Consider the following 144179-nt stretch of genomic DNA (forward strand, 5'->3'; position numbering starts at 1 on the left):
GATTCATCCACACCTGAAGCTGACTGCCAGTGGAATTCTGACTGAATTAAACTGCAAATTGCAGTGAAACACAGTTTTGAGGCAATTAATGTCTGTCACCTCAGCCAAAGTGTTCCATTTTATTTTCCAAAACACAGAAACTCACATTGCTCATGTTACCTGTAGATTTCTAAGCTTCAAACGCCTATTTGTTGTGTTTTGTATTTCATAATGGCTACTCTGCCCAAACTCTTGTTTGTATTGCGTGAGAATACAAAATTTGGAAAGGAAGAAGGCAAAACGAACTCAGACCAAGAAAGCATTTAGGAAATTAACCCTCAAGAAACCAAAACTGAGCTGAGGTACCCAAACCAATGACAGCAAGCGAGAATTGGAGCAAGCCAACAGCTGTGCCCTGATTGAAAAAGAACCTTCCTCTTGTGCCATGAACTCAATATGCCAGCCTCAAAACCAAAGCTCACATCAGAAAATTCATTACAAACCAAGATAAATAAGAAAAAAGAGAAAAAAGCCAAAGAAATGCAAGAATACACAATGATATTGGGCTTGATTTAGTCGCAAGGAGACTGGCTGTTCCTGGATTCATCCTCCCTCCAGCTGACTGCCTGTGGAATTCTGACTGAATTAACCTGAAAATCGCAGTGAAACTTAGTTTGGAGTCAATTAATATGTGTCACCTCAGCCAAAGTGTTCCATTTTAGTTTCCGAAAGACGAAAAATCACCTTGGTCGTCTTACCTCTAGATTTCTAATATTCAAACACCTACTTGTTGTGTTTTTTATTTCATAATGGCTACTCTTTCCTAACTCTGGTTTGTATTGAGTGAGAATATAAAATTTAGAAAGTAAGAAGGCACAACCAACTTAGACCCAGAAAACATTTAGGTAATTGCCGCTCAGCAAACGAAAAGTCAGCTGAGGCAGTCAAAACAATGACAGCAATCCAGAATTGGACCACGCCAACAGCTGTACCCTGATTGAAAAAGAACCTTCCTTTTGTGCCCTGAACTCAATATCCCAGCCTCAAAACCAAAGCTAACATCAGAAAATTCATTACAAACCATGATAAATAAGAAAAATGAGAAAAAAGCCAAAGAAATGCAAGAATCCATAATGATATTGGGCTTCATTTAGTCGAAGGAAACCAGCTGTTCCCAGATTCATCCACACCTGAAGCTGACTACCTGTGGAATTCTGACTGAATGAACCTGAAAATCGCAGTGAAACTCAGTTTGGAGGCAAGTAATATCTGCCACCTCAGCCAAAGTGTTCCATTTTATTTTGCAAATCACAAAAACTCACCTTGGTCGTGTTGCCGATAGATTTCTAAGCTTCAAAATACTATTTCTTGTGCTTTGTATTTCATAATGGCTACTCTGTCCAAATTCTTGTTTCTATTGCATCAGAATACAAAATTTGGGAAGGAAGAAGGCAAAACCAACTTAGACCCAGAAAACATTTAGGAAATTGCCGCTCAAGAAACCAAATGTCAGGTGATGCAACCAAAACAATGACAGCAAGCCAGAATTGGAGCAAGCCAACAGCTGTGCCCTGATTGAAAAAGAATCTTCCTCTTGTGCCCTGAACTCCATATTGCAGCCTCAAAACCAAAGCTCACATCAGAAAATTCATTACAAACCATGATAAATAAGCAAAATGAGAAAAAATCCAAAGAATTGCTAGAGTCTTTTATGATATTGGGCTTGATTTATTCGCAAGGAAACCGGCTGTTCCCAGATTCATCCACCCCTCCAGCTGACTGCCTGTGGAATTCTGATTGAATTAACCTGCAAATCGCAGTGAAACTCAGTTTGGAGGCAACTAATATCTGTCACCTCAGCCAAAGTGTTCCATTTTATTTTCCAAAGCACAAAAACTCACCTTGGTCATGTTACCTGTAGATTTCTAAGCTTCAAACGCCTATTTGTTGTGTTTTTTATTTCATAATGTCTACTCTGTCCAAACTCTTGTTTGTATGGCATCAGAATACAAAATTTGGGAAGGAAGAAGGCAAAACCAACTCAGACCCAGAAAACATTTAGGAAATTGCCACTCAAGAAACTAAAACTCAGCTGAGGTACCCAAAACACTGACAGCAAGCCAGAATAGGAGCAAGCCAACAGCTGTGCCCTCATTGAAAATGAACCTTCCTCTTGCACCCTGAACTCAATATGCCGGCCTCAAAACCAAACTCACATCAGAAAATTCATTACAAACCATGATAAAGAAGAAAAATGAGAAAAAAGCCAAAGAAATGCAAGAATCCATAATGATATTGGGCTTGATTTAGTCGCAAGGCAACCGGCTGTTCCCGGATTCATCCACCCCTCCAGCTGAATGCCTGTGGAATTCTGAATGAAATAACTTGAAAATTGTAGTGAAACTCAATTTGGAGGAAACTAATATCTGTCACCTCAGCCAAAGTGTTCCATTTTGGTTTCCAAAGCACAAAAACGCACCTTGGTCGTGTTACCTGTAGATGTCTAGGCTTCAAACGCCTATTAGTTGTGTTTTGTATTTCATAATGGCTACTCTGTCCAGACTCTTGTTTGTATTGTGTCAGAATACAAAATTTGGGAAGGAAGAAGGCAAAACCAACTCTGACCGAGGAAACATTTAGGAAATTGCCGCTCAAGAAACCACAAATCGGCTCAGGAACCCAAAATAATGACAGCAAGTCAGGATTGGAGCAAGCCAACAGCTGTTCCCTGATTGAAAAATAACCTTCCTCTTGTGCCCTGAACTCAATATGCCAGCCTCAAAACCAAAGCTCACATCAGAAAATTCATTACAAACCATGATAAATCAGGGAAATAGAAAAAGCCAAAGAAATGCAAGAGTCCTTAGTGATATTTGGCTGGATTTAGACACAAGGAAACTGGCTGTTTACAAATTCATCCCCGCTTTCCACAGACTGACTTTGGAATTCTGATTGAATTCAATCAAAATCGCACTCACACTCAATTTGGAGGGAATTAGAATCTGTCCCCTCAGCAGATGGGATCCATGTCATTATACAAAACACAGAAACTCATCTTGGTTGTGTTACCTGTAGATTTCTAATCCTGAAAGGCCAATTTGCTGTGTTTTTTTTTTTTCTTTCATAATGGCTACTCTGTCCAAACTCTTGTTTGTATTGCATCAGAATACAAAATTTGGTAAGGAAGAAGGCAAAACCAACTCAGACCCAGAAAACATTTAGGAAATTGCCACTCAAGAAACCACAAATCACCTGAGGCACCCACAACCATGACAGCAAGCCAGAATTGGAGCAAGCCAACAGCTGTGCCCTGATTGAAAAAGACCATTCCTGCGGTGCCCTGAACTCCGTATTGCAGCCTCGAAACCAAAACTCACATCAGAAAATTAATTACAAACCATATAAATAAGGGAAACTCAGTTTGGAGGCAATTAATATCTGTCACCTCAGCCAAAGTGTTCCATTTTATTTTCCAAAACACAAAACCTCACCTTGGTCGTGTTATCACTAGATTTCTAATCTTCAAATGCCTATTTGTTGTGTTTTTTATTTCATAATGCTACTCTGTCCAAACTCTTGTTTGTATTGCGTCAGAATACAAAATTTGGGAAGGAAGAAGGCAAAACCAACTCAGACCAAGAAAACATTTAGGAAATTGCCACTCAAGAAACTACAAACTGGCTGAGGCACTCAAAACAATGACAGCAAGCCAGAATTGGAGCAAGCCAACAGCTGTGCCCTGATTGAAAAAGAACCATCCTCTTGTGCCCTGAACTCAATATGCCAGCCTCAAAACCAAAGCTCACTCAGAAAATGCATTACAAACCATGATAAATAAGAAAGAAGAGAAAAAAAGGCAAAGAAATGCAAGAATCCATAATGATATTGGGCTTGATTTAGTCGCAAGGAAACCGGCTGTTCCCGGATTCATCCACCCCTCCAGCTGACTGCCTGTGGAATTCTCACTGAAGTAACCTGAAATTCGCAGTGAAACTCAGTTTGGAGGCAATTAATATGTGTCAACTCAGCCAAAGTGTTCCATTTTATTTTCCAAAACACAAAAACTCACCTTGGTCGTGTTACCTGTAGATTTATAAGCTAAACACCTATTTGTTGTGTTTTTTATTTCATAATGTCTACTCTGTCCAAACTCTTGTTTGTATTGCGTCAGAATACAAAATTTGGGAAGGAAGAAGGCAAAACAACTCAGACCCAGAAAACATTTAGCAAGTGCCGCTGAAGAAACCAAAAGTCGGCATCGGCACCAAAAACAATGACAGCAAGGCAGAATTGGAGCAAGCCAACAGCTGTGCCCTGATTGAAAGAGAACCTTCGGCTGGCGCCGCGGCTTACTAGGCTAATCCTCTGCCTAGCGGCACCGGCACACCGGGTTTTAGTCCCAGTTGGGGCGCCGGATTCTGTCCCGGTTGCCCCTCTTCCAGGCCAGCTCTCTGCTGTGGCACGGGAGTGCAGTGGAGGGTGGCCCAAGTGCTTGGGCCCTGCACCCCATGGGAGACCAGGAAAAGCACCTGGCTCCTGCCATCGGATCAGCGTGGTGCGCTGGCCGCAGCGCACCGGCCGCGGCGGCCATTGGAGGGTGAACCAACGGCAAAGGAAGACCTTTCTCTCTGTCTCTCTCTCTCAATGTCCACTCTACCAGTCAAAAAAAAAAAAAGAAAAAGAAAAAGAAAAAGAACCTTCGTCTTGTGCCTCAAGAAAGCAAATGTCAGTTGAGGCACCCAAAACAATGAGAGCAAGCCAGAATTGGAGCAAGCCAACAGCTGTGCCCTGATTGAAAAAGAACCTTCTCTTGTGCCCTGAACTCCATATTGCAGCCTCAAAACCAAAGCTCACTCAGAAAATGCATTACAAACCATGATAAATAAGAAAAATGAGAAGAAAGCCAAAGAAATGCAAGAATCCATAATGATATTGGGCTTGATTTAGTCGCAAGGGAACCGGCTGTTCCCGGATTCATTCACCCCTCTAGTTGACTGCCTGTGGAATTCTGACTGAATTAACCTGAAATTCGCAGTGAAACTCAGATTGTAGGCAATTAATATCTGTCACCTCAGCCAAAGTGTTCCATTTTATTTTCCAAAACACAAAAACTCACCTTGGTCGTGTTACCTGTAAATTTCTGAGCCTCAAACACCTATTTGTTGTGTTTTTTATTTCATAATGTCTACTCTGTCCAAACTCTTGTTCGTATTGCGTCAGAATACAAAATTTGGGAAGGAAGAAGGCAAAACCAACTCAGACCCCAAAAACATTTAGGAAATTTCCGATATAGAAACCAAAAGTAGCTGAGGCACCCAAAACAATGACAGCAAGCCAGAATTGGACCATGCCATCAGCTGTGCCCTGCTTGAAAAAGAACCTTCCTCTTGTGCCCTGAACTCAATATGCCAGCCTCAAAACCAAAGCTCACATCAGAAAATTCATTACAAACCATGATAAATAAGAAAAATGAAAAGAAAGCCAAAGAAAGGCAAGAATCATAATCATATTGGGCTTGATTTAGTCACAAGGAAACCGGCTGTTCCCGGATTCATCCACCCCTCCAGCTGACTGCCTGTGGAATTCTGACTGAATGAACCTGAAAATCACAGTGAAACTCAGTTTGGAGGCAATTAATGTCTGTCACCTCTGCCAAGGTGTTCCATTTTAGTTTCCAAAACACAAAAACTCACCTTGTTCATGTTACCTGTAGATTTCTAACCTTCAAACGCCAATTTGTTCTGCTTTTTATTTCATAATGGCTACTCTGCCGAAACTGTTGTTTATATTGCGTGAGAATACAAAATTTGGGAGGGAAGAAGGCAAAACAAACTCAGACCTAGAAAACATTTAGGTAATTGCCACTCAACAAACGAAAAGTCAGCTGAGGCACCCAAAACAATGACAGCAAGCCAGATTTGGAGCAAGGCAACAACTGTGCACGGATTGAAAAAGACCATTCCTCCGGAGCCCTGAACTCCATATTGGAGCCTTAAAACCAAAGCTCACATCAGAAAATTCATTACAAACCATGATAAATAAGAAAAATGAGAAGAAAGCCAAAGAAATGCAAGAATCCATAATGATATTGGGCTTGATTTAGTCGCAAGGTAACCGGCTGTTCCCGGATTCATTCACCCCTCTAGTTGACTGCCTGTGGAATTCTGACTGAATTAACCTGAAATTCGCAGTGAAACTCAGATTGCAGGCAATTAATATCTGTCACCTCAGCCAAAGTGTTCCATTTTATTTTCCAAAACACAAAAACTCACCTTGGTCGTGTTACCTGTAAATTTCTGAGCCTCAAACACCTATTTGTTGTGTTTTTTATTTCATAATGGCTACTCTGTCCAAACTCTTGTTTGTATTGCGTCAGAATACAAAATTTGGGAAGGAAGAAGGCAAAACCAACTCAGACCCCGAAAACATTTAGGAAATTGCCACACAGAAACCAAAAGTCAGCAGATGCACCCAAAACAATGACAGCTAGCCAGAATTGGACCATGCCAACAGCTGTGCCCTGATTGAAAAAGAACCATCCTTTGTTGCCCTGAAGTCAATATGCCAGCCGCAAAACCAAAGCTCACATCAGAAAGTTCATTACAAACATGATAAATAATTAAAATGAGGAAAAAGCCAAAGAAATGCAAGAATCCATAATGATATTGGGCTTGATTTAGTCACAAGGAGACTGGCTGTTTACAGATTCATCCACCCCTCCAGCTTAGTGCCAGTGGAATTCTGATTGAATTAACCAGCAAATCGCAGGAAACTCAGTTTGCAGTTAATTAATGTCTGTCACCTCAGCCAAAGTGTTCCATTTCATTTTCCAAAACACAAAAACTCACCTTGGTCGTGTTACCTGTAGATTTATAAGCTTCAAATGCCTAATTGTTGTGTTGTTTATTTCATAATGGCTACTCTGCCCAAACTCTTGTTTGTATTGCGTCAGAATACAACATTTGGGAAGGAAGAAGGCAAAACCAACTCAGACCCAGAAAACATTTAGGAAATTGCCGCTCAAGAAACCGAAAGTCAGCAGAGGCACCCAAAACAATGACAGCAAGCCAGATTTGGAGCAAGCCAACAGCTGTGCCCTGATTGAAAAAGAGCTATCCTCTTGTGCCCTGAACTGCATGTTGCAGCCTCAAAACCAAAGCTCACATCAGAAAATTCATTGCATAGCATGATAAATATGGGCAATGTGAAAAAGCCAAAGAAATGCAAGAGTCCTTTGTGATATTTGGCTGGATTTAGACACAAGGAAACTGCCTGTTTCCAGATTCACCTCCCCCTTTCACCGACTGACTTTGGAATTCTGATTGAATTCACCTCAAAATTGCACTCACACTCAATTTGTAGGAAATTAGTATCTGTCCCCTCAACAGAAGGGTTCCATGTCATTTTCTGAAACACAGAAACTCATCTTGGTCGTGTTGCCTCTAGATTTCTAATCCTGAAAGGCCAATTTGCTGAGTTTTTTTTTTCTTTCCTAAAGGCTACTCTGTCCAAACTCTTGCTTGTATTGCATCAGAATACAAAATTTGGGAAGGAAGAAGGCAAAACCAACTCAGACCCAGAAAACATTTAGGAAATTGCCGCTCAAGAAACCAAAAGTCAGCTGAGGCACCCACAACCATGACAGCAAGCCAGAATTGCAGCAAGCCAACAACTGTTCCCCGATTGAAAAAGCACCATCCTCTTGTGACCTGAACTCAATATTCCAGCCTCAAAACCAAAGCTCACATCAGAAAATTCATCACAAACCATGATAAATAAGAAAAATGAGAAAAAAGCCAAAGAAATGCAAGAATCCCTATTGATATTGGGATTAATTTAGTTGCAAGGAAACTGGCTGTTACCGGATTCATCCACCCCTCCAGCTGACTGCCTGTGGAATTCTGACTGAATTAACCTCAACATCGCAGTGAAACTCAGTTTGGAGGCAATTAATAACTGTCACCTCAGCCAAAGTGTTCCATTTTAGTTTCCAAAACACAAAAACTCACCTTGGTCGTGTTACCTGTAGATTTATAAGCTTCAAACGCCTATTTGTTGTGTTGTTTATTTCATAAGGGCTACTCTGAAAACTCTTGTTTGTATTGCGTCAGAATACAAAATTTGGGAAGGAAGAAGGCAAAACCTACTCAGACCCAGGAAACATTTAAGAAATTGCCACTCAAGAAAGCACAAATTGCCTGAAGCACCCAAAACAATGACAGCAAGCCAGAATTGGAGCACGCCAACAGCTGTGTCCTTTTTGAAAAAGAACCTTCCTATTGTGCCCTGAACTCAATATGCCAGCATCAAAACCAAAGCTGACATGAGAAAATTGATTACAAACCATGATAAAGAAGAAAAATGAGAAAAAAGCCAAAGAAATGCAAGAATCCATAATGATATTGGGGTTGATTTAGTCGCCAGAAACCGGCTTTTCCCGGATTCATCCACGCCTCCAGCTGACTGCCTGTTTATTTCTGACTGCATTAACCTGAAAATCACAGTGAAAATCAGTTTGTAGGCAATTAATATCTGTCACCTCAGCCAATGTGTTCCATGTTATTTTCCAAATCACAAAAACTCACCTTGGTCATGTTACCTGTAGATTTCTAAGCTTCAAATGGTTATTTGTTGTGTTTTTTATTTCATAATGGCTACTCTGTCCAAACTCTTGTTTGTATTGCGTCAGAATACAAAATTTGGGAAGGAAGAAGGCAAAACCAACTCAGACCCCGAAAACATTTAGGAAATTGCCACACAGAAACCAAAAGTCAGCAGATGCACCCAAAACAATGACAGCTAGCCAGAATTGGACCATGCCAACAGCTGTGCCCTGATTGAAAAAGAACCATCCTTTGTTGCCCTGAAGTCAATATGCCAGCCGCAAAACCAAAGCTCACATCAGAAAGTTCATTACAAACATGATAAATAATTAAAATGAGAAAAAAGGCAAAGAAATGCAAGAATCCATAATGATATTGGGCTTGATTTAGTCACAAGGAGACTGGCTGTTTACAGATTCATCCACCCCTCCAGCTTAGTGCCAGTGGAATTCTGATTGAATTAACCAGCAAATCGCAGGAAACTCAGTTTGCAGTTAATTAATGTCTGTCACCTCAGTCAAAGTGTTCCATTTCATTTTCCAAAACACAAAAACTCACCTTGGTCGTGTTACCTGTAGATTTATAAGCTTCAAATGCCTAATTGTTGTGTTGTTTATTTCATAATGGCTACTCTGCCCAAACTCTTGTTTGTATTGCGTCAGAATACAACATTTGGGAAGGAAGAAGGCAAAACCAACTCAGACCCAGAAAACATTTAGGAAATTGCCGCTCAAGAAACCGAAAGTCAGCAGAGGCACCCAAAACAATGACAGCAAGCCAGATTTGGAGCAAGCCAACAGCTGTGCCCTGATTGAAAAAGAGCTATCCTCTTGTGCCCTGAACTGCATGTTGCAGCCTCAAAACCAAAGCTCACATCAGAAAATTCATTGCATAGCATGATAAATATGGGCAATGTGAAAAAGCCAAAGAAATGCAAGAGTCCTTTGTGATATTGGGCTGGATTTAGACACAAGGAAACTGCCTGTTTCCAGATTCACCTCCCCCTTTCACCGACTGACTTTGGAATTCTGATTGAATTCACCTCAAAATTGCACTCACACTCAATTTGTAGGAAATTAGTATCTGTCCCCTCAACAGAAGGGTTCCATGTCATTTTCTGAAACACAGAAACTCATCTTGGTCGTGTTGCCTCTAGATTTCTAATCCTGAAAGGCCAATTTGCTGAGTTTTTTTTTTTCTTTCATAAAGGCTACTCTGTCCAAACTCTTGCTTGTATTGCATCAGAATACAAAATTTGGGAAGGAAGAAGGCAAAACCAACTCAGACCCAGAAAACATTTAGGAAATTGCCGCTCAAGAAACCAAAAGTCAGCTGAGGCACCCACAACCATGACAGCAAGCCAGAATTGCAGCAAGCCAACAACTGTTCCCCGATTGAAAAAGCACCATCCTCTTGTGACCTGAACTCAATATTCCAGCCTCAAAACCAAAGCTCACATCAGAAAATTCATCACAAACCATGATAAATAAGAAAAATGAGAAAAAAGCCAAAGAAATGCAAGAATCCCTATTGATATTGGGATTAATTTAGTTGCAAGGAAACTGGCTGTTACCGGATTCATCCACCCCTCCAGCTGACTGCCTGTGGAATTCTGACTGAATTAACCTCAACATCGCAGTGAAACTCAGTTTGGAGGCAATTAATAACTGTCACCTCAGCCAAAGTGTTCCATTTTAGTTTCCAAAACACAAAAACTCACCTTGGTCGTGTTACCTGTAGATTTAAAAGCTTCAAACGCCTATTTGTTGTGTTGTTTATTTCATAAGGGCTACTCTGAAAACTCTTGTTTGTATTGCGTCAGAATACAAAATTTGGGAAGGAAGAAGGCAAAACCAACTCAGACCCAGAAAACATTTAGGAAATTGCCGCTCAACAAACCACAAATTGCCAGAGGCACCCAAAACAATGACAGCAAGCCAGAATTGGAGCACGCCAACAGCTGTGTCCTTTTTGAAAAAGAACCTTCCTATTGTGCCCTGAACTCAACATGCCAGCATCAAAACCAAAGCTGACATGAGAAAATTGATTACAAACCATGATAAACAAGAAAAATGAGAAAAAAGCCAAAGAAATGCAAGAATCCATAATGATATTGGGGTTGATTTAGTCGCAAGGAAACCGGCTGTTCCCGGATTCCTCCACCCCTCCAGCTGACTGCCTGTGGAATTCTGACTGAATTAACGTGAAAATCTTAGTGAAACTCAGTTTGGAGGCAATTCATGTCTGTCACCTCAGCCAAAGTGTTCCATTTTATTTTCCAAAACACAAAAATTCACCTTGGTCGTGTTACCTGTAGCTCCAAACACCTATTTGTGGTGTTTTTTATTTCATAATGGCTACTCTGCCCAAACTCTTGTTTGTATTGTGTCAGAATACAAAATTTGGGAAGGAAGAAGGCAAAACCAACTCAGACACAGAAAACATTTAGGAAATTGCCCCTCAAGAAACCAAAGGCTGCTAAGGCACCAAAAACCTTTAAAGCAAGGCAGAATTGGAGCAAGCCAACAGCTGTGCCATGATTGAAAAAGAGGCATCTTCCTGGGCCCTCAACTCAATATGCCAGCCTCAAAATCAAAGCTCACATCAGAAAATTCATTACAAACCATGATAAATAAGAAAAATGAGAAAAAAGGCAAAGAAATGCAAGAATCCATAATGATATTGGGCTTGAATTAGTCGCAAGGAGACTAGCTGTTCACAGATTCATGCACCCCTCCAGCTGACTGCCTGTGGAATTCTGACTGAATTAACCTGAAAATCGCAGTGAAACTCAGTTTGGAGGCTATTAATATCTGTCACCTCAGCCAAAGTGTTCCATTTTATTTTCCAAAGCACAAAAACTCACCTTGGTCATGTTACCTGTAGATTTCTAAGCTTCAAACGCCTATTTGTGGTGTTTTTTATTTCACAATGGCTACTCTGTCCAAACTCTTGTTTGTATTGCATCAGAATACAAAATTTGGGAAGGAAGAAGGCAAAACCAACTCAGACCCAGAAAACATTTAGGAAATTGCCGCCCAAGAAACCAAAACTCAGCTGAGGTACCCAAAACAATGACAGCAAGCCTGAATTGGAGAAAGCCAACGGCTGTGCCCTGATTGAAAATGAACCTTCTTCTTGTGTACTGAACGCAATATGCTGGCCTCAAAACCAAAGCTCACATCAGAAAATTCATTACAAACCATGATAAAGAAGAAAAATGAGAAAAAAGGCAAAGAAATGCAAGAATCCATAATGATATTGGGCTTGATTTAGAGCAAGGAAACCGGCTGTTCCCGGATTCATCCAACCCTCAGCTGACTGCCTGTGGAATTCTGACTGAATTAACCTGAAAATCGCAGTGAAACTCAGTTAGGAGGCAATTAGATTTCTAAGCTTCAAAAGTCTATTTCTTGTGTTTTGTATTTCATAATGGCTACTCTGTCCAAACTCTTGTTTGTATGGCATCAGAATACAAAATTTGGGAAGGAAGAAGGCAAAACCAACTCAGACCCAGAAAACATTTAGGAAATTGCAGCTCAAGAAACCAAATGTCAGCTGAGGTACCCAAAACAATGACAGCAAGCCAGAATTGGAGCAAGCCAACAGCTGTGCCCTGATTGAAAATGAACCTTCCTCTTGTGCCCTGAACTCCATATTGCAGCCTCTACACCAAAGTTCAGATGAGAAAATTCATTACAAACTAATAAATAACAGAAATGTGAAAAAGCCAAAGAAATGCAAAAGTCCATTTTGATATTTGGCTGGATTTAGACACAAGGAAACTGCCTCTTTTTAGATTCACCCCCCCCTTCCACAGACTGACTTTGAAATTGTGATTGAATTCACCTCAAAATCGCACTCATACTCAATTTGGAGGGAATTAGAATCTGTCCCCTCAGCAGAAGGGTTCCATGTCATTTTCCAAAACACAGAAACTCATCTTGTTGGTGTTGCCTGTAGATTTCTAATCCTCAAAGCCAATTAGCTGTATTTTTTTTTCTTTCATAATGGCTACTCTCTCCAAACTCTTGTTTGTATTGCGTGAGAATAGAAAATTTGGAAAGGAAGAAGGGAAAGCATGCTCACCCAGAAAACATTTAGGAAATTGCCGCTCAACAAACCAAAAGTCAGCTGAGGCACCCACAAACATGACAGCAAGCCAGAATTGGAGCAAGCCAACAGCTGTGCCGTGATTGCAAAAGAATCATCCTCTTGTTCCCTGAACTCCATAGTGCAGCCTCAAAACCAAAGCTCACATCAGAAAATTCATTACAAACCTTGATAAATAAGAAAAATGAGAAAAGCCAAAGATGCAAGAATCCATAATCATATTGGGCTTGATTTCACACAAGGAAACTGGCCGTTCCCGGATTCATCCACCCCTCCAGCTGACTGCCTGTGGAATTCTGATTGAATTAACCTGAAAATCGCAGTGAAACTCAGTTTGGAGGGAATTAATGTCTGTCACCTCAGCCAAAGTGTTCCATTTCATTTTCCAAAACACAAAAACTCACCTTGGTCGTGTTACCTGTAGATTTATAAGCTTCAAACGCCTATTTGTTGTGTTGTTTATTTCATAATGCCTACTCTGTCCAAACTCTTGTTTGTATTGCGTCAGAATACAAAATTTGGGAAGGAAGAAGGCAAAACCAACTCAGACCCAGAAAACATTTGGAAATTACCACTCAAGAAACCACAAATCAGCTGAGGCACCAAAAACAATGACAGCAAGCCAGAATTGGAGCAAGCCAACAGCTGTGCCCTGATTGAAAAAGACCCTTCCTCTTGTGCCCTGAACTCAATATTGCAGCTTCGAAACCAAGGCTCACATCAGAAAATCCATTACAAACCATGATAAATAGGAAAAATGAAAAAATGCCAAAGAAATGCAAGAATGCATAATGATATTGGGCTTGATTTAGTCACAAGGAAACCGGCTGTTCCCGGATTCATCCACCCCTCCAGCTGACTGCCTGTGGAATTCTGACTGAATTAACCTGAAAATCACAGTGATACTCAGTTTGGAGTTAATTAATATCTGTCACCTCAGCCAAAGTGTTCCATTTTAGTTTCCAAAACACAAAAACTCTCCTTGGTTATGTTACCTGTAGATTTATAAGGTTTAAACGCATATTTGTTGTGTTTTTTATTTCAAAAAGGCTATTCCGCACAAACTCTTGTTTGTATTGCATCAGAATACAAAATTTGGGAAGGAAGAAGGCAAAACCAACTCAGACCCAGAAAACATTTAGGAAATTGCCGCTCAAGAAACCACAAATCGGCTGAGGCACCCAAAACAATGACAGCAAGCCAGAATTGGAGCAAGCCAACAGCTCTGCCCTGATTGGAAAAGACCATTCCTCTTATGCCCTGAACTCCATACTGAAGCCTTAAATCCAAAGCTCACATCAAAAAATTCATTACAAAGCATGATAAATAAGAAAAATGAGAAAAAAGCCAAAGAAATGCAAGCGTACTTTGTGATATTTGGCTGGATTTAGACACAAGGAAACTGCCTGTTTCCAGATTCATCCCACCCTTCCACTGACTGACTTTGGAATTCTGATTGAATTCACCTCAAAATCGCAGTCACACTCAATTTGGAGGGAATTAGAATCTTTCCCCTCAGCAGAATGGTTCCATGTCATTTTCCAAAACACAGAAACTCATCTTTTTTGTGTTGCCTATAGATTTCTAATCCTGAACGGCCAATTTGCTATGTTTTTGTTTTTCTTTCATAATGGCTATTCTGTCCAAAATCTTGCTTGTATTGCGTCAGAATACAAAATTTGGGAAGAAGAAGGCAGAACCGACTCAGACCCAGAAAACATTGAGGAAATTGCTACACAAGAAACCACAAATCAACTGAGGCACCCAAAACAATGACAGCAAGCCAGATTTGGAGCATGCCAACAGCTGTGCCCTGATTGAAAAACAACCTTGCTCTTGTGCCCTGAACTCCATACTGCAGGCTCAAAACCAAAGCTCACATCAGAAAATTCATTACAAACCATGATAAATAAGACAAATGAGAAAAAAGCCAAAGAAATGGAAGAATCCATAATGATATTGGGCTTGATTTAGTCGCAAGGAAACCGGCTTTTCCCGGATTCATCCGCCCCTCCAGCTAACTGCCTGTGGTATTTGGAATGAATTAATGTGCAAATCAAAGTGAAACTCAGTTTGGAGGCTATTAATATCGGTCACCTCAGCAAAAGTGTTCCATTTTAGTTTCCAAAACACAAAAACTCACCTTCGTCAAGTTATCTGTATAATTCTAAGCTTCAAACAACTATTGGTTGTGTTTTTTTATTTTATAATGGCTACTCTGTCCAAACTCTTGTTTGTATTACCTCAGAATATAAAATTTCAGAAGGAAGATGACAAAAGCAACTCAGACCCTGAAAACAATTATAAAATTGACACTCAAGAAACCTAAACTCAGGTGAGACACCCAAAGCAATGACAGCAAGCCAGAATTGGAGCAAGCCAACAGCTGTGCCCTGATTGAAAAACAACCTTCCTCTTGTGCCCTGAACGCAATATGCCAGCCTCAAAACCAAAGCTCACATCAGAAAATTCATTACAAACCATGATAAACAAGAAAAATGAGAAAAAAAGCCAAAGAAATGCAAGAATCCATAATGATATTGGGCTTGATTTAGTCGCAAGGAAACCGGCTGTTCCCGATTCATCCAACCCTCCAGCTGACTGCCTCTGGAATTCTGACTGAATTAACCTGAAAATCGCAGTGAAACTCAGTTTGGAGGCTATTAATATCGGTCACCTCAGCCAAAGTGTTCCAGTTTAGTTTCCAAAACACAAAAACTCACCTTGGTCGTGTTACCTGTAGATTTCTAAGCTTCAAACACCTATTTGTTGTGTTTTTTATTTCATAGTGGCTACTCTATACAAACTCTTGTTTGTATTGTGTCAGAATAAAAAATTTGGGAAGGAAGAAGGCAAAACCAACTAAGACCCAGAAAACATTTAGGAAATTGCCGCTCAAGAAACCAAAAGTCAGCGGAGGCACCCAAACCAATGACAGCAAGCCAGAATTGGAGCAAGCCAACAGCTGTGCCCTGATTGAAAACGAACCTTCCTCTTGTGCCCTGAACTCAATATACCAGCCTCAAAACCAAAGCTCATATTAGAAAATTCATTACAAATCATGATAAATAAGAGAAATGAGAAAAAATCCAAAGAAATGCAAGAATCCATAAAGATATTGGCTTGATTTAGTCACAAGGAAACCGGCTGTTCCCGGATTCATCCAACCCTCAGCTGACTGCCTGTGGAATTCGGACTGAATTAACCTGAAAATCGCAGTGAAACTCAGTTTAGAGGAAATTAATATCTGTCACCTCAGCCAAAGTGTTCCATTTTATTTTGGAAAACAAAAAACTCATCTTGGATGTGTTACCTGTAGATTTATAAGCTTCAAATGCCTATTTGTTGTGTTGTTTATTTCATAAGGGCTACTCTGTCCAAATTCTTGTTTGTATTGCGTCAGAATACAAAATTTGGGTAGGAAGAAGGCAAAACCAACTCAGACCCAGAAAACATTTAGGAAATTGCCGCTCAAGAAACCACAAATTGCCTGAGGCACCCAAACCAATGACAGCAAGCCAGAATTGGAGCAAGCCAACAGCTGTGCCCTGATTGAAAACGAACCTTCCTCTTGTGCCCTGAACTCAATATGCCAGCCTCAAAACCAAAGCTCATATTAGAAAATTCATTACAAATCATGATAAATAAGAGAAATGAGAAAAAATCCAAAGAAATGCAAGAATCCATAATGATATTGGCTTGATTTAGTCACAAGGAAACTGGCTTTTCCCGATTGATCCACCCCTCCAGCTAACTGCCTGTGGAATTCTGACTGAATTAACCTGAAAATCGCATTGAAAATCAGTTTGGAGGCAATTAATATCTGTCACCTCAGCCAAAGTGTTCCATTTTATTTTCAAAAACACAAAAACTCACCTTCGTCATGTTATCTGTAGATTTCTAAGCTTCAAACACCTATTGGTTGTGTTTTTTTATTTCATAATGGCTACTCTGTCCAAACTCTTATTTGTATTACGTCAGAATACAAAATTTGGGAAGGAAGATGACAAAACCACCTCAGACCCTGAAAACATTTAGAAAATTGACACTCAAGAAACATAAACTCAGGTGAGACACCCAAAACAATGACAGCAAGCCAGAATTGGAGCACGCCAACAGCTGTCCCCTGATTGAAAAAGAACCTTCCTCTTTTGCCCTGAACTCAATACGCCAGCCTCAAAACCAAAGCTCACATCAGAAAATTCATTACAAACCATGATAAATAAGAAAAATGAGAAAAAAGCCAAAGAAATGCAAGAATCCATAATGATATTGGGCTTGATTTATTCGCAAGGAAACCGGCTGTTCCCAGATTCATCCACCCCTCCAGCTGACTGCCTGTGGAATTCTGACTGAATGAACCTGAAAATCGCAGTGAAACTCAGTTTGGAGGCAATTAATATCTGTCACCTCAGCCAAAGTGTTCCATTTGTGTTTCCAAAACACAAAAACTCACCTTGTCGTGTTACCTGTGGATTTCTAAGCTTCAAACGCCTATTGGTTGTGTTTTTTATTTCATAATTGCTAACCTGTCCTAACTATTGTCTGTATTGCATCAGAATACAAAATTTGGGAAAGAAGAAGGCAAAACCTACTCAGACCCAGAAAACATTTAGGAAATTGCTGCTCAAAAAACCACAAATTGCCTGAGGCACCCAATACAATGACAGCAAGCCAGAATTGGAGCAAACCAACAGCTGTGCCCTGGTTGAAAAAGACCATTCCTCCAGTGCCCTGAACTCCACATTGAGCCTTAAAAACAAAGCTGACATGAGAAAATTCATTACAAACCATGATCAATAAGAAAAATGAGAAAAAAGCCAAAGAAATGCAAGAATCCATAATGATATTGGGCTTGATTTATTCGCAAGGAAACCGGCTGTTCCAGGATTCATCCACCCCTCCAGCTGACTGCCTGTGGAATTCTGACTGAATTAACCTGAAAATCGCAGTGAAACTCAGTTTGGAGGCTATTAATATCTGTCACCTCAGCCAAAGTGTTCCATTTTATTTTCCAAAACACAAAAACTCACCTTCTTCATGTTACATGTGGATTTATCAGCTTCAAACGCCTATTGGTTGTGTTTTTAATTCATAATTGCTAACCTGTCCTAACTATTGTCTCTATTGCATCAGAATACAAAATTTGGGAAGGAAGAAGGCAAAACCTACTCAGACCCAGAAAACATTTAGGAAATTGCCACTCAAGAAACCACAAAATCCCTGAGGCACCGAAAACAATGACAGCAAGCCAGAATAGGAGCAAGCCAACAGCTGTGCCCTGATTGAAAAAGACCATTCCTACGGTGCCCTGAACTCCATATTGAAGCCTTAAAACCAAAGCTGACATGAGAAAATTCATTACAAACCATGATAAATAAGAAAAATGAGAAAACAGCCAAAGAAATGCAAGAATCCATAATGATATTGGGCTTGATTTAGTCGCAAGGAAACCGGCTGTTCCAGGATTCATCCACCCCTCCAGCTGACTGCCTGTGGAATTCTGACTGAATTAACCTGAAAATCGCAGTGAAACTCAGTTTGGAGGCAATTAATATCTGTCACCTCAGCCAAAGTGTTCCATTTTATTTTCCAAAACACAAAAACTCATCTTGGATGTGTTACCTGTAGATTTATAAGCTTCAAACGCCTATTTGTTGTGTTGTTTATTTCATAAGGGCTACTCTGTCCAAATTCTTGTTTGTATTGTGTCAGAATACAAAATTTGGGAAGGAAGAAGGCAAAACCAACTCAGACCCAGAAAACATTTAGGAAATTGCCGCTCAAGAAACCACAAATTGCCTGAGGCACCCAAACCAATGACAGCAAGCCAGAATTGCAGCAAGCCAACAGCTGTGCCCTGATTGAAAACGAACCTTCCTCTTGTGCCCTGAACTCAATATGCCAGCCTCAAAACCAAAGCTCACATCAGAAAATTCATTACAAACCATGATAAATAAGAAAAAAGAGAAATAAGCCAAAGAAATGCAAGAATCCATAATGATATTGGGCTTGATTTAGTCACAAGGAAACCGGCTGTTCCCAGATTCATCTGCCCCTCCAGCTAACTGCCTGTGGTATTTGGACTGAATTAACCTGCAAATCGCAGTGAAACTCAGTTTGGAGGCTATTAATATCGGTCACCTCAGCCAAAGTGTTCCAGTTTAGTTTTCAAAACACAAAAACTCACCTTGGTTGTGTTACCTGTAGATTTCTAAGCTTCAAACACCTATTTGTTGTGTTTTTTATTTCATAGTGGCTACTCTATACAAACTCTTGTTTGTATTGTGTCAGAATACAAAATTTGGGAAGGAAGAAAGCAAAACCAACTAAGACCCAGAAAACATTTAGGAAATTAACGCTCAAGAAACCAAAAGTCAGCGGAGGCACCCAAAACAATGACAGGAAGACAGAATTGGAGCAAGCCAACAGCTGTGCCCTGATTGAAAACGAACCTTCCTCTTGTGCCCTGAACTCAATATGCCAGCCTCAAAACCAAAGCTCACATCAGAAAATTCATTACAAACCATGATAAATAAGAAAAATGAGAAAACAGCCAAAGAAATGCAAGAATCCATAATGATATTGGGCTTGATTTAGAGCAAGGAAACCGGCTGGTCCCGGATTCATCCAACCCTCAGCTGACTGCCTGTGGAATTCTGACTGAATTAACCTGAAAATCGCAGTGAAACTCAGTTTGGAGGCAATTAATATCTGTCACCTCAGCCAAAGTGTTCCATTTGTGTTTCCAAAACACAAAAACTCACCTTCTTCATGTTACATGTGGATTTATCAGCTTCAAACGCCTATTGGTTGTGTTTTTTATTTCATAATTGCTAACCTGTCCTAACTATTGTCTCTATTGCATCAGAATACAAAATTTGGGAAGGAAGAAGGCAAAACCTACTCAGACCCAGAAAACATTTAGGAAATTGCCACTCAAGAAACCACAAATTCCCTGAGGCACCGAAAACAATGACAGCAAGCCAGAATAGGAGCAAGCCAACAGCTGTGCCCTGATTGAAAAAGACCATTCCTACGGTGCCCTGAACTCCATATTGAAGCCTTAAAACCAAAGCTGACATGAGAAAATTCATTACAAACCATGATAAATAAGAAAAATGAGAAAACAGCCAAAGAAATGCAAGAATCCATAATGATATTGGGCTTGATTTAGTCGCAAGGAAACCGGCTGTTCCCAGATTCATCCACCCCTCCAGCTGACTGCCTGTGGAATTTGGACTGAATTAACCTGAAAATCGCAGTGAAACTCAGTTTGGAGGCAATTAATATCTGTCACCTCAGCCAAAGTGTTCCATTTTATTTTCCAAAACACAAAAACTCATCTTGGATGTGTTACCTGTAGATTTATAAGCTTCAAACGCCTATTTGTTGTGTTGTTTATTTCATAAGGGCTACTCTGTCCAAATTCTTGTTTGTATTGCGTCAGAATACAAAATTTGGGAAGGAAGAAGGCAAAACCAACTCAGACCCAGAAAACATTTAGGAAATTGCCGCTCAAGAAACCACAAATTGCCTGAGGCACCCAAACCAATGACAGCAAGCCAGAATTGCAGCAAGCCAACAGCTGTGCCCTGATTGAAAACGAACCTTCCTCTTGTGCCCTGAACTCAATATGCCAGCCTCAAAACCAAAGCTCACATCAGAAAATTCATTACAAACCATGATAAATAAGAAAAAAGAGAAATAAGCCAAAGAAATGCAAGAATCCATAATGATATTGGGCTTGATTTAGTCGCAAGGAGACCGGCTGTTCCCAGATTCATCCGCCCCTCCAGCTAACTACCTGTGGTATTTGGACTGAATTAACCTGCAAATCGCAGTGAAACTTAGTTTGGAGGCTATTAATATCGGTCACCTCAGCCAAAGTGTTCCAGTTTAGTTTTCAAAACACAAAAACTCACCTTGGTCGTGTTACCTGTAGATTTCTAAGCTTCAAACACCTATTTGTTGTGTTTTTTATTTCATAGTGGCTACTCTATACAAACTCTTGTTTGTATTGTGTCAGAATACAAAATTTGGGAAGGAAGAAAGCAAAACCAACTCAGACCCAGAAAACATTTAGGAAATTGCCGCTCAAGAAACCAAAAGTCAGCGGAGGCACCCAAAACAATGACAGGAAGACAGAATTGGAGCAAGCCAACAGCTGTGCCCTGATTGAAAACGAACCTTCCTCTTGTGCCCTGAACTCAATATGCCAGCCTCAAAACCAAAGCTCACATCAGAAAATTCATTACAAACCATGATAAATAAGAAAAATGAGAAAACAGCCAAAGAAATGCAAGAATCCATAATGATATTGGGCTTGATTTAGAGCAAGGAAACCAGCTGTTCCCGGATTCATCCAACCCTCAGCTGACTGCCTGTGGTATTTTGACTGAATTAACCTGAAAATCGCAGTGAAACTCAGTTTGGAGGCAATTAATATCTGTCACCTCAGCCAAAGTGTTCCATTTTATTTTCCAAAACACAAAAACTCATCTTGGATGTGTTACCTGTAGATTTATAAGCTTCAAACGCCTATTTGTTGTGTTGTTTATTTCATAAGGGCTACTCTGTCCAAATTCTTGTTTGTATTGCGTCAGAATACAAAATTTGGGAAGGAAGAAGGCAAAAGCAACTCAGACCCAGAAAACATTTAGGAAATTGCCGCTCAAGAAACCACAAATTGCCTGAGGCACCCAAACCAATGACAGCAAGCCAGAATTGCAGCAAGCCAACAGCTGTGCCCTGATTGAAAACGAACCTTCCTCTTGTGCCCTGAACTCAATATGCCAGCCTCAAAACCAAAGCTCACATCAGAAAATTCATTACAAACCATGATAAATAAGAAAAAAGAGAAATAAGCCAAAGAAATGCAAGAATCCATAATGATATTGGGCTTGATTTAGTCACAAGGAAACCGGCTGTTCCCAGATTCATCTGCCCCTCCAGCTAACTGCCTGTGGTATTTGGACTGAATTAACCTGCAAATCGCAGTGAAACTCAGTTTGGAGGCTATTAATATCGGTCACCTCAGCCAAAGTGTTCCAGTTTAGTTTTCAAAACACAAAAACTCACCTTGGTTGTGTTACCTGTAGATTTCTAAGCTTCAAACACCTATTTGTTGTGTTTTTTATTTCATAGTGGCTACTCTGTCCAAACTCTTGTTTGTATTGTGTCAGAATACAAAATTTGGGAAGGAAGAAGGCAAAACCAACTCAGACCCAGAAAACATTTAGGAAATTGCCGCTCAAGAAAGCAGATGTCAGCGGAGGCACCCAAAACAATGACAGGAAGACAGAATTGGAGCAAGCCAACAGCTGTGCCCTGATTGAAAACGAACCTTCCTCTTGTGCCCTGAACTCAATATGCCAGCCTCAAAACCAAAGCTCACATCAGAAAATTCATTACAAACCATGATAAATAAGAAAAATGAGAAAACAGCCAAAGAAATGCAAGAATCCATAATGATATTGGGCTTGATTTAGAGCAAGGAAACCGGCTGGTCCCGGATTCATCCAACCCTCAGCTGACTGCCTGTGGAATTCTGACTGAATTAACCTGAAAATCGCAGTGAAACTCAGTTTGGAGGCAATTAATATCTGTCACCTCAGCCAAAGTGTTCCATTTTATTTTCGAAAACACAAAAACTCATCTTGGATGTGTTACCTGTAGATTTATAAGCTTCAAATGCCTATTTGTTGTGTTGTTTATTTCATAAGGGCTACTCTGTCCAAATTCTTGTTTGTATTGCGTCAGAATACAAAATTTGGGAAGGAAGAAGGCAAAACCAACTAAGACCCAGAAAACATTTAGGAAATTGCCGCTCAAGAAACCACAAATTGCCTGAGGCACCCAAACCAATGACAGCAAGCCAGAATTGCAGCAAGCCAACAGCTGTGCCCTGATTGAAAAAGACCCTTCCTCTTGTGCCCTGAACTCAATATGCCAGCCTCAAAACCAAAGCTCATATTAGAAAATTCATTACAAATCATGATAAATAAGAGAAATGAGAAAAAATCCAAAGAAATGCAAGAATCCATAATGATATTGGCTTGATTTAGTCACAAGGAAACTGGCTGTTCCCGGATTCATCCACCCCTCCAGCTAACTGCCTGTGGAATTCTGACTGAATTAACCTGAAAATCGCATTGAAAATCAGTTTGGAGGCAATTAATATCTGTCACCTCAGCCAAAGTGTTCCATTTTATTTTCAAAAACACAAAAACTCACCTTCGTCATGTTATCTGTAGATTTCTAAGCTTCAAACACCTATTGGTTGTGTTTTTTTATTTCATAATGGCTACTCTGTCCAAACTCTTGTTTGTATTACGTCAGAATACAACATTTCAGAAGGAAGATGACAAAACCAACTCAGACCCTGAAACATTTAGAAAATTGACACTCAAGAAACATAAACTCAGGTGAGACACCCAAAACAATGACAGCAAGCCAGAATTGGAGCTAGCCAACAGCTGTGCTCTGATTGAAAAAGAACCTTCCTCTTTTGCCCTGAACTCAATATGCCAGCCTCAAAACCAAAGCTCACATCAGAAAATTCATTACAAACCATGATAAATAAGAAAAATGAGAAAAAAAGCCAAAGAAATGCAAGAATCCATAATGATATTGGGCTTGATTTATTCGCAAGGAAACCGGCTGTTCCCAGATTCATCCACCCCTCCAGCTGACTGCCTGTGGAATTCTGACTGAATGAACCTGAAAATCGCAGTGAAACTCAGTTTGGAGGCAATTAATATCTGTCACCTCAGCCAAAGTGTTCCATTTGTGTTTCCAAAACACATAAACTCACCTTGTCGTGTTACCTGTGGATTTCTAAGCTTCCAACGCCTATTGGTTGTGTTTTTTATTTCATAATGGCTAACCTGTCCTAACTATTGTCTGTATTGCATCAGAATACAAAATTTGGGAAGGAAGAAGGCAAAACCTACTCAGACCCAGAAAAATTTTAGGAAATTGCTGCTCAAAAAACCACAAATTGCCTGAGGCACCCAATACAATGACAGCAAGCCAGAATTGGAGCAAACCACAGCGGTGCCCTGATTGAAAAAGACCATTCCTCCAGTGCCCTGAACTCCACATTGCAGCCTTACAACCAAAGCTGACATGAGAAAATTCATTACAAACCATGATCAATAAGAAAAGTGAGAAAAAAGCCAAAGAAATGCAAGAATCCATAATGATATTGGGCTTGATTTATTCGCAAGGAAACCGGCTGTTCCCGGATTCATCCACCCCTCCAGCTGACTGCCTGTGGAATTCTGACTGAATTAACCTGAAAATCGCAGTGAAACTCAGTTTGGAGGCAATTAATATCTGTCACCTCAGCCAAAGTGTTCCATTTGTGTTTCCAAAACACAAAAACTCACCTTCTTCATGTTACATGTGGATTTATCAGCTTCAAACGCCTATTGGTTGTGTTTTTTATTTCATAATTGCTAACCTATCCTAACTATTGTCTCTATTACATCAGAATACAAAATTTGGGAAGGAAGAAGGCAAAACCTACTCAGACCCAGAAAACATTTATTAAATTGCCCCTCAAGAAACGACAAATTGCCTGAGGCACCGAAAACTATGACAGCAAGCCAGAATAGGAGCAAGCCAACAGCTGTGCCCTGATTGAAAAAAACCATTCCTACGGTGCCCTGAACTCCATATTGAAGCCTTAAAACCAAAGCTGACATGAGAAAATTCATTACAAACCATGATAAATAAGAAAAATGAGAAAACAGCCAAAGAAATGCAAGAATCCATAATGATATTGGGCTTGATTTAGTCGCAAGGAAACTGGCTGTGTCCGGATTCATCCAACCCTCCAGCTGACTGCCTGTGGAATTTGGACTGAATTAACCTGAAAATCGCAGTGAAACTCAGTTTGTAGGCAATTAATATCTTTCACCTCAGCCAAAGTGTTCCATTTTATTTTCCAAAACACAAAAACTCATCTTGGATGTGTTACCTGTAGATTCGTAAGCTTCAAATGCCTATTTGTTGTGTTGTTTATTTCATAAGGGCTACTCTGTCCAAATTCTTGTTTGTATTGCGTCAGAATACAAAATTTGGGAAGGAAGAAGGCAAAACCAACTCAGACCCAGAAAACATTTAGGAAATTGCCGCTCAAGAAACCACAAATTGCCTGAGGCACCCAAACCAATGACAGCAAGCCAGAATTGCAGCAAGCCAACAGCTGTGCCCTGATTGAAAACGAACCTTCCTCTTGTGCCCTGAACTCAATATGCCAGCCTCAAAACCAAAGCTCACATCAGAAAATTCATTACAAACCATGATAAATAAGAAAAATGAGAAAAAAGCCAAAGAAATGCAAGAATCCATAATGATATTGGGCTTGATTTAGTCGCAAGGAAACCGGCTATTCCCGGATTCATCCTCCCCTCCAGCTAACTGCCTGTGGTATTTGGACTGAATTAACCTGCAAATCACAGTGAAACTCAGTTTGGAGGCCTTTAATATCGGTCACCTCAGCCAAAGTGTTCCAGTTTAGTTTTCAAAACACAAAAACTCACCTTGGTCGTGTTACCTGTAGATTTCTAAGCTTCAAACACCTATTTGTTGTGTTTTTTATTTCATAGTGGCTACTCTATACAAACTCTTGTTTGTATTGTGTCAGAATACAAAATTTGGGAAGGAAGAAAGCAAAACCAACTAAGACCCAGAAAACATTTAGGAAATTGCCGCTCAAGAAACCACAAATTGCCTGAGGCACCCAAACCAATGACAGGAAGACAGAATTGGAGCAAGCCAACAGCTGTGCCCTGATTGAAAAAGACCCTTCATCTTGTGCCCTGAACTCAATATGCCAGCCTCAAAACCAAAGCTCATATTAGAAAATTCATTACAAATCATGATAAATAAGAGAAATGAGAAAAAATCCAAAGAAATGCAAGAATCCATAATGATATTGGCTTGATTTAGTCACAAGGAAACCGGCTGTTCCCGGATTCATCCACCCCTCCAGCTAACTGCCTGTGGAATTCTGACTGAATTAACCTGAAAATCGCATTGAAAATCAGTTTGGAGGCAATTAATATCTGTCACCTCAGCCAAAGTGTTCCATTTTATTTTCAAAAACACAAAAACTCACCTTCGTCATGTTATCTGTAGATTTCTAAGCTTCAAACACCTATTGGTTGTGTTTTTTTATTTCATAATGGCTACTCTGTCCAAACTCTTGTTTGTATTACGTCAGAATACAACATTTCAGAAGGAAGATGACAAAACCAACTCAGAACCTGAAAACATTTAGAAAATTGACACGCAAGAAACATAAACTCAGGTGAGACACCCAAAACAATGACAGCAAGCCAGAATTGGAGCAATCCAACAGCTGTGCCCTGATTGAAAAAGAACCTTCCTCTTGTGCCCTGAACTGAATATGCCAGGCTCAAAACCAAAGCTCACATCAGAAAATTCATTACAAACCATGATAAATAAGAAAAATGAGAAAAAAAGCCAAAGAAATGCAAGAATCCATAATGATATTGGGCTTGATTTATTCGCAAGGAAACCGGCTGTTCCCAGATTCATCCACCCCTCCAGCTGACTGCCTGTGGAATTCTGACTGAATTAACCTGAAAATCGCAGTGAAACTCAGTTTGGAGGCAATTAATATCTATCACCTCAGCCAAAGTGTTCCATTTGTGTTTCCAAAACACAAAAACTCACCTTGTCGTGTTACCTGTGGATTTCTAAGCTTCAAACACCTATTGGTTGTGTTTTTTATTTCATAATTGCTAACCTCTCCTAAAATTGTCTCTATTGCATCAGAATACAAAATTTGGGAAGTAAGAAGGCAAAACCAACTCAGACCCAGAAAACATTTAGGAAATTGCCGCTCAAAAAACCACAAATTGCCTGAGGCACCCAATACAATGACAGCAAGCCAGAATTGGAGCAAACCAACAGCTGTGCCCTGGTTGAAAAAGACCATTCCTCCAGTGCCCTGAACTCCACATTGCAGCCTTAAAACCAAAGCTGACATGAGAAAATTCATTACAAACCATGATCAATAAGAAAAATGAGAAAAAAGCCAAAGAAATGCAAGAATCCATAATGATATTGGGCTTGATTTATTCGCAAGGAAACCGGCTGTTCCCAGATTCATCCACCCCTCCAGCTGACTGCCTGTGGAATTCTGACTGAATTAACCTGAAAATCACAGTGAAACTCAGTTTGGAGGCAATTAATATCTGTCACCTCAGCCAAAGTGTTCCATTTGTGTTTCCAAAACACAAAAACTCACCTTCTTCATGTTACATGTGGATTTATCAGCTTCAAACGCCTATTGGTTGTGTTTCTTATTTCATAATTGCTAACCTGTCCTAACTATTGTCTCTATTGCATCAGAATACAAAATTTGGGAAGGAAGAAGGCAAAACCTACTCAGACCCAGAAAACATTTAGGAAATTGCCACTCAAGAAACCACAAATTCCCTGAGGCACCGAAAACAATGACAGCAAGCCAGAATAGGAGCAAGCCAACAGCTGTGCCCTGATTGAAAAAGACCATTCCTACGGTGCCCTGAACTCCATATTGAAGCCTTAAAACCAAAGCTGACATGAGAAAATTCATTACAAACCATGATAAATAAGAAAAATGAGAAAACAGCCAAAGAAATGCAAGAATCCATAATGATATTGGGCTTGATTTATTCGCAAGGAAACCGGCTGTTCCCAGATTCATCCACACCTCCAGTTGACTGCCTGTGGAATTTGGACTGAATTAACCTGAAAATCGCAGTGAAACTCAGTTTGGAGGCAATTAATATCTGTCACCTCAGCCAAAGTGTTCCATTTTAGTTTCCAAAACACAAAAACTCATCTTGGATGTGTTACCTGTAGATTTATAAGCTTCAAACGCCTTTTGTTGTGTTGTTTATTTCATAAGGGCTACTCTGTCCAAATTCTTGTTTGTATTGTGTCAGAATACAAAATTTGGGAAGGAAGAAGGCAAAACCAACTCAGACCCAGAAAACATTTAGGAAATTGCCGCTCAAGAAACGACAAATTGCCTGAGGCACCCAAACCAATGACAGCAAGCCAGAATTGCAGCAAGCCAACAGCTGTGCCCTGATTGAAAACGAACCTTCCTCTTGTGCCCTGAACTCAATATGCCAGCCTCAAAACCAAAGCTCACATCAGAAAATTCATTACAAACCATGATAAATAAGAAAAATGAGAAATAAGCCAAAGAAATACAAGAATCCATAATGATATTGGGCTTGATTTAGTCGCAAGGAAACCGGCTGTTCCCGGATTCATCCTCCCCTCCAGCTAACTGCCTGTGGTACTTGGACTGAATTAACCTGAAAATCGCAGTGAAACTCAGTTTGGAGGCTATTAATATCGGTCACCTCAGCCAAAGTGTTCCAGTTTAGTTTTCAAAACACAAAAACTCACCTTGGTCGTGTTACCTGTAGATTTCTAAGCTTCAAACAACTATTTGTTGTGTTTTTTATTTCATAGTGGCTACTCTATACAAACTCTTGTTTGTATTGTGTCAGAATACAAAATTTGGGAAGGAAGAAAGCAAAACCAACTAAGACCCAGAAAACATTTAGGAAATTGCCGCTCAAGAAACCACAAATTGCCTGAGGCACCCAAACCAATGACAGCAAGCCAGAATTGGAGCAAGCCAACAGCTGTGCCCTGATTGAAAAAGACCCTTCATCTTGTGCCCTGAACTCAATATGCCAGCCTCAAAACCAAAGCTCATATTAGAAAATTCATTACAAATCATGATAAATAAGAGAAATGAGAAAAAATCCAAAGAAATGCAAGAATCCATAATGATATTGGCTTGATTTAGTCACAAGGAAACCGGCTGTTCCCGGATTCATCCACCCCTCCAGCTAACTGCCTGTGGAATTCTGACTGAATTAACCTGAAAATCGCATTGAAAATCAGTTTGGAGGCAATTAATATCTGTCACCTCAGCCAAAGTGTTCCATTTTATTTTCAAAAACACAAAAACTCACCTTCGTCATGTTATCTGTAGATTTCTAAGCTTCAAACACCTATTGGTTGTGTTTTTTTATTTCATAATGGCTACTCTGTCCAAACTCTTGTTTGTATTACGTCAGAATACAACATTTCAGAAGGAAGATGACAAAACCAACTCAGACCCTGAAAACATTTAGAAAATTGACACTCAAGAAACATAAACTCAGGTGAGACACCCAAAACAATGACAGCAAGCCAGAATTGGAGCAATCCAACAGCTGTGCCCTGATTGAAAAAGAACCTTCCTCTTGTGCCCTGAACTGAATATGCCAGGCTCAAAACCAAAGCTCACATCAGAAAATTCATTACAAACCATGATAAATAAGAAAAATGAGAAAAAAAGCCAAAGAAATGCAAGAATCCATAATGATATTGGGCTTGATTTATTCGCAAGGAAACCGGCTGTTCCCAGATTCATCCACCCCTCCAGCTGACTGCCTGTGGAATTCTGACTGAATGAACCTGAAAATCGCAGTGAAACTCAGTTTGGAGGCAATTAATATCTATCACCTCAGCCAAAGTGTTCCATTTGTGTTTCCAAAACACAAAAACTCACCTTGTCGTGTTACCTGTGGATTTCTAAGCTTCAAACACCTATTGGTTGTGTTTTTTATTTCATAATTGCTAACCTCTCCTAAAATTGTCTCTATTGCATCAGAATACAAAATTTGGGAAGTAAGAAGGCAAAACCTACTCAGACCCAGAAAACATTTAGGAAATTGCCGCTCAAAAAACCACAAATTGCCTGAGGCACCCAATACAATGACAGCAAGCCAGAATTGGAGCAAACCAACAGCTGTGCCCTGGTTGAAAAAGACCATTCCTCCAGTGCCCTGAACTCCACATTGCAGCCTTAAAACCAAAGCTGACATGAGAAAATTCATTACAAACCATGATCAATAAGAAAAATGAGAAAAAAGCCAAAGAAATGCAAGAATCCATAATGATATTGGGCTTGATTTATTCGCAAGGAAACCGGCTGTTCCCAGATTCATCCACCCCTCCAGCTGACTGCCTGTGGAATTCTGACTGAATTAACCTGAAAATCACAGTGAAACTCAGTTTGGAGGCAATTAATATCTGTCACCTGAGCCAAAGTGTTCCATTTGTGTTTCCAAAACACAAAAACTCACCTTCTTCATGTTACATGTGGATTTATCAGCTTCAAACGCCTATTGGTTGTGTTTTTTATTTCATAATTGCTAACCTGTCCTAACTATTGTCTCTATTGCATCAGAATACAAAATTTGGGAAGGAAGAAGGCAAAACCTACTCAGACCCAGAAAACATTTAGGAAATTGCCACTCAAGAAACCACAAATTCCCTGAGGCACCGAAAACAATGACAGCAAGCCAGAATAGGAGCAAGCCAACAGCTGTGCCCTGATTGAAAAAGACCATTCCTACGGTGCCCTGAACTCCATATTGAAGCCTTAAAACCAAAGCTGACATGAGAAAATTCATTACAAACCATGATAAATAAGAAAAATGAGAAAACAGCCAAAGAAATGCAAGAATCCATAATGATATTGGGCTTGATTTAGTCGCAAGGAAACCGGCTGTTCCCGGATTCATCCAACCCTCCAGCAGACTGCCTGTGGAATTTGGACTGAATTAACCTGAAAATCGCAGTGAAACTCAGTTTGGAGGCAATTAATATCTGTCACCTCAGCCAAAGTGTTCCATTTTAGTTTCCAAAACACAAAAACTCATCTTGGATGTGTTACCTGTAGATTTATAAGCTTCAAACGCCTTTTGTTGTGTTGATTATTTCATAAGGGCTACTCTGTCCAAATTCTTGCTTGTATTGTGTCAGAATACAAAATTTGGGAAGGAAGAAGGCAAAACCAACTCAGACCCAGAAAACATTTAGGAAATTGCCGCTCAAGAAACGACAAATTGCCTGAGGCACCCAAACCAATGACAGCAAGCCAGAATTGCAGCAAGCCAACAGCTGTGCCCTGATTGAAAACGAACCTTCCTCTTGTGCCCTGAACTCAATATGCCAGCCTCAAAACCAAAGCTCACATCAGAAAATTCATTACAAACCATGATAAATAAGAAAAATGAGAAATAAGCCAAAGAAATACAAGAATCCATAATGATATTGGGCTTGATTTAGTCGCAAGGAAACCGGCTGTTCCCGGATTCATCCTCCCCTCCAGCTAACTGCCTGTGGTACTTGGACTGAATTAACCTGAAAATCGCAGTGAAACTCAGTTTGGAGGCTATTAATATCGGTCACCTCAGCCAAAGTGTTCCAGTTTAGTTTTCAAAACACAAAAACTCACCTTGGTCGTGTTACCTGTAGATTTCTAAGCTTCAAACACCTATTTGTTGTGTTTTTTATTTCATAGTGGCTACTCTATACAAACTCTTGTTTGTATTGTGTCAGAATACAAAATTTGGGAAGGAAGAAAGCAAAACCAACTAAGACCCAGAAAACATTTAGGAAATTGCCGCTCAAGAAACCACAAATTGCCTGAGGCACCCAAACCAATGACAGCAAGCCAGAATTGGAGCAAGCCAACAGCTGTGCCCTGATTGAAAAAGACCCTTCATCTTGTGCCCTGAACTCAATATGCCAGCCTCAAAACCAAAGCTCATATTAGAAAATTCATTACAAATCATGATAAATAAGAGAAATGAGAAAAAATCCAAAGAAATGCAAGAATCCATAATGATATTGGCTTGATTTAGTCACAAGGAAACCGGCTGTTCCCGGATTCATCCACCCCTCCAGCTAACTGCCTGTGGAATTCTGACTGAATTAACCTGAAAATCGCATTGAAAATCAGTTTGGAGGCAATTAACGTCTGTCACCTCAGCCAAAGTGTTCCATTTTATTTTCAAAAACACAAAAACTCACCTTCGTCATGTTATCTGTAGATTTCTAAGCTTCAAACACCTATTGGTTGTGTTTTTTTATTTCATAATGGCTACTCTGTCCAAACTCTTGTTTGTATTACGTCAGAATACAACATTTCAGAAGGAAGATGACAAAACCAACTCAGACCCTGAAAACATTTAGAAAATTGACACTCAAGAAACATAAACTCAGGTGAGACACCCAAAACAATGACAGCAAGCCAGAATTGGAGCAATCCAACAGCTGTGCCCTGATTGAAAAAGAACCTTCCTCTTGTGCCCTGAACTGAATATGCCAGGCTCAAAACCAAAGCTCACATCAGAAAATTCATTACAAACCATGATAAATAAGAAAAATGAGAAAAAAAGCCAAAGAAATGCAAGAATCCATAATGATATTGGGCTTGATTTATTCGCAAGGAAACCGGCTGTTCCCAGATTCATCCACCCCTCCAGCTGACTGCCTGTGGAATTCTGACTGAATGAACCTGAAAATCGCAGTGAAACTCAGTTTGGAGGCAATTAATATCTATCACCTCAGCCAAAGTGTTCCATTTGTGTTTCCAAAACACAAAAACTCACCTTGTCGTGTTACCTGTGGATTTCTAAGCTTCAAACACCTATTGGTTGTGTTTTTTATTTCATAATTGCTAACCTCTCCTAAAATTGTCTCTATTGCATCAGAATACAAAATTTGGGAAGTAAGAAGGCAAAACCTACTCAGACCCAGAAAACATTTAGGAAATTGCCGCTCAAAAAACCACAAATTGCCTGAGGCACCCAATACAATGACAGCAAGCCAGAATTGGAGCAAACCAACAGCTGTGCCCTGGTTGAAAAAGACCATTCCTCCAGTGCCCTGAACTCCACATTGCAGCCTTAAAACCAAAGCTGACATGAGAAAATTCATTACAAACCATGATCAATAAGAAAAATGAGAAAAAAGCCAAAGAAATGCAAGAATCCATAATGATATTGGGCTTGATTTATTCGCAAGGAAACCGGCTGTTCCCAGATTCATCCACCCCTCCAGCTGACTGCCTGTGGAATTCTGACTGAATTAACCTGAAAATCACAGTGAAACTCAGTTTGGAGGCAATTAATATCTGTCACCTGAGCCAAAGTGTTCCATTTGTGTTTCCAAAACACAAAAACTCACCTTCTTCATGTTACATGTGGATTTATCAGCTTCAAACGCCTATTGGTTGTGTTTTTTATTTCATAATTGCTAACCTGTCCTAACTATTGTCTCTATTGCATCAGAATACAAAATTTGGGAAGGAAGAAGGCAAAACCTACTCAGACCCAGAAAACATTTAGGAAATTGCCACTCAAGAAACCACAAATTCCCTGAGGCACCGAAAACAATGACAGCAAGCCAGAATAGGAGCAAGCCAACAGCTGTGCCCTGATTGAAAAAGACCATTCCTACGGTGCCCTGAACTCCATATTGAAGCCTTAAAACCAAAGCTGACATGAGAAAATTCATTACAAACCATGATAAATAAGAAAAATGAGAAAACAGCCAAAGAAATGCAAGAATCCATAATGATATTGGGCTTGATTTAGTCGCAAGGAAACCGGCTGTTCCCGGATTCATCCAACCCTCCAGCAGACTGCCTGTGGAATTTGGACTGAATTAACCTGAAAATCGCAGTGAAACTCAGTTTGGAGGCAATTAATATCTGTCACCTCAGCCAAAGTGTTCCATTTTAGTTTCCAAAACACAAAAACTCATCTTGGATGTGTTACCTGTAGATTTATAAGCTTCAAACGCCTTTTGTTGTGTTGATTATTTCATAAGGGCTACTCTGTCCAAATTCTTGCTTGTATTGTGTCAGAATACAAAATTTGGGAAGGAAGAAGGCAAAACCAACTCAGACCCAGAAAACATTTAGGAAATTGCCGCTCAAGAAACGACAAATTGCCTGAGGCACCCAAACCAATGACAGCAAGCCAGAATTGCAGCAAGCCAACAGCTGTGCCCTGATTGAAAACGAACCTTCCTCTTGTGCCCTGAACTCAATATGCCAGCCTCAAAACCAAAGCTCACATCAGAAAATTCATTACAAACCATGATAAATAAGAAAAATGAGAAATAAGCCAAAGAAATACAAGAATCCATAATGATATTGGGCTTGATTTAGTCGCAAGGAAACCGGCTGTTCCCGGATTCATCCTCCCCTCCAGCTAACTGCCTGTGGTACTTGGACTGAATTAACCTGAAAATCGCAGTGAAACTCAGTTTGGAGGCTATTAATATCGGTCACCTCAGCCAAAGTGTTCCAGTTTAGTTTTCAAAACACAAAAACTCACCTTGGTCGTGTTACCTGTAGATTTCTAAGCTTCAAACACCTATTTGTTGTGTTTTTTATTTCATAGTGGCTACTCTATACAAACTCTTGTTTGTATTGTGTCAGAATACAAAATTTGGGAAGGAAGAAAGCAAAACCAACTCAGACTCAGAAAACATTTAGGAAATTGCCGCTCAAGAAACCAAAAGTCAGCGGAGGCACCCAAAACAATGACAGGAAGACAGAATTGGAGCAAGCCAACAGCTGTGCCCTGATTGAAAACGAACCTTCCTCTTGTGCCCTGAACTCAATATGCATGCCTCAAAACCAAAGCTCACATCAGAAAATTCATTACAAACCATGATAAATAAGAAAAATGAGAAAAAAGCCAAAGAAATGCAAGAATCCATAATGATATTGGGCTTGATTTAGAGCAAGGAAACCGGCTGTTCCCAGATTCATCCACCCCTCCAGCTGACTGCCTGTGGAATTCTGACTGAATTAACCTGAAAATCGCAGTGAAACTCAGTTTGGAGGCAATTAATATCTGTCACCTTAGCCAAAGTGTTCCATTTTAGTTTTGAAAACACAAAAACTCATCTTGGATGTGTTACCTGTAGATGTCTAAGCTTCAAACGTCTATTTGTTGTGTTGTTTATTTCATAAGGGCTACTCTGTCCAAATTCTTGTTTGTATTGCGTCAGAATACAAAATTTGGGAAGGAAGAAGGCAAAACCACCTCAGACCCAGAAAACATTTAGGAAATTGCCGCTCAAGAAACCACAAATTGCCTGAGGCACCCAAACCAATGACAGCAAGCCAGAATTGGAGCAAGCCAACAGCTGTGCCCTGATTGAAAAAGACCCTTCCTCTTGTGCCCTGAACTCAATATGCCAGCCTCAAAACCAAAGCTCATATTAGAAAATTCATTACAAATCATGATAAATAAGAGAAATGAGAAAAAATCCAAAGAAATGCAAGAATCCATAATGATATTGGCTTGATTTAGTCACAAGGAAACTGGCTGTTCCCGGATTCATCCACCCCTCCAGCTAACTGCCTGTGGAATTCTGACTGAATTAACCTGAAAATCGCATTGAAAATCAGTTTGGAGGCAATTAATATCTGTCACCTCAGCCAAAGTGTTCCATTTTATTTTCAAAAACACAAAAACTCACCTTCGTCATGTTATCTGTAGATTTCTAAGCTTCAAACACCTATTGGTTGTGTTTTTTTATTTCATAATGGCTACTCTGTCCAAACTCTTGTTTGTATTACGTCAGAATACAACATTTCAGAAGGAAGATGACAAAACCAACTCAGACCCAGAAAACATTTAGGAAATTGATGCTCAAGAAACCACAAATTGGCTGAGGCACCCAAAACAATGACAGCAAGGCAGAATTGGAGCAAGCCAACAGCTGTGCCCTGATTGAAAAAGAACCATCCTCTTCTGCCCTGAACGCAATATGCCAGCCTCAAAACCAAAGCTCATATTAGAAAATTCATTACAAATCATGATAAATAAGAAAAATGAGAAAAAAGCCAAAGAAATGCAAGAATCCATAATGATATTTGCTTGATTTAGTCGCAAGGAAACTGGCTGTTCCCGGATTCATCCACCCCTCCAGCTGACTGCTGTGGAATTCTGACTGAATTAACCTGAGATTCGAAGTGAAACTGAGTTTGGAGGCAATTAACGTCTGTCACCTCAGCCAAAGTGTTCCATTTTAGTTTCCAAAACACAAAAATTCACCTTGGTCATGTTACCTGTAGATTTATAAGCCTCAAATGGCTATTTGTTGTGTTTTTTATTTCATAATGGCTACTCTGTCCAAACTCTTGGTTTTATTGTGTCAGAACACAAAATTTGGGAAGGAAGAAGGCAAAACTAACTCAGACGCAGAAAACATTTAAGAAATTGCCGCTCAAGAAACCAAAAATCAGCAGAGGCACCCAAAACAATGACAGCAAGCCAGAATTGGAGTAAGCGAACAGCTGTGCCCTGATTGAAAAAGAACCTTGCTCTTGTGCCCTGAACTCCATATTGCAGCCTCTACACCAAAGCTCACAACAGAAAATTCATTACAAATCATGATAAATAGGAGAAATGAGAAAAAAGCCAAAGAAATGCAAGAGTCCTTGTGATATTTTGCTGGATTTAGAAGCAAGGAAAATGACTGTTTCCAGATTCATCCCCCCCTCCCAAAGACTAACTTTGGAATTCTGATTGAATTCACCTCAAAATCGCACTCACATTCAATTTAGAGGGAATTAGTATCTACCCTCAGTAGAAGGGTTCCATGTCATTTTCCGAAACGCAGAAACTCATCTTGGTCGTGTTGCCTGTAGATTTCTAATCCTGAACGGCCAATTTGCTATATTTTTTTTTCTTTCATAATTGCTATTATGTCCAAAACTTGCTTCTATTGCATCAGAATACAAAATTTGGGAAGGAAGAAGGCAAAACCAACTCAGACCCAGAAAACATTTAGGAAATTGCCACTCAAGAAACCAAAAGTCAGCTGAGGCACCCAAAGAAATGACAGCAAGGCAGAATTGGAGCAAGCCAACAGCTGTGCCCTGATTGAAAAAGAACCTTCCTCTTGTGCCCTGAACTCCATGTTGCAACTTCGAAACCAAAGGTCACATCAGAAAATTCATTACAATCCATGATAAATAAGAAAAATGAGAAAAAAAAAAAAAGCAAAGAAATGCAAGAATCCATAATGGTATTGGGCTTGATTTAGTCGCAAGGAAACCGGCTGTTCCCGGATTCATCCACCCCTCCAGCTGACTGCCTGTGGAATTCTGACTGAATTAACCTGAAAATCGCAGTGAAACTCAGTTTGGAGGCAATTAATGTCTATCACCTTAGCCAAAGTGTTCCATTTTAGTTTCCAAAACACAAAAAATCACCTTGATCGTGTTATCTCTAGATTTCTAATCTTCAAACGCCTATTTGTGGTGTTTTTTATTTCATAATTGCTACTCTGTCCAAACTATTGTGTGTATTGCATGAGAATACAAAATTTGGGAAGGAAGAAGGCAAAACCAACTCAGACACAGAAAACATTTAGGAAATTGCCACTCAAAAAACCACAATTTGGTTGAGGCACTCAACACAATGACAGCAAGCCAAAATTGTAGCAAGCCAACAGCTGTGCCCTGATTGAAAAAGAACCATACTCTGGTGCCCTGAACTCCATAATGCAGCCTCAAAACCAAAGCTCACATCAGAAACTTCATTACAAACCATGATAAATTAGAAAAATGAGAAAAAAGGCAAAGAAATGCAAGAATCCATAATGATATTTGGCTTGATTTAGTTCCAAGGAGACCGGCTGTTCCCAGATTCATCCACCCCTCCAGCTGACTGCCAGTGGAATTCTGAGTAAAATAACCTGAAAATCACAGTGAAACTCAGTTTGGAGGCTATTAATATCTGTCACCTCAGCCAAAGTGTTTCATTTTATTTTCAAAAACACAAAAACTCACCTTGGTCATGTTACCTGTAGATGTCTAATCTTCAAACGCCTATTGGTTGTGTTTTTTTATTTCCTGATGGCTACTCTGCCCAAACTCTTCTTTGCATTGCGTCAGAATACAAATTTTGGAAGTAAGAAGGCAAAACCAACTCAGACCCAGAAAACATTTATGAAATTGCCCCTCAAGAAACCAAAAGTCAGCTGAGGCACCCAAACCAATGACAGCAATCCAGAATAGGAGCAAGCCAACAGCTGTGCCCTGAATGAAAAAGATCCTCGCTCTTGTGCCCTGAATTCAATATGGCAGCCTCAATACCAAAGCTCACATCAGAAAATTCATTACAAAGCATGATAAATAAGAAAAATGAGAAAAAAGCCAAAGAAATGCAAGAATCCATAATGATATTGGGCTTGATTTTGTCGCAAGGAAACTGGCTGTTCCCAGATTCATCCACCCCTCCAGGTGACTGCCTGTGGAATTCTGACTGAATTAACTTGAAAATCACAGTGAAACTCAGTTTGGTGGCAATTAATGTCTGTCTCCTCAGCCAAAGTGTTCCATTTTATTTTCCAAAACACAAAACCTCACCTTGGTCGTGTTACCTGCAGATGTCTAAGTTTCCAACGCCTATTGGTTGTGTTTTTTATTTCATAATGGCAACTCAGTCCAAACTCTTGTTTGTATTGCGTCAGAATACAAAATTTGGGAAGCAAGAAGGCAAAACCAACTCAGACCCAGAAAACATTTAGGAAATTGCTGCTCAAGAAACCAAAAGTCAGCTGAGGCACTAAAAACAATGACAGTAAGTAAGAATTGGAGCAAGCCAACAGCTGTGCCCTGATTGAAAAAGACCCTTCCTCTTGTGCCCTGAACTCAATATGCCAGCCTCAAAACCAAAGGTCACATCAGAAAATTCATTACAAACCATGATAAATTAGAAAAATGAGAAAAAAGCCAAAGAAATGCAAGAATCCATAATGATATTGGGCTTGATTTAGTCGCAAGGAGACCGGCTGTTCACAGATTCATCCACCCCTCCAGCTGACTGCCAGTGGAATTCTGAGTAAAATAACCTGAAAATCACAGTGAAACTCAGTTTCGAGGGAATTAATGTATGTCACCTCAGCCAATGTGTTCCATTTTATTTTCCAAAACATAAAAACTCACCTTGGTCATGTAACCTGTAGATTTCTAAGCTTCAAGCACCTATTTGTTGTGTTTTTTATTTCCTAATGGTTACTCTGCTCAAACTCTTGTTTGTATTGCGTCAGAATACAAAATTTGGGAAGCAAGAAGGCAAAACCAACTGAGACACAGAAAACATTTAAAAAATCGCCACTCAAGAAACCACAAATCGTCTGAGACACTAAAAACAATGACAGCAAGCCAGAATTGGAGCAAGCCAACAGCTGTGCCCTGATTGAAAAAGAACCTTCCTCTTGTGCCCTGAACTCAATATGCCAGCCTCAAAACCAAAGCTCACATCAGAAAATTCATTACAAACCATGATAAATAAGAAAAATGAGAAAAAAGGCAAAGAAATGCAAGAATGCATAATGATATTGGGCTTGATTTAGTCGCAAGGAAACCGGCTGTTCCCGGAATCATCCACCTCTCCAGCTGACTGCCTGTGGAATTCTGACTGAATTAACCTGTAAATCGCATTGAAACTCAGTTTGGAGGCAATTAATATCTGTCACCTCAGACAAAGTGTTCCACTTTATTTTCGAAAACACAAAAACTCACCTTGTTCGTGTTACCTGTAGATTAATAAGCTTCAAACGCGTATTTGTTTGTTTTTTTTATTTCATAATGGATACTCTGCCCAAACTCTTATTTGTATTGTGGCAGAATACAAAATTTGGGAAGGAAGAAGGCAAAACCAACACAGACCCAGAAAACATTTAGGAAATTACCTCTCAAGAAACCAAAATTAAGCTGAGGCACCCAAAACAATGACAGCAAGGCAGAATTGGAGCAAACCAACAGCTGTGCCCTGATTGAAAAAGATCCTTCCTCTTGTGCCCTGAACTCAATATGCCAGCCTCAAAACCAACGCTCACATCAGAAAATTCATTATAAACCATGAAAAATAAGGGAAATGTGAAAAAGGCAAACAAACGCAAACATCCTTTGTGATATTTGGCTGTATATAGACACAAGGAAACTGGCTGTTTCCAGATTCATCCACCAACCAGCTGACTGCCTGTGGAATTCTGACTGAATTAACCTGAAAATCGCAATGAAACTCAGTTTGGAGGCAATTAATATCTGTCACCTCAGCCAAAGAGTTCCATTTGTGTTTCCAAAACACAAAAACTCACCTTAGTCGTGTTACCTGTAGATTTATAAGCTTCAAATGCCTATTTGTTGTGTTATTGTTATTTCATAATAGCTACTCTGTCCAAACAATTTTTTGCATTGCATCAGAATAAAATTTGTGAAGGAAGAAGGCAAAAGCAACTCAAACCCAGAAAACTTTGAAGAAATTTCCACTCAAGAAACGAAAAGTCAGCTGAGGCACCCAAAACAATGACAGCAAGCTAGAATTGGAGCAAGCCAACAGGTATGCTCGGTTTTAAAAAGACCATTCCTCAAAGGCCCTGAACTCCATATTGCAGCCTCAAAACCAAAGCTCACATCAGAAACTTCATTACAAACCATGATAAATAAGAAAAATGAGAAAAAAGCCAAAGAAATGCAAGAATCCATAATGATATTGGGCTTGATTTAGTCGCAAGGAAACCGGCTGTTCCCGGATTCATCCACCGTTCCAGCTGACTGCCTGTGGAATTCTGACTGAATTAACCTGAAAATCAAAGTGAAACTCAGTTTGGAGGCAACTAATATCTGTCACCTCAGCCAAAGTGTTCCATTTGTGATTCCAAAACACAAAAACTCACCTTCGTCATGTTACCTGTAGATTTATAAGCTTCAGACGCCTATTGGTTGTGTTTTTTATTTTGTAATGGCTAACCAGTCCCAACTTTTGTTTGTGTTGCACCAGAACACAAAATTTGGGAAGGAAGAAGGCAAAACCAACTCAGACCCAGAAAACATTTAGGAAATTGCCACACAACAAACCACAAATCGACTGAGGCACCCAAAACAATGAGAGCAAGCCACAATTGGAGCAAGCCAACAGCTGTGCCCTGATTGAAAAGAACCTTCCTCTTGTGCCCTGAACTCCATATTCCAACCTCGAAACCAAAGCTCACATCAGAAACTTCACCTCAGCCAAAGTGTTCCATTTTATTTTCAAAAACACAAAAACTCACCTTAGTCATGTTACCTGTAGATTTCTAAGCTTCAAGCACCTATTTGTTGTGTATTTTATTTCCTAATGGTTACTCTGCCCAAACTCTTATTTGTATAGTGGCAGAATACAAAATTTGGGAAGCAAGAAGGCAAAACCAACTCAGACCCTGAAAACATTTAGGAAATTGCCACACAACAAACCACAAATTACCTGAGGCACCGAAAACAATGACAGCAAGAAAGAAATGGAGGAAGCCAACAGCTGTGCCCTGATTGAAAAAGACCATTCCTCCGGTGCCCTGATTTCAATATTGCAGCCTCAAAACCAAAGCTCACATCAGAAAATTCATTACAAACATTGATAAATAAGAGAAATGAGAAAAATGCCAAACAAATGCAAGAATCCATAATAATATTGGACTTGATTTAGTCGCAAGGAAACCGGCTGTTCCCGGATTCATCCACCCCTCCAGCTGACTGCCTGTGGAATTCTGACTGAATTGACCTGAAAATCGCAGTGAAACTCAGTTTGGAGGCAATTAATATCTGTCACCTCAGCCAAAGTGTTCCATTTTATTTTCCAAAACACAAAAACTCATCTTAGTCTTGTTACCTGTAGATGTCTAAGCTTGAAACGCCTATTTGTTGTGTTTTTTATTTCATAATGGCTAGTCTGTCCAAACTTTTGTTTGTATTGCGTCAGAATACAAAATTTGGGACGGAAGAAGGCAAAACCAACTCAGACCCAGAAAACATTTAGGAAATTGCTGCTCAAGAAACCAAAAGTCAGCTGAGGCACTAAATACAATGACAGCAAGCCAGAATTGGAGCAAGCCAACAGCTGTGCCCTGATTGAAAAAGAACCATCCTCTTGTGCCCTGAACTCAATATTCATGCCTCAAAATCAAAGTTCACATCAGAAAATTCATTACAATCCATGATAAATAAGAAAAATGAGAAAAAAGCCAAAGAAAGGCAAGAATCCATAATGATATTGGGCTTGATTCAGTCGCAAGGATACCGGCTGTTCCCGGATTCATCCACCCCTCCAGCTGACTGCCTGTGGAATTCTTACTGAATTAACCTGAAAATCGCAGTGAAACTCAGTTTGGAGGCAATTAATATGGGTCACCTCAGCAAAAGTGTTCCATTTGTGTTTCCAAAACACAAAAACTCACCTTGGTCATGTTACGTGTGGATTTATAAGCTTCAAACGCATATTGGTTCTGTTGTTTATTTCATAATGGCTAACCTGTCCCAACTTTTATTTGGATTGCGTAAGAATACAAAATTTGGGAAGGAAGAAGGCAAAACCAACTCAGACCCAGAAAATATTTAGGAAATTGCCGCTCAAGAAACCACAAATCGGCTGAGGCACCCAAAACAATGACAGGAAGCCAGAATTGGAGCAAGCCAACAGCTGTGCCCTGATTGAAAAAGACCCTTCCTCTTGTGCCCTGAACTCAATTTGCCAGTCTCAAAACCAAAGCTCACATCAGAAAATTCATTGCAAACCATGATAAATAAGAAAAATGTGAAAAAAGCCAAAGAAATGCAAGAATCCATAATGATATTGGGCATGATTTAGTCACAAGAAAACCGGCTGTTCCTGGATTCATCCACCCTCTAGCTGACTGCCTGTGGAATTCTGACAGAATTAACCTGAAAATCGCAGTGAAACTCAGTTTGGAGGCAATTAATGTCTGTCACCTAACCAAAGTGTTCCATTTTATTTTCCAAAACACAAAAACTCACCTTGGTCATGTTACCTTTGGATTTCTAAGCTTCAAACGTCTATTTGTTGTGTTTTTTATTTCATACTGGCTACTCTGCCGAAACTCTTGTTTATATTGCGTGAGAATACAAAATTTGGGAAGGAAGAAGGCAAAACCAACTCAGAGCCAGAAAACATTTAGGAAATTGCTGCAAAGAAACCACAAATCGGCTGAGGCACCCAAAACAATGACAGCAAGCCAGAATTGGAGCAAGCCAACAGCTGTGCCCTGATTGAAAAAGACCATACCTCCGGTGCCCTGAACTCCATATTGCTGCCTTAAAACCAAAGCTCACATGAGAAAATTCATTACAAACCATGACAAAGAAGAAAAACAGAAAAAAAAATCAAACAAATGCATGAATCCATAAAGATATTGGGCTTGATTTAGTCACAAGGAAACCGGCTGTTCCCGGATTCATCCACCCCTCCAGCTGACTGCCTGTGCAATTCTGACTGAATTAACCTGAAAATCGCAGTGAAACTCAGTTTGGAGGCTACTAATATCTGTCACCTCAGCCAAAGTGTACCATTTCACTTTCCAAAACACAAAAACTCACCTTGGTCGTGTTACCTGTAGATTTCTGAGCTTCAAATGCGTATTTGTGGTGTTTTTTATATCATAAGGGCTACTCTGTCCAAACTCTTGGTTGTATTGCATCAGAATACAAAATTTGGAAGGAAGATGACAAAACCAACTCAGAGCCAAAATAGATTTAGGAAATTGCCACTCAAGAAACCACAAATCGGCTGAGGCACCCAAACCAATGACAGCAAGTCCGAATTGGAGCAAGCCAACAGCTGTGCCCTGATTGAAAAAGAACCAACCTCTTGAGCCCTGTACTCAATATGCCAGCCTCAAAACCAAAGCTCACAACAGAAAATTCATGACAAACCATGATAAATAAGAAAAATGAGAAGAAAGCCAAAGAAATGCAAGAATCCATAATGATATTGGGCTTGATTTTGTCGCAAGGAAACCGGCTGCTTCCGGATTCATCCACCCCTCCAGCTGACTGCCTTTGGAATTCTGACTGAATTCACCTGAAAATCGCAGTGAAACTCAGTTTGGAGGCAATTAATATCTGTCACCTCAGCCAAAGTGTTCCATTTTACTTTCCAAAACACAAAAACTCACCTTGGTCGTGTTTCCTGTATATTTATAAGCTTCAAACGCCTATTTGTTGTGTTTTTTATTTCATAATGGCTACTCTGCCCAAACTCTTGTTTGTATTGCGTCAGAATAAAAAATTTGGGAAGGAAGAAGGCAAAACCAACTCAGACCCAGGAAACATTTAAGAAATTGCCACTCATGAAACCACACATTAGCTGAGGCACCCAAAACAATGACAGCAATCCAGAATTGGAGCAAGCCAACTGCTGTGTCTGATTGAAAACAATAATCCTCTTGTGGCCTGAACTCACTATGCCAGCCTCAAAACCAAAGCTCACATCAGAAATTTCATTACAAAGCATGATAAATAAGGGAAATGTGAAAAAGGTAAACAAATGCAAGCGTCCGTAGTGATATTTGGCTGGATTTAGACACAAGGAAACTGGCTGTTTCCAGATTCATCCCCCCCTTCCACTGACTGACTTTGGAATTCTGATTGAATTCACTTCAAAATCGCACTCACACTCAATTTGGAGGGAATTAGAATCTTTCCCCTCAGCAGAAGGGTTCCATGTCGTTTTCCAAAACACAGAAACTCATTTTGTTCGTGTTGCCTGTAGATTTCTAATCCTGAGCGGCCAATTTGCTGTGTTCTTTTTTTCTTTCATAATGGCTACTCTGTCCAAAATCTTGCTTGTATTGCATCAGAATACAAAATTTGGGAAGAAGGAGGCAAAACCGACTCAGACCTAGAAAACACTTAGGAAATTGCAACACAAGAAACCACAAATTGACTGAGGCACCCAAAACAATGACAGGAAGTCAAACAGTTGTGCCCTGCTTGAAAAAGAACCTTCCTCTTGTGCCCTGAACTCAATATGCCAGCCTCAAAACCAAAGCTCACATCAGAAAATTCATTACAAACCATGATAAATAAGAAAAATGAGAAAACATCCAATGAAATGCAAGAATCCATAATGATATTGGGCTTGATTTAGTCGCAAGGAAACCGGCTGTTCCCGGATTCATCCACCCCTCCAGCTAACTGCCTGTGGAATTCTGACTGAATTAACCTGAAAATCGCAGTGAAACTCTGTTTGGAGGCTATTAATATCTGTCACCTCAGCCAAAGTGTTCCATTTTATTTTCCAAATCACAAAAACTCACCTTGGTCGTGTTACCTGTAGATTTCCAAGCTTCAAATGACTATTTGTTGTGTTTTTTATTTCATAATGGCTACTCTCTCCAAACTCTTGTTTGTATTGCGTCAGAATACAAAATTTGGGAAGGAAGAAGGCAAAACCAACTCAGACCCAGGAAACATTTAAGAAATTGCCACTCAAGAAACCACACATTAGCTGAGGCACAGAAAACAATGACAGCAAGCTAGAATTGGAGCTTGCCAACAGCTGTGCCCTGATTGAAAAAGAACCTTCCTCTTGTGCCCTGAACTCAATATTGCAGCCTCAAAACCAAAACTCACATCAGAAAATTCTTTACAAATCATGATAAATAAGAGAAATGGGAAAAAAGCCAATGAAATGCAAGAGAACTTTGTGATATTTTGCTGGATTTAGATGCAAGGAAAATGACTGTTTCCAGATTAATCCCCACCTTCCACAGACTGACTTTGGAATTCTGAATGAATTCACCTCAAAATCGCACTCACACTCAATTTAGCGGGAATTAGTATCTGTCCCCTCAGTAGAAGGGTTTCATGTCATTTTCCGAAATGCAGAAACACATCTTGGTCATGTTGCCTGTAGATTTCTAATCCTGAAAGGCCAATTTGTTGTGTTTTTTTTTTTTCTTTCATAATTGCTATTATGTCCAAACTTTGTTTGTATTACATCAGAATACAAAATTTGGGAAGGAAGAAGGCAAAACCAACTCAGAGCCAGAAAACATTTAGGAAATTGCTGCTCAATAAACCAAAAGTCAGCTGAGGCACCCAAAACAATGACACCAAGCCTGAATTGGAGCAAGCCAACAGCTGTGCCCTGATTGAAAAAGACCATTCCTCAGGTGCCCTGAACTCAATATGCCAGCCTCAAAACCAAAGCTCACATCAGAAACTTCATTACAAACCATGATAAATAAGAAAAACGAGAAAAAAGCCAAAGAAATGCAAGAATCTATAATGATATTGGGCTTGATTTAGTCGCAAGGAAACCGGCTGTTCCTGGATTTTCCACCCCTCCAGCTGACTGCCTGTGGAATTCTGATTGAATTGACCTGAAAATCGCAGTGAAACTCAGTTTGGAGGCAATTAATATCTGTCACCTCAGCCAAAGTGTTCCATTTGTGTTTCCAAAACACAAAAACTCACCTTGGTCATGTTACCTTTGGATTTCTAAGGTTCAAACACCTATTTGTTGTATTTTTTATTTCATAATAGCCACTCTGCCCAAACTCTTGTTTGTATGGCGTCATAATACAAATTTTGGGAAGGAAGAAGGCAAAACCAACTCACACCAAAAAAACATTTAGGAAATTGCCGCTCAAGAAACCAAAGGCCGCTGAGGCACCAAAAACCTTTAAAGCAAGCCAGAATTGGAGCAAGCCAACAGCTGTGCCCTGATTGAAAAAGAACATTCCTCTTGTGCCCTGAACTCAATATGCCAGCCTCAAAACCAAAGCTCACATCAGAAAATTCATTACAAACCATGATAAATAAGAAAAATGAGAAAAAAGCCAAAGAAAGGCAAGAATCCATAATGATATTGGGCTTGATTTAGTCGCAAGGAAACCTGCAGTTCCGGGATTCATCCAACCCTCCAGCTGACTGCCTGTGGAATTCTGACTGAATTAACCTGCAAATAGCAGTAAAACTCAGTTTGGAGGCAATTAATATCTGTCACCTCAGCCAAAGTGTTCCATTTTAGTTTCCAAAACACAAAAACTCACCTTGGTCGTGTTACCTGTAGATGTCTAAGCTTCAATCGCCTATTTGTTGTGTTTTTTATTTCATAATGGCTACTCTGCCCAAACTCTTGTTTGTATTGCATCAGAATACAAAATTTGGGAAGGAAGAAGGCAACAACAACTCAGGCGCAGAAAATATTTATAAAATGGCTGCTCAAGAAACCAAAGGCCGCTGAGGCACCAAAAACCTTTAACCAACTGCTGTGCCCTCATTGAAAAAGAACCTTCCTCTGGTGCCCTGAACTCAATATGCCAGCCTCAAAACCAAAGCTCACATCAGAAAATTCATTACAAACCATGATAAATAAGAAAAATGAGAAAAAAGCCAAAGAAATGCAAGAATCCATAATGATAGTGGGCTTGATTTAGTCGCAAGGAAACCGGCTGTTCCCGGATTCATCCGCCGTTCCAGCTGACTGCCTGTGGAATTCTGACTGAATTAACCTGAAAATCGCAGTGAAACTCAGTTTGGAGGCAATTAACATCTGTCACCTCAGCCAAAGTGTTCCATTTTATTTTCCAAAACACAAAAACTCACCTTGGTCGTGTTACCTGTAGATTTATAAGGTTCAAATGCCTAATTGTTGTGTTGTTTATTTCATAATGGCTACTCTGCCCAAACTCTTGTTTGTATTGCGTCAGAATACAACATTAGGGAAGGAAGAAGGCAAAACCAACTCAGACCCAGAAAACATTTAGGAAATTGCCGCTCAAGAAACCAAAAATCAGCAGAGGCACCCAAAACAATGACAGCAAGCCAGATTTGGAGCAAGCCAACAGCTGTGCACTGATTGAAAAAGAGCTATCCTCTTGTGCCCTGAACTGCATGTTGCAGCCTCAAAACCAAAGCTCACATCAGAAAATTCATTACATAGCATGATAAATATGGGCAATGTGAAAAAGCCAAAGAAATGCAAGAGTCCTTTGTGATATTGGGCTGGATTTAGACACAAGGAAACTGCCTGTTTCCAGATTCACCCCCCCCCTTTCACCGACTGACTTTGGAATTCTGATTGAATTCACCTCAAAATTGCACTCACACTCAATTTGTAGGAAATTAGTATCTGTCCCCTCAGCAGAAGGGTTCCATGTCATTTTCCGAAACACAGAAACTCATCTTGGTGGTGTTGCCTGTAGATTCCTAATCCTGAAAGGCCAATTTGCTGAGTTTTTTTTTTTTCTTTCATAAAGGCTACTCTGTCCAAACTCTTGCTTGTATTGCCTCAGAATACAAAATTTGGGAAGGAAGAAGGCAAAACCAACTCAGACCCAGAAAATATTTAGGAAATTGCTGCTCAAGAAACCAAAAGTCAGCTGAGGCACCCAAAACAATGACATCAGGCCCAAATTAGAGCAAGCCAACAACTGTTCCCTGATTGAAAAAGCACCATCCTCTTGTGACCTGAACTCAATATTCCAGCCTCAAAACCAAAGCTCACATCAGAAAATTCATTACAAACCATGACAAAGAATAAAAACAGAAAAAAAAATCAAAGAAATGCATGAATCCATAATGATATTGGGCTTGATTTAGTCGCATGGATGCCGGCTGTTCTCGGATTCATCCACCCCTCCAGCTGACTGCCTGTGGAATTCTGACTGATTTAACCTGAACATCGCAGTGAAACTCAGTTTGGAGGCAATTAATATCTGTCACCTCAGACAAAGTGTTCCATTTTAGTTTCCAAAACACAAAAACTCACCTTGGTCGTGTTACCTGTAGATTTATAAGCTTCAAACGCCTATTTGTTGTGTTGTTTATTTCATAAGGGCTACTCTGAAAACTCTTGTTTGTATTGCGGGAGAATAAAACATTTGGGAAGGAAGAAGGCAAAACCAACTCAGACCAGAAAACATTTAGGAAATTGCCGCTCAAGAAACCACAAATCGGCTGAGGCACCCAAAACAATGACAGCAAGCCAGAATTGGAGCAAGCCAACACCTGTTCCCTGATTGAAAAAGACCATTCCTCCGGTGCCCTGAACTCCATATTGCAGCCTTGAAACCAAAGCTCACATCAGAAAATTCATTACAAACCATGACAAAGAAGAAAACAGAGAAAAAAGCAAAGAAATGCAAGAATCCATAATGATATTGGGCTTGATTCAGTCGCAAGGAAACCGGCTGTTCCCGGATTCATCCACCCCTCCAGCTGACTGCCTGTGCAATTCTAACTGAATTAACGTGAAAATCGCAGTGAGACTCAGTTTGGAGTTAATTAATATCTGTCACCTCAGCCAAAGTGTTCCATTTTAGTTTCCAAAACACAAAAACTCTCCTTGGTTATGTTAGCTGTAGATTTATAAGGTTTAAACGCATATTTATTGTGTTTTTTATTTCAAAAAGGCTATTCTGCCCAAACTCTTGTTTGTGTTGCGTCAGAATACAAAATTTGGGAAGGAAGAAGGCAAAAGCAACTCAGACCCAGAAAACATTTAGGAAATTGCCGCTCAAGAAACCACAAATCGGCTGAGGCACCCAAAACAATGACAGCAAGCCAGAATAGGAGCAAGCCAACAGCTCTGCCCTGATTGGAAAAGACCATTCCTCTTGTGCCCTGAACTCCATACTGAAGCCTTAAATCCAAAGCTCACATCAAAAAATTCATTACAAAGCATGATAAATAAGAAAAATGAGAAAAAAGCCTATGAAATGCAAGCGTACTTTGTGATATTTGGCTGGATTTAGACACAAGGAAACTGGCTGTTTCCAGATTCATCCCACCCTTCCACTGACTGACTTTGGAATTCTGATTGAATTCACCTCAAAATCGCAGTCACATTCAATTTGGAGGGAATTAGAATCTTTCCCCTCAGCAGAAGGGTTCCATGTCGTTTTCCAAAACACAGAAACTCATCTTTTTTGTGTTGCCTATAGATTTCTAATCCTGAACGGCCAATTTGCTGTGTTTTTTTTTTTTCTTTCATAATGGCTACTCTGTCCAAAATCTTGCTTGTATTGCGTCAGAATACAAAATTTGGGAAGAAGAAGGCAGAACCGACTCAGACCCAGAAAACATTGAGGAAATTGCTACACAAGAAACCACAAATTACCTGAGGCACCGAAAACAATGACAGCAAGAAAGAAATGGAGGAAGCCAACAGCTGTGCCCTGATTGAAAAAGAACCTTCCTCTTGTGCCCTGAACTCCATATTGCACACTCAAAACCATATCTCACATCAGAAAATTCATTACAAACCATGATAAATAAGAAAAATGAGAAAAAAAGCCAAAGAAATGCAAGAATCCATAATGATATTGGGCTTGATTTAGTCGCAAGGAAACCGGCTGTTCCCGGATTCATCCACCCTCCAGCTGACTGCCTGTGGAATTCTGACTGAATTCACCTGATAATCACAATGAAACTCAGTTTGGAGGCAACTAATGTCTGTCACCTCCGCCAAAGTGTTCCATTGTATTTTCCAAAACACAAAAACTCACCTTGGTCATGTTACCTGTAGATTTCTAATCTTCAAATGCGTATTTGTTGTGTTTTGTATTTCATAATGGCTACTGTGCCGAAACTCTTGTTTATATTGCATCAGAATACAAAATTTGGGAAGGAGGAAGGCAAAACCAACTCAGACCCAGAAAACATTTAGGAAATTGCCACTCAAGAAACCACAAATTGCCTGAGGCACCGAAAACAATGACAGCAAGCCAGAATTGGAGCAAGCCAACAGCTGTGCCCTGATTGAAAAAGACCATTCCTCCGGTGCCCTGAACTCCATATTGAAGCCTTAAAACCAAAGCTGACATGAGAAAATTCATTACAAACCATGATAAATAAGAAAAATGAGAAAACAGCCAAAGAAATGCAAGAATCCATAATGATATTGGGCTTGATTTAGTCGCAAGGAAACCGGCTGTTCCCGGATTCATCCAACCCTCCAGCTGACTGCCTGTGGAATTCTGACTGAATTAACCTGAAAATCGCAGTGAAACTCAGTTTGGAGGCAATTAATATCTGTCACCTCAGCCAAAGTGTTCCATTTTATTTTCCAAAACACAAACTCATCTTGGATGTGTTACCTGTAGATTTATAAGCTTTAAACACCTATTTGTTGTGTTGTTTATTTCATAAGGGCTACTCTGTCCAAATTCTTGTTTGTATTGAGTCAGAATACAAAATTTGGGAAGGAAGAAGGCAAAACCAACTCAGACCCAGAAAACATTTAGGAAATTGCCGCTCAAGAAACCACAAATTGCCTGAGGCACCCAAACCAATGACAGAAGGCAGAATTGGAGCAAGCCAACAGCTGTACCCTGATTGAGAAAGAACCTTGCTCTTGTGCCCTGAACTCAATATGCCGGCCTCAAAACCAAAGCTCACATCAGAAAATTCATTACAAACCATGATGAATAAGAAAAATGAGAAAAAAGCCAAAGAAATGCAAGAATCCATAATGATATTGGGCTTGATTTAGTCACAAGGAAACCGGCTGTTCCCGGATTCATCCACCCCTCCAGCTAACTGCCTGTGGTATTTGGACTGAATTAACCGGCAAATCGCAGTGAAACTCAGTTTGGAGGCTATTAATATCGGTCACCTAGGCCAAAGTGTTCCATTTTAGTTTCCAAAACACAAAAACTCACCTTGGTCGTGTTACCTGTAGATTTCTAAGCTTCAAACGCCTATTTGTTGTGTTTTTTATTTCATAGTGGCTACTCCATACAAACTTTTGTTTGTATTGTGTCAGAATACAAAATTTGGGAAGGAAGAAAGCAAAACCAACTAAGACCCAGAAAACATTTAGGAAATTAACGCTAAAGAAACTAAAAGTCAGCGGAGGCACCCAAAACAATGACAGGAAGCCAAAATTGGAGCAAGCCAACAGCTGTGCCCTGATTGAAAACGAACCTTCCTCTTGTGCCCTGAACTCAATATGCCAGCCTCAAAACCAAAGCTCATATTAGAAAATTCATTACAAATCATGATAAATAAGAGAAATGAGAAAAAAGCCAAAGAAAGGCAAGAATCCATAATGATATTGGCTTGATTTAGTCACAAGGAAACCGGCTGTTCCCGGATTCATCCAACCCTCCAGCTGACTGCCTGTGGAATTCTGACTGAATGAACCTGAAAATCGCATTGAAACTCAGTTTCGAGGCAATTAATATCTGTCACCTCAGCCAAAGTCTTCCATTTTATTTTCAAAAACACAAAAACTCACCTTCGTCATGTTATCTGTAGATTTCTAAGCTTCAAACACCTATTGGTTGTGTTTTTTTATTTTATAATGGCTACTCTGTCCAAACTCTTGTTTGTATTACGTCAGAATACAAAATTTCAGAAGGAAGATGACAAAACCAACTCATACCCTGAAAACAATTATAAAATTGACACTCAAGAAACCTAAACTCAGGTGAGATACCCAAAACAATGACAGCAAGCCTGAATTGGAGCAAGCCAACAGCTGTACCCTGATTGCAAAGAACCTTCCTCCGGTGACCTGAACTCCATATTGCAGCCTTAAAACCAAAGCTGACATCAGAAAATTCATTACAAACCATGATAAATAAGAAAAATGTGAAAAAAGCCAAAGAAATGCAAGAATCCATAATGATATTGGGCTTGATTTAGTCGCAAGGAAACCGGCTGTTCCTGGATTCATCCACCCTCTTGCTGACTGCCTGTGGAATTCTGACAGAATTAACCTGAAAATCGCAGTGAAACTCAGTTTGGAGGCAATTAATGTCTGTCACCTCTGCCAAAGTGTTCCATTTTACTTTCCAAAAGACAAAAACTCACCTTGGTCATGTTACCTTTGGATTTCTAAGCTTCAAACGCCTATTTGTTGTGTTTTTTATTTCATACTGGCTACTCTGCCGAAACTCTTGTTTATATTGCGTGAAAATACAAAATTTGGGAAGGAAGAAGGCAAAACCAACTCAGACCCAGAAAACATTTAGGAAATTGCTGCAAAGAAACCACAAATCGGCTGAGGCACCCAAAACAATGACAGCAAGCCAGAATTGGAGCAAGCCAACAGCTCTGCCCTGATTGAAAAAGACCATTCCTCCGGTGCCCTGAACTCCATATTGCTGCCTTAAAACCAAAGCTCACATGAGAAAATTCATTACAAACCATGACAAAGAAGAAAAACAGAAAAAAAAATCAAAGAAATGCATGAATCCATAATGATATTGGGCTTGATTTAGTCACAAGGAAACCGGCTGTTCCCGGATTCATCCACCCCTCCAGCTGACTGCCTGTGCAATTCTGACTGAATTAACCTGAAAATCGCAGTGAATCTCAGTTTGGAGGCTATTAATATCTGTCACCTCAGCCAAAGTGTTCCATTTTAGTTTCCAAAACACAAAAACTCACCTTGGTCGTGTTACCTGTAGATTTCTGAGCTTCAAATGCCTATTTGTGGTGTTTTTTATTTCATAAGGGCTACTCTGCCGAAACTCTTGGTTGTATTGCATCAGAATACAAAATTTGGAAGGAAGATGACCAAACCAACTCAGAGCCAAAAAACATTTAGGAAATTGCCGCTCAAGAAACCACAATTCGGCTGAGGCACCCAAACCAATGACAGCAAGTCAGAATTGGAGCAAGCCAACAGCTGTGCCCTGATTGAAAAAGAACCTTCCTCTTGGGCCTTGAACTCAATATGCCAGCTTCAAAACCAAAGCTCACATCAGAAAATTCATTACAAACCATGATAAATAAGAAAAATGAGAAAAATCCAAAGAAATGCTCGAGTCCTTTGTGATATTGGCCTTGATTTATTAGCAAGGAAACCCGCTGTTCCCGGATTCATCCACCCCTCCAGCTGACTTCCTGTGGAATTCTGACTGAATTCACCTGAAAATCGCAGTGAAACTCAGTTTGGAGGCAATTAATATCTGTCACCTCAGCCAAAGTGTTCCATTTTACTTTCCAAAACACAAAATTCACCTTGGTCTTGTTTCCTGTATATTTATAAGCTTCAAACGCCTATTTGTTGTGTTTTTTATTTCATAATGGCTACTCTGCCCAAACTCTTGTTTGTATTGTGTCAGAATCCAAAATTTGGGAAGGAAGAAGGCAAAACCAACTCAGACCCAGGAAACATTTAAGAAATTGCCACTCATGAAACCAGACATTAGCTGAGACACCCAAAACAATGACAGCAATCCAGAACTGGAGCTTGCCAACAGCTGTGGCCTGATTGTAAAGGAACCTTCCTCTTGTGCCCTGAACTCAATATGCCAGCCTGAAAACCAAAACTCACATTAGAAAATTCAATACAAATCATGATAAATAAGGGAAATGTGAAAAAGCCAAAGAAATGTAAGGGTCCTTTGTGATATTTTGCCAGATTTAGATGCAAGGAAACTGACTGTTTCCAGATTCATCCCCCCCTTCCACAGACTGACTTTTGAATCGTGATTGAATTCACCTCAAAATCACACTGACACTCAATTTGGAGGGAATTAGTATCTGCCACTCAGTAGAAGGGTTCCATGTCATTTTGCAAAACACAGAAACTCATCTTGGTCATGTTGCCTGTAGATTTCTAATCCTGAAAGGCCAATTGGCTGTGTTTTTTTTTTCTTTCCTACTGGCCACTTTGTCCAAAATCTTGCTTCTATTGCATCAGAATACAAAATCTGGGAAGGAAGAATGCAAAACCAACTCAGACCCAGAAAACATTTAGAAAATTTCCGATCAAGAAACCAAAGTAGCTGAGGCACCCAAAACAAAGACATCAAGCCAGAATTGCAGCATGCCAACAGCTGTGCCCTGATTGTAAAAGAACCTTCCTCTTATGCCCTGAACTCAATATGCCAGCCTCAAAAACAAAGCTCACATCAGAAAATTCATTACAAACCATGATGAATAAGAAAAATGAAAAAAAAAACCCAAACAAATGCAAGAATCCATAATGATATTGGGCTTGATTTAGTCACAAGCAAACCGGCTGTTCCCGGATTCATCCTCACCTCCAGCTAACTGGCTGTGCAATTCTATCTGAATTAACCTGCAAATCGCAGGGAACTCAGTTTGGAGTTAATTAATATCTGTCCCCTCAGCCAAAGTGTTCCATTTTAGTTTCCAAAACACAAAAACTCACCTTGGTCGTGTTACCTGTAGATGTCTAAGCTTCAATCGCCTATTTGTTGTGTTTTTTATTTCATACTGGCTACTCTGCCGAAACTCTTGTTTGTATTGCATCAGAATACAAAATTTGGGAAGGAAGAAGGCAACAACAACTCAGACGCAGAAAACATTTAGGAAATGGCCGCTCAAGAAACCAAAGGCCGCTGAGGCACCCAAAACAATGACAGCAAGCCAGAATTGGACCACGCCAACAGCTGTGCCCTGATTGAAAAAGAACCTTCATCTTGTGCCCTGAACTAAATATGGCAGCCTCAAAACCAAAGCTCACATCAGAAAATTCATTACAAACCATGATCAATAAGAAAAATGAGAAAACAGCCAAAGAAATGCAAGAATCCATAATGACAGTGGGCTTGATTTAGTGGTATGGATACTGGCTGTTCCCAGATTCATCCACCCCTCCAGCTGACTTTCTGTGGAATTCTGACTGAATTCACCTGAAAATCGCAATGAAACTCAGTTGGGAGGCTATTAATATCTGTCACCTCAGCCGAAGTGTTCCATTTTATTTTCCAAAACACAAAACCTCACCTTGGTACTGTTACCTGTAGATTTATAAGCTAAACACGTATTTCTTGTATTTTTTATTTCATAATGGTTACTCTGCTGAAACTCTTGTTTGTATTGCATCAGAATACAAAATTTGGGAAGGAAGAAGGCAAAACCAACTCAGACCAAGAAAGCATTTAGGAAATTGCCGCTCTAGAAACCAAATGTCAGCAGAGGCACCCAAAACAATGACAGGTAGCCAGAATTGTAGCAAGCCAATAGCTGTGCCCTGATTGAAAAAGAATCTTCCTCTTGTGCCCTGAACTCAATATTGCAGCATCAAAACCAAAGCTCATATCAGAAAATTCATCACAAACCATGATAAATAAGAAAAAAGAAAAAAGCCAAAGAAATGCAAGAATCCATAATGATATTGTGGTTGATTTAGTCACAAGGAAACCGGCTCTTCCCGGATTCATCCATACCTGTAGCTGACTTCCTGTGGAATTCTGACTGAATTAACCTGAAAATCGCAGTGAAACTCAGTTTGGAGGCAATTAATATGTGTCACCTCAGCCAAAGTGTTCCATTTTATTTTTCAAAACACAAAAACTCACCTTGGTCGTGTTACCTGTAGCTTCAAATACCTATTTGTTGTGTTTTTTTATTTCCTAATGGATACTCTGTCCAAACTCTTGTTTGTATTGCGTCAGAATACAACATTTGGGAAGGAAGAAGGCAAAACCAACTCAGAACCAGAAAACATTTAGGAAATTGTCACTCAAGAAACCAAAAATCGGCTGAGGCACTCAACAAAAAGACAAAAAGCCAGAATTGGACCACACCAACAGCTGTGCCCTGATTGAAAAAGAACCATTCCTCCGGTGCCCTGAACTCAATATGCCAGCCTCAAAACAAAAGCTCACATCAGAAAATTCATTACAAACCATGCTAAATAAGAAAAATTTGAACAATCCAAAGAAATACAAGAATCCATAATGATATTGGGCTTGATTTAGTCGCAAGGAAACCGGCTGTTCCCGGATTCATCCAACCCTCCAGCTGACTGCCTGTGGAATTCTGACTGAATTAACCTCAACATCGCAGTGAAACTCAGTTTGCAGGCAATTAATATCTGTCACCTCAGCCAAAGTGTTCCATTTTAGTTTCCAAAACACAAAACCTCTCTTGGTCTTGTTACCTCTAGTTTTCTAATCTTCAAACACCTGTTTGTTATTTTTTTTATTTCATAATGGCTACTCTGTCCAAACTCTTGTTTGTATTGCGTCAGAATACAACATTTGGGAAGGAAGAAGGCAAAACCAACTCAGACCCAGAAAATATTTAGGAAATTGCCGCTCAAGAAACCACAAATCGGCCAAGGCACCCAAAACAATGACAGGAAGCTAGAACTGCAGCAAGCCAACAGCTGTGCCCTGATTGAAAACGAACCTTCCTCTTGTGCCCTGAACTCCATATTGGAGCCTCAAAACCAAAATTCACATCAGAAAATTCATTACAAACCATGATCAATAAGAAAAATGAGAAAAAAGCCAAAGAAATGCAAGAATCCATAATGATATTGGGCTTGATTTAGTCGCAAGGAAACCGGCTGTTCCCGGAATCTTCCACCCCTGCAGCTGACTGCCTGTGGAATTCTGACTGAATTAACCTGCAAATCGCAGTGAAACTCCGTTTGGAGGCTGTTAATTTCTGTCACCTCAGCCAAAGTGTTCCATTTTATTTTCCAAAACAGAAAACCTCACCTTGGTCCTGTTACCTGTAGATTTATAAGCTAAACACGTATTTGTTGTGTTTTTTATTTCATAATGGTCACTCTGCCGAAACTCTTGTTTGTATTGTGTCAGAATACAAAATTTGGGAAGGAAGAAGGCAAAACCAACTCAGACCAAGAAAGCATTTAGAAAATTGACGCTCAAGAAATGAAATGTCAGCAGAGGCACCCAAAACAATGACAGCAAGCCAGAATTGGACCACGCCAACAGCTGTGCCCTGATTGAAAAAGAACCATTCCTCCGGTGCCCTGAACTCAATGTGCCAGCCTCAAAACCAAAGCTCACATCAGAAAATTCATTACAAACCATGATAAATAAGAAAAATGAGAAAAATCCAAAGAAATGCAAGAATCCATAATGATATTGGGCTTGATTTAGTCGCAAGGAAACCGGCTGTTCCCGGATTCATCCAGCCCTCCAGCTGTCTGCCTGTGGAATTCTGACTGAATTAACCTGAAAATCGCAGTGAAACTCAGTTTGGAGGCTATTAATATCTGTCACCTCAGCCAAAGTGTTCCATTTTAGTTTCCAAAACAAAAAAACTCACCTTGGTCGTGTTACTTGTAGATTTCTAATCTTCAAAAGCCTATTTGTTTTTTTTTTTTATTTCATAATGGCTACTCTGTCCAAACTCATATTTGTATTGCGTCAGAATACAAAATTTGGGAAGGAAGAAGGCAAAACCAACTCAGACCCACTAAACATTATGAAATTGTCGCTCAAGAAACCAGAAATCGGCTGAGGCACTCAACAAAATGACAAAAAGCAAGAATTGGAGCAAGCCAACAGCTGTGCCCTGATTGAAAAAGAGCTATCCTCTTGTGCCCTGAACTCCGTATTGCAGCCTCAAAACCAAAGCTCACATCAGAAAATTCATCACAATCCATGATAAATCAGGGAAATGTGAAAAAGCCAAAGAAATGCAAGAGTCCTTTGTGATATTTGGCTTCATTTTTCCACATGGAAATTGGCTATTTCCAGATTCATCCCCCCCCTCCACAGTATGACTTTATAAATCTGATTGAATTTACCTCAAAATCGCACTGACACTCAATTTAGAGGGAATTAGTATCTGTCCCCTCAGCAGAAGGGTTCCAAGTCATTTTCCAAAACACAAAAACTCATCTTGGTCGTGTTGCCTGTGGATTTCAAATCCTGAAAGGCCAATTTTCTGAGCTTTTTTTTTCTTTCATAAAGGCTACTTTGTCCAAACTCTTGCATGTATTGCATCAGAATACAAAATTTGGGAATAAGAAGGCAAACCTGACTAAGACCCAGAAAACATTTAGGAAATTGCCGCTCAAGAAACCACAAATCAGCTGAGGCACCCAAAACGATGACAGCAAGCCAGAATTGGAGCACGCCAACAGCTGTGCCCTGATTGAAAAAGAACCAACCTCTGGTGCCCTGAACTCAATATGCCAGCCTCAAAACCAAAGCTCACATCAGAAAATTCATTACAAACCATGATAAATAAGAAAAATGAGAAAAAAGGCAAAGAAATGCAAGAATCCATAATGATATTGGGCTTGATTTAGTCGCAAGGAAACCGGCTGTTCCCGGATTCATCCACCCCTCCAGCTGACTGCCTGTGGAATTCTGATTGAATTAACCTGAAAATCGCAGTGAAACTCAGTTTGGAGGCTATTAATATCTGTCACCTCAGCCAAAGTGTTCCATTTTAGTTTCCAAAACAAAAAAACTCACCTTGGTCGTGTTACTTGTAGATTTGTAAGCTTCAAACGCCTATTTGTTGTGTTTTTTATTTCATAATGGCTTCTCTGTCCAAACTCTTGTTTGTATTGCATCAGAATACAAAATTTGGGAATAAGAAGGCAAACCTGACTAAGACCCAGAAAACTTTTAGTTAATTGCCCGTCAAGAAACCAAAACCGCTAAGGCACCAAAAGCCTTTAAAGCAAGCCAGAATTGGAGCAAGCCAACAGCTGTGCCCTGATTGAAAAAGAACCATTCTCTTGTGCCAAGAACTCAATATTCCAGCCTCAAAACCAAAGCTCACATCAGAAAATTCATTACAAACCATGATCAATAAGAAAAATGAGAGAAAAGGCAAAGAAATGCAAGAATCCATAATGATATTGGGCTTGATTTAGTCGCAGGGAAACCGGCTGTTCCAGGATTCATCCAGCCCTGCAGCTGACTACCTGTGGAACTCTGACTGAATTAACCTGAAAATCGCAGTGAAACTCAGTTTGGAGTTAATTAATATCTGTCACCTTAGCCAAAGTGTTCCATTTTAGTTTGCAAAACACAAAATCTCACCTTGTTCATGCTACCTATGGATTTCTAAGCTTCAAACGCCTATTTGTTGTGTTTTTTATTTCATAATGGAAATTCTGTCCAAATTCTTGTTTGTATGGCATCAGAATACAAAATTTGGGAAGGAAGAAGGCAAAACCAACTCAGACCCAGAAAACATTTAGGAAATTGGTGCTCAAGAAACCAAACATCAGCTGAGGCACCCAAAAGAATGACAGCAATCCAGAATTGGAGCAAGCCAACAGCTGTGCCCTGATTGAAAAAGACCATTCCTCCGGTGCCCTGAACTCAATATGCCAGCCTCAAAACCAAAGCTCACATCAGAAAATTCATTACAAACCATGATAAATCAGGGAAATGTGAGAAAGCCAAAGAAATGCAAGGGTCCTTTCTGATATTTGGCTGGATTTAGACACAAGGAAACTGACTGTTTCCCGATTCATCCCCCCATTTCACAGAATGACTTTGGAATTCTGATTGAATTCACCTCAAAATCATCCTGACACTCAATTTAGAGGGATTTAGAGTCTGTCCCCTCAGCAGAAGGGTTACATTTTAGTTTCCAAAACACAGAAACTCATCTTGGCCATGTTGCCTGTAGATTCCTAATCCTAAAAGGCCAATTTGCTGAGTTTTTTTTTTTTTCTTTCATAATGGCTACTCTGTCCAAACTCTTGCTTGTATTGCAGCAGAATGGAAAATTTGGGAATAAGAAGGCAAAACCTACTCAGACCCAGAAAACATTTAGGAAATTGCCACTAAAGAAACCACAAATCGGCTGAGGCACCCAAAACGATGACAGCAAGCCAGAATTGGACCACGCCAACAGCTGTGCCCTGATTGAAAAAGAACCATCCTCTGGTGCCCTGAACTCAATATGCCAGCCTCAAAACCAAAGCTCACATCAGAAAATTCATTACAATCATGATAAATAAGAAAAATGAGAAAAAAGGCAAAGAAATGCAAGAATCCATAATGATATTGGGCTTGATTTAGTCACAAGGAAAACGGCTGTTCCCGGATTCATCCACCCCTCCAGCTGACTGCCTGTGGAATTCTGATTGAATTAATCTGAAAATCGCAGTGAAACTCAGTTTGGAGGCAATTAATATGTGTGACCTCAGGCAAAGTGTTCCATTTTAGTTTCCAAAACACAAAAACTCACCTTGGTCATCTTACTTGTAGATTTATAAGCTTCAAACGCCTATTTGTTGTGTTTTTTATTTCATAATGGCTTCTCTGTCCAAACTCTTCTTTGTATGGCATCAGAATACAAAATTTGGGAAGGAAGAAGGCAAAACCTACTCAGACCCAGAAAACTTTTAGGAAATTGCCCCTCAAGAAACCAAAGGCCGCTAAGGCACCAAAAACCTATAAAGCAAGACAGAATTGGAGCAAGCCAACAGCTGTGCCCTAATTGAAAAAGAACCTTCCTCTTGTACTCTGAACTCAATATGCCAGCCTCAAAACCAAAGCTCACATCAGAAAATTCATTACAAACCATGATAAATTAGGGAAATGTGAGAAAGCCGAAGAAATGCAAGAGTCCTTGTCATATTTGGCTGATTTAGACACAAGGAAACTGACTGTTTCCAGATTCATCCCCTCCTTTCACACAATGACTTTGGAATTCTGAATGAATTCACCTCAAAATCGCACTGACACTCAATTTAGAGGGAATTAGTATCTGTCCCCTCAGCAGAAGGGTTCCATGTAATTTTCCAAAACACAGAAACTCATCTTGGCCGTGTTTACTGTAGATTCCTAATCCTAAAAGGCAAATTTGCTGAGTTATTTTTTCTTTCATAATGGCTACTCTGTCCAAAATCTTGCTTCTATTGCATCAGAATACAAAATTTGGGAATAAGAAGGCAAAAACTACTCAGACCCAGAAAACATTTAGGAAATTGCCACTCAAGAAACCACAAATTGGCTGAGGCACCCAAAACGATGACAGCAAGCCAGAATTGGACCACGCCAACAGCTGTGCCCTGATTGAAAAAGAACCATTCTCTTGTGCCCTGAACTCAATATGCCAGCCTCAAAACCAAAGCTCACATCAGAAAATTCATCACAAACCATGATAAATAAGAAAAATGAGAAAAAAGGCAAAGAAATGCAAGAATCCATAATCGTATTGGGCTTGATTTAGTCGCAAGGAAACACGCTATTCCTGGATTCATCCACCCCTCCAGCTGACTGCCTGTGGAATTCTGACTGCATTAACCTGAAAATCGCAGTGAAACTCAGTTTGGAGGCAACTAATATCTGTCACCTCAGCCAAAGTGTTCCATTTTAGTTTCCAAAACACAAAAACTCACCTTGGTCATGTTACCTGTAGATTTCTAAGCTTCAAACGCCTATTGGTTATGTTTTTTATTTAATAATGGCTACTCTGTCCAAACTCTTGTTTGTATGGCATCAGAATACAAAATTTGGGAAGGAAGAAGGCAAAACCAACTCAGACCCAGAAAACATTTAGGAAATTGCCACTCAAGAAACGAAAAGACAGCTGAGGCACCCAAAACAATGAAGGCATGCAGGATTGGAGGAAGCCAACAGCTGTGCCCTGATTGAAAAAGAGCTATCCTCTTGTGCCCTGAACTCCGTATTGCAGCCTCAAAACCAAAGCTCACATCAGAAAATTCATCACAATCCATGATAAATCAGGGAAATGTGAAAAAGCCAAAGAAATGCAAGAGTCCTTTCTGATATTTGGCTGGATTTTTCCACATGGAAACTGGCTATTTAAAGATTCATCCCCACCCCCACAGAATGACTTTATAATTCTGATTGAATTCACCTCAAAATCGCACTGACACTCAATTTAGAGGGAATTAGAGTCTGTCCCCTCAGCAGAAGGGTTACATTTTAGTTTCCAAAACACAGAAACTCATCTTGGCCATGTTGCCTGTAGATTCCTAATCCTAAAAGGCCAATTTGCTGAGTTTTTTTTTTTCTTTCATAATGGCTACTCTGTCCAAACTCTTGCTTGTATTGCAGCAGAATGGAAAATTTGGGAATAAGAAGGCAAAACCTACTCAGACCCAGAAAACATTTAGGAAATTGCCACTAAAGAAACCACAAATCGGCTGAGGCACCCAAAACGATGACAGCAAGCCAGAATTGGACCACGCCAACAGCTGTGCCCTGATTGAAAAAGAACCATCCTCTGGTGCCCTGAACTCAATATGCCAGCCTCAAAACCAAAGCTCACATCAGAAAATTCATTACAATCATGATAAATAAGAAAAATGAGAAAAAAGGCAAAGAAATGCAAGAATCCATAATGATATTGGGCTTGATTTAGTCGCATGGATGCCGGCTGTTCCCGGATTTATCCACCCCTCCAGCTGACTGCCTGTGGAATTCTGATTGAATTAACCTGAAAATCGCAGTGAAACTCAGTTTGGAGGCAGTTAATATCTGTGACCTCAGGCAAAGTGTTCCATTTTAGTTTCCAAAACACAAAAACTCACCTTGGTCGTGTTATCTGCAGATTTCTAAGCTTCAAACGCCTACTTGTTGTGTTTTGTATTTCATAATGGCTACTCTGTCCAAACTCTTCTTTGTATTGCATCAGAATACAAAATTTGGGAAGGAAGAAGGCAAAACCAACTCAGACCCAGAAAACTTTTAGGAAATTGCCCCTCAAGAAACCAAAGGCCGCTAAGGCACCAAAACCCTATAAAGCAAGACAGAATTGGAGTAAGCCAACAGCTGTGCCCTAATTGAAAAAGAACCATCCTCTTGTGCCAAGAACTCAATATTCCAGCCTCAAAACCAAAGCTCACATCAGAAAATTCATTACAAACCATCATCAATAAGAAAAATGAGAGAAAAGGAAAGGAAATGCAAGAATCCATAATGATATTTTGCTTGATTTAGTCGCAAGGAAACCGGCTGTTCCCGAATTCATCCAGCCCTGCAGCTGACTGCTTGTGGAAGTCTGACTGAATTAACCTGAAAATCGCAGTGAAACTCAGTTTGGAGTTAATTAATATCTGTCACCTCAGCCGAAGTGTTCCATTTTAGTTTATAAAACACAAAATCTCACCTTGTTCATGCTACCTGTAGATTTCTAATCTTCAAATGCCTATTTGTTGTGTTTTGTATTTCATAGTGGCTACTCTGTCCAAACACTTGTTTGTATTGCGGCAGAATAAAACATTTGGGAAGGAAGAAGGCAAAACCAACTCAGACCCAGAAAACATTTAGGAAATTGCCCCTCAAGAAACCAAAACCGCTAAGGCACCAAAAGCCTTTAAAGCAAGGCAGAATTGGACCACGCCAACAGCTGTGCCCTGATTGAAAAAGAACCTTCCTCTTGTGCGCTGAACTCAATATGCCAGCCTCAAAACTAAAGCTCACATGAGAAAATTCATTATAAACTGTGATAAATAAGAAAAATGAGAGAAAAGGCAAAGAAATGCAAGAATCCATAATGATATTGGGCTTGATTTAGTCGCAAGGAAACCTGCTGTTCCCGGATTCATGCACCCCTCCAGCAGACTGCCTGTGGAATTCTGACTGAATTAACCTGAAAATCTCAGTGAAACTCAGTTTGGAGGCAATTAATATCTATCACCTCAGTCAAAGTGTTCCATTTTACTTTCCAAATCACAAAAACTCACCTTGTTCATGTTTCCTGTATATGTCTAAGCTTCAAACGCCTATTTGTTGTGTTTTGTATTTCATAACGTCTACTCTGTCCAAACTCTTGATTGTATGGCATCAGAACACAAAATTTGGGAAGGAAGAAGGCAAAACCAACTCAGACCCAGAAAACATTTAGGAAATTGCTGCAAAGAAACCAAAAGACAGCCGAGGCACCCAAAACAATGACAGCAAGCCAGAATTGGACCACGCCAACAGCTGTGCCCTGATTGAAAAAGAACCTTCCTCTGGTGCCCTGAACTCCATATGCCGGCCTCAAAACCAAAGCTCACATCAGGAAATTCATTACAAATCATGATAAATAAGAAAAATGAGAAAAAAGGCAAAGAAATGCAAGAATCCATAATGATATTGGGCTTGATTTATTCGCAAGGAAACCGGCTGTTCCCAGATTCATCCACCCCTCCAGCTGACTGCCTGTGGAATTCTGACTGAATTAACCTCAACATCGCAGTGAAACTCAGTTCGGAGGCAATTAATATCTGTCACCTCAGCCAAAGTGTTCCATTTTATTTTCCAAAGCACAAAAACTCACCTTGGTCGTGTTATCTGCAGATTTCTAAGCTTCAAACGCCTACTTGTTGTGTTTTGTATTTCATAATGGCTACTCTGTCCAAACTCTTCTTTGTATTGCATCAGAATACAAAATTTGGGAAGGAAGAAGGCAAAACCAACTCAGACCCAGAAAACTTTTAGGAAATTGCCCCTCAAGAAACCAAAGGCCGCTAAGGCACCAAAACCCTATAAAGCAAGACAGAATTGGAGTAAGCCAACAGCTGTGCCCTAATTGAAAAAGAACCATCCTCTTGTGCCAAGAACTCAATATTCCAGCCTCAAAACCAAAGCTCACATCAGAAAATTCATTACAAACCATCATCAATAAGAAAAATGAGAGAAAAGGAAAGGAAATGCAAGAATCCATAATGATATTTTGCTTGATTTAGTCGCAAGGAAACCGGCTGTTCCCGAATTCATCCAGCCCTGCAGCTGACTGCTTGTGGAAGTCTGACTGAATTAACCTGAAAATCGCAGTGAAACTCAGTTTGGAGTTAATTAATATCTGTCACCTCAGCCGAAGTGTTCCATTTTAGTTTATAAAACACAAAATCTCACCTTGTTCATGCTACCTGTAGATTTCTAATCTTCAAATGCCTATTTGTTGTGTTTTGTATTTCATAGTGGCTACTCTGTCCAAACACTTGTTTGTATTGCGGCAGAATAAAACATTTGGGAAGGAAGAAGGCAAAACCAACTCAGACCCAGAAAACATTTAGGAAATTGCCCCTCAAGAAACCAAAACCGCTAAGGCACCAAAAGCCTTTAAAGCAAGGCAGAATTGGACCACGCCAACAGCTGTGCCCTGATTGAAAAAGAACCTTCCTCTTGTGCGCTGAACTCAATATGCCAGCCTCAAAACTAAAGCTCACATGAGAAAATTCATTATAAACTGTGATAAATAAGAAAAATGAGAGAAAAGGCAAAGAAATGCAAGAATCCATAATGATATTGGGCTTGATTTAGTCGCAAGGAAACCTGCTGTTCCCGGATTCATGCACCCCTCCAGCAGACTGCCTGTGGAATTCTGACTGAATTAACCTGAAAATCTCAGTGAAACTCAGTTTGGAGGCAATTAATATCTATCACCTCAGTCAAAGTGTTCCATTTTACTTTCCAAATCACAAAAACTCACCTTGTTCATGTTTCCTGTATATGTCTAAGCTTCAAACGCCTATTTGTTGTGTTTTGTATTTCATAACGTCTACTCTGTCCAAACTCTTGATTGTATGGCATCAGAACACAAAATTTGGGAAGGAAGAAGGCAAAACCAACTCAGACCCAGAAAACATTTAGGAAATTGCTGCAAAGAAACCAAAAGACAGCCGAGGCACCCAAAACAATGACAGCAAGCCAGAATTGGACCACGCCAACAGCTGTGCCCTGATTGAAAAAGAACCTTCCTCTGGTGCCCTGAACTCCATATGCCGGCCTCAAAACCAAAGCTCACATCAGGAAATTCATTACAAATCATGATAAATAAGAAAAATGAGAAAAAAGGCAAAGAAATGCAAGAATCCATAATGATATTGGGCTTGATTTATTCGCAAGGAAACCGGCTGTTCCCAGATTCATCCACCCCTCCAGCTGACTGCCTGTGGAATTCTGACTGAATTAACCTCAACATCGCAGTGAAACTCAGTTCGGAGGCAATTAATATCTGTCACCTCAGCCAAAGTGTTCCATTTTATTTTCCAAAGCACAAAAACTCACCTTGGTCGTGTTTCCTGTAGATCTCTAAACTTCAAACACAAATTTGTTGTGTTTTTTATTGCATAATGGCTACTCTGTCCAAACTCTTGATTGTATGGCATCAGAATACAACATTTGGGAAGGAAGAAGGCAAAACCAACTCAGACCCAGAAAACATTTAGGAAATTGCCGCTCAAGAAACGAAAAGACAGCTGAGGCACCCAAAACAATGAAGGCACGCAGGATTGGAACAAGCCAACAGCTGTGCCCTGATTGAAAGAGACCATTCCTCTTGTGTCCTGAACTCCGTATTGCAGCCTCAAAACCAAAGCTCACATCAGAAAATTCATCAGAAACCATGATAAATCAGGGAAATGTGATAAAGCCAAAGAAATGCAAGAGTCCTTTGTGATATTTGGCTGGATTTTTCCACATGGAAACTGGCTATTTCCAGATTCATCCCCCCCTCCTCAGAATGACTTTATAATTCTGAATGAATTCACCTCAAAATCGCACTGACACTCAATTTAGAGGGAATTAGTATCTGTCCCCTCAGCAGAAGGGTTCCAAGTCATTTTCCAAAACACAGAAACTCATCTTGGTCGAGTTGACTGTGGATTTCAAATCCTGAAAGGGCAATTTGCTGAGTTTTTTTTCTTTCATAATGGCTACTCTTTTCAAACTCTTGCATGTATTGCATCAGAATACAAAATTTGGGAAGGAAGAAGGCAAACCCGACTAAGACCCAGAAAACATTTAGGAAATTGCCGCTCAAGAAACCACAAATTGGCTGAGGCACCCAAAACGATGATAACAAGCCAGAATTGGAGCAAGCCAACAGCTGTGCCCTGATTGAAAAAGAACCATCCTCTGGTGCCCTGAACTCAATATGCCAGCCTCAAAACCAAAGCTCACATCAGAAAATTCATTACAAACCATGATAAATAAGAAAAATGAGAAAACAGCCAAAGAAATGCAAGAATCCATAATGATATTGGGCTTGATTTAGTCACAAGGAAACCGGCTGTTCCTGGATTCATCCACCCCTCCAGCTGACTGCTGTGGAATTCTGACTGAATTGACCTGAAAATCGCAGTGAAACTCAGTTTGGAGTTAATTAATATCTGTCACCTCAGCCAAAGTGTTCCATTTTACTTTCCAAAACACTAAATCTCACGTTGTTCATGCTACCTGTAGATTTCTAAGCTTCAAACACCTATTTGTTGTGTTTTGTATTTCATAGTGGCAACTCTGTCCAAACTCTTGAATGTATGGCATCAGAATACAAAATTTGGGAAGGAAGAAGGCAAAACCAACTCAGACACAGAAAACTTTTAGGAAATTGCAACACAAGAAACCAAAAGACAGCTGACGCACCCAAAACAATGACAGCAAGTCAGAATTGGACCACACCAACAGCTGTGCCCTGATTGAAAAAGAACCATCCTCTTGTGCCCTGAACTCAATATGCCAGCCTCAAAACCAAAGCTCACATCAGAAAATTCATTATAAACCATGATAAATAAGAAAAATGAGAAAAATCCAAAGAAATGCAAGAATCCATAATGATATTGTGCTTGATTTAGTCGCAAGGAAAACGGCTGTTCCTGGATTCATCCACCCCTCCAGCTGACTTCCTGTGGAATTCTGACTGAATTAACCTGAAAATCACAGTGAAACTCAGTTTGGAGGCAATTAATATCTGTCACCTCAGCCAAAGTGTTCCATTTTAGTTTCCAAAACACAAAAGCTCACCTTGGTTGTGTTACCTGTAGATTTCTAAGCATTAAACGCCTATTTGTTGTGTTTTTTATTTGATAATGGCTACTCTGTACAAACTCCTGTTTGTATTGCGTCAGAATTCACCTTGTCGTGTTACCTGTGTATGTCTAAGCTTCAAACGCCTATTTGTTGTGTTTTGTATTTCATAATGGCTACTCTGTCCAAACTCTTGTTTGTATTGTGTGGGGAGCAGCCCGGACTGGACTAAGTTACTGGAATTAAGACTTATTCTATGCATCTGTTCTCCCACAATATGGCGCTGGGAGAGAAGTAAACAGCTTCCGCACAGCTGCCTCCAGTTCAACCAATAAACTGTAGGACTTGCTCCTGATTGGAGAGCAGCGTACTCGGCGTGTGGGCAGCCGAGTTAGGATTGGTGGAGGAGGACTATAAAGGAGGAGAGAGACGGCATGCACCGGGAACATCTATGGGGAACATCTAGCTGAAGGAACACCCGTGCAGCCCCCGAGAAAGCCGGCCGGCGGTGTGCCGCTCCCCTGTGGAAGTGGGGAATGTGGCCGGGGGAACTGCCCTTCCACGGAGGTGGAAGGGATAGTAGCCAACCCGGGAAGAACCAGCAGCAAACCCGGGGAGGGCCGAGCAGACGAGAGAACAGCGCAGGGTCCTGTGTTGCTCCTCCACGAAGAGGGGGAGCGACATAATGGTGCCGTGACTCGGATTAGGAAACCTAGGACGGATAGGAAACTTAGGAGGGAAGAAACGGGAAGAACTGGGAAAATATCGGAGAGAGAAACTAGCAAACAGCCTAGGGAAAATATCGGAGAGAGAAACTAGCAGAGTCTAGGGAAATTACTGGAGAGAGAGACTAGCAAACAGCCTAGGGAAAAGCCGGACGAAAAGGGTGCCGGAAGAAGCTATTGAAAGCCTAGGCATAGACTCGGATACGGACTACGGTGGGAAGCTGGGAGAAATCTCTAAGGTCGAAAGCGAAAGTGAAAGCTAGAACAAACAGACTCGGATGCAGACTGTGGGGAGAGGCCAGGAGAAATGAGGGAGGAGTATTGTTGGAGGAAAGCTTGGGGAAACATACCGGGTAGAGAAAAATGTTAGGGAAATTGAAGCCGCGGGGGGCAGGCCAAGGCAGACACGAAAGCCACTTTGGGGTTCTCAAGTTAGCCCGGGAATAGGGGGTGAAAAGTTGAAACCAGAAGCTGAAACGTAAGCCAGATTGGGATCCGCCTGATTAGCCCGGGAAGCAAAGGACGGGAAGCCAAATCATGGGGCGGAGACGTATGCTGGGTTGAATTCGTCAGGCTAGCCCGGGGAACTTAGATTGAATGCTAGTGGCGGACACGTAAGCTACGCTGTGTTACTCGCGGAAGCCGCCGCGTGCAGAGAGAGCACGGGGCGTGAATAGATAGGGAACAGGGCTGGCGCGAGGCCGTGGTGCAGACGCGAAGGGCGTGGAGACCGCGGAGCGCGCGAAGCCAAGCCGCGCAAAGCCGGGAAGCTGCGCAGATGAGAGAGGCACGGGCTGAAGCGGCTCAGAGCCGGAAAGCTGCCGAGAAGCAGCCTCGGGGCAGGCGCAGCCAGGAAGCCGCGGGGATAAGAGAAACAGAAGTTTAGAAGTAAAGTGAGAGAAATAGGAATGCTGGAAGATAGAAGTAAAATGGGAGAAATAGGAATGCCCGGAGATAGAGTAATAGAGAAAAATAAGGCCTCCCCTCAACATGGCAGTGAGAAAGCTTGGATTCGGTCTGCCCGATTAAGTGAGGCGATGAGCACCTGCGGGCAGCTAGCAGCTTATGCGCCGCAGGTCACCGAAGACAGGCACGAATTAACATCAGTAAGGCCTCCCCACAATACAAAAACCTCCTCACAACATGGCGAAGAGAGGACCCGGATTCGGTTTGCCTGATTGATAGGACTTGTAAGAGCCTGTGGCAACTCTAGCAAGTAGAGCAGAGTGTGTGCCGCGGGACACCGAAGACAGGCGCGTATCAACGCCAAAAAATAAAAAGAAAGGGGGATCTGTGGGGAGCAGCCCGGACTGGACTAAGTTACTGGAATTAAGACTTATTCTATGCATCTGCTCTCCCACAATATGGCGCTGGGAGAGAAGTAAACAGCTTCCGCACAGCTGCCTCCAGTTCAACCAATAAACTGTAGGACTTGCTCCTGATTGGAGAGCAGCGTACTCGGCGTGTGGGCAGCCGAGTTAGGATTGGTGGAGGAGGACTATAAAGGAGGAGAGAGACGGCATGCACCGGGAACATCTATGGGGAACATCTAGCTGAAGGAACACCCGTGCAGCCCCCGAGAAAGCCGGCCGGCGGTGTGCCGCTCCCCTGTGGAAGTGGGGAATGTGGCCGGGGGAACTGCCCTTCCACGGAGGTGGAAGGGATAGTAGCCAACCCGGGAAGAACCAGCAGCAAACCCGGGGAGGGCCGAGCAGATGAGAGAACAGCGCAGGGTCCTGTGTTGCTCCTCCACGAAGAGGGGGAGCGACATAATGGTGCCGTGACTCGGATTAGGAAACCTAGGACGGATAGGAAACTTAGGAGGGAAGAAACGGGAAGAACTGGGAAAATATCGGAGAGAGAAACTAGCAAACAGCCTAGGGAAAATATCGGAGAGAGAAACTAGCAGAGTCTAGGGAAATTACTGGAGAGAGAGACTAGCAAACAGCCTAGGGAAAAGCCGGACGAAAAGGGTGCCGGAAGAAGCTATTGAAAGCCTAGGCATAGACTCGGATACGGACTACGGTGGGAAGCTGGGAGAAATCTCTAAGGTCGAAAGCGAAAGTGAAAGCTAGAACAAACAGACTCGGATGCAGACTGTGGGGAGAGGCCAGGAGAAATGAGGGAGGAGTATTGTTGGAGGAAAGCTTGGGGAAACATACCGGGTAGAGAAAAATGTTAGGGAAATTGAAGCCGCGGGGGGCAGGCCAAGGCAGACACGAAAGCCACTTTGGGGTTCTCAAGTTAGCCCGGGAATAGGGGGTGAAAAGTTGAAACCAGAAGCTGAAACGTAAGCCAGATTGGGATCCGCCTGATTAGCCCGGGAAGCAAAGGACGGGAAGCCAAATCATGGGGCGGAGACGTATGCTGGGTTGAATTCGTCAGGCTAGCCCGGGGAACTTAGATTGAATGCTAGTGGCGGACACGTAAGCTACGCTGTGTTACTCGCGGAAGCCGCCGCGTGCAGAGAGAGCACGGGGCGTGAATAGATAGGGAACAGGGCTGGCGCGAGGCCGTGGTGCAGACGCGAAGGGCGTGGAGACCGCGGAGCGCGCGAAGCCAAGCCGCGCAAAGCCGGGAAGCTGCGCAGATGAGAGAGGCACGGGCTGAAGCGGCTCAGAGCCGGAAAGCTGCCGAGAAGCAGCCTCGGGGCAGGCGCAGCCAGGAAGCCGCGGGGATAAGAGAAACAGAAGTTTAGAAGTAAAGTGAGAGAAATAGGAATGCTGGAAGATAGAAGTAAAATGGGAGAAATAGGAATGCCCGGAGATAGAGTAATAGAGAAAAATAAGGCCTCCCCTCAACATGGCAGTGAGAAAGCTTGGATTCGGTCTGCCCGATTAAGTGAGGCGATGAGCACCTGCGGGCAGCTAGCAGCTTATGCGCCGCAGGTCACCGAAGACAGGCACGAATTAACATCAGTAAGGCCTCCCCACAATACAAAAACCTCCTCACAACATGGCGAAGAGAGGACCCGGATTCGGTTTGCCTGATTGATAGGACTTGTAAGAGCCTGTGGCAACTCTAGCAAGTAGAGCAGAGTGTGTGCCGCGGGACACCGAAGACAGGCGCGTATCAACGCCAAAAAATAAAAAGAAAGGGGGATCTGTGGGGAGCAGCCCGGACTGGACTAAGTTACTGGAATTAAGACTTATTCTATGCATCTGCTCTCCCACAATATGGCGCTGGGAGAGAAGTAAACAGCTTCCGCACAGCTGCCTCCAGTTCAACCAATAAACTGTAGGACTTGCTCCTGATTGGAGAGCAGCGTACTCGGCGTGTGGGCAGCCGAGTTAGGATTGGTGGAGGAGGACTATAAAGGAGGAGAGAGACGGCATGCACCGGGAACATCTATGGGGAACATCTAGCTGAAGGAACACCCGTGCAGCCCCCGAGAAAGCCGGCCGGCGGTGTGCCGCTCCCCTGTGGAAGTGGGGAATGTGGCCGGGGGAACTGCCCTTCCACGGAGGTGGAAGGGATAGTAGCCAACCCGGGAAGAACCAGCAGCAAACCCGGGGAGGGCCGAGCAGATGAGAGAACAGCGCAGGGTCCTGTGTTGCTCCTCCACGAAGAGGGGGAGCGACATAATGGTGCCGTGACTCGGATTAGGAAACCTAGGACGGATAGGAAACTTAGGAGGGAAGAAACGGGAAGAACTGGGAAAATATCGGAGAGAGAAACTAGCAAACAGCCTAGGGAAAATATCGGAGAGAGAAACTAGCAGAGTCTAGGGAAATTACTGGAGAGAGAGACTAGCAAACAGCCTAGGGAAAAGCCGGACGAAAAGGGTGCCGGAAGAAGCTATTGAAAGCCTAGGCATAGACTCGGATACGGACTACGGTGGGAAGCTGGGAGAAATCTCTAAGGTCGAAAGCGAAAGTGAAAGCTAGAACAAACAGACTCGGATGCAGACTGTGGGGAGAGGCCAGGAGAAATGAGGGAGGAGTATTGTTGGAGGAAAGCTTGGGGAAACATACCGGGTAGAGAAAAATGTTAGGGAAATTGAAGCCGCGGGGGGCAGGCCAAGGCAGACACGAAAGCCACTTTGGGGTTCTCAAGTTAGCCCGGGAATAGGGGGTGAAAAGTTGAAACCAGAAGCTGAAACGTAAGCCAGATTGGGATCCGCCTGATTAGCCCGGGAAGCAAAGGACGGGAAGCCAAATCATGGGGCGGAGACGTATGCTGGGTTGAATTCGTCAGGCTAGCCCGGGGAACTTAGATTGAATGCTAGTGGCGGACACGTAAGCTACGCTGTGTTACTCGCGGAAGCCGCCGCGTGCAGAGAGAGCACGGGGCGTGAATAGATAGGGAACAGGGCTGGCGCGAGGCCGTGGTGCAGACGCGAAGGGCGTGGAGACCGCGGAGCGCGCGAAGCCAAGCCGCGCAAAGCCGGGAAGCTGCGCAGATGAGAGAGGCACGGGCTGAAGCGGCTCAGAGCCGGAAAGCTGCCGAGAAGCAGCCTCGGGGCAGGCGCAGCCAGGAAGCCGCGGGGATAAGAGAAACAGAAGTTTAGAAGTAAAGTGAGAGAAATAGGAATGCTGGAAGATAGAAGTAAAATGGGAGAAATAGGAATGCCCGGAGATAGAGTAATAGAGAAAAATAAGGCCTCCCCTCAACATGGCAGTGAGAAAGCTTGGATTCGGTCTGCCCGATTAAGTGAGGCGATGAGCACCTGCGGGCAGCTAGCAGCTTATGCGCCGCAGGTCACCGAAGACAGGCACGAATTAACATCAGTAAGGCCTCCCCACAATACAAAAACCTCCTCACAACATGGCGAAGAGAGGACCCGGATTCGGTTTGCCTGATTGATAGGACTTGTAAGAGCCTGTGGCAACTCTAGCAAGTAGAGCAGAGTGTGTGCCGCGGGACACCGAAGACAGGCGCGTATCAACGCCAAAAAATAAAAAGAAAGGGGGATCTGTGGGGAGCAGCCCGGACTGGACTAAGTTACTGGAATTAAGACTTATTCTATGCATCTGCTCTCCCACAATATGGCGCTGGGAGAGAAGTAAACAGCTTCCGCACAGCTGCCTCCAGTTCAACCAATAAACTGTAGGACTTGCTCCTGATTGGAGAGCAGCGTACTCGGCGTGTGGGCAGCCGAGTTAGGATTGGTGGAGGAGGACTATAAAGGAGGAGAGAGACGGCATGCACCGGGAACATCTATGGGGAACATCTAGCTGAAGGAACACCCGTGCAGCCCCCGAGAAAGCCGGCCGGCGGTGTGCCGCTCCCCTGTGGAAGTGGGGAATGTGGCCGGGGGAACTGCCCTTCCACGGAGGTGGAAGGGATAGTAGCCAACCCGGGAAGAACCAGCAGCAAACCCGGGGAGGGCCGAGCAGATGAGAGAACAGCGCAGGGTCCTGTGTTGCTCCTCCACGAAGAGGGGGAGCGACATAATGGTGCCGTGACTCGGATTAGGAAACCTAGGACGGATAGGAAACTTAGGAGGGAAGAAACGGGAAGAACTGGGAAAATATCGGAGAGAGAAACTAGCAAACAGCCTAGGGAAAATATCGGAGAGAGAAACTAGCAGAGTCTAGGGAAATTACTGGAGAGAGAGACTAGCAAACAGCCTAGGGAAAAGCCGGACGAAAAGGGTGCCGGAAGAAGCTATTGAAAGCCTAGGCATAGACTCGGATACGGACTACGGTGGGAAGCTGGGAGAAATCTCTAAGGTCGAAAGCGAAAGTGAAAGCTAGAACAAACAGACTCGGATGCAGACTGTGGGGAGAGGCCAGGAGAAATGAGGGAGGAGTATTGTTGGAGGAAAGCTTGGGGAAACATACCGGGTAGAGAAAAATGTTAGGGAAATTGAAGCCGCGGGGGGCAGGCCAAGGCAGACACGAAAGCCACTTTGGGGTTCTCAAGTTAGCCCGGGAATAGGGGGTGAAAAGTTGAAACCAGAAGCTGAAACGTAAGCCAGATTGGGATCCGCCTGATTAGCCCGGGAAGCAAAGGACGGGAAGCCAAATCATGGGGCGGAGACGTATGCTGGGTTGAATTCGTCAGGCTAGCCCGGGGAACTTAGATTGAATGCTAGTGGCGGACACGTAAGCTACGCTGTGTTACTCGCGGAAGCCGCCGCGTGCAGAGAGAGCACGGGGCGTGAATAGATAGGGAACAGGGCTGGCGCGAGGCCGTGGTGCAGACGCGAAGGGCGTGGAGACCGCGGAGCGCGCGAAGCCAAGCCGCGCAAAGCCGGGAAGCTGCGCAGATGAGAGAGGCACGGGCTGAAGCGGCTCAGAGCCGGAAAGCTGCCGAGAAGCAGCCTCGGGGCAGGCGCAGCCAGGAAGCCGCGGGGATAAGAGAAACAGAAGTTTAGAAGTAAAGTGAGAGAAATAGGAATGCTGGAAGATAGAAGTAAAATGGGAGAAATAGGAATGCCCGGAGATAGAGTAATAGAGAAAAATAAGGCCTCCCCTCAACATGGCAGTGAGAAAGCTTGGATTCGGTCTGCCCGATTAAGTGAGGCGATGAGCACCTGCGGGCAGCTAGCAGCTTATGCGCCGCAGGTCACCGAAGACAGGCACGAATTAACATCAGTAAGGCCTCCCCACAATACAAAAACCTCCTCACAACATGGCGAAGAGAGGACCCGGATTCGGTTTGCCTGATTGATAGGACTTGTAAGAGCCTGTGGCAACTCTAGCAAGTAGAGCAGAGTGTGTGCCGCGGGACACCGAAGACAGGCGCGTATCAACGCCAAAAAATAAAAAGAAAGGGGGATCTGTGGGGAGCAGCCCGGACTGGACTAAGTTACTGGAATTAAGACTTATTCTATGCATCTGCTCTCCCACAATATGGCGCTGGGAGAGAAGTAAACAGCTTCCGCACAGCTGCCTCCAGTTCAACCAATAAACTGTAGGACTTGCTCCTGATTGGAGAGCAGCGTACTCGGCGTGTGGGCAGCCGAGTTAGGATTGGTGGAGGAGGACTATAAAGGAGGAGAGAGACGGCATGCACCGGGACCATCTATGGGGAACATCTAGCTGAAGGAACACCCGTGCAGCCCCCGAGAAAGCCGGCCGGCGGTGTGCCGCTCCCCTGTGGAAGTGGGGAATGTGGCCAGGGGGAACTGCCCTTCCACGGAGGTGGAAGGGATAGTAGCCAACCCGGGAAGAACCAGCAGCAAACCCGGGGAGGGCCGAGCAGATGAGAGAACAGCGCAGGGTCCTGTGTTGCTCCTCGATGAAGAGGGGGAGCGACATATTGCATCAGTATACAAAATTTGGAAGGAAGAAGGCAAAACCAACTCACACCCAGAAAACATTTAGGAAATTGCCGCTTCAGAAACCAAAGGCCGCTGAGGCACCCAAAACAATGACAGCAAGCCAGAATTGGAGCAAGCCAACACCTGTTCCCTGATTGAAAAAGAACCATTCTCTTGTGCCCTAAACTCAATGTGGTAGCCTTAAAACCAAAGCTCACATCAGAAAATTCATTACAAACCATGATAAATAAGAAAAATGAGGAAAAAGACAAAGAAATGCAAGAATCCATAATGATATTGGGCTTGATTTAGTCACAAGGAAACCGGCTGTTCCCGGATTCATCCACCCCTCCAGCTGACTGCCTGTGGAATTCTGACTGAATGAACCTGAAAATCGCAGTGAAACTCAGTTTGGAGGCAATTAATATCTGTCACCTCAGCCAAAGTGTTCCATTTTATTTTTCAAAACACAAAAACTCACCTTGGTTGTGTTACCTGTAGATTTACATGCTTCAAACGCCTATTTGTTGTGTTTTTTATTTCCTAGTGGCTACTCTGTCCAAACTCTTGTTTGCATTCTGTCAGAATACAAAATTTGGGAAGGAAGAAGGCAAAACCAACTCAGATCCAGAAAACATTTAGGAAATTGCAGCTCAAGAAACCACAAATCGGCTGAGGCAGTCAAAACAATGACAGCAAGGCAGAATTGGAGCAAGCCAACAGCTGTGCCCTGATTGAAAATGAAACTTCCTCTTGTGCCCTGAACTCCATATTGCAGCCTCAAAACCAAAGCTCACATCAAAAAATTCATTACAAACCATGATAAATAAGAAAAATGAATAAAATCCAAAGAAATACAAGAATCCATAATGATATTTGGCTTGATTTAGTCGCAAGGAAACCGGCTGTTCCCGGATTCATCCACCCCTCCAGCTGACTGTTTGGAGGCTGTTAATATCTGTCACCTCAGCCAAAGTGTTCCATTTTATTTTCCAAAACACAAAAACTCACCTTGGTCGTGTTACCTGTAGATTTATAAGCTAAACACATATTTGTTGTGTTTTTATTTCATAATGGTTACTCTGCTGAAACTCTTGTTTGTATTGTGTCAGAATACAAAATTTGGGAAGGAAGAAGGCAAAACCAACTCAGACCAAGAAAGCATTCAGGAAATTGACTCTCAAGTAACGAAATGTCAGCAGAGGCACCCAAAACAATGACAGCAAGCCAGAATTGTAGCAAGCCAACAGCTGTGCCCTGATTGAAAAAGAGTCTTCCTCTTGTGCCCTGAACTCCATATTGCAGCTTCAAAACCAAAGCTCTTATCAGAAAATTCATTACAAACCATGATAAAAAAGAAAAAAGAGAAAAAAGCCAAAGAAATGCAAGAATCCATAATGAAATTGTGCTTGATTTAGTCACAAGTTTACCGGCTCTTCCAGGATTCATCCACACCTGCAGCTGACTTCCTGTGGAATTCTGACTGAATTAACCTGAAAATCGCAGTGAAACTCAGTTTGGAGGCAATTAATATGTGTCACCTCAGCCAAAGTGTTCCATTTTATTTTCCAAAACACAAAAACTCACCTTGGTCGTGTTACCTATAGCTTCAAATGCCTATTTGTTGTGTTTTTTTTATTTCCTTGGCTACTCTGTCCATACTCTTGTTTGTATTGTGTCAGAATACAAAATTTGGGAAGGAAGAAGGCAAAACCAACTCAGACCCAGAAAACATTAGGAAATTGTCGCTCAAGAAACCAGAAATCGGCTGAGGCACTCAACAAAATGACAAAAAGCCAGAATTGGACCACGCCAACAGCTGTGCCCTGATTGAAAAAGAACCATTCCTCCGGCGCCCTGAACTCAATATTGCAGCTTCAAAACCAAAGCTCACATCAGAAAATTCATTACAAACCATGATAAATAAGAAAAATGAGAAAAATCCAAAGAAATGCAAGAATCCATAATGATATTGGGCTTGATTTAGTTGCAAGGAAACCGGCTGTTCCCGGATTCATCCAGCCCTCCAGCTGACTGCCTGTGGAATTCTGACTGAATTAACCTGAAAATCGCAGTGAAACTCAGTTTGGAGGCAATTAATATCTGTCGACTCAGCAAAAGTGTTCCATTTTAGTTTCCAAAACACAAAACCTCACCTTGGTCGTGTTACCTGTAGATTTCTAAGACTCAAACGCCTATTTGTTGTGTTTTTTATTTCATAATGGCTACTCTCTCCAAACTCTTGTTTGTATTGCGTCAGAATACAACATTTGGGAAGGAAGAAGGCAAAACCAACTCAGACCCAGAAAATACTTAGGAAATTACCACTCAAGAAACCACATATTGGCTGAGGAACCCAAAACAATGACAGCAAGCCAGAATTGCAGCAAGCCAATAGCTGTGATCTGATTGAAAAAGAACCATCCTCTTGTGCCCTGAACTCAATATTGCAGCCTCAAAACCAAAGCTCACATCAGAAAATTCATTACAAACCATGATAAATAAGAAAAATGAGAAAAAAGCCAAAGAAAGGCAAGAATCCATAATGATATTGGGCTTGATTTAGTCGCAAGGAAACCGGCTGTTCCCGGATTCATCCACCCCTCCAGCTGACTGCCTGTGGAATTCTCATTGAATTAACCTGAACATCGCCGTGAAACTCCGTTTGGAGGCTGTTAATATCTGACACCTCAGCCAAAGTGTTCCATTTTAGTTTCCAAAACACAAAAACTCACCTTGGTCGTGTTGCTTGTAGATTTCTAAGCTTCAAAAGACTATTTCTTGTGCTTTGTATTTCATAATGGCTACTCTGTCCAAACTCTTGTTTGTATTGCGTGAGAATATAAAATTTGGAAAATAAGAAGGCAAAACCAACTCAGACCCAGAAAATGTTTAGGAAATTGGTGCTCAAGAAACCAAACATCAGCTGAGGCACCCAAACCAATGACAGCAAGCCAGAATTGGAGCACGCCAACAGCTGTGGCCTGATTGAAAAAGAACCTTCCTCTTGTGCCCTGAACTCAATATGCCAGCCTCAAAACCAAAGCTGACATCAGAAAATTCATTACAAACCATGACAAATAAGAAAAATGATAAAAAAGCCAAAGAAATGCTAGAGTCCTTTCTGATATTGGGCTTGATTTAGTTGCAAGGAAACCGGCTGTTCCCGGATTCATCCACCCCTCCAGCTGACTCCCTTGGAATTCTGACTGAATGAACCTGAAAATCGCAGTGAAACTCAGTTTGGAGGCAATTAATATCTGTCGACTCAGCAAAAGTGTTCCATTTTAGTTTCCAAAACACAAAACCTCACCTTGGTCGTGTTACCTGTAGATTTCTAAGCTTCAAACGCCTATTTGTTGTGTTTTTTATTTCATAATGGCTACTCTGTCCAAACTCTTGTTTGTATTGCGTCAGAATACAACATTTGGGAAGGAAGAAGGCAAAACCAACTCAGACCCAGAAAATACTTAGGAAATTACCACTCAAGAAACCACATATTGGCTGAGGCACCCAAAACAATGACAGCAAGCCAGAATTGGAGCAAGCCAACAGCTGTGCCCTGATTGAAAACGAACCTTCCTCTTGTGCCCTGAACTCAATATGCCAGCCTCAAAACCAAAGCTCACATCAGAATATTCATTAGAAACCATGATAAATATGGAAAATGAGAAGAAAGCCAAAAAAATGCAAGAATCCAAAATGATAGTGGGCTTGATTTAGTCGCATGGAATCCGGCTGTTCCCAGATTCATCCACCCCTCCAGCTGACTGCTGTGGAATTCTGACTGAATTAACCTGAAACTCGCAGTGAAACTCAGTTTGGACGCTATTAATATCTGTCACCTTTGCCAAAGTGTTCCATTTTACTTTCCAAAACACAAAAACTCACCTTGGTTTTGTTACCTGTAGATGTCTAAGCTTCAAACGCGTATTTGTTGTGTGTTTTATTTCATAATGTCTACTCTGTCCAAACTCTTCTTTCTATTGTGTCAGAATACAAAATTTGGGAAGGAAGAAGGCAAAACAAACTCAGACACAGAAAACATTTAGGAAATTGCCGCTCAAGAAATCAAACGTCAGCTGAGGCACCCAAAATAATGACAGCAAGCCAGAATTGGAGCAAGCCAACAGCTGTGCCCTGATTGAAAAAGAGCCATCCTGTTGTGCCCTGAATGCCATATTGCAGCTTCAAAACCAAAGCTCACATCAGAAAATTCATTACATAGCATGATAAATATGGGAAATGTGAAAAAGCCAAAGAAATGCAAGAGTCCTTTGTGATATTTGGCTGGATTTAGACATAAGAAAACCGGCTGTTTCCAGATTCATCCCCCCCCGTTCAAAGACTCACTTTGGAATTCTGATGGAATTCACCTCATAATCGCACTCACACTGAATTTGGAGGGAATTAGAATCGGTCCCCTCAGCAGAAGTGTTCCATATCATTTCCCAAAACACAGAAACTCATCTTGGTCTTGTTGCCTGTTAATTTCAAATCCTGAAAGGCCAATTGGCTGTGTTTTTGTTTTCTTTCCTAATGGCTGCTCTGTCCAAAATCTTGCTAGTATTGCTTCAGAATAGAAAATTTGGGAAGGAAGGAGGCAAAACCAACTCAGACCAAGAAAGCATTTAGGAAATTGCCGCTCAAGAAACCACAAATTGCCTGAGGCACCCAAAACAATGACAGCAAGCCAGAATTAGAGCAAGCCAACAGCTGTGCCCTAATTGAAAAAGAACCATCCTCTTGTGCCCTGAACTCCATATTGCAGCCTGAAAATTTAAAGGTCACATTAGAAAATTCATTACATAGTATGATAAATATGGGAAATGTGAAAAAGCCAAAGAAATGCAAGAGTCCTTTGTAATATTTGGCTGGAATTAGACACAAGGAAACTGGCTGTTTCCAGATTCATCCCCCCCTTTCACAGACTGACTGGAATTCTGATTGAATTCACCTCAAAATTGCATTCACACTCAATTTGGAGGGAATTAGTATCTGTCCCCTCAGCAGAAGGGTTCCATGTCACTTTCCAAAACACAGAAACTCATCTTGGTTGTGTTGCCTGTAGATTTCTAATTATGAAATGCAAATTTGCTGTGTTTTTGTTTTCCTTCCTAATGGCTGCTCTGTCGAAAATCTTGCTTGTATTGCGTCAGAATACAAAATTTGGGAAGGAAGAAGGCAAAACCAACTCAGACCCAAAAACATTTAGGAAATTGCCGCTCAAGAAACTACACATCTGCTGAGGCACCCAAAACAATGACAGCAAGCCAGAATTGGAGCAAGCCAACAGCTGTGCCCAGATTGAATAAGACCCTTCCTCTAGTGCCCTGAACTCAATATGCCAGCCTCAAAACCAAAGCTCACATCAGAAAATTCATTACAAACCTTAATAAATAAGACAAATGAGAAAAAAGCCAAAGAAATGCAAGAATACATATTGATATTGGTATTGATTTGTCACAAGGAATCCGGCTGTTCCCGGATTCATCCACCCCTCCAGCTGACTGCCTGTGGAATTCTCAATGAATTAACCTGAAAATCGCAGTGAAACTCCGTCTGGAGGCAATTAATATCTGTCACCTCAGCCAAAGTGTTCCATTTTATTTTCCAAATCACAAAAACTCACCTTGGTCGTGTTACCTGTAGATTTCTAAGCTTAAAATGCCTATTTGTTGTGTTTTTTATTTCATAATGGATACGCTGTCCAAACTCTTGTTTGTATTACGTCAGAATACAAAATTTGGGAAGGAAGAAGGCAAAACGAACTCAGACCAAGAAAGCATTTAGGAAATTAACGCTCAAGAAACCAAATGTCAGCTGAGGCACCCAAAACAATGAAAGCAAGCCTGAATTGCAGCAAGCCAACAGCTGTGCCCTGATTGAAAAAGAACCTTCCTCTTGTGCCCTGAACTCAACATGCCAGTCTCAAAACCAAAGCTCACATCAGAAAATTCATTACAAACCATGATAAATAAGAAAAATGAGAAAAAAGCCAAAGAAATGCAAGAATCCATAATGATATTGGGCTTGATTTAGTCGCAAGCAGATTGGCTGTTCCCGGATTCATCCTCCCTCCAGCTGACTGCCTGTGGAATTCTCACTGAATTAACCTGAAAATCGCAGTGAAACTCAATTTGGAGGCAATTAATATCTGTCACCTCAGCCAAAGTGTTCCATTTTATTTTCCAAAACACAAAAACTCATCTTGGTCATTTTACCTGTAGATTTCTAAGCTTCAAACGCCTATTTGTTGTGTTTTTTTTATTTCATAATGGCTACTCTGCCCAAACTCTTGTTTGTATTGCGTCAAAACATAACATTTGGGAAGGAAAAAGGCAACACCAACTCAGACCCAGAAAACATTTAGGAAATTGCCGCTCAAGAAACCACAAATTGCCTGAGGCACCCAAAACAATGACAGCAAGCCAGAATTGGAGCAAGCCAACAGCTTTGCCCTGAGTGAAAAAGAACCTTCCTCTTGTGCCCTGAACTCAATATGCCAGCCTCAAAAGCAAAGCTCACATCAGAAAATTCATTACAAACCTTGATAAATAAGAAAAATGAGAAAAAAGCCAAAGGAATGCAAGAGTCCTTTGTTATATATGGCTGGATTTAGACACAAGGAAACTGGCTGTTTCCAGATTCATCCCACCCTTCCACAGAATGGCTTTGGAATTCTGATTGAATTACCTCAAAACCTTACTCACACTCAATTTATGGGGAATCAGAATCTGTCCCCTCAGCAGAAGGGTTGCATGTCATTTTCCAAAACACAGAAACTCATCTTGGTCGTGTTGCCTGTAGATTTATAAGCTTCAAATGCCTATTGTTGTGTTTTTTATTTCATAATGGCTACTCTGTCCAAACTCTTGTGTGTATTGCATCAGAATAGAAAAATTGGGAATAAGAGGTCAAAACCAACTCAGACCCAGGAAAAATTGAGGAAATTGCCGCTCAAGAAACCACAAATCGGCTGAGGCACCCAAAACAATGAGAGCAAGCTAGAATTGGAGCAAGCCAACAGCTGTGCCTGTTTGAAAAAGACCATTCCTCGGTGCCCTGAACTCCATATTGCAGCATCAAAACCAAAGCTCACATCAGAAAATTCATTACAAACCATGATAACTAAGGGAAATGTGAAAAAGCCAAAGAAATGCAAGAGTCCTTTGTGATATTTAGCTGGATTTAGACACAAAAAAACTGGCTGTTTCCAGATTCATCCCACCCTTCCATAGACTGCCTGTAGAATTCTGACTGAATTCACCTGAAAATCGCACTCACACTCAGTTTAGAGGGAATTAGTATCTGTCCCCTCAGTGGAAGTGTTCCATGTCATTTTCCAAAACACAGAAACTAATCTTGGTCATTTTGCCTGTAGATTTCTAATCCTGAAAGGCCAATTTGCTGTTTTTTTTTCTTTTATAATGGTTACTCGGTCCAAAATCTTCATTGTATTGCATGAGAATAGAAAATTTGGGAATAAGAAGGCAAAACCAACTCAGACCAGAAAACATTTAGGAAATTGCCACACAAGAAACCACAAATTGGCTGAGGCACCCAAAACAATGACAGCAAGCCAGAACTGGAGCAAGCCAACAGTTGTGCCCTGATTAAAAAGAACCTTCCTCTTGGGTCCTGAATTCAATATGCCAGCCTCAAAACCAAAGCTCACATCAGAAAATCCATCACAAACCATGATAAATAAGAAAAAAGAGAAAAATCCAAAGAAATGCAAGAATCCATAATGTTATTGGGCTTGATTTAGTCGCAAGGAAACCGGCTGTTCCTAGATTAATCCACCCCTCCAGCTGACTGCCTGTGGAATTCTGACTGAGTTAACCTGCAAATCGCAGTGAAATTCCGTTTGGAGGCAATTAATATCTGTCACCTCAGCCAAAGTGTTCCATTTTATTTTTCAAAACACAAAAACTCACCTTCGTTGTGTTACCTATAGCTTCAAATGCCTATTTGTTGTGTTTTTTTATTTCCTAATGGCTACTCTGTCCAAACTCTTGTTTGTATTGCGTCAGAATACAAAATTTGGGAAGGAAGAAGGCAAAACCAACTCAGACCCAGAAAACTTTTAGGAAATTGCCGCTCAAGAAACCACAAATCGGCTGAGGCACCCAAAGCAATGACAGCAAGCCACAATTGGACCACACCAACAGCTGTGCCCAGATTGAAAAAGAACCATCCTCTTCTGCCCTGAACTCCATATTGCAGCCTCAAAACCAAAGCTCACATCAGAAAATTCATTACAAACCATGATAAATAAGAAAAATGAGAAAAATCCAAAGAAATGCAAGAATCCATAATGATACTTGGCTTGATTTAGTTGGAAGGAAACCGGCTGTTCCCGGATTCATACACCCCTCCAGCTAAGTGCCTGTGGAATTCTAACTGAATTAAGCTGCAAATCGCAGTGAAACTCAGTTTGTAGGCAATTAATATCTGTCACCTCAGCCAAAGTGTTCCTTTTTATTTTCCAAAACACAAAAACTCACCTTAGTAGTGTTACCTGTAGATTTATAAGCTAAACACATATTTGTTGTGTTTTTTATTTCATAATGGTTACTCTGCCGAAACTCTTGTTTGTGCTTGAGAATATAAAATTTTGAAAATAAGAAGGCAAAACCAACTCAGACCAGAAAACATTTAGGAAATTGGTGCTCAAGAAATCAAACGTCAGCTGAGGCACCCAAACCAATGACAGCAAGCCAGAATTGGAGCAAGCCAACAGCTGTGCCCTGATTGAAAAAGAACCTTCCTCTTGTGCCCTGAACTCCATATTGCGGCCTTAAAACCAAAGCTCACATCAGAAAATTCATTACAAACCATGATAAATAAGAAAAATGAGAAAAAAGCCAAAGAAATGCTAGAGTCCTTTGTGATATTGGGCTTGATTTAGTCACAAGGAAACCGGGTGTTCCCGGATTCATACACCCCTCCAGTGGACTGCCTGTGGAATTCTGACTGCATTAACCTGCAAATCGCAGTGAAACTCAGTTTGGAGGCAATTAATATCTATCACCTCAGCCAAAGTGTTCCATTTTAGTTTCCAAATCACAATAACTCACATTGGTCGTGTTACCTGCAGATGCCTAAGCGTCAAACACCTATTTATTGTGCTTTTTATTTCATAATGGCTACTCTGTCCAAACTCTTGTTTGTATTGCATCCGAATACAAAATTTGGGAAGGAAGAAGGCAAAACCAATTCAGACCCAGAAAACATTTAGTAAATTGCCGCTCAAGAAACCAAAGGCCGCTGAAGCACCCAAAACAATGACAGCAAGCCAGAATTGGACCACGCCAACAGCTGTGACCTGATTGAAAAAGAGCCTTCGTCTTGTGCCGTGAACTAAATATGCCAGCCTCAAAACCAAAGCTCACATCAGAAAATTCATTACAAACCATGATAAATAAGAAAAATGAGAAAAAAGCCAAAGAAAGGCAAGAATCCATAATGATATTGCGCTTCTTTTAGTCGCATGGAAACCAGCTGTTTCCGGATTCATCTACCCCTCCAATGGCTGCCTGTTTAATTCTGACTGAATTAACCTGAAAATCGCAATGAAACTCAGTCTGGAGGCAATTAATATCTGTCACCTCAGCCAAAGTGTTCCATTTTAGTTTCCAAAACACAAAAACTCACCTTGGTCATATTACCTGTAGATTTCTAAGCTTAAAATGCCTATTTGTTGTGTTTTTTATTTCATAATGGCTACTCGGTCCAAACTCTTGTTTGTATGGCATCAGAATACAAAATTTGGGAAGGAAGAAGGCAAAACCAACTCAGACCCAGTAAACATTTAGGAAATTGCCACTCAGAAACCAAAAGTCAGCAGATGCACCCAAAACAATCACAGCAAGCCAGAATTGGACCACGCCAACAGCTGTGCCCTGATTGAAAAAGAACCATCCTCTGGTGCCCTGAACTCAATATGCCAGCCTCAAAACCAAAGCTGACATGAGAAAATTCATTACAAACCATGATAAATAAGAAAAATGAGAAGAAAGCCAAAGAAATGCAAGAATCCATAATGATATTGGGCTTGATTTAGTCGCAAGGAAACCGGCTGTTCCCGGAATCATCCACCCCTCCAGTTGACTGCCTGTGGAATTTTGACTGAATTAACCTGCAAATCGCAGTGAAACTCAGTTTGGAGGCAATTAATATCTGTCACCTCAGCCAAAGTGTTCCATTTTATTTTCCAAATCACAAAAACTCAGCTTGGTTATGTTTTCTGTAGATGTCTAAGCCTCAAACGCCTATTTGTTGTGTTTTTTATCTCATAAGGGCTACTCTGCGCAAACTCTTGTTTGTATTGCATCAGAATACAAAATTTGGGAAGGAAGAAGGCAAAACCAACTCAGACCCAGAAAACATTTAGGTAATTGCCGCTCAAGAAACCAAAGGCCGCTGAGGCACAAAAAACCTTTAAAGCAAGCCAGAATTGGAGCAAGCCAACAGCTGTGTCCTTTTTGAGAAAGAACCTTCCTCTTGTGCCCTGAACTCAATATGCCAGCCTCAAAACCTAAGCTCACATCACAAAATGCATTACAAACCATGATAAATAAGAAAAAAGAGAAAACAGCCAAAGAAATGCAAGAATCCATAATGATATTGTGCTTGATTTCATCGCAAGGAAACCGGCTGTTCCCGGATTCATCCACCCCTCCAGCTGTCTGCCTGTGCAATTCTGACTGAATTAACCTGAAATTCGCAGTGAAACTCAGTTTGGAGGCAATTAATAAATGTCACCTCAGCCAAAGTGTTCCATTTTAGTTTCCAAAACACAAAAACTCACCTTGGTCGTGTTACCTGTAGTTTTCCAAGCTTCAAACGCCTATTTGTTGTATATTATATTTCATAATGGCTACTCTGTACAGACTCTTCTTTGTATGGCATCAGAATACAAAATTTGGGAAGGAAAAAGGCAAAACCAACTCAGAGCCAGAAAACATTTAGGAAATTGCAGCTCAAGAAAGCAAAAGTCAACACAGGCAGCCAAAACAATGACAGCAAGCCAGAATTGGAGCAAGCCAACAGCTGTGCCCGGATTGAAAAACAACCTTCCTCTTGTGCCCTGAACTGAAATGCCAGCCTCAAAATCAAAGCTCACATCAGAAAATTCACTACAAACCATGATAAATTGGAACAATAAGAAGAAAGCCAAAGAAATGCAAGAATCCATAATGATATTGGGGTTGATTTAGTCGCAAGGAAACCGGCTCTTCCCGGATTCATCCACCCCTCCAGCTGACTGCCTGTGGAATTCTGACTGAATTACCCTGAAAATCACAGTGAAACTCAGTTTGGAGGCAATTAATATCTGTCACCTCAGCCAAAGTGTTCCATTTTAGTTTCCAAATCAAAAAGTTCACCTTGGTCGTGTTACCTGTAGATTTCTAAGCTTCAAACGCCTATTTGTTGTGTTTTTTATTTCATACTGTCTACTCTGTCCAAACTCTTGTTTGTATTGCGTCAGAATACAAAATTTGGGAAGGAAGAAGGCAAAACCAACTCAGACCCAGAAAACAATTAGGAAATTGACGCTCAAGAAACCAAAGGCCGCTGAGGCAGCAAAAACCTTTAAAGCAAGCCAGAATTGGAGCAAGCCAACAGCTGTGCCCTGATTGAAAAAGAACCTTTTCTTGTGCCCTGAACTAAATATGCCAGCCAAAAAACCAAAGCTCACATCAGAAAATTCATTACAAATCATGATAAATAAGAGAAATGAGAAAAAAGCCAAAGAAATGCAAGAATCCATAATGATACTGTGCTTGATTTATTCACAAGGAAACCGGCTGTTCCTGGATTCATCCACCGCTCCAGCTGACTGCCTGTGGAATTCTGACTGAATTAACCTGAAAATCGCAGTGAAACTCAGTTTGGAGGAAATTAATATCTGTTACCTCAAAGTGTTCCACTTTATTTTCCAAAACACAAAAACTCACCTTGGTCGTGTTACCTGTAGATTTCTAAGCTTCAAACGCCTATTTGTTGTGTTTTTTATTTCATATGCGCTACTCTGCGCAAACTCTTGTTTGTATTGTGTCAGAATACATAATTTTGGAAGGAAGAAGGCAAAACCAACTCAGACCCAGAAAACATTTAGGAAATTGCCGCTCAAGAAACTATAAATTGGCTGAGGATCCCAAAACAATGACAACAAGCCAGGATTGGAGCAAGCCAACAGCTGTGCCCTGATTGAAAAAGAACAATCCTCTGGTGCCCTGAACTCAATATGCCAGCCTCAAAACCAAAGCTCACATCAGAAAATTCATTACAAACCATGATAAATCAGGGAAATAGAAAAAGCCAAAGAAATGCAAGTGTCCTTTGTGATATTTGGCTGGATTTAGACACAAGGAAACTGGCTGCTTCCAGATTCATCCCCTCCTTCCCAAGACTTACTTGGAATTCTGATTGAATTTACTTGAAAATCGCTCTCACACTCAATTTGGAGGGAATTAGAATCTGTCCCCTCAGCTAATGTGTTCCATGTCGTTTTCCAAAACACAGAAACTCATCTTGTTTGTGTTGCCTGTAGATTTCTAATCCTGAACGGCCAATTTGCTATGTTTTTCTTTTTTTCTTTCATAATGGCTACTCTGTAAGATCTTGCTTCTATTGTATCAGAATACAAAATTTGGGAAGAAGAAGGCAGAACCGACTCAGACCCAGAAAACATTGAGGAAATTGCTACCCAAGAAACCACAAATCGACTGAGGCACCCAAAACAATGAGAGCAAGCCAGAATTGGAGCATGCCAACAGCTGTGCCCTGATTGAAAAAGAACCTTCCTCTGGTGCCCTGAATTCAATATGCCAGCCTCAAAACCAAAGCTCACATCAGAAAATTCATTACAAACCATGATAAATAAGAAAAATGAGAAAAAAGCCAAAGAAATGCAAGAATCCATAATGATATTGGGCTTGATTTAGTCGCAAGGAAACCGGCTGTTCCCGGATTCATCCACCCTTCCAGCTGACTGATTGTGGAATTCCGACTGAATTAACCTGAAAATCGCAATGAAACTCAGTTTGGAGGCAATTAATGTCTGTCACCTCAGCCAAAGCATTCCATTTTAGTTTCCAAAGCACAAAAACTCACCTTGGTCGTGTTACCTGTAGATTTCTAATCTGCAAACGCCTACTTTGTGTTTTTTATTTCATAATGGCTACTCTGTCCAAACTCTTGTTTGTATTGCGTCAGAATACAAAATTTGGGAAGGAAGAAGGCAAAACCAACTCAGACCCAGAAAACTTTTATGAAATTGCCACTCAAGGAACCACAAATTGGCTGATGTACTCAACAAAATAACAGCAAGCCAGAATTGGAGCAAGCCAACAGCTGTACCCTGATTTAAAAATGAACCATCCTCTTGTTCCCTGAACTCAATATGCCAGCTTCAAAACCAAAGCTCACATCAGAAAATTCATTACAAACCATGATAAATAAGACAAATGAGAAAAAAAGGCAAAGAAATGCAAGAATCCCTGATGATGTTGTGCTTGTTTTAGTTGCAAGGAAAACGGCTGTTCCCGGATTCATCCACCCCTCCAGCTGACTGCCTGTGGAATTCTGACTGAATTAACCTGAAAATCGCAGTGAAACTCAGTTTGCAAGTAATTAATATCTGTCACCTCAGCCAAAGTGTTCCATTTTATTTTCCAAAACACAAAACCTCACCTTGGTCATGTCATCTCTAGATTTCTAAATTTCAAATGCCTATTTGTTGTGTTTTTTATTTCATAATGGCTACGCAGTCCAAACTGTTGTTTGTATTGAGTCAGAATACAAAATTTGGGAAGGAAGAAGGCAAAACAACTCAGACCTAGAAAACATTTAGCAAGTGCCGCTGAAGAAACCAAAAGTCAGCAGAGGCACCAAAAACAATGACAGCAAGGCAGAATTGGAGCTTGCAAACAGCTGTGCCCTGATTGAAAGAGAACCTTCGACCGGCGCCGTGGCTTACTAGGCTAATCCTCCGCCTAGCGGCACTGGCACACCAGATTTTAGTCCTGGTTGGGGCGCCGGATTCTGTCCCAGTTGCCCCTCTTCCAGGCCAGCTCTCCGCTATGGCCCGGGAGTGCAGTGGAGGGTGGCCCAAGTGCTTGGGCCCTGCACCCCATGGGAGACCAGGAAAAGCACCTGGCTCCTGCCATCGGATCAGCGTGGTGCGCTGGCCACAGCGCACCAGCCGCGTCGGCCATTGGAGGGTGAACCAACGGCAAAGGAAGACCTTTCTCTCTGTCTCTCTCTCTCAATGTGCACTCTACCAGTTAAAAAAAAAAAAGAAAAAGAAAAAGAACCTTCGTCTTGTGCCCTGAACTAAATATGCCAGACCCAAAACCAAAGCTCACATCAGATAATTCATTATAAACCAGGATAAATAAGAAAAAAGAGAAAAAACCCAAAGAAATGCAGGAATCCATAATGATATTGGGCTTGATTTAGTCGCAAGGAAACCGGCTGTTCCCGGATTCATCCACCCCTCCAGCTGACTGCCTGTGGAATTCTGACTGAATTAAACTGAAAATCGCAGTGAAACTGAGTTTGGAGGCAATTGATATCTGTCACCTCAGCCAAAGTGTTCCATTTTAGTTTCCAAAACACAAAAACTCACTTTGGTCATGTTACCTGTAGATTTCTAAGCTTCAAACGGTTATTTGTTGTGTTTTTTATTTCATAATGTCTACTCTGCCCAAACTCTTGTTTGTATTGTGTCAGAATACAAAATTTGGGAAGGAAGAAGGCAAAACCAACTCAGACCCTGAAAACATTTAGCAAATGCCGCTCAAGAAAGCAAATGTCAGCTGAGGCACCCAAAACAATGAGAGCAAGCCAGAATTGGAGCAAGCCAACAGCTGTGCCCTGATTGAAAAAGAACGTTCCTCTTGGGCCTTGAACTCAATATGCCAGCCTCAACACCAAAGCTCACATCAGAAAATTCATTACAAACCATGATAAATAAGAAAAATGAGAAAAAAGCCAAAGAAAGGCAAGAATCCATAATGATATTGGGCTTGATTTAGTCGCAAGGAAACCGGCTGTTCCCGGATTCATCCACCCCTCCAGCTGACTGCCAGTGGAATTCTGAGTGAATTAACCTGAAAATAGCAGTGAATCTCAGTTTGGAAGCTATTAATATCTGTCACCTCAGCCAAAGTGTTCCATTTTATTTTCCAAATCACAAAAACTCACCTTGGTCATATTACCTGTAGATGGCTAAGCTTCAAACGCCTATTTGTTGTGCTTTTTATTTCAGAACGGTAACTCTGCCCAAACTCTTGGTTGTATTGCGTCAGAATACAAAATTTGGGAAGGAAGAAGGCAAAACCAACTCAGACCCAGAAAACATTTAGCAAATGCTGCTTAAGAAAGTAAAGGCCGCTGAGGCACCCAAAACAATGACAGCAAGCCAGAATTGGAGCAAGCCAACAGCTGTGCCCTGATTGAAAAAGAACTTTCCTCTTGAGCCATGAACTCAATATGCCAGCCTCAAAACCAAAGCTCACATCAGAAAATTCGTTACAAATCATGATATATAAGAGAAATGAGAAAAAAGCCAAAGAAATGCAAGAATCCATAATGATACTGAGCTTCATTTATTCACAAGGAAACCGGCTGTTCCTGGATTCATCCACCGCTCCAGAGACTGCCTGTTGAATTCTGACTGATTTAACCTGGAAATCGCAGTGAAACTCTGTTTGGAGGCAATTAATATCTGTCACCTCAGCCAAAGTGTTCCATTTTATTTTCCAAATAACAAAAACTGACCTTGTCGTGTTACCTGTGGATGTCTAAGCTTCAAACACCTATTTGTTGTGTTTTTTTATTTCATATGTGCTACTCTGCCCAAACTCTTGTTTGTATTGTGTCAGAATACATAATTTGGGAAGGAAGAAGGCAAAATCTACTCATTCCCAGAAAACATTTGGGCAATTGCCGCTCAAGAAACCATAAATCGGCTGAGGAACCCAAAACAATGACAACAAGCCAGAATTGGACCACGCCAACAGCTGTGCCCTGATTGAAAAAGAACCATCCTCTGGTGCCCTGAACTCAATATGCCTGCCTCAAAACCAAAGCTCACATCAGAAAATTCATTACAAACCATGATAAATCAGGGGAATAGAAAAAGCCAAAGAAATGCAAGCGCCCTTTGTGATATTTGGCTGGATTTAGACACAAGGAAACTGGCTGCTTCCAGATTCATCCCCTGCTTCCCAAGACTTACTTTGGAATTCTGATTGAATTTACTTGAAAATCGCTCTCACATTCAATTTGGAGGGAATTAGAATCTGTCCCCTCAGCTGATGTGTTCCATGTCGTTTTCCACAACACAGAAACTCATCTTGTTTGTGTTGCCTGTAGATTTCTAATCCTGAACGGCCAATTTGCTATGTTTTTCTTTTTTTCATCCATAATGGCTACTCTGTCCAAAATCTTGCTTCTATTGTATCAGAATACAAAATTTGGGAAGAAGAAGGCAGAACCGACTCAGACCCAGAAAACATTGAGGAAATTGCTACACAAGAAACCACAAATCGACTGAGGCACCCAAAAAAATGACAGCAAGCCAGAATTGGAGCATGCCAACAGCTGTGCCCTGATTGAAAAAGAACCATCCTCTGGTGCCCTGAAATCAATATGCCAGCCTCAAAACCAAAGCTCACATCAGAAAATTCATTACAAACATGATAAATAAGAAAAATGAGAAGAAAGCCAAAGAAATGCAAGAATTCAAAATGATATTGGCTTGATTTAGTCGCAAGGAAACCGGCTGTTCCCGGATTCATCCACCCCTCCAGCTAACTGCCTGTGGAATTCTGAATGAATGAACCTGAAAATCGCAGTGAAACTTAGTTTGGAGGCAATTAATACCTGTCACCTCAGCCAAAGTGTTCCATTTTATTTTCCAAAACACAAAAACTCACCTTGGTCGTGTTACCTGTAAATTTCTGAGCCTCAAACACTTATTTGTTGTGTTTTTTATTTCATAATGGCTACTCTGTCCAAACTCTTGTTTGTATTGCGTCAGAATACAAAATTTGGGAAGGAAGTAGGCAAAACCAACTCAGACCCAGAAAACATTTAGGAAATATCCGATATAGAAACCAAAAGTAGCAGAGGCACCCAAAACAATGACAGCAAGCCAGAATTGGACCATGCCATCAGCTGTGCCCTGATTGAAAAAGAACCTTCCTCTTGTGCCCTGAACTCAATATGCCAGCCTCAAAACTAAAGCTCACATAAAAAAATTCATTACAAACCATGATAAATAAGAAAAATGACAAGAAAGCCAAAGAAAGGCAAGAATCCATAATGATATTGGGCTTGATTTAGTCGCAAGGAAACCGGCTGTTCCCGGATTCATCCACCCTCCAGATGACTGCCTGTGGAATTCTGACTGAATTAACCTGAAAATCGCAGTGAAACTCAGTTTGCAGGCAATTAATGTCTGTGACCTCTGCCAAAGTGTTCCATTTTATTTTCCAAAACACAAAAACTCACCTTGGTCATTTTACGTGTAGATTTCTAACCTTCAAACGACTGTTTGTTGTGCTTTTTATTTCATAATGGCTACTCTGCCGAAACTGTTGTTTATATTGCGTGAGAATACAAAATTTGGGAGGGAAGAAGGCAAAACCAACTCAGACCTAGAAAACATTTAGAAAATTGCCACTCAACAAACGAAAAGTCAGCTGAGGCACCCAAACAATGACAGCAAGCCAGATTTGGAGCAAGGCAACAGCTGTGCACGGATTGAAAAAGACCATTCCTCCGGAGCCCTGAACTCCATATTGCAGCCTTAAAACCAAAGCTCACATCAGAAAATTCATTACAAACCATGATATAGCAGTAAAAAGAGAAAAAAGCCAAAGAAATGTAAGAATCCATAATGATAGTGGGCTTCATTTAGTCGCATGGATACCGGCTGTTCCCGGATTCATCCACGCCTCAAGCTGACTGCTTGTGGAATTCCGACTGAATTAATCTGAAAATCGCAGTGAAACTCTGTTTGGAGGCAATTAATGTCTGTCACCTCAGCCAAAGTGTTCCATTTTATTTTCCAAAACACAAAAACTCACCTTGGTTGTGTTACCTGTAAATTTCTAAGCTTCAAACGCCTATTTGTTGTGTTTTTTTATTTCATAATGGCTACTCTACGCGAACTCTTGTTTGTAATGCATCAGAATACAAAATTTGGGAAGGAAGAAGGCAAAACCACCTCAGACCCAGAAAACATTTAGGAAATTGCCACTCAAGAAACCACAAATCGGCTGAGTCACCCAAACCAATGACAGCAAGCCAGAATTGGAGCAACCCTACAGCTGTGCCCTGATTGAAAAAGAATCTTTTCTTGTGCCCTGAACTAAATATGCCAGCCAAAAAACCAAAGCTCACATCAGAAAATTCATTACAAATCATGATATATAAGAGAAATGAGAAAAAAGCCAAAGAAATGCTAGAATCCATAATGATACTGTGCTTGATTTATTCACAAGGAAACCGGCTGTTCCTGGATTCATCCACCGCTCCAGAGACTGCCTGTTGAATTCTGACTGATTTAACCTGCAAATCACAGTGAAACTCTGTTTGGAGGCAATTAATATCTGTCACCTCAGCCAAAGTGTTCCATTTTATTTTCCAAATAACAAAAACTGACCTTGTCGTGTTACCTGTGGATTTCTAAGCTTCAAACACCTATTTGTTGTGTTTTTTTATTTCATATGCGCTACTCTGCGCAAACTCTTGTTTGTATTGTGTCAGAATACATAATTTGGGAAGGAAGAAGGCAAAACCAACTCAGACCCAGAAAACATTTAGGCAATTGCCGCTCAAGAAACCATAAATCGGCTGAGGAACCCAAAACAATGACAACAAGCCAGAATTGGACCACGCCAACAGCTGTGCCCTGATTGAAAAAGAACCATCCTCTGGTGCCCTGAACTCAATATGCCTGCCTCAAAACCAAAGCTCACATCAGAAAATTCATTACAAACCATGATAAATCAGGGGAATAGAAAAAGCCAAAGAAATGCAAGCGTCCTTTGTGATATTTGACTGTATTTATACACAAGGAAACTGGCTGTTTCCAGATTCATCCCCTCCTTCCCAAGACTTACTTTGGAATTCTGATTGAATTTACTTGAAAATCGCTCTCACACTCAATTTGGAGGGAATTAGAATCTGTCCCCTGAGCAGATGGGTTCCATGTCGTTTTCCAAAACACAGAAACTCATCTTGTTTGTGTTGCCTGTAGATTTCTAATTCTGAACGGCAAATTTGCTATGCTTTTTCTTTTTTCTTTCATAATGGCTACTCTGTCCAAATACTTGCTTCTATTGTATCAGAATACAAAATTTGGGAAGAAGAAGGCAGAACCGACTCAGACCCAGAAAACATTGAAAATTGCTACACAAGAAACCACAAATCGACTGAGGCACCCAAAACAATGAGAGCAAGCCAGAATTGGGGCATGCCAACAGCTGTGCCCTGATTGAAAAAGAACCATCCTCTGGTGCCCTGAATTCAATATGCCAGCCTCAAAACCAAAGCTCACATCAGACATTTCATTACAAACCATGATAAATAAGAAAAATGAGAAAAAAGCCAAAGAAATGCAAGAATCCATAATGATATTGGGGTTGATTTAGTCGCAAGGAAACCGGCTGTTCCCGGATTCATCCACCCTTCCAGCTGAATGCCTGTGGAATTCTGACTGAATGAAGCTGAAAATCGCAGTGAAACTGAGTTTGGAGGCAATTAATATCTGTCACCTCAGCCAAAGTGTTCCATTTTAGTTTCCAAAACACAAAAGCTCACCTTGGTCGTGTTACCTGTAGATTTCTAAGCCTCAAACGCCTATTTGTTGTGTTTTTTATTTCATAATGGCTACTCTGTTCAAACTCTTGTTTGTATTGCATCAGAATACAAAATTTGGGAAGGAAGAAGGCAAAACCAACTCAGACCCAAAAACATTTAGGAAATTTACGCTCAAGAAACCAAAGGCCGCTGAGGCACCAAAAACCTTTAAAGCAAGCCAGAATTAGAGCAAGCCAACTGCTGTGCCCTGAATTAAAAAGAACTTTCCTCTTGAGCCATGAACTCAATATGCAAGCCTCAAAACCAAAGCTCACATCAGAAAATTCATTACAAACCATGATAAATAAGAAAAATGAGAAGAAAGCCAAAGAAAGGCAAGAATCCAAAATGATAGTTGGCTTGATTTAGTCGCAAGGAGACCGGCTGTTCCCGGATTCATCCACCCCTCCAGCTGACTGCCTGTGGAATTCTGAATGAATGAACCTGAAAATCACAGTGAAACTCAATTTGGAGGCAATTAATATCTGTCACCTCAGCCAAAGTGTTCCATTTTATTTTCCAAATCACAAAAACTCACCTTGGTCGTGTTACCTGTATATTTCTAAGCCACAAACGCCTATTTGTTGTGTTTTTTATTTCATAATGTCTACTCTGTCCAAACTCTTGTTTGTATTGCGTCAGAATACAAAATTTGGCAAGGAAGAAGGGAAAACCAACTCAGACCCAGAAAACATTTAGGAAATGGCCGCTCAAGAATCCAAAGGCCGCTGAGGCACCAAAAACCTTTAAAGCAAGCCCGAATTGGAGCAAGCCAAGAGCTGTGCCCTGATTGAAAAAGAACCTTCTTCTTGTGCCCTGAACTACATATGCCGGCCTCAAAACCAAAGCTCACATCAGAAAATTCATTACAAATCATGATAAATAAGAGAAATGAATAAAAAGCCAAAGAAATGCAAGAATCCATAATGATACTGTGCTTGATTTATTCACAAGGAAACCGGCTGTTCCTGGATTCATCCACCGCTCCAGCTGACTGCCTGTGGAATTCTGACTGAATTAACCTGAAAATCGCAGTGAAACTCAGTTTGGAGGAAATTAATATCTGTCACCTCAGCCAAAGTGTTCCATTTTATTTTCCAAAACACAAAAACTCAGCTTGGTCGTGTTACCTGTACATTTCTAAGCTTCAAACGCCTATTTGTTGTTTTTTTTATTTCATATGCGCTACTCTGTGCAAACTCTTGTTTGTATTGTGTCAGAATACATAATTTGGGAAGGAAGAAGGCAAAATCTACTCATTCCCAGAAAACATTTAGGCAATTGCCGCTCAAGAAACCATAAATCGGCTGAGGAACCCAAAACAATGACAACAAGCCAGAATTGGACCACGCCAACAGCTGTGCCCTGATTGAAAAAGAACCATCCTCTGGTGCCCTGAACTCAATATGCCTGCCTCAAAACCAAAGCTCACATCAGAAAATTCATTACAAACCATGATAAATCAGGGGAATAGAAAAAGCCAAAGAAATGCAAGCGTCCTTTGTGATATTTGACTGTATTTATACACAAGGAAACTGGCTGTTTCCAGATTCATCCCCTCCTTCCCAAGACTTACTTTGGAATTCTGATTGAATTTACTTGAAAATCGCTCTCACACTCAATTTGGAGGGAATTAGAATCTGTCCCCTGAGCAGATGGGTTCCATGTCGTTTTCCAAAACACAGAAACTCATCTTGTTTGTGTTGCCTGTAGATTTCTAATCCTGAACTGCCAATTTGCTATGTTTTTCTTTTTTTCTTTCATAATGGCTACTCTGTCCAAAATTGTGCTTCTATTGTATCAGAATACAAAATTTGGGAAGAAGAAGGCAGAACCGACTCAGACGAAGAAAACATTGAGGAAATTGCTACACAAGAAACCACAAATCGACTGAGGCACCCAAAACAATGAGAGCAAGCCAGAATTGGAGCATGCCAACAGCTGTGCCCTGATTGAAAAAGAACCATCCTCTGGTGCCTGAACTCAATATGCCAGCCTCAAAACCAAAGCTCACATCAGAAAATTCATTACAAACCATGATAAATAAGAAAAATGAGAAGAAAGCCAAAGAAATGCAAGAATCCATAATGATATTGGCTTGATTTAGTCGCAAGGAAACCGGCTGTTCCTGGATTCATCCACCCCTCCAGCTAACTGCCTGTGGAATTCTGAATGAATGAACCTGAAAATCGCAGTGAAACTTAGTTTGGAGGCAATTAATATCTGTCACCTCAGCCAAAGTGTTCCATTTTATTTACCAAATCAAAAAAACTCACCTTGGTCGTGTTACCTGTATATTTATAAGCCTCAAACGCCTATTTGTTGTGTTTTTTATTTTATAATTGCTACTCTGTAAAAACTCTTGTTGTATTGCATCAGAATACAAAATTTGGGAAGGAAGAAGGCAAAACCAACTCAGACTGAGAAAACATTTAGGAAATTTCCACTCAGAAACCAAAAGTCAGCAGATGCACCCAAAACAATCACAGCAAGACAGAATTGGACCACGCCAACAGCTGTGCCCTGATTGAAAAAGAACCTTCGTCGGGTGCCCTGAACTCAAATGCCAGCCTCAAAATCAAAGCTCACAGTGAAACTCAATTTGGAGGCAATTAATATCTGTCACCTCAGCCAAAGTGTTCCATTTTATTTACCAAATCACAAAAATTCACCTTGGTCGTGTTACCTGTATATTTCTAAGCCTGAAACGCCTATTTCTTGTGTTTTTTATTCCATGAGGGCTACTCTGTCCAAACTCTTGTTTGTATTGCATCAGAATACAAAATTTGGGAAGGAAGAAGGCAAAAACTACTCAGACCCAGAAAACATTTAGGAAATTGCAACACAAGAAACCACAAATCGACTGAGGCACCCAAAACAATGACAGCAAGCCAGAATTGGAGCAAGCCAACAGCTGTGCACTGATTGAAAAAGAACCTTTCTCTTGTGCCCTGAATTCAATATGCCAACCTCAAAACCAAAGCTCACATCAGACATTTCATTACAAACCATGATAAACAAGAAAAATGAGAAAAAAGCCAAAGAAATGCAAGAATCCATAATGATATTGGGCTTGATTTAGTCGCAAGGAAACCGGCTGTTCCCAGATTCATCCACACCTCCAGTTGACTGCCTGTGGAATTCTGCCTGAATTAACCTGAAAATCTTAGTGAAACTCCGTTTGGAGGCAATTAATATGTGTCGCCTCATCCAAAGTGTTCCATTTTAGTTTCCAAAACATAAAAACTCACCTTGGTTGTGTTCCCTGTAGATTTGTAAATCAAACGCCTATTTGTTGTGTTTTTTATTGCATAATGGCTACTCTGCCCAAACTCTTGTTGTATTGCGTCAGAATACAAAATTTGTGAAGGAAGAAGGCAAAACCAACTGAGGCCCAGAAAACTTTTAGGAAATTGCTGCTCAAGAAACTAAAAGTCAGCTAGACACCGAAAACTAGGACAGCAAGGCAGTATTGGAACAAGCCAACAGCTGTGCCCTGTTTGAAAAACAACCTTCCTCTTGTGCCCTGAACTCAATATGCCAGCTTCAAAACCAAAGCTCACATCAGAAAATTCATTACAAACCATGATAAATAAGAAAAATGAGAAAAAAGCCAAAGAAATGCAAGAATCCATAATGAGATTGGGCTTGATTTAGTCGCAAGGAAACCGGCTGTTCCCGGATTCATGCACCCCTCCAGCAGACTGCCTGTGGAATTATGACTGAATTAACCTGAAATTCGCAGTGAAACTCAGTTTGAAGACAATTAATATGTGTCACCTCAGCCAAAGTGTTCCATTTTATTGTCGAAAACACAAAACTCACCTTGGTCGTGTTACCTGTAGATTTATAAGCTAAACACCTATTTGTTGTGTTTTTTATTTCATAATGGCTACTCTGCCGAAACTCTTGTTTGTATTGCGTCAGAATAGAAAATTTGGGAAGGAAGAAGGCAAAACCAACTCAGACCCAGAAAACATTTAGGAAGATGCCGCTCAAGAAACCACAAAATGCCTGAAACACCCAAAACAATAAGAGCAAGCCAGAATTGGAGCAAGCCAACAGCTGTGCCCTGATTGAAAAAGAACCTTCCTCTTGTGCCCTGAACTCAATATGCCAGCCTCAAAACCAAAGCTCACATCAGACATTTCATTACAAACCATGATAAATAAGAAAAATGAGAAAAAAGCCAAAGAAATGCAAGAATCCATAATGATATTGGGGTTGATTTAGTCGCAAGGAAACCGGCTGTTCCCGGATTCATCCACCCCTCCAGCTGACTGCCAGTGGAATTCTGACTGAATTAACCTGAAAATCGCAGTGAAACTCAGTTTGGAGGCAATTAATATCTGTCACCTCAACCAAAAAGTTCCATTTTAGTTTCCAAAACACAAAAACTCACCTTGGTTGTGTTTCCCATGGATTTCTAAGACTCAAATGCCTCTTTGTTGTGTTTTTTATTTCATAATGGCTTCTCTGCCCAAATTCTTGTTTGTATTGCGTCAGAATACAAAATTTGGGAAGGAAGAAGGCAAAACCGACTGAGACCCAGAAAACATTTAGGAAATTGCCTCTCAAGAAATTAAAATGGGCTGAGGCACCCAAACCAATGACAGCAAGCTAGAATTGGAGCAAGCCAACAGCTGTGCCCTGATTGAAAAAGAACCTTCCTCTTGTGCCCTGAACTCAATATGCCAGCCTCAAAACCAAAGCTCACATCAGACATTTCATTACAAACCATGATCAATAAGAAAAATGAGAAAAAAGCCAAAGAAATGGAAGATTCCATAATGATAGTGGGCTTGATTTAGTGGTATGGAAACCGGATGTTCCCAGATTCATCCACCCCTCCAGCTGACTTTCTGTGGAATTCTGACTGAATTCACCTGAAAATCGCAGTGAAACTCCGTTTGGAGGCAATTAATATCTGACACCTCAGCCAAAGTGTTCCATTTTAGTTTCCAAAACACAAAAACTCACGTCGGTCGCGTTACCTATAGATTTCTAAGCTTCAATCGCCTATTTGTTGTGTTTTGTATTCCATGATGGCTACTCTGTCCAAACTCTTGTTTGTATTGCATCAGAATACAAAATTTGGGAAGGAAGAAGGCAAAAACTACTCAGACCCAGAAAACATTTAGGAAATTGCCGCTCAAGAAACCACAAATCGGCTGAGGCACCCAAAACAATGACAGCAAGCCAGAATTGGAGCAAGCCAACAGCTGTGCCCTGATTGAAAAAGAACCTTTCTCTTGTGCCCTGAATTCAATATTCCAGCCTCAAAACCAAAGCTCACATCAGACATTTCATTACAAACCATGATAAATAAGAAAAATGAGAAAAAAGCCAAAGAAATGCAAGAATCCATAATGATATTGGGCTTGATTTAGTCGCAAGGAAACCGGCTGTTCCCAGATTCATCCACACCTCCAGTTGACTGCCTGTGGAATTCTGCCTGAATTAACCTGAAAATCTTAGTGAAACTCCGTTTGGAGGCAATTAATATGTGTCGCCTCATCCAAAGTGTTCCATTTTAGTTTCCAAAACATAAAAACTCACCTTGGTTGTGTTACCTGTAGATTTGTAAATCAAACGCCTATTTGTTGTGTTTTTTATTGCATAATGGCTACTCTGCCCAAACTCTTGTTGTATTGCATCAGAATACAAAATTTGGGAAGGAAGAAGGCAAAACCGACTGAGACCCAGAAAACATTTAGGAAATTGCCTCTCAAGAAATTAAAATGGGCTGAGGCACCCAAACCAATGACAGCAAGCTAGAATTGGAGCAAGCCAACAGCTGTGCCCTGATTGAAAAAGAACCTTCCTCTTGTGCCCTGAACTCAATATGCCAGCCTCAAAACCAAAGCTCACATCAGACATTTCATTACAAACCATGATCAATAAGAAAAATGAGAAAAAAGCCAAAGAAATGGAAGATTCCATAATGATAGTGGGCTTGATTTAGTGGTATGGAAACCGGATGTTCCCAGATTCATCCACCCCTCCAGCTGACTTTCTGTGGAATTCTGACTGAATTCACCTGAAAATCGCAGTGAAACTCCGTTTGGAGGCAATTAATATCTGACACCTCAGCCAAAGTGTTCCATTTTAGTTTCCAAAACACAAAAACTCACGTCGGTCGCGTTACCTATAGATTTCTAAGCTTCAATCGCCTATTTGTTGTGTTTTGTATTCCATGATGGCTACTCTGTCCAAACTCTTGTTTGTATTGCATCAGAATACAAAATTTGGGAAGGAAGAAGGCAAAAACTACTCAGACCCAGAAAACATTTAGGAAATTGCCGCTCAAGAAACCACAAATCGGCTGAGGCACCCAAAACAATGACAGCAAGCCAGAATTGGAGCAAGCCAACAGCTGTGCCCTGATTGAAAAAGAACCTTTCTCTTGTGCCCTGAATTCAATATTCCAGCCTCAAAACCAAAGCTCACATCAGACATTTCATTACAAACCATGATCAATAAGAAAAATGAGAAAAAAGCCAAAGAAATGCAAGAATCCATAATGATATTGGGCTTGATTTAGTCGCAAGGAAACCGGCTGTTCCCAGATTCATCCACACCTCCAGTTGACTGCCTGTGGAATTCTGCCTGAATTAACCTGAAAATCTTAGTGAAACTCCGTTTGGAGGCAATTAATATGTGTCGCCTCATCCAAAGTGTTCCATTTTAGTTTCCAAAACATAAAAACTCACCTTGGTTGTGTTACCTGTAGATTTGTAAATCAAACGCCTATTTGTTGTGTTTTTTATTGCATAATGGCTACTCTGCCCAAACTCTTGTTGTATTGCTTCAGAATACAAAATTTGGGAAGGAAGAAGGCAAAACCAACTCAGACCCAGAAAACATTTAGGAAATTGCTACTCAAGAAACCACAAATCGGCTGAGGCACCCACAAGAATGACAGCAAGCCAGAATTGGAGCAAGCCAACAGCTGTGCCCTCATTGAAAAAGAACCTTCCTCTTGTGCCCTGAACTCAATATGCCAGCCTCAAAACCAAAGCTCACATCAGAAAATTCATTACAAACCATGATAAGTATGGAAAATGAGAAGAAAGCCAAAGAAAGGCAAGAATCCAAAATGATAGTTGGCTTGATTTAGTCGCAAGGAAACCGGCTGTTCCCGGTTTCATCCACCCCTCCAGCTGACTGCCTGTGGAATTCTGACTGAATTAACCTGAAAATCGCAGTGAAACTCAGTTTGGAGGCTATTAATATCTGTCACCTCAGCCAAAGTGTTCCATTTTAGTTTCCAAAACAAAAAAAACTCACCTTGGTCGTGTTACCTGTAGATTTATAAGCTTCAAACATCTAATTGTTGTTTTTTTTTATTTCATAAAGGCTACCCTGCACAAACTCTTGTTGTATTGCGTCAGAATACAAAATTTGTGAAGGAAGAAGGCAAAACCAACTGAGGCCCAGAAAACTTTTAGGAAATTGCTGCTCAAGAAACTAAAAGTCAGCTAGACACCGAAAACTAGGACAGCAAGACAGTATTGGAACAAGCCAACAGCTGTGCCCTGTTTGAAAAACAACCTTCCTCTTGTGCCCTGAACTCAAATGCCAGCTTCAAAACCAAAGCTCACATCAGACATTTCATTACAAACCATGATAAATAAGAAAAATGAGAAAAAAGCCAAAGAAATGCAAGAATCCATAATGATATTGGGGTTGATTTAGTCGCAAGGAAACCGGCTGTTCCCGGATTCATCCACCCCTCCAGCTGACTGCCAGTGGAATTCTGACTGAATTAACCTGAAAATCGCAGTGAAACTCAGTTTGGAGGCAATTAATATCTGTCACCTCAACCAAAGTGTTCCATTTTAGTTTCCAAAACACAAAAACTCACCTTGGTCGTGTTTCCCATGGATTTCTAAGACTCAAATGCCTCTTTGTTGTGTTTTTTATTTCATAATGGCTTCTCTGCCCAAATTCTTGTTTGTATTGCGTCAGAATACAAAATTTGGGAAGGAAGAAGGCAAAACCGACTGAGACCCAGAAAACATTTAGGAAATTGCCTCTCAAGAAATTAAAATGGGCTGAGGCACCCAAACCAATGACAGCAAGCTAGAATTGGAGCAAGCCAACAGCTGTGCCCTGATTGAAAAAGAACCTTCCTCTTGTGCCCTGAACTCAATATGCCAGCCTCAAAACCAAAGCTCACATCAGACATTTCATTACAAACCATGATAAATAAGAAAAATGAGAAATAAGCCAAAGAAATGGAAGATTCCATAATGATAGTGGGCTTGATTTAGTGGTATGGAAACCGGATGTTCCCAGATTCATCCACCCCTCCAGCTGACTTTCTGTGGAATTCTGACTGAATTCACCTGAAAATCGCAGTGAAACTCCGTTTGGAGGCAATTAATATCTGACACCTCAGCCAAAGTGTTCCATTTTAGTTTCCAAAACACAAAAACTCACGTCGGTCGCGTTACCTATAGATTTCTAAGCTTCAATCGCCTATTTGTTGTGTTTTGTATTCCATGATGGCTACTCTGTCCAAACTCTTGTTTGTATTGCATCAGAATACAAAATTTGGGAAGGAAGAAGGCAAAAACTACTCAGACCCAGAAAACATTTAGGAAATTGCCGCTCAAGAAACCACAAATCGGCTGAGGCACCCAAAACAATGACAGCAAGCCAGAATTGGAGCAAGCCAACAGCTGTGCCCTGATTGAAAAAGAACCTTTCTCTTGTGCCCTGAATTCAATATTCCAGCCTCAAAACCAAAGCTCACATCAGACATTTCATTACAAACCATGATCAATAAGAAAAATGAGAAAAAAGCCAAAGAAATGCAAGAATCCATAATGATATTGGGCTTGATTTAGTCGCAAGGAAACCGGCTGTTCCCAGATTCATCCACACCTCCAGTTGACTGCCTGTGGAATTCTGCCTGAATTAACCTGAAAATCTTAGTGAAACTCCGTTTGGAGGCAATTAATATGTGTCGCCTCATCCAAAGTGTTCCATTTTAGTTTCCAAAACATAAAAACTCACCTTGGTTGTGTTACCTGTAGATTTGTAAATCAAACGCCTATTTGTTGTGTTTTTTATTGCATAATGGCTACTCTGCCCAAACTCTTGTTGTATTGCATCAGAATACAAAATTTGGGAAGGAAGAAGGCAAAACCGACTGAGACCCAGAAAACATTTAGGAAATTGCCTCTCAAGAAATTAAAATGGGCTGAGGCACCCAAACCAATGACAGCAAGCTAGAATTGGAGCAAGCCAACAGCTGTGCCCTGATTGAAAAAGAACCTTCCTCTTGTGCCCTGAACTCAATATGCCAGCCTCAAAACCAAAGCTCACATCAGACATTTCATTACAAACCATGATCAATAAGAAAAATGAGAAAAAAGCCAAAGAAATGGAAGATTCCATAATGATAGTGGGCTTGATTTAGTGGTATGGAAACCGGATGTTCCCAGATTCATCCACCCCTCCAGCTGACTTTCTGTGGAATTCTGACTGAATTCACCTGAAAATCGCAGTGAAACTCCGTTTGGAGGCAATTAATATCTGACACCTCAGCCAAAGTGTTCCATTTTAGTTTCCAAAACACAAAAACTCACGTCGGTCGCGTTACCTATAGATTTCTAAGCTTCAATCGCCTATTTGTTGTGTTTTGTATTCCATGATGGCTACTCTGTCCAAACTCTTGTTTGTATTGCATCAGAATACAAAATTTGGGAAGGAAGAAGGCAAAAACTACTCAGACCCAGAAAACATTTAGGAAATTGCCGCTCAAGAAACCACAAATCGGCTGAGGCACCCAAAACAATGACAGCAAGCCAGAATTGGAGCAAGCCAACAGCTGTGCCCTGATTGAAAAAGAACCTTTCTCTTGTGCCCTGAATTCAATATTCCAGCCTCAAAACCAAAGCTCACATCAGACATTTCATTACAAACCATGATCAATAAGAAAAATGAGAAAAAAGCCAAAGAAATGCAAGAATCCATAATGATATTGGGCTTGATTTAGTCGCAAGGAAACCGGCTGTTCCCAGATTCATCCACACCTCCAGTTGACTGCCTGTGGAATTCTGCCTGAATTAACCTGAAAATCTTAGTGAAACTCCGTTTGGAGGCAATTAATATGTGTCGCCTCATCCAAAGTGTTCCATTTTAGTTTCCAAAACATAAAAACTCACCTTGGTTGTGTTACCTGTAGATTTGTAAATCAAACGCCTATTTGTTGTGTTTTTTATTGCATAATGGCTACTCTGCCCAAACTCTTGTTGTATTGCATCAGAATACAAAATTTGGGAAGGAAGAAGGCAAAACCGACTGAGACCCAGAAAACATTTAGGAAATTGCCTCTCAAGAAATTAAAATGGGCTGAGGCACCCAAACCAATGACAGCAAGCTAGAATTGGAGCAAGCCAACAGCTGTGCCCTGATTGAAAAAGAACCTTCCTCTTGTGCCCTGAACTCAATATGCCAGCCTCAAAACCAAAGCTCACATCAGACATTTCATTACAAACCATGATCAATAAGAAAAATGAGAAAAAAGCCAAAGAAATGGAAGATTCCATAATGATAGTGGGCTTGATTTAGTGGTATGGAAACCGGATGTTCCCAGATTCATCCACCCCTCCAGCTGACTTTCTGTGGAATTCTGACTGAATTCACCTGAAAATCGCAGTGAAACTCCGTTTGGAGGCAATTAATATCTGACACCTCAGCCAAAGTGTTCCATTTTAGTTTCCAAAACACAAAAACTCACGTCGGTCGCGTTACCTATAGATTTCTAAGCTTCAATCGCCTATTTGTTGTGTTTTGTATTCCATGATGGCTACTCTGTCCAAACTCTTGTTTGTATTGCATCAGAATACAAAATTTGGGAAGGAAGAAGGCAAAAACTACTCAGACCCAGAAAACATTTAGGAAATTGCCGCTCAAGAAACCACAAATCGGCTGAGGCACCCAAAACAATGACAGCAAGCCAGAATTGGAGCAAGCCAACAGCTGTGCCCTGATTGAAAAAGAACCTTTCTCTTGTGCCCTGAATTCAATATTCCAGCCTCAAAACCAAAGCTCACATCAGACATTTCATTACAAACCATGATCAATAAGAAAAATGAGAAAAAAGCCAAAGAAATGCAAGAATCCATAATGATATTGGGCTTGATTTAGTCGCAAGGAAACCGGCTGTTCCCAGATTCATCCACACCTCCAGTTGACTGCCTGTGGAATTCTGCCTGAATTAACCTGAAAATCTTAGTGAAACTCCGTTTGGAGGCAATTAATATGTGTCGCCTCATCCAAAGTGTTCCATTTTAGTTTCCAAAACATAAAAACTCACCTTGGTTGTGTTACCTGTAGATTTGTAAATCAAACGCCTATTTGTTGTGTTTTTTATTGCATAATGGCTACTCTGCCCAAACTCTTGTTGTATTGCATCAGAATACAAAATTTGGGAAGGAAGAAGGCAAAACCGACTGAGACCCAGAAAACATTTAGGAAATTGCCTCTCAAGAAATTAAAATGGGCTGAGGCACCCAAACCAATGACAGCAAGCTAGAATTGGAGCAAGCCAACAGCTGTGCCCTGATTGAAAAAGAACCTTCCTCTTGTGCCCTGAACTCAATATGCCAGCCTCAAAACCAAAGCTCACATCAGACATTTCATTACAAACCATGATCAATAAGAAAAATGAGAAAAAAGCCAAAGAAATGGAAGATTCCATAATGATAGTGGGCTTGATTTAGTGGTATGGAAACCGGATGTTCCCAGATTCATCCACCCCTCCAGCTGACTTTCTGTGGAATTCTGACTGAATTCACCTGAAAATCGCAGTGAAACTCCGTTTGGAGGCAATTAATATCTGACACCTCAGCCAAAGTGTTCCATTTTAGTTTCCAAAACACAAAAACTCACGTCGGTCGCGTTACCTATAGATTTCTAAGCTTCAATCGCCTATTTGTTGTGTTTTGTATTCCATGATGGCTACTCTGTCCAAACTCTTGTTTGTATTGCATCAGAATACAAAATTTGGGAAGGAAGAAGGCAAAAACTACTCAGACCCAGAAAACATTTAGGAAATTGCCGCTCAAGAAACCACAAATCGGCTGAGGCACCCAAAACAATGACAGCAAGCCAGAATTGGAGCAAGCCAACAGCTGTGCCCTGATTGAAAAAGAACCTTTCTCTTGTGCCCTGAATTCAATATTCCAGCCTCAAAACCAAAGCTCACATCAGACATTTCATTACAAACCATGATCAATAAGAAAAATGAGAAAAAAGCCAAAGAAATGCAAGAATCCATAATGATATTGGGCTTGATTTAGTCGCAAGGAAACCGGCTGTTCCCAGATTCATCCACACCTCCAGTTGACTGCCTGTGGAATTCTGCCTGAATTAACCTGAAAATCTTAGTGAAACTCCGTTTGGAGGCAATTAATATGTGTCGCCTCATCCAAAGTGTTCCATTTTAGTTTCCAAAACATAAAAACTCACCTTGGTTGTGTTACCTGTAGATTTGTAAATCAAACGCCTATTTGTTGTGTTTTTTATTGCATAATGGCTACTCTGCCCAAACTCTTGTTGTATTGCATCAGAATACAAAATTTGGGAAGGAAGAAGGCAAAACCGACTGAGACCCAGAAAACATTTAGGAAATTGCCTCTCAAGAAATTAAAATGGGCTGAGGCACCCAAACCAATGACAGCAAGCTAGAATTGGAGCAAGCCAACAGCTGTGCCCTGATTGAAAAAGAACCTTCCTCTTGTGCCCTGAACTCAATATGCCAGCCTCAAAACCAAAGCTCACATCAGACATTTCATTACAAACCATGATCAATAAGAAAAATGAGAAAAAAGCCAAAGAAATGGAAGATTCCATAATGATAGTGGGCTTGATTTAGTGGTATGGAAACCGGATGTTCCCAGATTCATCCACCCCTCCAGCTGACTTTCTGTGGAATTCTGACTGAATTCACCTGAAAATCGCAGTGAAACTCCGTTTGGAGGCAATTAATATCTGACACCTCAGCCAAAGTGTTCCATTTTAGTTTCCAAAACACAAAAACTCACGTCGGTCGCGTTACCTATAGATTTCTAAGCTTCAATCGCCTATTTGTTGTGTTTTGTATTCCATGATGGCTACTCTGTCCAAACTCTTGTTTGTATTGCATCAGAATACAAAATTTGGGAAGGAAGAAGGCAAAAACTACTCAGACCCAGAAAACATTTAGGAAATTGCCGCTCAAGAAACCACAAATCGGCTGAGGCACCCAAAACAATGACAGCAAGCCAGAATTGGAGCAAGCCAACAGCTGTGCCCTGATTGAAAAAGAACCTTTCTCTTGTGCCCTGAATTCAATATTCCAGCCTCAAAACCAAAGCTCACATCAGACATTTCATTACAAACCATGATAAATAAGAAAAATGAGAAAAAAGCCAAAGAAATGCAAGAATCCATAATGATATTGGGCTTGATTTAGTCGCAAGGAAACCGGCTGTTCCCAGATTCATCCACACCTCCAGTTGACTGCCTGTGGAATTCTGCCTGAATTAACCTGAAAATCTTAGTGAAACTCCGTTTGGAGGCAATTAATATGTGTCGCCTCATCCAAAGTGTTCCATTTTAGTTTCCAAAACATAAAAACTCACCTTGGTTGTGTTACCTGTAGATTTGTAAATCAAACGCCTATTTGTTGTGTTTTTTATTGCATAATGGCTACTCTGCCCAAACTCTTGTTGTATTGCTTCAGAATACAAAATTTGGGAAGGAAGAAGGCAAAACCAACTCAGACCCAGAAAACATTTAGGAAATTGCTACTCAAGAAACCACAAATCGGCTGAGGCACCCACAAGAATGACAGCAAGCCAGAATTGGAGCAAGCCAACAGCTGTGCCCTCATTGAAAAAGAACCTTCCTCTTGTGCCCTGAACTCAATATGCCAGCCTCAAAACCAAAGCTCACATCAGAAAATTCATTACAAACCATGATAAGTATGGAAAATGAGAAGAAAGCCAAAGAAAGGCAAGAATCCAAAATGATAGTTGGCTTGATTTAGTCGCAAGGAAACCGGCTGTTCCCGGTTTCATCCACCCCTCCAGCTGACTGCCTGTGGAATTCTGACTGAATTAACCTGAAAATCGCAGTGAAACTCAGTTTGGAGGCTATTAATATCTTTCACCTCAGCCAAAGTGTTCCATTTTAGTTTCCAAAACAAAAAAAACTCACCTTGGTCGTGTTACCTGTAGATTTATAAGCTTCAAACATCTAATTGTTGTTTTTTTTTATTTCATAAAGGCTACCCTGCACAAACTCTTGTTGTATTGCGTCAGAATACAAAATTTGTGAAGGAAGAAGGCAAAACCAACTGAGGCCCAGAAAACTTTTAGGAAATTGCTGCTCAAGAAACTAAAAGTCAGCTAGACACCGAAAACTAGGACAGCAAGACAGTATTGGAACAAGCCAACAGCTGTGCCCTGTTTGAAAAACAACCTTCCTCTTGTGCCCTGAACTCAAATGCCAGCTTCAAAACCAAAGCTCACATCAGACATTTCATTACAAACCATGATAAATAAGAAAAATGAGAAAAAAGCCAAAGAAATGCAAGAATCCATAATGATATTGGGGTTGATTTAGTCGCAAGGAAACCGGCTGTTCCCGGATTCATCCACCCCTCCAGCTGACTGCCAGTGGAATTCTGACTGAATTAACCTGAAAATCGCAGTGAAACTCAGTTTGGAGGCAATTAATATCTGTCACCTCAACCAAAGTGTTCCATTTTAGTTTACAAAACACAAAAACTCACCTTGGTCGTGTTTCCCATGGATTTCTAAGACTCAAATGCCTCTTTGTTGTGTTTTTTATTTCATAATGGCTTCTCTGCCCAAATTCTTGTTTGTATTGCGTCAGAATACAAAATTTGGGAAGGAAGAAGGCAAAACCGACTGAGACCCAGAAAACATTTAGGAAATTGCCTCTCAAGAAATTAAAATGGGCTGAGGCACCCAAACCAATGACAGCAAGCTAGAATTGGAGCAAGCCAACAGCTGTGCCCTGATTGAAAAAGAACCTTCCTCTTGTGCCCTGAACTCAATATGCCAGCCTCAAAACCAAAGCTCACATCAGACATTTCATTACAAACCATGATAAATAAGAAAAATGAGAAATAAGCCAAAGAAATGGAAGATTCCATAATGATAGTGGGCTTGATTTAGTGGTATGGAAACCGGATGTTCCCAGATTCATCCACCCCTCCAGCTGACTTTCTGTGGAATTCTGACTGAATTCACCTGAAAATCGCAGTGAAACTCCGTTTGGAGGCAATTAATATCTGACACCTCAGCCAAAGTGTTCCATTTTAGTTTCCAAAACACAAAAACTCACGTCGGTCGCGTTACCTATAGATTTCTAAGCTTCAATCGCCTATTTGTTGTGTTTTGTATTCCATGATGGCTACTCTGTCCAAACTCTTGTTTGTATTGCATCAGAATACAAAATTTGGGAAGGAAGAAGGCAAAAACTACTCAGACCCAGAAAACATTTAGGAAATTGCCGCTCAAGAAACCACAAATCGGCTGAGGCACCCAAAACAATGACAGCAAGCCAGAATTGGAGCAAGCCAACAGCTGTGCCCTGATTGAAAAAGAACCTTTCTCTTGTGCCCTGAATTCAATATTCCAGCCTCAAAACCAAAGCTCACATCAGACATTTCATTACAAACCATGATAAATAAGAAAAATGAGAAAAAAGCCAAAGAAATGCAAGAATCCATAATGATATTGGGCTTGATTTAGTCGCAAGGAAACCGGCTGTTCCCAGATTCATCCACACCTCCAGTTGACTGCCTGTGGAATTCTGCCTGAATTAACCTGAAAATCTTAGTGAAACTCCGTTTGGAGGCAATTAATATGTGTCGCCTCATCCAAAGTGTTCCATTTTAGTTTCCAAAACATAAAAACTCACCTTGGTTGTGTTACCTGTAGATTTGTAAATCAAACGCCTATTTGTTGTGTTTTTTATTGCATAATGGCTACTCTGCCCAAACTCTTGTTGTATTGCATCAGAATACAAAATTTGGGAAGGAAGAAGGCAAAACCAACTCAGACCCAGAAAACATTTAGGAAATTGCTACTCAAGAAACCACAAATTGGCTGAGGCACCCACAAGAATGACAGCAAGCCAGAATTGGAGCAAGCCAACAGCTGTGCCCTCATTGAAAAAGAACCTTCCTCTTGTGCCCTGAACTAAATATGCCAGCCTCAAAACCAAAGCTCAAATCAGAAAATTCATTACAAACCATGATAAATAAGAAAAATGAGAAAAAAGCCATAGAAATGCAAGAATCCATAAAGATATTGGGCTTCTTTTAGTAGCAAGGAAACCGGCTGTTTCCGGATTCATCCACCCCTCAAGCTGACTGCCTGTTTAATTCTGACTGAATTAACCTGAAAAGCGCAATGAAACTCAGTTTGGAGGCAATTAATATCTGTCACCTCAGCCAAAGTGTTCCATTTTATTTTGCAAAACACAAAAACTCACATTGGTCGTGTTACCTGAAGATGCCTAAGCGTCAAACGCCTATTTGTTGTGTTTTTTAATTCATAATGGCTACTCTGCCCAAACTCTTGGTTGTATTGCGTCAGAATACAAAATCTGGGAAGGAAGAAGGCAAAACCAACTGAGACCCAGAAAATATTTAGGAAATTGCCGCTCAAGAAACCACAATTCGGCTGAGGCACCCAAAACAATGACAGCAAGCCAGAATTGGAGCAAGCCAACAGCTGTGCCCTGATTGAAAAAGAAACTTCCTCTTGTGCCCTGAACTCAATATGCCAGCCTCAAAACCAAAGCTCACATCAGAAAATTCATTACAAACCATGATAAATAAGAAAAATGAGAAAAAAGCCAAAGAAAGGCAAGAATCCATAATGATATTGGGCTTGATTTAGTCGTAAGGAAACCGGCTGTTCCCGGATTCATCCACCCCTCCAGCTGACTGCCTGTGGAATTCTGACTGCATTAACCAGCAAATGGCAGTGGAACTCAGTTTAGTGGCCATTAATATGTGTCGACTCAGCAAAAGTGTTCCATTTTAGTTCCAAAACACAAAAACTCACCTTGGTCGTGCTACCTGTATATTTCTAAGCCTCAAACGCCTCTTTGTAGTTTTTTTTTATTTCATAATGGCTACTCTGTCAAAATTCTAGTTTGCAAAGCGTCAGAATACAAAATTTGGGAAGAAGAAGGCAGAACCGACTCAGACCCAGAAAACATTTCGGAAATGGCCGCTCAAGAAACCAAAGGCCACAGAGGCACCCAAAACAATGACAGCAAGCCAGAATTGGACCACGCCAACAGCTGTGCCCTGATTGAAAAAGAAACTTCCTCTTGAGCCATGAACTCAATATGCCGGCCTCAAAATCAAAGCTCACATCAGAAAATTCATTATAAACCATGATAAATAAGAAAAATGAGAAAAAAGCCAAAGAAATGCAAGAATCCATAATGATATTGGCTTGATTTATTCACAAGGAAACCGGCTGTTCCCGGATTCCTCCACCCCTCCAGCTGACTGCCTGTGGAATTCTGACTGAATGAACCAGAAAATCGCAGTGAAACTCAGTTTGGAGGCAATTAATATCTGTCACCTCAGCCAAAGTGTTCCATTTTATTTACCAAATCACAAAAACTCACCTAGGTCATGTTACTTGTAGATTTCTAAGCTTCAAATGCCTATTTTTTGTGTTTCTTATTTCATAGTGGCTACGCTGTTCAAACTCTTGTTTGTATTGCATCAGAATACAAAATTTGGGAAGGAAGAAGGCAAAACCAACTCAGACCGAGAAAACATTTAGGAAATACCGCTCAAGAAACCACAATTCGGCTGAGTAACCCAAAACAATGACAGCAAGCTAGAATTGGACCACACCAACAGCTGTGCCCTGATTGAAAAAGAACCTTCCTCTTGTACCCTGAACTCCATATTGTAGCCTCAAAACCAAAGCTCACATCAGAGAATTCATTAGAAACCATGAGAAATAAGAAAAATGAGAAGAAAGCCAAAGAAATGCAAGAATCCATAATGATATTGGCTTGATTTAGTCGCAAGGAAACCGGCTGTTCCCGGATTCATACACCCCTCCAGTGGACTGCCTGTGGAATTCTGACTGCATGAACGTGCAAATCGCAGTGAAACTCAGTTTGGAGGCAATTAATATCTATCACCTCAGCCAAAGTGTTCCATTTTAGTTTCCAAAACACAAAAACTCACCTTGGTCATGTTACCTGTAGATTTCTAAGCTTCAAATGCCTATTTGTTGGGTTTTTTATTTCATAATGGCTACTCTGTCGAATCTCTTGTTTGTATTGCATCACAATACAAAATTTGGGAAGGAAGAAGGCAAAACCAACTAAGAGCCAGAAAACATTTAGAAATTGCCACTCAAGAAAACACAAATCTGCCAAGGCACCCAAAACAATGAGAGCAAGCCAGAATTGGAGCAAGCCAACAGCTTTGTCCTATTTGAAGAAGAACCATCATCTGGTGCCCTGAACTCAATATTCCAGCCTCAAAACCAAAGCTCACATCAGAAAATTCATTACAAACCATGATAAATAAGAAAAATTAGAAAAAAGCGAAAGAAATGCAAGAATCCATAATGATAGAGGGCTTGATTTCGTCGCATGGATACCGGCTGTTCCTGGATTCATCCACCCTCCAGCTGACAGCCTGTGGAATTCTGACTGAATTAACCTGGAAATCGCAGTGAAACTCAGTTTGGAGGCAATTAATATCTGTGACCTCAGCCAAAGTGTTCCATTTTGGTTTCCAAAACACAAAAACTCACCTTGGTCGTGTTACTTGTAGATGTCTACACTTCAAACGCCTATTTGTTGTGTTTTTTAGTTCATAATGGCTACTCTGCCCAAACTCTTGTTTGTATTGCGTCAGAATACAAAATTTGGGAAGGAAGAAGTCAAAACCAACTAAGACCCAGAAAACATTTAGGAAATTGCCACTCAAGAAACCACAAATTGCCTGAGGCACCCTAAACAATGACAGCAAGCCAGAATTGGACCAAGCCAACAGCTGTGCCCTGATTGAAATAGTCCATTCCTCCGGTGCCCTGAACTCCATACTGCAGCCTTAATACCACAGCTGACATCAGAAAATTCATTACAAACCATGATAAATAAGAAAAATGAGAAAAAAGCCAAAGAAATACAAGAAAACATAATGTATTGGGCTTGATTTAGTCGCAAGGAAACCGGTTGTTCCCGGATTCATCCACCCCTCCAGCTGACTGCCTGTAGAATTCTCACTGAATTAACCTGAAAATCGCAGTGAAACTCAGTTGGGAGGCAATAAATGTCTGTCAACTCAGCCAAAGTGTTCCATTTTATTTTCCAAAACACAAAAACTCACCTTGGTCATGTTTCCTGTAGATGTCTAAGCTTCAAACGCCTATTTGTGGTGTTTTTTATTTCATAATGGCTACTCTGCCCAAACTCTTGTTTGTATGCGTCAGAATACAAAATTTGGGAAGGAAGAAGGCAAAACCAACTCAGACCCAGAAAACATTTAGAAAATTGATGCTCAAGAAACCTAAAGTAAGCTGAGACACCCAAAACAATGACAGCAAGGCAGAATTGGAGCAAGCCAACAGCTGTGCCCTTATTGAAACAGAACTTTCCTCTTGTGCCCTGAACTCAATATGCCAGCCTCAAGACCAAAGCTCACATCAGAAAATTCATTACAAACCATGATAAATAAGAAAAATGAGAAAAAAGTCAAAGAAGTGCAAAAATCCATAATGATATTGGGCTTGATTTAGTCGCAAGGAAACCGGCTGTTCCCAGATTCATCCACCCCTCCAGCTGACTGCCTGTGGAATTCTGACTGAATTAACCGGAAAATCGCAGTGAAACTCAGTTTGGAGGCAATTAATATCTGTCACCTCAGCCAAAGTGTTCCATTTGTGTTTCTAAAACACAAAAACTCACCTTGGTCATGTTACCTGTAGATTTCTAAGCTTCAAACGCCTATTGGTTATGTTTTTTATTTAATAATGGCTAACCTGTCCCAACTTTTGTTTGTATTTCATCAGAATACAAAATTTCGGAAGGAAGAATGCAAAACCAACTCAGAACCAGAAAACATTATGAAATTGCCGCTCAAGAAACCACAAATTGCCTGAGGCACCCAAAACAATGACAGCAAGCCAGAATTGGAGGAAGCCAACAGCTGTGCCCTGATTGAAAAAGAACCTTCCTCTTGTGCCCTGAAGTCCATATTGCAGACTCTACACCAAAGCTCACATCAGATAATTCATTACAAATCATGATAAATAGGAGAAATGAGAAAAAAGCCAAAGAAATGCAAGAGTCCTTTGTGATATTTGGCTGGATTTAGATGCAAGGAAAATGACTGTTTCCAGATTCATCCCACCCTCCCACAGAGTGACTTTGGAATTCTGATTGAATTCACCTCAAAATCGCACTCACACTCAATTTAGAGGGAATTAGTATTTGTCCCCTCAGTAGAAGGGTTCCATGTCATTTTCTGAAACACAGAAACTCATCTTGGTCGTGTTGCCTGTAGATTTCTAATCCTGAAAGGCCAATTTGTTGTGTTTTTTTTTTATTCTTTCATAATCGCTATTATGTCCAAAATCTTGCTTCTATTGCATAAGAATACAAAATTTGGGAAGGAAGAAGGCAAAACCAACTCAGACCGAGAAAACATTTAGGAAATACCGCTCAAGAAACCAAAAGTCAACTGAGGCACCAAAAGCAATGACAGCAAGCCAGAATTGCAGCAAGCCAACAGCTGTTCCCTGATTGAAGAAGAACCTTCTCCTGTGCCCTGAACTCCATATTGCTGCCTCAAAACCAAAGCTCACATCAGAAATTCATTACACACATTGACAAATAAGAAAAATGAGAAAAAAGCCAAGGAAATTCAAGAATGCATAATGATATTGATCTTGATTTAGTCTCAAGGAAACCGGCTGTTCCTGGGTTCATCCACCCCTCCAGCTGACTGCCTGTGGAATTCTGACTGAATTAACCTGAAAATCGCAGTGAAACACAGTTTGGAGGCAATTAATATCTGTCACCTCAGCCAAAGTGTTCCATTTGTGTTTCCAAAACACAAAAACTCACCTTGGTCATGTTACCTGTAGATTTCTAAGCTTCAAACGCCTATTTGTTGTGTTTTGTATTTCATAATAGCTACTCTGTCCAAACACTTGTTTGTATTTCATCAGAATACAAAATTTGGGAAGGAAGAAGGCAAAACCAACTCAGACCCAGAAAACATCTAGGAAATTGCCACTCAAGAACTGAAAAGTCAGCTGAGGCACCCAAACCAATGACAGCAAGCCAGAATTGGAGCAAACCAACAGCTGTGCCCTGATTGAAAAAGATCCTTCCTCTTGTGCCCTGAACTCAATATGCCAGCCTCAAAACCAAAGCTCACATCAGAAAATGCATTACAAACCATGAGAAATAAGGGAAATGTGAAATAGGAAAACAAATGCAAGCGACCTTTGTGATATTTGGCTGTATTTAGACACAAGGAAACTAGCTGTTTCCAGATTCATCCCCCCTTCCACTGACTGACTTTGGAATTCTGATTGAATTCACCTCAAAATCGCACTCACACTCAATTTGGAAGGAATTAGAATCTATACCCTCAGTAGAAGGGTTCCATGTCATTTTCCAAAACACAGAAGCTCATCTTGTTCGTGTTGCCTGTAGATTTCTAATCCTGAATGGCCAATTTGCTGTGTTTTTTTTTTTTCTTTCATAATGGCTACTCTGTCCAAAATCTTGCTTCTATTGCATCAGAATACAAAATTTGGGAAGAAGAAGGCAAAACCGACTCAGACCCAGAAAACATTTAGGAAATTGCAACACAAGAAACCACAAATTGCCTGAAGCACCAAAAACAATGACAGCTAGCCAGAATTGGAGCAAGCAAACAGCTGTGTCCTTTTTGAAAATGAACCTTCCTATTGTGGGCTGAACTCAATATGCCAGTCTCAAAACTAAAGCTCACATCAGAAAATTCATTACAAACCATGATAAATAAGAAAAATGAGAAAAAAGCTAAAGAAATGCAAGAATCCATAATGATATTGGGCTTGATTTAGTCGAAAGGAAACCTGCAGTTCCCGGATTCATCCACCCCTCCAGCTGACTGCCTGTGGAATTCTGACTGAATTAACCTGAAAATCGCAGTGAAACTCAGTTTGGAGGCAATTAATATCTGTCACCTCAGCCAAAGTGTTCCATTTTAGTTTCCAAATAACAAAAACTCACCTTGGTTGTGTTACCTGTAGATTTCTAAGCTTCAAATGCCTATTTGTTGTGTTTTTTATTTCATAATGGCTACTCTTTCTGAACTCTTGTTTGTATTGCGTCAGAATACAAAATTTTGGAAGGAAGAAGAAAAACAAACTCAGACCCAGAAAACATTTAGGAAAATGCTGTTCAAGAAATGACATATTGGCTGAGTCACAAAGAATAATGACAGCAAACCAGCATTGGAGCAAGCCAACAGCTGTGCCCTAATTGAAAAAGACCCTTCCTCTTGTGCCCTGAACTCAATATGCCCACCTCAAAACCAAATCTCACATCAGAAAATTCATTACAAACCATGATAAATAAGAAAAATGAAAAAGGCCAAAGCAATGCAAGAATCCATAATGATATTGGGCTTGATTTAGTCAAAAGCAAACCGGCTGTTCCTGGATTCATCCACCCCTCCAGATGACTGCCTGTGGAATTCTGACTGAATTAACCTGAAAATCGCAGTGAAACTCAGTTTGGAGGCAATTAATATCTGTCACCTCACCCAAAGTGTTCCATTTTAGTTTCCAAAACACAAAAAATCACCTTGGTCGTGTTACCTGTAGTTTTCTAAGCTTCAAACGCCTATTTGTTGTATTTTATATTTCATAATGGCTACTCTGTAAAGACTCTTGTTTGTATGGCATCAGAATACAAAATTTGGGAAGGAAGAAGGCAAAACCAACTCAAAACCAAAAAACATTTAGGAAATTGCCACACAAGAAACCACAAATTGCCTGAAGCACCCAAAACAATGACAGCAAGCCAGAATTGGAGCAAGCCAACAGCTTTGTCCTTTTTGAAAAAGAACCTTCCTATTGTGCCCTGAACTCAATATGCCAGCCTCAAAACCAAAGCTCGCATCAGAAAATTCATTACAATGCAAGATAAATAAGAAAAATGAGAAGAAAGCCAAAAAAATGCAAGAATACATAATGATATTGGGCTTGATTTATTCACAAGGAAACCGGCTGTTCCCGGATTCATCCACCCCTCCAGCTGACTGCCTGTGGAATTCTGACTGAATTAACCTGAAAATCGCAGTGAAACTCAGTTTGCAAGCAATTAATATCTGTCACCTCAGCCAAAGTTTTCCATTTTAGTTTCCAAAACACAAAAACTCACCTTGGTCGTGTTATCTCTAGATTTCTAATCTTCAAATGCCTACTTGTTACATTTTTTATTTCATAATGTCTACTCTGTCCAAACTGTTGTGTGTTGCATCAGAATACAAAATTTGGGAAGGAAGAAGTCAAAACCAACTCAGACCCAGAAAGCATTTAGTAAATTGTCACTCAAGAAACCACAAATCGGCTGAGGCACCCAAAACAATGACAGCAAGCCAGAATTGGAGCAAGCCAACAGCTGTGCCCTGATTGAAAAAGAACCATCCTCTGTTACCTTGAACTCCATGTTGCAGCCTCAAAACCAAAGCTCACATCAGAAACTTCATTGCAAACCATGATAAATAAGAAAAATGAGAAAAATGCCAAAGAAATGCAAGAATCCATAGTGATATTGGCCTTGATTTACTTGCAAGGATACCGGCTGTTCACAGATTCATCCACCCCTCCAGCTGACTGCCAGTGGAATTCTGACTGAATTAACCTGAAAATCACAGTGAAACTCAGTTTGGAGGCAATTAATGTCTGTCACCTCAGCCAAAGTGTTCCATTTTATTTTCCAAAACACAAAAGTTCACTTGGTGGTGTTACCAGCAGATGTCTAGCTTCCAACGCCTATTGGTTGTGTTTTTTATTTCATAATGGCAACTCAGTCCAAACTCTGGTTTGTATTGCGTCAGAATACAAAATTTCAGAAAAGAAAAGCAAAACCAACTCAGACCCAGAAAACATTTGGCAAATGCTACTCAAGATACCAAAAGTCAGCTGAGGCACCAAAAACAATGACAGCAAGCCAGAATTGCAGCAAGCCAACAGCTGTTCCCTGATTGAAAAAGAAACTTCCTCCTGTGCCCTGACCTCCATATTGCTGCCTCAAAACCAAAGCTCACATCAGAAATTCATTACAAACATTGACACATAAGAAAAATGAGAAAAAAGCCAAAGAAATGCAAGAATGCATAATGATATTGGGTTTGCTTTAGTCGAAAGAAACCAGCTGTTCCCGAATACATCCAAGCCTTCAGCTGACTGCCTGTGGAATTCTGACTGAATTAACCTGAACATCGCCGTGAAACTCAGTTTGGAGGCTGTTAATATCTGACACCTCAGCCAAAGTGTTCCATTTTAGTTTCCAAAACACAAAAACTCACCTTGGTCGTGTTACCTGTATATTTCTAAGCTTCAAACGCCTATTAGTTGTGTTTTTTATTTCATAAGGGCTAATCTGCCCAAACTCTTGTTTGTATTGCATCAGAATACAAAATTTGGGAAGGAAAAAGGCAAAACTAACTCAGACCCAGAAAACATTTAGGAAATTGCCACTCAAGAAAACACAAATCTACTGAGGCACCCAAAACAATGACAGCAAGCCAGAATTGGAGCAAGCCAACAGCTGTGCCCTGATTGAAAAAGAACCATCCTCTTGTGCTCTGAACTCCATATTGCACCCTCAAAACCAAAGCTCACATCAGAAAATTCATTACAAATCATGATAAATAAGAAAAATGAGAAAAAATCCAAAGAAATGCAAGAATCCATAATGATATTGGGCTTGATTTAGTCGCAAGGAAACCGGCTGTTCCCGGATTCATCCACCCTTCCAGCTGACTGATTGTGGAATTCCGACTGAATTAACCTGAAAATCGCAATGAAACTCAGTTTGGAGGCAATTAATGTCTGTCACTTCAGCCAAAGTGTTCCATTTTAGTTTCCAAAACACAAAAACTCACCTGTTTCGTGTTATCTGTAGATTTCTAATCTTCAAACGCCTACATTGTGTTTTTTATTTCATAATGGCTACTCTGTACAAACTCTTGTTTGAATTGCGTCAGAATACAAAATTTGGGAAGGAAGAAGGCAAAACCAAATCAGACCCAGAAAACATTTAGGAAATTGCCACTCAAGGAAAAACAAATTGGCTGACGCACTCAACAAAATGACAGCAAGCCAGAATTGGAGAAAGCCAACAGCTGTACCCTGATTTAAAAATGAACCATCCTCTTGTTCCCTGAACTCAATATGCCAGCTTCAAAACCAAAGCTCACATCAGAAAATTCATTACAAACCATGATAAATAAGAAAAATGAGGAAAAAATGCCAAAGAAATGCAAGAATCCATAATGGTATTTTGCTTGTTTTAGTCGCAAGTAAACCGGCTGTTCCCGGATTCATCCACCCCTCCAGCTGACTGCCTGTGGAATTCTGACTGAATTAACCTGAAAATCGCAGTGAAACTCAGTTTGCAAGCAATTAACATCTGTCACCTAGGCCAAAGTGTTCCATTTTTTTTTCCAAAACACAAAACCTCACCTTGGTCCTGTTATCTCTACATTTCTAATCTTCAAATGCCTATTTGTTGTGTTTTTTATTTCATAATGGCTACTCTGTACAAACTCTTGTTTGTATTGCGTCAGAATAGAACATTTTGGAAGGAAGAAGGCAAAACCAACTCAGACCCAAAAAACATTTAGAAAAATTGACACTCAAAAAACTACAATTTGGCTGAGGCACTCAGCACAATGACAGCAAGCCAGAATTGGAGCAATCGAACAGCTGTGCTCTGATTGAAAAAGAACCTTCCTCTGGTGCCCTGAACTCAATATGCCAGCCTCAAAAAAGCAAAGGCCGCTGAGGCACCAAAAACCTTTAAAGCAAGCCAGAATTGGAGCAAGCCAACAGCTGTGCCCGGATTGAAAAAGAACCATCCTCTTGTGCCAAGAACGCAATATGCCAGCCTCAAAACCAAAGCTCACATCAGAAAATTCATTACAAACCATGATAAATAAGAAAAATGAGAAAAAAGCCAAAGAAAGGCAAGAATCCATAATGATATTCGGCTTGATTTCGTCGCAAGGAGACCAGCTGTTCACAGATTCATCCACCCCTCCAGCTGACTGCCAGTGGAATTCTGAGTGAATTAACCTGAAAATCAAAGTGAAACTCAGTTTGGAAGCTATTAATATCTGTCACCTCAGCCAAAGTGTTCCATTTTATTTTCCAAATCACAAAAACTCACCTTGGTCATATTACCTGTAGATGTCTAAGCTTCAAACGCCTATTTGTTGTGCTTTTTATTTCTGAAAGGCTGCTCTTCCCAAACTCTTGTTTGTATTGCATCAGAATACAAAATTTGGGAAGGAAGAAGGCAAAACCAACTCAGACCCAGAAAACATTTAGCAAATGCCGCTCAAGAAAGCAAATGTCAGCTGAGGCACCCAAAACAATGACAGCAAGGCAGAATTGGAGCAAGCCAACAGCTGTGCCCTGATTGAAAAAGAACCTTCCTCTTGAGCCATGAACTCAATATGCCAGCCTCTAAATCAAACCTCACATCAGAAACTTCATTACAAATCATGATAAATAAGAAAAATGAGAAAAAATCCAAAGAAATGCAAGAATCCATAATCGTATTGGGCTTGATTTCGTCGCAAGGAAACCGGCTTTTCCCGGATTTCTCCACCCCTCCAGCTGACTGCCTGTGGAATTCTGACTGAATTGACCTGAAAATCGCAGTGAAACTCAGTTTGGAGGCAATTAATATCTGTCACCTCAGCCAAAGTGTTCCATTTTATTTTCCAAATCACAAAAACTCACCTTGGTCATGTTACCTGTAGATTTATAAGCTTCAAAGGCCTATTTGTTGTGTTTTTTATTTCATATGCGCTACTCTGCGCAAACTCTTGTTTATATTGTGTCAGAATACAATATTTGGGAAGGAAGAAGGCAAAACCAACTCAGACCCAGAAAACATTTAGGAAATTGCCGCTCAAGAAACCATAAATTGGCTGAGGAACCCAAAACAATGACAACAAGCCAGGATTCTAGCAAGCCAACAACTGTGCCCTGATTGAAAAAGAACCATCCTCTGGTGCCCTGAACTCAATATGCCAGCCTCAAAACCAAAGCTCACATCAGAAAATTCATTATAAACCATGATAAATCAGGGAATAGAAAAAGCCAAAGAAATGCAAGCGTCCTTTGTGATATTTGGCTGGATTTAGACACAAGGAAACTGGCTGTTTCCAGATTCATCCCCTTCTTCCCAAGACTTACTTTGGAATTCTGATTGAATTTACTTGAAAATCGCTCTCACACTCAATTTGGAGGGAATTAGAATCTGTCCCCTCAACTGATGGGTTCCATGTCGTTTTCCAAAACACAGAAACTCATCTTGTTTGTGTTGCCTGTAGATTTCTAATCCTGAACGGCCAATTTGCTATGTTTTTCTTTTTTTCTTTCATAATGGCTACTCTGTCCAAAATCTTGCTTCTATTGTATCAGAATACAAAATTTGGGAAGAAGAAGGCAGAACCGACTCAGACCCAGAAAACATTGAGGAAATTGCTACACAAGAAACCACAAATCGACTGAGGCACCCAAAACAATGACAGCAAGCCAGAATTGGAGCATGCCAACAGCTGTGCCCTGACTGAAAAAGAACCATCCTCTGGTGCCCTGAATTCAATATGCCAGCCTCAAAACCAAAGTTCGCAGCAGAAAATTCATTACAAACCATGATAAATAAGAAAAATAGAAGAAAGCCAAAGAAATGCAAGAATCCATAATGATATTGGGCTTGATTTAGTCGCAAGGAAACCGGCTGTTCCCGGATTCATCCACCCATCCAGCTGACTGCGTGTGGAATTCTGACTGAATTAACCTCAACATCGCAGTGAAACTCTGTTTGGAGGCAATTAATATCTGTCACCTCAGCCAAAGTGTTCCATTTTATTTTCCAAAACACAAAAATTCACCTTGTTCGTGTTACCTGTAGATTTCTAAGCTTCAAACGCCTATTTGTTGTGTTTTTTATTTCATACAGTCTACTCTGTCCAAACTCTTGTTTGTATTGCGTCAGAATACAAAATTTGGGAAGGAAGAAGACAAAACAAACTCAGACCCAGAAAACAATTAGGAAATTGACGCTCAAGAAACCAAAGGCTGCTGAGGATCCAAAAACCTTTAAAGCAAGCCAGAATTGGAGCAAGCAAACAGCTGTGCCCTGATTTAAAAAGAACCATCCTCTTGTGCCAGAACGCAATATGCCAGCCTCAAAACCAAAGCTGACATCAGAAAATTCATTACAAACCATGATAAATAAGAAAAATGAGAAAAAAGTCAAAGAAAGCACGAATCCATAATGATATTGGGCTTGATTTCGTTGCAAGGAGACCAGCTGTTCACAGATTCATCTACCCCTCCAGCTGACTGCCAGTGGAATTCTGAGTGAATTAACCTGAAAATCAAAGTGAAACTCAGTTTGGAAGCTATTAATATCTGTCACCTCAGCCAAAGTGTTCCATTTTATTTTGCAAATCACAAAAACTCACCTTGGTCGTATTACCTGTAGATGTCTAATCTTGAAACGCCTATTTGTTCTGCTTTTTATTTCTGAAAGGCTACTCTGCCCAAACTCTTGGTTGTATTGCGTCAGAATACAACATTTGGGAAGGAAGAAGGCAAAACCAACTGAGACCCAGAAAACATTTTGCAAATGCCGCTCAAGAAAGCAAATATCAGCTGAGACACCCAAAACAATGACAGCAAGGCAGAATTGGAGCAAGCCAACAGCTGTGCCCTGATTGAAAAAGAACCTTCCTCTTGAGCATGAACTCAATATGCCAGCCTCAAAACCAAAGCTCACATCAGAAAATTCATTACAAACCATGATAAATAAGAAAAATGAGAAGAAAGCCAAAGAAAGGCAAGAATCCATAATGATATTGGGCTTGATTTAGTCGCAAGGAAACCGGCTGTTCCCGGATTCATCCACCCATCCAGCTGACTGCCTGTGGAATTCTGCCTGAATGAACCTGAAAATCGCAGTGAAACTCAGTTTGGAGGCAATTAATATCTGTCACCTCAGCCAAAGTGTTCCATTTTATTTACCAAATCACAAAAACTAACCTTGTTCGTGTTAACTGTATATTTCTAAGCCTCAAATGCGTATTTGTTGTGTTTTTTATTTTATAATAGCTACTCTGTCCAAACTCTTGTTGTATTGCATCAGAATACAATATTTCAGAAGGAAGAAGGCAAAACCAACTCAGACCCAGAAAACATTTAGGAAATTGCCACTCAGAAACAAAATGTCAGCAGATGCACCCAAAACAATCACAGCAAGCCAGAACTGGACCACGGCAACAGCTGTGCCCTGATTAAAAAAGACCATTCCTTCGGTGCCATGAACTCAATATGCCATCCTCAAAACCAAAGCTCACATCAGAAAATTCATTACAAACCATGAGAAATAAGAACAATGAGAAGAAAGCCAAAGAAATGCAAGAATCCATAATGATATTGGGGTTGATTTAGTAGCAAGGAAACCAGCTCTTCCCGGATTCATCCACCCCTCCAGCTGACTGCCTGTGGAATTCTGACTGAATGAAGCTGAAAATCGCAGTGAAACTGAGTTTGGAGGCAATTAATATCTGTCACCTCAGCCAAAGTGTTCCATTTTAGTTTCCAAAACACAAAAGCTCACCTTGGTCGTGTTACCTGTAGATTTCTAAGCTTCAAACCGTTATTTGTTGTGTTTTTTATTTCATAATGGCTACGCTGTCCAAACTCTTGTTTGTATTGCATCAGAATACAAAATTTTGTAAGGAAGAAGGCAAAACCAACTCAGACCCAGGAAACATTTAGGAAATTGCCGCTCAAGAAACCAAAGGCCGCTGAGGCACCAAAAACCTTTAAAGCAAGCCAGAATTGGAGCAAGCCAACAGCTGTGCCCTGATTGAAAAAGAACCTTTCTCTTGTGCCGTGAACTCAATATTGCAGCCTCAAAACCAAAGCTCACATCAGAAAATTCATTACAAACCATGATAAATAAGAAAAATGAGAAAAAAGCCAAAGAAATGCAAGAATCCATAATGATATTGGGGTTGATTTAGTCGCAAGGAAACCGGCTGTTCCCGGATTCATCCACCCCTCCAGCTGACTGCCTGTGGAATTCCGACTGAATTAACCTGCAAATTGCAGTGAAACTCAGTTTTGAGGCAATTAATATCTGTCACCTCAGCCAAAGTGTTCCATTTTATTTTCCAAAACACAGAAACTCACATTGCTCATGTTACCTGTAGATTTCTAAGCTTCAAGCACCTATTTGTTGTGTATTTTATTTCATAATGGCTACTCTGCCCATACTCTTGTTTGTATTGCGTGAGAGTAGAAAATTTGGAAAGGAAGAAGGGAAAGCATGCTCACCCAGAAAACATTTAGGAAATTGCCGCTCAACAAACCAAAAGTCAGCTGAGGCACCCAAGACAATGATAGCAAGCCAGAATTGGAGCAAGCCAACAGCTGTGCCCTGATTGAATAAGACCTTCCTCTTGTGCCCTGAACTCAATATGCCAGCCTCAAAACCAAAGCTCACATCAGAAAATTCATTACAAACATTAATAAATAAGACAAATGAGAAAAAAGCCAAAGAAATTCAAGAATCCATATTGATATTGGGATTGATTTAGTCACAAGGAAACCGGCTGTTCCCGGATTCATCCACCACTCCAGCTGACTGCCTGTGGAATTCTGACTGAATTAACCTGAAAATCGCAGTGAAACTTAGTTTGGAGGCAATTAATATGTGTCACCTCAGCCAAAGTGTTTCATTTTATTTTCCGAAACACAGAAACTCACCTTGGTCGTCTTACCTCTAGATTTCTAATATTCAAACACCTACTTGTTGTGTTTTTTTATTTCATAACGACTACTCTTTCCTAACTCTGGTTTGTATTACGTCAGAATACAAAATTTGGGAAGGAAGAAGGCAAAAGCAACTCAGACGCAGAAAACATTTAGGAAATTGCCACTCAGAAACCAAAAGTCAGCAGAAGCACCCAAAACAATGACAGCAAGCCAGAATAGGAGCAAGCCAACAGCTGTGCCCTGATTGAAAAAGAACCTTCCTGTTGTGCCCTGAACTCAATATGCCAGCCTCAAAACCAAAGCTCACATCAGAAAATTCATTACAAACCATGATAAATAAGAAAAATGAGAAGAAAGCGAAAGAAATGCAAGAATCCATAATGATATTGGGCTTGATTTAGTCGCAAGGAGACGGCTGTTCCCGGATTCATTCACCCCTACAGCTGACTGCCTGTGGAATTCTGATTGAATTAACCTGAAAATCACAGTGATACTCAGTTTGAAGACAATTAATATCTGTCACCTCAGCAAAAGTGTTCCATTTTATTTTCCAAATCACAAAAACTCACCTTGGTCGTGTTACCTGTTGATTTCTAAGCTTCAAATGGTTATTTGTTGTGTTTTTTATTTCATAATGGCTACTCTGTCCAAACTCTTGTTTGTATTGCATCAGAATGCAAAATTTGGGAAGGAAGAAGGCAAAACCAACTCAGACCCAGAAAACATTTAGGAAATTGCCGCTCAAGAAACCAAAGGCCGCTGAGGCACTAAAAACCTTTAAAGCAAGCCAGAATTGGAGCAAGCCAACAGCTGTGTCCTTTTTGAAAAAGAACCATCCTCTTGTGCCCTGAACTCAATATGCCAGCCTCAAAACCAAAGCTCACATCAGAAAATTCATTACAAACCATGATAAATAAGAAAAATGAGAAAAATGACAAAGAAAGGCAAGAATCCATAATGATATTGGGCTTGATTTAGTCGCAAGGAAACCGGCTGTTCCCGGATTCATCCACCCCTCCAGCTGACTGCCAGTGGAATTCTGACTGCTTTAACCTGCAAATGGCAGTGAAACTCAGTTTGGAGGCAATTAATATCTGTCGACTCAGCAAAAGTGTTCCATTTTAGTTTCCAAAACACAAAAACTAAGCTTGGTCATGCTACCTGTATATTTCTAAGCCTCAAATGCCTATTTGTTGTGTTTTTTATTTCATAATGTCTACTCTGTCCAAATTCTAGTTTGCAAAGCGTCAATATACAAAATTTGGGAAGGAAGAAGGCAACACCAACTCAGAACCAGAAAACATTTAGGAAATGTCCACTCAAGAAAACAAAGGCTGCTGAGGCACCAAAAACCTTTAAAGCAAGCCAGAATTGAAGCAAGCCAGCAGCTGTGCCCTGATTGAAAAAGAACCTTCGTCTTGTGCCCTGAACTCCATGTTGCAGCTTCAAAACCAAAGCTCACATCAGAAAATTCATTACAAACCATGATAAATAAGAAAAATGAGAAAAAAGCCAGAGAAATGCAATAATCCATAATGGTATTGGGCTTGATTTAGTCGCAAGGAAACCAGCAGTTCCCGGATTCATTCACCCCTCCAATGACTGCCTATTTAATTCTGACTGAATTAACCTGAAAATCGCAGTGAAACTCAGTTTGGAGGAAATTAATATCTGTCACCTCAGCCAAAGTGTTCCATTTTAGTTTCCAAAACACAAAAACTCACCTTGTTCGTGCTACCTGTATATTTCTAAACCTCAAACTCCTATTTGTTGTGTTTTTTATTTCATAATGGCTACTCTGTCCAAATTCTAGTTTGCAATGAGTCAGTATACAAAATTTGGGAAGGAAGAAGGTAACAGCTACTCAGACCCAGAAAACATTTAGGAAATTGCCGCTCAAGAAACCACAAATCGGTTGAGGCACCCAAAACAATGACAGCAAGCCAGAATTGAAGCATGCCAACAGCTGTGCCCTGATTGAGAAAGAACCATCCTCTGGTGCCCTGAACTCAATATGCCAGCCTCAAAACCAAAGCTCACATCAGAAAATTCATTGCAAACCATGATAAATAAGAAAAATGAGAAAAAAGCCAAAGAAAGGCAAGAATCCATAATGATATTGGGCTTGATTTAGTCGCAATGAGACCGGCTGTTCACAGATTTATCCACTCCTCCAGCTGACTGCCAGGGGAATTCTGACTGAATTAACCTGAAAATCGCAGTGAAACTCAGTTTGGAGGCAATTAATACTGTCACCTCAGTCAAAGTGTTCCATTTCATTTTCCAAAACACAAAAACTCACCTTGGTCGTGTTACCTGTAGATGTCTAAGCTTCAAACGCCTATTTGTTGTGTTTTTTATTTCATAATGGCTACGCTGTCCAAACTCTTGTTTGTATTGCGTCAGAATACAAAATTTGGGAAGGAAGAAGGCAAAAGCAACTCAGACCCAGAAAACATTAAGCAAATGCCACTCAAGAAAGCAAATATCAGCTGAGGCACCCAAACCAATGACAGCAAGCCAGAATTGGAGCAAGCCAACATCTGTACCTTGATTGAAATTGAACCTTCCTCTTGAGCCATGAACTCAATATGCCTGCCTCAAAACCAAAGCTCACATCAGAAAATTCATTATAAACCATGATAAATAAGAAAAATGAGAAAAAAGCCAAAGAAATGCAAGAATCCATAATGATATTGGCTTGTATTAGTCGCAAGGAAACCGGCTGTTCCCGGATTCATCCACCTCGCCAGCTGACTCCCTGTGGAATTCTGACTGAATTAACCTGAAAATCACAGGGAAACTCAGTTTGCAGGCAATTCATATCTTTCACCTATTTGTTGTGTTTTTTATTTCATCCACCCCTCCATCTGACTGCCTGTGGAATTCTGACTGCATTAACCTGCAAATAGCAGTAAAACTCAGTTTGCAGGCAATTAATATCTTTCACCTCAGCCAAAGTGTTCCATTTTTGTTTCCAAAACAGAAAACTCACCTTGGTCGTGTTACCTGTAGATGTCTAAGCTTCAAATGACTATATGTTGTGCTTTTTATTTCCAATGGCTACTCTGCCCAAACTCTTGGTTGTATTGCGTCAGAATACAATATTTTGGAAGGAAGAAGGCAACAACAACTCAGACCCAGAAAACATTTAGGAAATAGCTGCTCAGGAAACCAAAGGCCGCTGAGGCACCAAAAACCTTTAAAGCAAGCCAGAATTGGAGAAAGCCAACAGCTGTGCCCTGATTGAAAAAGAACCATCCTCTGGTGCCCTGAACTCAATATGCCAGCCTCAAAACTAAAGCTCACATCAGAAAATTCATTACAAACTTTGATAAATAAGAAAAATGAGAAAAATCCAAAGAAATGCAAGAATCCATAATGATATTGGGGTTGATTTAGTCGCAAGGAAACCGGTTGTTCCCAGATTCATCCACCCCTCCAGCTGACTGCCTGTGGAATTCTGACTGGCTTAAGCAGAAAATCGCAGTGAAAATCAGTTTGGAGGCAATTAATATCTGTCACCTCAGCCAAAGTGTTCCATTTTATTTTCCAAATTACAAAAACTCACCTTGGTCATGTTACCTGTAGATGTCTAAGCTTCAAACGCCTATTTGTTGTGTTTTTTAATTCATAATGGCTACTCTGCGCAAACTCTTGTTTGTATTGCGTCAGAATATAAAATTTGGGAAGGAAGAAGGCAAAACCATCTCAGAGCCAGGAAACATTTAGGAAATTGCCGCTCAAGAAACCAAAGGCCGCTGAGGCACCCAAAACAATGACAGCAAGCCAGAATTGGAGCAAGCCAACAGCTGTGCCCTGATTGAAAAAGAACCATCCTCTGGTGCCCTGAACCTAATATGCCAGTCTGAAAACCAAAGTTCAAAGCAGAAAATTCATTACAAACCTTGATAAATAAGAAAAATGAGAAAAAATCCAAAGAAATGCAAGAATCCATAATGATATTGTGCTTGATTTAGTCGCAAGGAAACCGGCTGTTCCCGATTCATCCAACCCTCCAGCTGACTGCCTGTGGAATTCTGACTGAATTGACCTGAAAATCGCAGTGAAACTCAGTTTGGAGGCAATTTATATCTGTCACCTCAGCCAAAGTGTTCCATTTTATTTTCCAAATCACAAAAACTCACCTTGGTCATGTTACCTGTAGATTTATAAGCTTCAAAGGCCTATTTGTTGTGTTTTTTAATTCATAATGGCTACTCTGCGCAAACTCTTGTTTGTATTGCGTCAGAAAACAAAATTTGGGAAGGAAGAAGGCAAAACCAGCTCAAAGCCAGGAAACATTTAGGAAATTGCCGCTCAAGAAACCAAAGGCCGCTGAGGCACCCAAAACAATGACAGCAAGCCAGAATTGGAGCAAGCCAACAGCTGTGCCCTGATTGAAAAAGAACCATCCTCTGGTGCCCTGAACCTAATATGCCAGCCTCAAAACCAAAGTTCGCAGCAGAAAATTCATTACAAACCTTGATAAATAAGAAAAATGAGAAAAAAGCCAAAGAAATGCAAGAATCCATAATGATATTGTGCTTGATTTAGTCACAAGGAAACCGGCTGTTCCCGATTCATCCAACCCTCCAGCTGACTGCCTGTGGAATTCTGACTGAATTGACCTGAAAATCGCAGTGAAACTCAGTTTGGAGGCAATTAATATCTGTCACCTCAGCCAAAGTGTTCCATTTTATTTTCCAAATCACAAAAACTCACCTTGGTCATGTTACCTGTAGATTTATAAGCTTCAAAGGCCTATTTGTTGTGTTTTTTATTTCATAATAGCTACTCTGTCCAAACTCTTCTTTGTATTGCATCAGAATACAAAGTTTGGGAATAAGAAGGCAAAACCAACTCAGACCCAGAAAACATTTAGCAAATGCCGCTCAAGAAACTACAATTCAGCTGAGGCCCCCTAAACAATGACAGCAAGCCAGAATTGGAGCAAGCCAACAGCTGTGCTCTGAATTAAAAAGAACCATCCTCTTGTGCCAAGAACTCAATAGCCAGACTCAAAACCAAAGCTCACATCAGAAAATTCATTACAAACCATGATAAATAAGAAAAATGAGAAAAAAGCCAAAGAAATGCAAGCTTCCATAATGATATTTGGCTTGATTTAGTCGCAAGGAAACCGGCTGTTCCCGGATACATTCACCCTCCAGCTGACTGCCTGTGGAATTCTGACTGCATTAACCTGCAAATAGCAGTAAAACTCAGTTTGGAGGCAATTAATATCTGTCACCTCAGCCAAAGTGTTCCATTTTTGTTTCCAAAACAGAAAACTCACCTTGGTCGTGTTACCTGTAGATGTCTAAGCTTCAAATGCCTATATGTTGTGCTTTTTATTTCCAATGGCTACTCTGCCCAAACTCTTGGTTGTATTGCGTCAGAATACAAAATTTGGGAAGGAAGAAGGCAAAACCAACTCAGACCCAGAAAACATTTAGGAAATGGCCGCTCAAGTAACCAAAGGCCGCTGAGGCCCCAAAAACCTTTAAAGCAAGCCCGAATTGGAGCAAGCAACAGCTGTGCCCTGATTGAAAAAGAACCTTCTTCTTGTGCCCTGAACTACATATGCCAGCCTCAAAACCAAAGCTCACATCAGAAAATTCATTACAAACCATGATAAATAAGAAAAATGAGAAAAAAGCCAAAGAAAGGCAAGAATCCATAATGATATTGGGCATGATTTAGTCACATGGATGCCGGCTGTTCCGGGATTCATCCACCCCTCCAGCTTACTGCCAGTGGAATTCTGATTGAATTAACCAGCAAATCGCAGGAAACTCAGTTTGCAGTTAATTAATATCTGTCACCTCAGCCAAAGTGTTCCATTTTAGTGTCCAAAACACAAAAACTCACCTTGGTCGTGTTAACTGTAGATTTAAAAGCTTCAAACGCCTATTTGTTGTGTTTTTTATTTCATAAGGGCTACTCTGTCCAAACTCTTGTTTGTATTGCATCAAAATACAACATTTGGGAAGGAAGAAGGCAAAACCAACTCAGCCCCAGAAAACATTTAGGAAAATGCTGCTCAAGAAACCACAAAATGCCTGAAACAACCAAAACAATGACAGCAAGCCAGAATTGGAGCAAGCCAACAGCTGTGCCCTGATTGAAAAAGACCATTCCTCCGGTGCCCTGAACTCCATATTGCAGCCTTAAATCCAAACCTCACATCAGAAAATTGATTACAAAGCATGATAAATAAGGGAAATGTGAAAAAGCCAAAGAAATGCAAGTGTCCTTTGTGATATTTGGCTGGATTTAGACACAAGGAAACTGGCTGTTTATAGATTCATCCCCCCCTTCCACTGACTGACTTTGGATTTCTGATTGAATTCACCTCAAAATCGCACTCACACTCAATTTGGAGGGAATTAGAATCTTTCCCCTCAGCAGAAGGGTTCCATATCGTTTTCCAAAACACAGAAACTCATCTTGGTCATGTTGCCTGTAGATTTCTAATCCTGAACGGCCAATTTGCTGTGTTTTTTTTTTTTCTTTCATAATGGCTACTCTGTCTAAAATCTTGCTTCTATTGCATCAGAATACAAAATTTGGGAAGAAGAAGGCAGAACCGACTCAGACCCAGAAAACATTTAGGAAATTGCAACACAAGAAACCACAAATCGACTCAGGCACCCAAAACAATGACAGCAAGCCAAAATTGGAGCAAGCCAACAGCTGTGCCCTGATTGAAAAAGAACCTTTCTCTTGGGCCTGAACTCAATATGCCAGCCTCTACACCAAAGCTCACATCAGAAAATTCATTACAAACCATGATAAATAAGAAAAAAGAGAAAACAGCCAAAGAAATGCAAGAATCCATAATGATATTGTGGTTGATTTCATCGCAAGGAAACCGGCTGTTCCCGGATTCATCCACCCCTCCAGCTGACTGCCTGTTTAATTCTGACTGAATTAAGCTGCAAATCACAGTGAAACTCAGTTGGAGGCTATTAATATCTGTCACCTAAGCCAAAGTGTTCCATTTTAGTTTCCAAAACACAAAAAATCACCTTGGTCGTGTTACCTGTAGTTTTCTAAGCTTCAAACGCCTATTTGTTGTATCTTATATTTCATAATGGCTACTCTGTACAGACTCTTGTTTGTATGGCATCAGAATACAAAATTTGGGAAGGAAGAAGGCAAAACCAACTCAGACCCAGAAAACATTTAGGAAATTGCCACTCAAGAAACCAAAAGACAGCTGTGGCACCCAAAACAATGACAGCAAGCCAGAATTGGAGCAAGCCAACAGCTGTGCCCTGATTGAAAAAGACCATTCCTCCGGTGCCCTGAACTCAATATTGCAGCCTCAAAACCAAAGCTCACATCAGAAAATTCATTACAAACCATGATAAATCAGGGAAATGTGAGAAAGCCAAAGAAATGCAAGAGTACTTTCTGATATTTGGCTGGATTTAGACACAAGGAAACTGGCTGTTTCCAGATTCATCCCCCCTCTTCCACAGAATGACTTTGGAATTCTGATTGAATTCACCTCAAAATCACACTGACACTCAATTTAGAGGGAATTAGTATCTGTCCCCTCAGCAGAAGGGTTCCATGACATTTTCGAAAACACAGAAACTCATCTTGGTCATGTTGCCTGTAGATTCCTAATCCTGAAAGGCCAATTTGCTGAGTTCTTTTTTTTCTTTCATAAAGGCTACTCTGTCCAAACTCTTGCTTGTATTGCATCAGAATACAAAATTTGGGAATAAGAAGGCAAAACCGACTAAGACCCAGAAAATATTTCGGAAATTGCAACACAAGAAATCACAAATCGGCTCAGGCACCAAAAACAATGAGAGAAAGCCAGAATTGGACCACACCAACAGCTGTGCCCTGATTGAAAAACCATCCTCGGGTGCCCTGAACTCAATATGCCAGCCTCAAAACCAAAGCTCACATCAGAAAATTCATTACAAACCATGATAAATAAGAAAAATGAGAAAAAAGCCTAAGAAATGCAAGAATCCGTAATGATATTGGGCTTGATTTAGTCGCAAGGAAACCGGCTGTTCCCGGATTCATCTACCCCTCCAGCTGACTGCCTGTGGAATTCTGATTGAATTAACCTGAAAATCGCAGTGAAACTCAGTTTGAGGCAATTAATATCTGTGACCTCAGCCAAAGTGTTCCATTTTTGTTTCCAAAACAGAAAACTCACCTTGGTCGTGTTACCTGTAGATGTCTAAGCTTCAAACGCCTATTTATTGTGTTTTGTATTTCATAATGGCTACTCTGTCCAAACTCTTGTTTGTATTGCGTCGGAATACAAAATTTGGGAAGAAAGAAGAAAAACCAACTCAGACCCAGAAAACATTTAGGAAATTGCCTCTCAGGAAAGCAAAAATCGGCTGAGGCACCCAAAACAATGACAGCAAGCCTGAATTGGAGCAAGCCAACAGCTGTGCCATGATTGAATAAGAACCTTCCTCTTGAGCCCTGAACTCAATATGCCTTCCTCTAAACCAAAGCTCACATCAGAAAATTCATTACAAACCATGATAAATAAGAAAAATGAGAAAAATGCCAAAGAAATGCAAGAATCCATAATAGTATTTTGCTTGATTTAGTCGCAAGGAAACCGGCTGTTCCCGGATACATCCACCCCTCCAGCTAACTGCCTGTGGAATTCTGACTGAATAAACCTGAAAATCGCAGTGAAACTCAGTTTGGAGGCAATTAATATCTGTCACCTCAGCCAAAGTGTTCCATTTTATTTTCCAAAACACAAAAACTCACCTTGGTCGTGTTACCTGTAGATGCCTAAGCATCAAACGCCTATTTGTTGTGTTTTGTATTTCATTATGGCTACTTGTACAAACTCTTGTTTGTATTGCATCAGATTACAAAATTTGGGAAGGAAGAAGGCAAAACGAACTCAGATCCAGAAAATATTTAGGAAATTGCGACTCAAGAAACCACAAATTGGCTGAGGCAGTCAAAATAATGACAGCAAGACAGAATTGGAGCACCCAACAGCTGTGCCATGATTGAAAATGAACCTTCCTCTTGCGCCCTGAACTTCATATTGCACCTCAAAACCAAAGATCGCATCAGAAAATTCATTACAAACCATGATAAATAAGAAAAATGAGAAAAAAGCCAAAGAAATGCAAGAATCCATAATGATATTGGGCTTGATTTAGTCGCAAGGAAACCGGCTGTTCCCGGATTCATCCACGCCTCCAGCTGACTGCCTGTGCAATTCTGACTCAATTAACCTGCAAATCGCAGTGTAACTCAGTTTGGAGGCAATTAATGTCTGTCACCTCAGCCAAAGTGTTCCATTATAGTTTCCAAAACACAAAAACTCACCGTGGTTGTGTTACCTGTAGATTTCTAAGCTTCAAATGCCTATTTGTTTTGTTTTTTATTTCATAATGGCTACTCTTTCCTAACTCTTGTTTGTATTGCGTCAGAATACAAAATTTGGGAAGGAAGAAGAAAAACCAACTCAGACCCAGAAAACATTTAGGAAAATGCTGTTCAAGAAACGACATATTGGCTGAGGCACCCAAAACAATGACGGCAACCCAGAATTTCGGCAAGCCAACAGCTGTGCCCTGATTGAAAAAGACCCTTCCTCTTGTGCCCTGAACTCAATATGCCAGCCTCAAAACCAAAGCTCACATCAGAAATTCATTACAAATATTGATAAATGAGAAAAATGAGAAAAAAGCCAAAGAAAGGCAAGAATCCATAATGATATTGATCTTGATTTAGTCTCAAGGAAACCGACTGTTCCCGGATTCATCCACCCCTCCAGCTGACTGTCTGTTTAATTCTGAGTGAATTAACCTGAAAATCGCAGTGAAACTCATTTTGGAGGCAATTAATATCTGTCACCTCAGCCAAAGTGTTCCATTTGTGTTTCCAAAACACAAAAACTCACCTTGGTCGTGTTACCTGTAGATTTCTAAGCTTCAAACGCCTATTTGTTGTGTTTTCTATTTCATTATGGCTACGCTGTCCTAACTCTTGTTTGTATTGCGTCAGAATACAAAATTTGGGAAGGAAGAAGGCAAAACCAACTCAGACCCAGAAAACATTTAGGAAATGGCCGCTCAAGAAACCAAACGTCAGCTGAGACACCCAAAGAAATGACAGCAAGCCAGAATTGGAGCAAGCCAACAGCTGTGCCCTGATTGAAAAAGATCCTTCCTCTTGTGCCCTGAACTCAATATGCCAGCCTCAAAACCAAAGCTCACATCAGAAAATGCATTACAAACCATGAGAAATAAGGGAAATGTGAAAAAGGCAAACAAATGCAAGCGTCCTTTTTGATATTTGGCTGTATTTAGACACAAGGAAACTAGCTGTTTCCAGATTCATCCCCCCCTTCCACTGACTGACTTTGGAATTCTGATTGAATTCACCTCAAAATCGCACTCACACTCAATTTGGAAGGAATTAGAATCTGTACCCTCAGTAGAAGGGTTCCATGTCGTTTTCCAAAACACAGAAGCTCATCTTGTTCGTGTTGCCTGTAGATTTCTAATCCTGAATGGCCAATTTGCTGTGTTTTTTTTTTTCTTTCATAATGGCTACTCTGTCTAAAATCTTGCTTCTATTGCATCAGAATACAAAATTTGGGAAGAAGAAGGCAAAACCGACTCAGACCCAGAAAACATTTAGGAAATTGCAACACAAGAAACCACAAATTGCCTGAAGCACCCAAAACAATGACAGCAAGCCAGAATTTGAGCAAGCCAAAGGCTGTGTCCTTTTTGAAAATGAACCTTCCTATTGTGCCCTGAACTCAATATGCCAGTCTCAAAACCAAAGCTCACATCAGAAAATTCATTCCAAACCATGATCAATAAGAAAAATGAGAAAAAAGCCGAAGAAATGCAAGAATCCATAATGATATTGGGATTGATTTAGTCACAAGGAAACCTGCAATTCCCGGATTCATCCACCCCTCCAGCTGACTGCCTGTGGAATTCTGACTGAATTAACCTGAAAATTGCAGTGAAACTCAGTTTGGAGGCAATTAATATCTGTCACCTCATCCAAAGTGATCCATTTTATTTTCCAAAACACAAAAACTCACCTTAGTCGTGTTACCTGTAGATTTCTATGCTTCAAACGCCTATTGTTTGTGTTTTTTATTTCATAATGGCAACTCAGTCCAAACTCTTGTTTGTATTTCGTCAGAATACAACATTTGGGAAGGAAGAAGTCAAAACCAACTCAGACATAGAAAATATTTAGGAAATTGCCACTCAAGAAATCACAAATTGGTTAATTAATATCTGTCACCTCAGCCAAAGTTTTCCATTTGTGTTTCCAAAACACAAAAACTCACCTTGGTCATGTTACATGTGGATTTATAAGCTTCACATGCCTATTGGTTATGTTTTTTATTTAATAATGGCTAACCTGTCCCAACATTTGTTTGTATTTCATCAGAAACAAAATTTGGGGAGGAAGAAGGCAACACCAACTCAGAGCCAGAAAAAATTTTGGAAATTGCCGCTCAGGAAACCACAAATTTCCTGAAGCTCCCAAAACACTTACAGCAAGACAGAATTGGAGCAAGCCAACAGCTGTGCCCTGATTGAAAAAGAACCTTCCTCTGGTGACCTGAGCTCCATATTGCAGCCTCAAAAACAAAGTTCACATCAGAAACTCATTACATACCATGATAAATAAGAAAAATGAGAAAAAAGCCAAAGAAATGCAAGAATCTATAATGATATTGGGCTTGATTTAGTCGCAAGGAAACCGGCTGTTCCCGGATTCATCCACCCCTCCAGCTGACTGCCTGTGGAATTCTGACTGAATTAAGGTGAAAATCGCAGTGAAACTCAGTTTGGAGGCAATTCATGTCTGTCACCTCAGCCAAAGTGTTCCATTTTATTTTCCAAAACACAAAAATTCACCTTGTTCGTGTTACCTGTAGCTCCAAACACCTATTTGTGGTGTTTTTTATTTGACAATGGCTACTCTGCCCAAACTTTTGTTTGTATTGCATCAGAATACAAAATTTGGGAAGGAAGAAGGCAAAACCAACTCAGACCCAGAAAACATTTAGGAAATTGCCGCTCAAGAAACCACAAATTGCCGGAGGCACCCAAGCCAATGACAGCAAGCCAGAATTGGACCACGCCAACAGCTGTGCCCTGATTGAAAAAGAACCTTCCTCTGGTGCCCTGAACTCCATATTGCAGCCTCAAAACCAAAGCTCACATCAGAAAATTCATTACAAACCATGATAAATAAGAAAAATGAGAAAAAAGCCAAAGAAATGCAAGAATCCATAATGATATTGGGCTTGATTTAGTCGCAAGGAAACCTGCTGTTCCCGGATTCATCCACCCCTCAGCTGACTGCCTGTGGAATTCTGAATGAATTAACCTGAAAATCGCAGTGAAACTCAGTTTGGAGGCAATTTATATCTGTCACCTCAGCCAAAGTGTTCCATTTTAGTTTCCAAAACACAAAAACTCACCTTGGTCGTGTTAAGCTGTAGATTTATAAGCTTCAAATGCCTATTTGCTGTGTTTTTTATTGCATAATGGCTACTCTGTCCAAACTCTGCTTTGTATTGTGTGAGAATAGAAAATTTGGGAAGGAAGAAGGCAAAACCAACTCAGACCCAGAAAACATTTAGGAAATTGCCGCTCAAGAAACCACAAATCAGTTGAGGCACCCAAAACAATGACAGCAAGCCAGAATTGGAGCAAGCCAACAGCTGTGTCCTATTTGAATAAGAACCTTCCCATTGTGCCCTGAACTCAATATTGCAGCCTCAAAACCAAAACTCACATTTGAAAATTCAATAGAAATCATGATAAATAAGGGATATGTGAAAAAGCCAAAGAAATGTAAGAGTCCTTTGTGATATTTGGCCAGATTTAGATGCAAGGAAACTGACTGTTTCCAGATTCATCCTCCCTTCCACAGACTGACTTTTGAATCGTGATTGAATTCACCTCAAAATAGCACTGACACTCAATTTGGAGGGAATTAGTATCTGCCCCTCAGCAGAAGGGTTCCATGACATTTTCAAAAACACAGAAACTCATCTTGGTCATGTTGCCTATAGATTTCTAATCCTGAAAGGCCAATTGGCTGTGCTTTTTTTTCTTTCATACTGGCCACTTTGTCCAAAATCTTGCTTCTATTGCATCAGAATACAAAATCTGGGAAGGAAGAATGCAAAACCAACTCAGACCCAGAAAACATTTAGAAAATTTCCGATCAAGAAACCAAAAGTAGCTGAGGCACCCAAAACAATGACAGCAAGCCAGAATTGGACCACGCCAACAGCTGTGCCCTGATTGAAAAAGAACCATCCTCTGGTGCCCTGAACTCAATATGCCAGCCTCAAAACCAAAGCTCACATCAGAAAATTCATTACAAACCATGATAAATAAGAAAAATGAGAAAAAAGCCAAAGAAATGCAAGAATACATAATGATATTGGGTTTGATTTAGTCACAAGGAAACCGGCAGTTCCCGGATTCATCCACCCCTCCAGCTAACTGCCTGTGGAATTTTGACTGAATTAACCTGCAAATCGCAGTGAAACTCAGTTTGGAGTTAATTAATATCTGTCACCTCAGCCAAAGTGTTCCATTTTACTTTCCAAAACACAAAAACTCACCTTGGTCGTGTTACTTGTAGATTTATAAGCTTCAAAAGCCTATTTGTTGTGTTTTTTATTTCATAATGGCTACTCTGTCCAAACTCTTGATTGCATGGCATCAGAATACAAAATTTGGGAAGGAAGAAGACAAAACCAACTCAGACCCAGAAAACATTTAGGAAATTGCCACTCAAGTACCCAAAACAATGACAGCAAGCCAGAATTGTAGCAAGCCAACAGCTGTGCCCTGATTGAAAAAGAACCTTCCTCCTGTGCCCTGTAGTCAATATGCCAGCCTCAACACCAAAGCTCACATCAGAAAATTCATTACAAACCATGTTAAATAAGACAAATGAGAAAAAAGCCAGAGAAATGCAAGAATCTATAATGATATTGGGCTTGATTTAGTTGCAAGGATACTGGCTGTTCCCGGTTTCATCCACCCCTCCAGCTGACTGCCTGTGGAATTCTGATTGAATTAACCTGAAAATCACAGTGAAACTCAGTTTGGAGGCAATTAATATCTGTCACCTCAGCCAAAGTGTTCCATTTTCGTTTACAAAACACAAAAACTCACCTTGGTCGCGTTACCTATAGATTTCTAAGCTTCAAACGCCTATTTGTTGTGTTTTTTATTTCATATCGGAAATTCTTTCCAAACTCGTTTGTATGGCATCAATGACAGCAAGGCAGAATTGGAGCAAGCCAACAGCTGTGCCCTGATTGAAAAAGACCATTCCTCCGGTGCCCTGAACTCCATATTGCAGCCTCAAAACCAAAGCTCACATCAGAAAATTCATTACAAACCATGATAAATCAGGGAAATGTGAGAAAGCCAAAGAAATGCAAGGGTCCTTTGTGATATTTGGCTGGATTTAGACACAAGGAAACTGACTGTTTCCAGATTCATTCCCACCTTTCACAGAATGACTTTGGAATTCTGATTGAATTCACCTCAAAATCGCACGGACACTCAATAAAGATGGAATTAGTATCTGTCCCCTCAGCAGAAGGGTTCCATGTCATTTTCCAAAACACAGAAACTTATCTTGGACGTGTGGCCAGTAGATTCCTAATCCTAAAAGGCCAATTTGCTGAGTTTTTTTTTCTTTCATAATGGCTACTCTGCCCAAACTCTTGCTTGTATTGCATCAGAATACAAAATTTGGGAATAAGAAGGCAAAACCTACTCAGACCCAGAAAACATTTAGGAAATTGCCACTCAAGAAACCACAAATTGGCTAAGGCACCAAAAACAATGACAGCACGCCAGAATTAGACCACGCCAACAGCTGTGCCCTGATTGAAAAAGAATCATCCTCTGGTGCCCTGAACTCAATATGCTGCCCTCAAAACCAAAGCTCACATCAGAAAATTCATTACAAACCATGATAAATAAGAAAAATGAGAAAAAAGCCAAAGAAATGCAAGAATCTATAATGATATTGTGCTTGATTACATCGCAAGGAAACCGGCTATTCCCGGATTCATCCACCCCTCCAGCTGACTGCCTGTGGAATTCTGATTGCAATAACCTGAAAATCGCAGTGAAACTCAGTTTGAGGCAATTAATATCTGTCACCTCGGCCAAAGTGTTCCATTTTACTTTACAAGTCACAAAAATTAACCTTGTCGTGTTACCTGTATATGTCTAAGCTTCAAACGCCTATTTGTAGTGTTTTGTATTTCATAATGGCTACTCTGTCCAAACTCTTCTTTGTATGGCATCAGAATACAACATTTGGGAAGGAAGAAGGCAAAACCAACTCAGACCAGAAAACATTTAGGAAATTGCCGCTCAAGAAACCACAAATTGGCTGAGGCACCCAAAACAATGACAGCAAGCCACAAGTGGAGCATGCCAACAGCTATTTCCTTTTTGAAAAAGAACCTTCCTATTGTTCCCTGAACTAAATATGCCAGCCTCAAAACCAAAGCTCACATCAGAAAATTCATTACAAACCATGATAAATAAGAAAAATGAGAAAAAAGCCAAAGAAATGCAAGAATCCATAATGATATTGGGCTTGATTTAGTCGCAAGGCAACCGGCTGTTCCTGGAATCATCCACCCCTCCAGCTGACTGCCTGTGGAATTCTGACTGAATTAACCTGAAAATCGCAGTGAAACTCAGTTTGGAGTTAATTAATATCTGTCACCTCAGCCAAAGTGTTCCATTTTAGTTTCCAAAACACAAAAACTCACCTTGGTCGTGTTACCTGTTGATTTCTAAGCGTCAAATGCATATTTGTTGTGCTTTTTATTTCCGAATGGCTTCTCTGCCCAAACTCTTGGTTGTATTGCGTCAGAATACAAAATTTGGGAAGGAAGAAGGCAAAACCAACTCAGACCCAGAAAATATTTAGGAAATTGCCGCTCAAGAAACCACAAATCGACTGAGGCACCCAAAATAATGACAGCAAGCCAAAATTGGAGCAAGCCAACAGCTGTGCCCTGATTGAAAAAGAACCTTCCTCTTGTGCCCTAAACTCCATATTGCAGCCTCTAAACCAAAGCTCACATCAGAAAATTCATTACAAACGATGATAAATAAGAAAAATGAGAAAAAAGCCAAAGAAATGCAAGAATCCATAATGATATTGGGCTTGATTTAGTCTCTAGGAAACCGGCTGTTCCCGGATTCATCCACCCATCCAGCTGACTGCTTGTGGAAATCCGACTGAATTAACCTGCAAATCGCAGTGAAACTCAGTTTGGAGTTAATTAATATCTGTCACCTCAGCCAAAGTGTTCCATTTTAGTTTCCAAAGCACAAAAAATCGCCTGTTTCGTGCTACTAGTAGATTTCTAATCTTCAAACGCCTACTTTGTGTTTTTTATTTCATAATGGCTACTCTGTCCAAAATCTTGCTTCTATTGTATCAGAATACAAAATTTGGGAAGAAGAAGGCAGAACCGACTCAGACCCAGAAAACATTTAGTAAATTGACGCTCAAGTAACCAAAGGCCACTGAGGCACCAAAAACGTTTAAAGCAAGCCAGAATTGGAGCAAGGCAACAGCTGAGCCCTGATTTAAAAAGAACCATCCTCCTGTGCCAAGAACGCAATATGCCAGCCTCAAAACCAAAGCTCACATCAGAAAATTCATTACAAACCATGATAACTAAGAAAAATGAGAAAAAAGCCAAAGAAAGGCAAGAATCCATAATGATATTGGGCTTCATTTAGTCGCAAGGAGACCAGCTCTTCACAGATTCATCCACCCCTCCAGCTGACTGCCAGTGGAATTCTGACTGAATTAACCTGAAAATCAAAGTGAAACTCAGTTTGGAAGCAATTAATATCTGTCGACTCAGCGAAAGTGTTCCATTTTATTTTCCAAATCACAAAAACTCACCTTGGTCATATTACCTGTAGATGTTTAAGCTTCAAACGCCTATTTGTTGTGCTTTTTATTTCTGAATGGCTTCTCTGCCCAAACTCTTGGTTGTATTGCGTCAGAATACAAAATTTGGGAAGGAAGAAGGCAAAACCAACTCAGGCCCAGAAAACATTTAGCAAATGCCGCTCAAGAAAGCAAATGTCAGCTGAGGCACCCAAAACAATGACAGCAAGCCAGAATTGGAGCAAGCCAACAGCTGTGCCCAGATTGAAAAAGAACTTTTTCTTGTGCCCTGAACTAAACATGCCAGCCTCAAAACCAAAGCTCACATCAGAAAATTCATTACAAACCATGATAAATAAGAAAAATGAGAAGAAAGCCAAAGAAATGCAAGAATCCATAATGACATGGGGCTTGATTTAGTTGCAAGGAAACCGGCTGTTCCTGGATT

Source organism: Oryctolagus cuniculus, chromosome 7 (genome assembly GCF_051225735.1).
Source record: "Oryctolagus cuniculus isolate XC-2025 breed Fujian yellow rabbit chromosome 7, ASM5122573v1, whole genome shotgun sequence".
Classification (NCBI taxonomy): Eukaryota; Metazoa; Chordata; class Mammalia; order Lagomorpha; family Leporidae; genus Oryctolagus; species Oryctolagus cuniculus.